At 32.0% G+C, this 144179-nt stretch overlaps 14 protein-coding genes across 14 annotated transcripts; 9 read left to right on the top strand and 5 right to left on the bottom strand.

Annotated features, from left to right (window-relative positions):
• Positions 1–19519: 19519 nt before the first annotated feature.
• Positions 19520–25600, top strand: LOTGIDRAFT_159013 (hypothetical protein; the record flags this gene model as incomplete). Its single annotated transcript, XM_009052681.1, has 2 exons — positions 19520–19567; positions 22724–25600. The coding sequence occupies 2 exons, from the start codon at positions 19520–19522 to the stop codon at positions 25598–25600; spliced, it is 2925 nt and encodes a 974-aa protein (XP_009050929.1).
• A 2351-nt stretch (positions 25601–27951) lies between these two features.
• On the top strand, positions 27952–52920 carry LOTGIDRAFT_213852 (hypothetical protein; the record flags this gene model as incomplete). Its single annotated transcript, XM_009052680.1, has 24 exons — positions 27952–28116; positions 28713–28840; positions 34451–34509; positions 38640–38707; positions 39173–39278; positions 39647–39741; positions 39923–40034; positions 40291–40385; positions 40579–40722; positions 40852–40910; positions 41144–41241; positions 41592–41679; positions 42145–42244; positions 42873–43817; positions 45716–45871; positions 46193–46378; positions 46639–46758; positions 47036–47197; positions 47459–47577; positions 47998–48072; positions 48370–48562; positions 48735–48858; positions 49011–49172; positions 52859–52920. The coding sequence occupies 24 exons, from the start codon at positions 27952–27954 to the stop codon at positions 52918–52920; spliced, it is 3621 nt and encodes a 1206-aa protein (XP_009050928.1).
• A 2566-nt stretch (positions 52921–55486) lies between these two features.
• Positions 55487–59542, bottom strand: LOTGIDRAFT_231337 (hypothetical protein). The gene is made up of 9 exons (XM_009052679.1): positions 59069–59542; positions 58659–58739; positions 58494–58548; positions 58224–58354; positions 57373–57967; positions 56745–56908; positions 56321–56423; positions 55992–56072; positions 55487–55676 (listed from the first exon to the last, which is right to left on the bottom strand). Exons 1-9 carry the CDS (start codon positions 59220–59222, stop codon positions 55532–55534), a joined length of 1509 nt encoding a protein of 502 aa, XP_009050927.1. The 5' UTR covers positions 59223–59542; the 3' UTR covers positions 55487–55531.
• Positions 59543–68401: 8859 nt separating this feature from the next.
• LOTGIDRAFT_114650 (hypothetical protein) lies at positions 68402–76354 on the bottom strand (the record flags this gene model as incomplete). Its single annotated transcript, XM_009052678.1, has 22 exons — positions 68402–68554; positions 68910–69065; positions 69208–69285; positions 69471–69561; positions 69778–69998; positions 70358–70514; positions 70780–70866; positions 71178–71305; positions 71606–71690; positions 71825–71889; positions 72148–72249; positions 72519–72635; positions 72737–72883; positions 73119–73256; positions 73580–73702; positions 74003–74152; positions 74324–74479; positions 74767–74840; positions 75001–75188; positions 75470–75564; positions 75839–75901; positions 76088–76354. The coding sequence occupies 22 exons, from the start codon at positions 76352–76354 to the stop codon at positions 68402–68404; spliced, it is 2841 nt and encodes a 946-aa protein (XP_009050926.1).
• A 3630-nt stretch (positions 76355–79984) lies between these two features.
• Positions 79985–82812, top strand: LOTGIDRAFT_231336 (hypothetical protein). The gene is made up of 3 exons (XM_009052677.1): positions 79985–80074; positions 81290–82117; positions 82427–82812. The coding sequence occupies exons 2-3, from the start codon at positions 81292–81294 to the stop codon at positions 82756–82758; spliced, it is 1158 nt and encodes a 385-aa protein (XP_009050925.1). The 5' UTR covers positions 79985–80074; positions 81290–81291; the 3' UTR covers positions 82759–82812.
• Positions 82813–83485: 673 nt separating this feature from the next.
• LOTGIDRAFT_231335 (hypothetical protein) lies at positions 83486–85572 on the top strand (the record flags this gene model as incomplete). The annotated part of the gene is made up of 4 exons (XM_009052676.1): positions 83486–83965; positions 84299–84387; positions 84660–84678; positions 84943–85572. 4 exons carry the CDS (start codon positions 83486–83488, stop codon positions 85312–85314), a joined length of 960 nt encoding a protein of 319 aa, XP_009050924.1. The 3' UTR covers positions 85315–85572.
• A 2478-nt stretch (positions 85573–88050) lies between these two features.
• On the top strand, positions 88051–89088 carry LOTGIDRAFT_73055 (hypothetical protein; the record flags this gene model as incomplete). Its single annotated transcript, XM_009052622.1, has 2 exons — positions 88051–88156; positions 88379–89088. Coding segments are annotated over 2 exons (816 nt in total), but the record flags the coding sequence as incomplete, so codon positions are not given.
• Positions 89089–91305: 2217 nt separating this feature from the next.
• Positions 91306–94466, bottom strand: LOTGIDRAFT_187302 (hypothetical protein). The gene is made up of 9 exons (XM_009052675.1): positions 94369–94466; positions 94056–94192; positions 93712–93843; positions 93306–93443; positions 93077–93182; positions 92741–92880; positions 92281–92411; positions 91968–92036; positions 91306–91539 (listed from the first exon to the last, which is right to left on the bottom strand). Exons 1-9 carry the CDS (start codon positions 94418–94420, stop codon positions 91356–91358), a joined length of 1089 nt encoding a protein of 362 aa, XP_009050923.1. The 5' UTR covers positions 94421–94466; the 3' UTR covers positions 91306–91355.
• A 273-nt stretch (positions 94467–94739) lies between these two features.
• On the top strand, positions 94740–100235 carry LOTGIDRAFT_178117 (hypothetical protein; the record flags this gene model as incomplete). Its single annotated transcript, XM_009052674.1, has 17 exons — positions 94740–94871; positions 95244–95327; positions 95463–95533; positions 95694–95758; positions 95985–96085; positions 96331–96452; positions 96621–96688; positions 96899–97014; positions 97224–97320; positions 97645–97787; positions 97982–98075; positions 98345–98457; positions 98746–98901; positions 99090–99147; positions 99333–99371; positions 99675–99780; positions 100037–100235. 17 exons carry the CDS (start codon positions 94740–94742, stop codon positions 100233–100235), a joined length of 1764 nt encoding a protein of 587 aa, XP_009050922.1.
• Positions 100236–100981: 746 nt separating this feature from the next.
• LOTGIDRAFT_231331 (hypothetical protein) lies at positions 100982–111134 on the bottom strand. Its single transcript, XM_009052673.1, has 16 exons — positions 110703–111134; positions 109016–109103; positions 108618–108658; positions 108358–108443; positions 107779–107831; positions 105410–105512; positions 104965–105114; positions 104692–104763; positions 104042–104145; positions 103810–103848; positions 103538–103624; positions 103220–103332; positions 102912–102977; positions 102567–102654; positions 102167–102229; positions 100982–101958 (listed from the first exon to the last, which is right to left on the bottom strand). Exons 1-16 carry the CDS (start codon positions 110807–110809, stop codon positions 101782–101784), a joined length of 1437 nt encoding a protein of 478 aa, XP_009050921.1. The 5' UTR covers positions 110810–111134; the 3' UTR covers positions 100982–101781.
• Positions 111135–111786: 652 nt separating this feature from the next.
• Positions 111787–117051, top strand: LOTGIDRAFT_159001 (hypothetical protein; the record flags this gene model as incomplete). The annotated part of the gene is made up of 13 exons (XM_009052672.1): positions 111787–111801; positions 112361–112484; positions 112671–112745; positions 113056–113158; positions 113309–113444; positions 113963–114090; positions 114419–114555; positions 114772–114875; positions 115028–115164; positions 115554–115656; positions 115977–116098; positions 116590–116707; positions 116965–117051. 13 exons carry the CDS (start codon positions 111787–111789, stop codon positions 117049–117051), a joined length of 1389 nt encoding a protein of 462 aa, XP_009050920.1.
• Positions 117052–119140: 2089 nt separating this feature from the next.
• LOTGIDRAFT_114597 (hypothetical protein) lies at positions 119141–120313 on the bottom strand (the record flags this gene model as incomplete). Its single annotated transcript, XM_009052671.1, has 1 exon — positions 119141–120313. The coding sequence occupies one exon, from the start codon at positions 120311–120313 to the stop codon at positions 119141–119143; it is 1173 nt and encodes a 390-aa protein (XP_009050919.1).
• Positions 120314–121324: 1011 nt separating this feature from the next.
• Positions 121325–127397, top strand: LOTGIDRAFT_114420 (hypothetical protein; the record flags this gene model as incomplete). Its single annotated transcript, XM_009052670.1, has 13 exons — positions 121325–121600; positions 121984–122128; positions 122799–122860; positions 123173–123316; positions 123679–123753; positions 123958–124219; positions 124482–124669; positions 124845–124960; positions 125283–125414; positions 125541–125618; positions 126358–126471; positions 126817–126935; positions 127210–127397. The coding sequence occupies 13 exons, from the start codon at positions 121325–121327 to the stop codon at positions 127395–127397; spliced, it is 1899 nt and encodes a 632-aa protein (XP_009050918.1).
• Positions 127398–131343: 3946 nt separating this feature from the next.
• On the top strand, positions 131344–133404 carry LOTGIDRAFT_114344 (hypothetical protein; the record flags this gene model as incomplete). Its single annotated transcript, XM_009052669.1, has 1 exon — positions 131344–133404. The coding sequence occupies one exon, from the start codon at positions 131344–131346 to the stop codon at positions 133402–133404; it is 2061 nt and encodes a 686-aa protein (XP_009050917.1).
• Positions 133405–144179: the final 10775 nt, after the last annotated feature.

Raw genomic sequence — 144179 nt, 5'->3', positions numbered from 1 at the left:
TACCTTGACATAATTCAACACTGTCTGAACACATGGTATATATACTTACATTATATTTATAGTAGCGGTAATAAGTGCTTTGATAGTAATTAGTGAGCCTAAAATATATTTAATGATGCTATTAGGTAAAATAAATAAACAAGGTTTACAGCTTCGGCGGGATTAGCCCAGAATTTTATTGAATTAGCATCGTTATTTGATAGTTTGGAGAGAAAAGAAAAGATTTGCTGAACAATAGATCACAATGAACCAAATTTACTAGAAATGTATTGGATCTAGAAAAAATGTGCACCTTCTGTTCAGAGAATGGTGTCGCATTGGCATAACCTTGGTAGAATAGCTCAAATTTATGTTGATTTGTTTTACATTTCTACAACTTGTTTCGTCTTCTCTTTTGGCTTGAAAAAGAAAACTAAAACCACGATACGAAACGCCGAACCTGTACCTTAATCAGAGTGTGTATCGCGTTTAAAATACCAACAGATAAGCTTATACCCATCCCTTCTTTCATCGCTACCCTCCCCGTTCTTTGTTGTCTGTACCCCATTTGCCTTAATTATACCAAATCAGAATCATCATTGACCTACAGTGATCATTTTAACTCTATTTCAGATTTCTACAGTATTCTATCGTTAATAGTTGGAAGAATAAAAAATGGTAATATATCACAATGGTTTTCATATTTGCTAATCCTTTTTACAGCGCAAAGGCTTCTTTTTGCACTTTCACTCACTCAATATGTTCCCTGTATTACCTGTCATTATTTTGAATTCAATGGGTTGTCTCCTTTTCCCATTATTTTCAAATTTAAATATGCGCGAAGCTGTTATACCTTTGCACTATTCAATATAGATCAAAATAAAAATGTTTGTTTACTCAAAAGTTTACTTGATTCGTCTGAATTTTGTTTGATTACTTTGGTAGGATCAAAGGTTTCAGGAACCAATTACCAGAAAGTTGATTAAGAAATATAACTCATTCACAGCTTAGTTGTCACTGAAAAGTTCCCGAGGCCACGTCGTATAAATCGTTTGCAATAATGATTTTATATAGATAATACAGGATACATATTGAAATTGTCTGTCTTCTTACTGTTCCATACTAATCTACATTTCTTTTTTCTGCAGCTTTACTTTTTTTTAAATTCACAGAATCTTGTCTGGATATTTCTAGTTTCTTCTTAATCTCTTCCTTCTTAAGTCATACGTATCAGACCAATCAGGTTAGCACTTACCAGAGCTCGATTGCGCACTATTCTTTAATAATAGGGTTTTTTTTTATATAAGTATTCTTCTTATTGCAATTGCATGTCTCAACTGACTTCCTCCTGTGAGATGACTTCTATTGCAATGCAATAATAGAATGTAGCAATGGTAGAACTTAATGTTACGGTCGAAAATGACATATCTACGGCAAGAAACCATTTGTAATATCAATGGGTCAAACGTAGATAAGGGGTCTTTTATGCCAGCTGACAATGTAATGGTGGTGACTAACAGCGAAGCAGAGCATGCTGATTTAGAAGAACGCATTTGAAATTATAACATTGTATTTGTGCTTGTCAACGCGGAATAACTATAGGTCTAATTCGTTGGCTTGATTTTCCTTTTGAACCTAGAAGTCCTATCAGTGACTATTTTATCCTAGTATCTGATATATTGAACATAAACATAAACTTTAGGTTAACATTTAGTTCCAAATATATTTATATCATACTATCATCCAACGTGCATCTTGCATCTAAATATCAAAGTTCTTATATCGACCATTTTGGTATCAACATAAATTATTGACACTAATCTATATTTAACTTTCAGCTGTTTTGTTATCTTGAGCTACTGGGTCAGCTCTCTGCTGGTTGATATTCATGCTTTATTCTATTCTTTTAGTTTGATAACTTGAAGAAAGTAGACGCTGGGACATGTTCAACTTTTTATCACTCATCTGTTTTGACGAACAACACGAAGAACTACCAAAAACATTTCTTGAGACAGCAGATCGTTTTATACCGAATTTAGTTTGGGAATTCTGGATGGTAAGGCCAGACGAATGCCCTTTACATCTTGTGTGTTTCCAACCCTTATTGTCTTTTATCCTTTTAACCATTCTTTTGAGACTTTCAGGAATCAAGGGAAATAACTCGTGTTGGCTGATTTTTACTTGAGATCATAAATGATGACTGGTGATGTGTTTTAACTTTTACTAAATGGTTTCCGTTTGGATTTTGCGTTTTGAGTTTTATACTGGATTTAAATTCTACAGATGATGAATACTAACACAACATAACATAATATACCTATATAATAGTGACCTGTCCGCGCGAATTAGATCATACATACTCGTGGCACTTCTAGTTTGAGGAGTCCGCTGCTATACAAATATTGCTCTCAATTTTGTCATGCATTGGGCGTGATTTTGGTTAACGAAATTGTTTTACTGGAAACACACATCATGTTTCGTTTGGACTTACCATGTTTCCTAATCTAAAACATCATCATGTGTTTAACACTAACAGTCATCATTTATGTTCTTTCCATGTTTCTTAATGGAAATCCACCAGCTTTGCTATTTTGTTGTCAGTTTTTGCTTTTCCATTTGAAAACTTAAACGCAACGCTTCCAACAAATTGCTGAATAAAATCAATGTTTGTGTAACTCGGCCTTCTATGTTGTTAGTAAATCCATACTTAATGCAAATTGTAACATGTTTTCCGAAAATTACACTTTAAACGACTGAGATATTGCACTCTTGTCTGTAAAATTGCAGTTTAGAATGCGCTATAAGCACGGCTTATTTTTTTACAAGAAGGCATTGGAATTCAACATTGGTTTGCTTATTTTGCTTTAATATTGTGTTTCTCTTTCAGATTTGCTGTGATTTTTAACTAATAATTGCATGGCTTTGTATCTTTTTAAATGAAGTTGAGCTTGTGTGGCTTGAAACCACCTTTGATACCAGCTTATTTGTAAACAGTTTAGTGGTGGGCAAGACGTGGAGGGTAACGGCTTACTGCATGGCATGCTTTAAACGTGGTAACTTTATAGTAATCTTATTGTACTTCGTGAAAACTCTGTCTCGGTAATTCTCAACGTGTCTTTCACAATGATTTTCATAAAAAATCTTTGTATTTTCAATCTTTTTGGGCTTACTTAAGCTGCATTAAAACAATATTTGAAAATGATGTATTGTATTTTCAGCCTTCCTACGATAGAGGATCGTATGTGAGTGGAGGGAAGGGCAGCTATGGAGGGGTAAGTTGTCAGTTATTATTCACTCATTTCATCTCTCATTTTGTTACGTCTTTAAAATAGCTTTTATCATAAACAACTGTAACGTTTTGCTGTTTCCTGGCAAAAAAAAAAAAAATAGATGGAAGGTAGTCGTCAGATCTTCTTAGAGCATCTTCTCATGCACCTTCTCATCTGAAACTCCTGACGGACGTCTTTTGTCAGAATAAAATCACCAAGAACAAGATGCAGCGGTTCAAAAACATTCTACTATATCGAAAATCTTCAAATCTAAATATCAACATAATGATTTTCTCTTGGCATTTGCGATATTTCTAAGATGTTGCAGAATTCAACAAAGAAGCAATTTTTATTGGTTATCTCCCTTCATTTGTCAGTTTTTAAGTTCTTTAAGTGTTGAGTTATGATGTATGATGCTTGTAGATAAGATTAAACCTTCAACATGGAACCTTCCATTTTACCTTCTGACGTCACATTCGTTGTCATAGGAACCGCTGTAGAGGTGAACGCACCTGTTGGAACTCTCAACTGGTATTTTGTAATTTTCCCTAACCTTTCATATGTAGCCCACGTGTGTACAATTTGTTACGTCGGTTATATCTATGCATCATTGGGTTGGCGTTTTGTTTTCTTCCAGGCGATGAATCAGACTTTTTCAAGAGCACCTTCAACATTTTCTGAGGTTTTGAAACATCAGAAAAATTAGATTAAGCCTTGATTGTGAAAATAACTTAGAATTTCGTCTCCGATGTTCATTTTTTATATCTATCTTGATTATTGACAAACATTTATGATTTGCACTTATTTAACATTAAAGCTACCATGTTCTATATATTTTTTTGTGTGTGGAAAAATTGTAACTAGACAAAGTTTGTATAATATACATCTTGGGTTTTAACATTGAAAATCAATTAGTAATATTCATTCCATGTTTTTGGACTAAGTAATTAAGTACATTAAAGCTGTCATGTATTTATGTTTTAATAGTTATAAGCAGATATAAGATATAGAGTGACCACCTGTAGACGTAGGGTGGTATAAAATTGATATAAGTTTCATCTTCAAAGTCTTCCTTTTCCTGATGTCTGCAAGATGTTTAATAGAAAAAGTTACACCCTCTAGATTTATCACCAATGTTTTTACCACCTAACATAATTATGGTGTTTATGAGTTTCATATTTCTTTATTGATATACTTTTTAGTGAAATTATTACTAGTAGGCGAGTTTAAAAACTAAAATGGTTTTTACTTAAGATTTCATCTCTCGGTTACATACTTAAAATGAAAACATTAAAGCGCCAATTGCCATGGAAGTAATGTAAAAGTGTAAGGTTAAAATTTCGATATATACGAGGTCAAATCATTTTGGTTATGATCCATGAAGTATGATGTATGATAATCTATAAGTCATTGTGTATGATAATATATAAGTCATGGTGTATGATACTCTATAAGTCCTGGTGTATGATAATCTATAAGTCATGGTGTATGATAATCTATAAGTCAATGTGTATGATAATCTGTAAGTCAATGTGTATGATAATCTATAAGTCATTGTGTATGATAATATATAAGTCCTGGTGTATGATACTCTATAAGTCCTGGTGTATGATAATCTATAAGTCATGGTGTATGATAATCTGTAAGTCAATGTGTATGATAATCTATAAGTCATTGTGTATGATAATATATAAGTCCTGGTGTATGATACTCTATAAGTCCTGGTGTATGATAATCTATAAGTCATGGTGTATGATAATCTGTAAGTCAATGTGTATGATAATCTGTAAGTCATGGTGTATGATAATCTATAAGTCAATGTGCATTATAATCTTTTAAGTTCATGCGTATTTTCAAGGTTCACCTTTGCCATCTATATTTAAATTCGGTTAAATGTTGAATTTTTTGAATGAACTCGTTCTTATGTAATGTTAAGTTCAATGCGTTAAGATGGGACATTTCCTTTTTACGAAATTAAATCTTACGAAAGCTAAGATGTTTTGATATTTTAAGAAACTTAATGGAATTCGCAAAGTGGTTCTGTAGAGATCTATTTTGGTTCGATAGATGTAAATTTAGTGTGGAGCCCTACTGTGATTTCATCTACCTAAGTGTACTGAGAAAGTTGCGGGGATTTCACAAAATAATAAATGTGGACAGTTTCTTTTTAGATAAGATCGAGTCATTGTTCAACCGAGTTTTACCAAAATAACATGTTAGTCAGACGGCAGAAGATAAGGTTTCTCTGCTAGTCTTTGAAATGACTTGGCATATCTCCAGGATGCTAGTGTTTATATGATGCCAGGTAAAATAATGAAGATCTTGTCACTCGTGCACAGAGTTTATTACAAGTTTTTCAAGATTTAAAGATAAGCGGTGATGATTTCATCGTTTCTGTTTTGGTGTCAATTTAAACGCCCTATATCAAAGGCAGAAGTAGAGAGGCTAAAAGGAAGCTATTGAAGATTGAAAATGACTTGCAATGTGCAACCTCGGATTTTCTTAAACGGCGAGGCCAATTGTTATTAGGTCTTGATTTTCTGTTCCTAATTTGGCTAATGAAGACGGGTAATGCCCTACAGTTTGCAATGGGAAAATTAGCCTCACTATCCTTCAACCATCAAGGGATCACACGAAGTCTCTACTTCCTTTCAAAATTGAAGGTTCATCTTGCATGACACAGTTGATGTCAATTGGATGTTTAACGCCCTTTCTAAACTGGGAATTGATCGAATGAAGAAAAAAATTTCATGTAAGCTAATTCAAAATAAACATATTTCAATTTCTATATTAACCTTAGTATTCTAATCTCTGTAATACCTCACTCTTAATTCTTTATCTGGTTTAAGTAAGAAATGGATTCATTAGAGAAGCCTGGAACCCGGCCAATATTCTAATTCAACTTTTCATACCGATGATAAACTGTAATATATTCTATCAAATATCAAAGGATATTGAAGTTTTTAATGATATTCATGTTTAACATGTTAATTATATGAAATAGTTATAGTTGCCTGGGCTAATTAAAGTCTACACGATGCTTCTACTTTTTTCGACCTCGTCTTTTCCTCTTATCAGATTCACGTCTTAGTGCTGCCACCTTTGGGTGGGGTGTTACAAATTAACAAAATAAAACGTCTTTCAAGGTCGTGCCAACTTAGTTTCATTTCTTTTTAGTACGTCTATTTTCGGAAACGCATTCGTCTTCTTGTTCGAAGTAATGAAAACGTACAATTCATCCTAATTAAAATACGGCTGTGTGTATTTTGGGTTCGTTTTTCTGTTGGTGGCGCAACCATTATAGATCTACGATCTGATCACGTCTTAGCCGCTCTTAACATTCGTGTCGTAATTTGAGCACAGATTCTTGCATGTACAAGCCGAAATTCTGACGCTTTGCAATCTACAGAAAAATGGACCCTTGGCCTTGAATGTTTTAAATAATTGACACAGGCAACATATTAGGTATCGTTTGCCGTTGTAAACGAATGTCGCGAGCGCGGACCTATGAGAAGCCCTCACATTTCCTAACAACCGTATGATACATTAGGACTACTATTTTTGAAATTATTAAAGAAGCGTTTCAGATACCACCTGATTATCACGTGCTGCAAGCAAGATGGAATAGTAATCCATGTTACTAATCAATCACAAAAAAAAGGGTCAAAAGACAAACTGTAGTAAGTTGTATTGATCAAAGGTGTACGATTTTAAAAAAAAAAACTACAAGACAGAGAAGATTTGGTATTTTATTTTATTTAAGAAACCACTCGAATGGTTCATTGGCCATTGAATCATAATTAATTACGACTTACGAATTTTGAGGCTAACGTCACTATGCATCACGTTATGGAAAAAACGAAACGAAAGAATTTATCAGTAATTAGAATCTATTATGTGTTTGTACTAACTATGTGTAATTATATGACAAGCTTTGAGATTTGTCACTGCCAAATGAGATAACATGCAACCCATTAACACATTCATGACGCCATATTGTTTACAATCTAAAAGCAGTTGTTGATTAATCTGAAATGCATTCTGACTAATTTGTAATTGCACCCGAATTTTTAAAAACAGACCGAAAAGACAGTTTAGAAACATCCTGAATCAGCAACCATTGTTCATAGTCAGAGAAAACGTACCAATAATTTTTGAAGCAGAAGTCGGTCACAATATAATGTCTTCTATAGATGCTTTAAACGTTTTTCAATCGAAAATCCATCGCATTTGAAAATGTGGAAGTGAAAAGCCATATCCCTTTAATGAACTTGTCTCCCGTTACAGAATTATTTTTCAAGGTTTGGATGGCTTATCCATGGACGATGTATATATTGATTGTTGATTGATACATAGTAGAACATTGATTATATTTGTAAAGACGCAGATAATGGTTCTGTTTATTTATTTTCAATGATTAAAGTAAAGTAGAAATATGAACAGGTTACAATTATTACAATCTGAGATTCATTGAGATTTAATGGTCACTGCCTGTCTAAATAAACTCTTCAAAGTTTTTATTAACCCAAACAAGATGGTAAAAACATTGACCACTATTGAAATCTGTAACATAAATACTCTGGTATCCCCAAAATATTGATAATAGGCTATAAAACGTTGTTTTGTAAAAGACGCATATCAAATTGCTATAAATGAGGCTATATAAGTTATAAAATAGCAATTAAACGGGGTTTTTATATTTCATGGCAATAAAGTTCTAAAATAGTTGGCGATTCCAGAAAGCCATAAAATAACACAGTTGTTCTTGATCGTCATACCAAATGCATTTTAACCACTTCTGGTATGTATCTTATTGTATGATGATAACGAGGATATGCAGCGCCATAGTGTGCATTGACTGCTTCTTTGACTCTACGACTTTCGATCCAAAAATTTTGAACTCCTGCAGGTTAATACAACAACCAAAATCTAAGAAATATTTCTAGAAGTTTTAAGTAGATGCTTCTAAAATGAATAAGAAATTAGTTACTCCAAAAGTAGTCCCCAAATACTTGCAGATAGCCCCTGTTAGGAACCAGGGCTGAGGAACTTGTAGAGAACCAGGACTGTGGAACTTGCCTTTACTTCTCGTAGGAAACTAGGGCTACGGTACTCTCTGGTACTTCCTGAGAGAAACCAGGTTGAGGTACTTTCTGGTACGTACTTCCTGATGGGAACCTGGAGTGAGGAACCTTCTTGTGGGATGAGGCACGAGCACGTACCCTCTTTTTGGAATCAGGGTTCAGGCATTTTCATTATCAGATATAGCAACCCCTTAAAATATACAAATAAATACGACCGGAAGTAAATTACATCTCTATGCAAAAAAGATCCTCTTTAGCAGTTATCTGATTTTAAAGTTATCTGACGTGAAAGTTTTCTGGGTTGAATCGTCTCAGGGTTTCGCCCGAACTTCAGATAAAAGATAAATACAAGGAAATACATGACTCATGACAACAAAGTCTTTAAAATAAGATGTAATTATATTGACGAAATAATAAAAGTTTGGAGTGGATCCATATCAATTAATATTGTTGGCATTCGCCAGAAGGAAAGGGTTGAGAGTAATTCATAAATATCAAGCCGTGTAATCAACCAATTGATGCGTAGTAATTTACACTTAGATCTCATTACTATAAGTTCGAAATCTGGTTACTTTTTCTATCTATCATACCTTGTGTTTTTTTTTAATTCTTTTAACATCTGAATTCTTCTGGTATAGAAAAGATATGAACACAATTTGTTATCTTTTTAAAATATCAGTTTCTTTATCTCATGTGACTTTTTAGCATCTGATTAAAGTTAAAGCCGGTTTTGGGGTTTTGGTTTGAGCGATTTTGCAGCAGTTGCTGAGTTGCTGTTATTGTATCCGAACATTTGATTGGAAAGAATAGAAAGGCATGTACAATATAAAATGCTCTATCTCTGTCCTAAATACTGGATCGAGTTCTTTGTGAAGCAGTGTTTCTGATCAACGCATTGAAATACAGATTTCAAGAAGCAAGACAGCGAGTGTTTCGGACTATGTTAAGTATCAAGTATAAGAATAGACGACTAACTACCAATGACTATAGTTCTGTATCATCTTCACTCTACTAATTAATAAAAACTTCTTATTAATGAGAAAAACACCCCAACGTTCACCGACTCTCAATAATTAGATCGAATATAAGACAAGTACAGCAAGGATGTGTTATTATGATGCTGTAGGAGTTCCCTCAGTTAAATTTTTAAGGAGATAATCACTTAATTTAGAAATAGACTAATACTTTTACTGACATATTATTTATGTTTTGGAAATACTTTGGTATTTTGGGCCAACAGAAGTTTGGCTGCGATGCCAAATAGTGATTTAGAGACCGTTGAAGGTTCATAGAGAAACAAATTATTTTGTGAAAGGCTTTGTTTTGTTCTTGTTATAGAGCAAGACTTTGCAAGTGAAGTTGAAACTATATTTTCGTGATATTTGTATTTTCGGAAAAGCTCACAATATGTGAGGTAGGTGACATTTTGTGGTATTAATTCTTATATTTATTCTTATTTTTCCGATAGACTGAAATAAATCAGGAATCTTTGTTATGATCGTATATCGATGTCTGTATGAGCAAGTGAAACAATGAGTAGATACATTAATAAAAGATAGTCCCTATATCCTCTGATTCTTTCTCTCATATTTAATCCTCTGTTATCGTTGATAGTTTTGTGTTTATTATTTTGTTATAGTGTACTAAACCTATATCTTCTGATAAGTGAGAGGCCAAGTAATAACAACCGTTCTGTCGGATTTATGACTCTTTACATGATAAAGATAGCCAGTAATACTATTTCAGCCTTCTATTCTGATAGCATCTATATTTGGAATATATTTAAAGCATAATGTCACATAAATGCATGGTGTATTTCCAAATTAATTTACTATTCGTTTCAATGGTCTTTCATACACATTTAGTTCTCATGTAAGATAATTCGAAAAAGCCTTTCGCGATTGTTTCATGTCTTCAACACGATCTTTGGACAGTTTAGAATCTTCCAACTATGATATCGGGCTCTTATCCTTCTGAGTCTTCAGCAAGGTTCTTCTAATAAAAAAAAAGATTTAAGTCATTTTCAGATGGTAGAGGTTTGGTAGTATTTTTCATGCGAATGGTAATCAGAATTTGCTTATTTTAGAGGGGATAAGGTTCCTCGTCTTTAAACCATTCCTTATGTCAGAATCAGAAATAGTGCTTTATCCCTTGGCACTAACATCAGAGCCATAGAGACTTGTTATCGCACGGTTGACCTGAGGCCTTTGTAGATAATAATTAATTTAAGTGATGCAGATCGGTGGTGCTATTTCAGTCCTGATTTACAGGATAAAACCATTATCTTTTGACAGTAAAACCCTCTGTAGAGCGATAGAACTGTATACTAACACAAATAAATTTTAGGTTGTTTTTCTGTCCAAATTAATTAGCCAAATATTTCAAGACTAATTTTGACGATTCAGGGGTGGCATTCTTAAAGAATCGATAAAAAATAATAAAATGACTAAAAATCTAGATCCAATCATTTAACTGCCAACATGCCAAAATATTGAATAATTGCTTGCTATCTTAATCATGTTAATATAACGGCAAATAAATACAAAAGACTTCTTTTGTTAGTTGAATTCTTATCCATAAAAAAAAATGAATGGTGGAGAAATTCATTCAAGTTTATGCTTGAAAAAAGCGTTTACTATCTGTGTACAATCTTTCCGACCAATGAAAACACAGTGATCACTGCTTGTACAAATTACGATATATATGAATTAAATTATCAGTAAAATTGTGATAGAAGGATAATTTTAGTAACGTTTTATCAGAACAACACGTTGCGAGGGTCTAATTCTTTCATCCTGTCACCTGCCAAATCTAAATCACTTTTTTACAGACCTCCCCCTACTGATCTTAAATTCATCCTGAAATAACTTTCGTTGTTGATGTTTACTCTGCTTTTTTCTATTATAATTCATAATATTTAATGAATTTGCTTGTGAAGTAGGACATAAGGATTTGTTTAAAGACGGGGAACTTCATTCCCAATCTCGAGGCCTGCTTTGTTGACACAGTTTGACATTGCATCTGATTCATTTCATCATAGCTGGAAGTTTAGTCGTTGAATAGTTAGTAAATGACGTTGAAATCAGACGATATAGAGGATGAAATGTTTGGGTGGTACCAAAACCCTATCTTTATCTAACTCTATTTGTATTTTTAAATCAATAATAAGTAACTACCTTTCAAAGGTATTTTTATCTCAATGCGCTCATCTTTATTCACTTTCATTTGAAGTAGCGTGTTTCCAATTAAAAGATGTAGAAATTATATTGAAGCAAACTGTTTTGATTACTGTAAAATTTATTGAAGAACTTTCATCATTAGATAACATTCTTAACTCAGTTTGATCAATAAATTTTATTACCGAATGCTTGTAGAATACGTTTTATATTTCAAATTTGAATGTAGTTGTTGTTTCAGCAAATTACAAATCTGTTTTATTATTATCTGGAGAAAATGTGAATCAAAATATTAAAGAAAAGGAGAATATTCGCTATTTGATATTTTTCTATTGCAAGATTTATTCTTTTTATTCTGTAAACGAACTAGGTTTATAAAGGTTCAAATTGAACCCCAATATGAAACTGATTGTAAATGGGGTAAGACAAGGTGCCATCATATGTCCTTATCTTTTCTGTAATATTAATAACCTTATCGACAAAAAATCTTTGTACCATATTAGACCTAACCTTTCCATACTTGAAAAACTATTAAAAATTACTCTTTAAAGACGCATCCTTGATAATCAATGTGATTTGGTTCGCCTGCACTGAATATCGAACAGAAATTTTACAGTTGTTCAAAACAAAATAATTGAACCTAACGACTGTTATATTTATTTTTATTAACAAGACGACTTGCCAGGTTTTAAAAAAGCCGGCTGTTTTTATTCTAATTAAGACTAGTAACTTGTGCTGTTATCTTTCGAAGTCAAATCTTAACGATTGTAATTGATGGAGCATCGGCAAAAAATTCTTTTAATTTGCCAACATGGTCTTATTTTTTTATATGTTCTTAATGTGCACTGCTGATATCTTAGACTGTTTTTCGTTATATATTATCAACATGTGTCAGGTTTGGAAGCACTGAACTTTGCAAAATTAACTGACAATCACAGGGTTAAAGGTCAAATATTGTCTTATTAACTCGCTTCACGTTAATTGTGAATTTTTTCTGATGGTGGTTTTGAGCATATGAATGTTTTTTAGTTTTTCCTTTGTTATATTATCAGTAGTAATGGAGGCAAATATTTTTTTAAAGGATGAACAAACTTAAAAGTTTCTATTTGAAAGTTCGGAATAATCTAGAGATACCCCATTTGAGATCACAAATGAAAAAATAAATACTACATCAAAGAATTTTCAAGACATCTTGAGCCAATATAGTGATTGTTCTAAAACAATTAAAAGACCATAATGATAATTGTCTCAAGGGGAAGAGAATACCACCATCTTTAATCTGAGTAGGCACATGTTGTGAAAATCAACAAATAACAGCATTATTAATGTTATTAACCATTTGGTGTGTCCAGTACAAGAATTCTGACAAGGTAGAGCGAGTACATGGTTTAGATTTTCACATTCTGTAATTATCTATACCTACTGGTATTGTAGATCACTAACCTTTACTTTTTATTCTACCTGGCTTAGTCCGAAACCTGCTGTTAAGAATTGGATAATTGTCAGATCTATGCTTGATAGTCAATATGTTAAATATTCAGATTGTCCGTCTAACAGGCATAAACGGGGGGACTGATCAGAAGATACAATTCTTGAATCTTAAAACAAGTTAGTTGAAAAAAAAACCTAACACTAAACAACACTCGACAACACAAAACAAACATTGTGGCTGAAGGTCTTACGGTGGCTCAACTAGATGAGTGGAGGTTCGTGGACAACCTCTCCCCCCCCCCCCCCCCCCCCCCCCCCCCCCCCACTACTGATGGCATCAATTCCTAGTTTTATTCTCAAAAAAGTTAATCGGATTTGTGACTAACCTGCTGTGATTGTTAGTATTAATGGCGAGCTACAAGGTAATGAGGTTGATGATCTCTGAGTACTACTAAATGTTATTTTATTGCTTCGTGTCGAGAGATAGACCACATGCATAGAGGATGACGATAGTTGTTTTTATTTTTCTGAATCGTGGAGAGTTGGTACTTTGTTATGATGCGTAAGTCTTTAAGGACCACCCGAAATCACTGTTACCGGAAAGTTTAAAGGATTGTGCTTTTAATTAAGAGTAATGATGGTTAATGTTGTTTTCAACTCGTAATATATATTAAGCGCGCGGACTAAACGGACAATTGGAAGCAGTACGAGTTACCGGACGTGTTATGGAAGAGAACATTGTCTAACTAGTCCGCCATTGTATCCAAAGCTTCGCACCGTACCTGTTGTTATTGTAGCGTGAAGCGAACACAACGGGGATCCAGTTTCAGAACGTTGTGTCATGTTACAGTGAACTATCTGAAATTTGAATCTTTCAAACAGAAAACGAAGATATCTTTTGAACTGTCTGAAAATTGGAAGTTGTATAAAGTTACAGTGAACTATCTGAAATATGAATCTGTAAAACAGAAAACGAAGATTCTTTTTGAACTTTGTTAAAAATCGGACGTTGAATAACGTTACAGCAAACAATCTGAAAGGTGAATCTGTAAAACAAAAAACGAAGAAATCTTGAAGCTTGTTAAAAGACGATTTAAATTTTAAGCTTTAAAACGCACCTCAACAGCTGATTCATTTCTTTATTACTGTTTTCATTTATTATCATTACCAGCCCGCTAAACTGTGAGGAGTAAATCATAATTAAAAGGTGATTACACAGGAGTGTTTTCAACTTCCAGATTTTCGTTTTGAACTGAGTTTGAATTAAGAAATATACCTTTGAAATAAGGTGGAGAGGTTTAAACCTAAGAGTCTTGTGAATGCATGTCAGTGATTTATTTTTCTGTTAGAAGCTAGAATATACTGACTGCATCAGAATGGTAAGAACAATTTATATTTTTATAATTAGGTAGATTTTTCAAGAATGTGGCTATGTATACGGTTACTGTACATGTCTATCAATAATTATATTTAAATGGTATTTAATATTAGTTCATTGTTGAATGGCTGACACTGTATCCGTCTTGGTTCTGATTTAATTCTGTTATCCGACTAACACTGGAGAATATGCTCATTACAGGGTATTCAGAAACTGACAACTTTTACTTCAAAATCAGTTGTTTTAGTTTTGTTTTTATGACATGATATTTACACCGTGTTCTGGGGCAATATTGCCCGTTTGGTACTGATGCTCCTTAATGCATTTCATTTCATTCGCTTTCAAAATCAGCTGCATTCCATCGTCGAGTATCAGACTATCCGTCAGATATATTCCTGAAATTTCCAGTTTATATGTTTTTTATAGTCTTTCTTGTTTTTGATTTGTTATCACTAATAACTGGAACATTGGTTGGTCGTTGTTGAACACAGTATACATATAGGTGTATTGTATACACTGTTCTAGAAGTTATGCCCGATAGTTTTATAGTTTGAGGAATTGATTTAAGATATTAAAAGGAATTAGTCATTGTTAATTGCATTTCGATTTTATCATTTTGAATCTGAATTAAGGCTGTTATCAACAACAAAAGTATTTGCTGCTTACCAGTATACTAACGTTTAGTTTTTTGATGTTCATATTTAAAACCTTCACTTAGTTTTAAGTTTTGATTTTCAGGATATCATATTCGGTATGATTTCATTCTTTGGTTACCATTAGAACTTGCTTTCTGTGGTGTAATAGATCATTTCAGTATGAAGGATTCTAATTATCTCCAAAATCGACCTTTAAATATATAGTCTGAAAAAAATATGAAAAATTGTTTTTGTCTGTTCTGGTATATTTATAATCCATTATACTTTACTGATTAAAACCTTGCTAGAAGTCAGTTGTAAGTTTGTTATCTGTAAATATAAGTAGTAGTATATACATCGTTATCTTCAGGTGTAAAAAAAGATATATGTTCTTACATTCTTTATTTCACTAGGTTTATATTGTTTTTACACGTTATGTTTCTTATCTCTTAGTATTTCTACTAACTTCTTTGTAGTCGCTACTAAAATTTTATAAACATTGCTCTACTATCAGTTAGTATTTTATAGCCACACCAATGGTGGTACCAAAGATCAAATTATCTACCAATTTTTATCTTCATGGGTTATTTTGGGTGTCAGATGTCTGTTAAAGATATTAGTAAGGTTTATTGGAGATACCAGCAAGGGATGGTGAAAGGAGGTAGTGAAGAGTATCCTATAATACTTGTCCTTAACTTGTCCACGACAGAATGGTCCATCATCCATACTTCCTGAAGCATTTGCAATGGCTATAAATATTGTTTGATTTGAATTCTTTGTTTATCTTGTTTAGTTCTTTAGACGCCTAATAATGCCCATTTATTTTTATTGATATATTTGCTTATCTAGTATTATATTTTCAAATATTCTTAATGTATTAACATATTGAAATCCATGGACTCTATTGTGATCAAGCACCAAATACTGATAGAGTATTTAAATGGCATTTATCAATTGTGAGTATGATATACTCCCGAGGACGACGGGGGAAACACGTGGAAACGGTACATAAAACCAGTGATTGTTGTTCCATAAAACTGTGTCTGTATTCCAAATACTGATGCCCTAGATTTTTGAATACGAACAGATGCTGGTTTGGTCTGACAGGATATCCTATGATATTAAACTGAAATTAAGATGAACATTTTGTCTTAAATTAGTTAACATGTATCGTCAGGTTAATGAAGAATTGTTTAGGATTAATGAGTGCATTAACTCACTATTTTAACACCTGGCCAATGTCTTCAAAATCATACTTTTCTACCTTAATATATTTCTTGTTTAAATTTTACCTTCCTACAAATTTTCAACAAATAATAAATATAATCTTTAAGGTGCAGGCAAGCATGGTTATAAACAGGATGCTTCTGAAATCAAATAATTAAAATTTGGTTAGACTTGAACATTTTCACAGTATTTTCAAAGACTTTTGCAGTAACCATTCATTGTTTTAGAATGTTGATAGACATGGTTGAAGTGGTGAAATTAAGAATACAAATCTGATCAGTAACTATTTTATTGAACATGGTACTGGATACCAAGAATTGTTTTAGGGTTTGTGAATCTTTATTAACCTGAAGCTTAGCTGATTCAACGAATCAAGAAGCCGACTTTCCGGTCAATATAGACAAATATAATTTCATTCTTTCTGTATTGTATTATGAAATGACTGCAAGAAGGTAATTTAGTCGAAATATTGACCTCGTAGGTTCCTTTATATACCTTCTGTTGGAGTCGATAACATTTCTATCAGATTACCAATAAACAGAAAGGGAATCAGAGAAAGCATCATTAGACTGGGTGTAAATAAAATTAGATGAATTTCAGTATGGTTATCATATAAAACTACCTTGATATCAGAGAGGCTGAGTGACATGTTGAAATAAACTGATACTAACAGGAATGTTACACCTACCCTTACTTATACATATATATACTACATCTGGAATTATCAGGAACCATTCCAAGACAAGTCTGATATTCTATAGACTACTTATCTATATTATCAAGGTGTTCTATTAACTAGTTCAGTCTTAACAAGTTGATTTGAACATAGTTCCAAGCTTTCTACCTACTGCCTTCTATTTCGGCTCGAGTCTTCTTGCATAACTACAACAACTGTGTAAACATATTTTCATTTCTTTCGCCAAATTCTAAGAGAAAGGTTTTGGATTGTAGGCGCCTGTCGTCTTAAAGGTAAGATATTTTAAGATTTGAACTGATATGACCGGACTTTATGACCAAAGTATTATTGTGCTTTATGCTTTTGACCATTTGACCATTAGACCATTTGACCATTTGACCATTTGACCATTAGTGATAACATGATTTCATAGCGTTGTTATAGACAGCTTATAGACAATATTGGCTCGTTGGATAGTTCTTTATTTCTCTTTTGTCTTTAAAAGTATTTACGACCATAAAATGGCATAACCTCGTGGACTTATTTCCAAATCTATAAGCAATTTATGTTTGAAAGAAGAGCCTAACTAAATACATTTTGACGACAGATCAGACGTAATTGCGGTTTTTTACGTATACGAGTTAAAATACATGCACAAGATGGTACTTGATTAATTTGATATTTTTCCAAGTTGCTCTTGTAACTTAATATGTGATAATCGAGAAAACAATTCAATTAGTCTGAATATTTTATTAGTGCATACAGTGGAATATATCATGATTGTTGAGTCGAAATTCATTCTGTCCTTTAATTTTACTTTACTTTTATTTGATAAACCCGTTCTAGATTATGTTTATTTTTATCTGAAGCCCCCTGCTAGCCCTTGTTTCTTTGGTCATTCGAAGCTGTTTTAATTATGGATTATGGATTAATCCATTCTAAATTCTTTTTTTAAAATGTTAAGCTTAAAAATTTTCTTTACTCCCTCTGCATTAACCATTGAAGAGTCAGAGTGTTTGACAGTTGCTGGATGACAATGTTTAATGGTAGCTATGAACAGTTAGTTGCATGATGTAAAGTTCATCTTCAGTTTAAAATTCTTTAACATTAGTCCGATAGTTTAGTATATCAGGCACAATATCACAGTATTTTATCAGACTCGGTACGGGTCATCCTACTGATGTCGAACCATTATTAAATTTGTTTGATAATAAACAAAGGTACTAAGTGGTCAGGTACATGAAATTAGTCTAGGTATGCAGCTGATCAGTAGAACTCATAACCTCTGGACGGAGGTCAGTTTGAACTTTGATGAACAACTCTCTGTATACCCTGTATCTACTCATCTAGTTATCTCTCTGAACATCTAGACTGCCAGTCAAAGTCTGGAATAGTTTTAACTAAATTGTTTATAATGAGGTAATTCTCATGATTTATTGTAAATAATTAGAGAATTAATAAAATAAAGTGAAATGTTTGTTTACTACGCACATCATAAATGAAATATACTTATAACAACATTCGTTTTTCAACGATAAACAGTTTTTGATAGTTTTGTAGACATTATGAAAATGAGACAAACCGTTTTTGAAACAAGGTATGGAATGGAAATGGAAATATCCTACAGTTATTCTTGTTTTTTTTTTATAGATCCAATTTTCCGCAACCTAAGTATAGGTGTATATCTTGATATTTTGTTATTTAGAGTTCCGATGCTTAAATTTGAACAACCAAATACAGTTGAACTCATGTTTAAAGAAATAGAAGAACTTTAAATGCAATTTACTTTGGCACCACATCCATCCACAACTCTCAGGTCAAATTTTAAGCCAAGCTTCATATTATTTGGGTGCATATCTTAATGTTTGTTATTCCGACACTTAAATTTGGACGACAAATTACAGTTGCACTCTTGTTTAAAGAAATAGAAGAACTTCAAAAGCCATTTACTTTGGCACCAGAATGAGGAATGTTGAAACTGGACTCTGAAAGTTTGGATAAATAGCAACTCTGAAATCTGAGGTTGAACCTTTCCCCCTTGACAAAAAGCAGGAGTAGGGTTGTTTACTTAAATCTGAAATAACCAGTTTATTTTTGTACATGCTTCTAATCACATAGACGTTCTCTGATGTTTGTCTGCTGCCAAAATCGGTTGCCTGTAAATGTTTACTGTCAAATGTACAAAAAAAAAACGAAAATATAAATAAATGTGTTAAAGATTTATGCGATGGAAAAATTTCGACAGAAAATCTAAAACCTAATGTATATATTCAGATTTGATTTCAAAGCCATCAGTATCTCTGACGTAGGTAGATATTATCACGTTTCAGATTTTTATATATCCGTTTTGTATATTGATAGCAGTTTCATTAACTGCACATGATTTTACTTTGCATCTGCGAACTACAACTACAATTGTAGAAGTAAATGAACGTTCACAACTATAGAAGTACAAAGGTTTTCATGAAGTTCACCACTATTGAAGTACTTTGTCGCGAACTCGACCGAGATACACATGAATTGCCCATCGACTGAAATAATCTTTAAACTAAAGCAACTCGTATGTGTTCTTTTACGTTTTTATATTACTGCGATATCATTTGATCTTTTTCCAATGAACCATGACCTGGAACATTCAATCCAAACAGTTTCAAAAGGGACCGTATGGATATGAATGATGCGTTACAGTTACAAAAAGTGTACAATATACAGGTACAGTACGAGATAAATGATATAACATCGCGGAATGGTTATATAAAACTTCAACGAAGAATATATAAGATTCGTTTTGACTCATGTATCTATATATTGTACGCAGCGTGACATAAGAAACGTTAATAGATCTTGAGAACATATGGTATTGTGTTTTGTTGGCTGGCTAGAGGCTCATGCCGACCTCGTGTGGTTTGGGTCAAATACCGTAAACAACAGTTGTGAGCATTTGAACTCAACATTTCTTAAGGGGGTGGACACCTTTAAAATCAGTGACATTGCAAGCATCTGTTTGAATTACCCATCTGATTTTTTTACTCTGGGTTATCTCTGACTTACAAATGAGCCAGAAGCTTCCATATTCTTGAAGTTATTATCTATTCTGTTTTATTGTTGATGATGATAGTTGACGCATCCAGTTGTGGGATTGCTTAAGTTGATTCATGGTCCTCAGAGGCTAGAGGGACTGCGCAGAAGACCTTTGAAATAGACAGCTCATGGTTTGGGAGGAGCAATAACGTCTTCGCAGTTCAATATTCCTTTCCGTAGTATAGGCCACTGTAATTTTGTTTCAGAGCGATGTCTCTCGTGTGCATATACATGTATATGAAATTTGTGGAAATGCTTAAGTTGACTCATTGCTAGGATCAACTAGGACCAGTGATTTTAACTTTGGCACCATTGGTATAACGGTCTCCATACTCATTGTGATTCTGTCTTATTCCATTGTAGTTATTGAATTGTTATACATGCGACGCATCCAATTTTTGGCATGGTATGAGTTGATTCATGGTCAGGTGGATTAACTGCGTTTCACTGACTTGGACACTTCATGTTCTTGGTATCAGAAGAGTTTGTTATTGTGCCAAGTTTATCAGTAGGAATAAAGGAGTGTTCAAGTATTTCATAAGCATGTTTGATATTTTAAAGAGACTGTCCCAAGTGGATTTCAGTCGATAGATTTGTTTCGTTTTTCGATTCATAGCCTTTTCAAAATAGTTTGCGATCACCAATATAGACTTAACAGTTAGAAATATGCTCAGTATATGCTGGTATATGAATGAGTATCGGCTGAAATTTGTAGTGTAACAATCCTTTGTTAACCCAAATATTGATATGAACTCTGATGCGACTTTGCAAAAAGGTTTTGTCGTCTAGACATCACGAAAGTCCAAAGAAATATATCTAGTATACTTATTGGAAGAACAAAATGCAGTGGAACATCTTTTAGAATGGGTGACTTTAAAGAAATGAGAAGTTTGCTATCCTGAATTGTTTATGATAAAGTTTAAGATATTGTCAAAATAATTCTCACACCACATGCAACACTGCAGACGTTGTATTTAAACAACCAACGATTTGTAGCACATTTCATTGATATAATCTTATATCTTATATCGCTGTTGAGTTTCTTATATTGCACAATGTTTTAGTTACAATTTGAACGCAGATAAATGTCTTTCGTGTTAACCCCTAACATCAATATGGTATTTCATTTCTGTAAAAATAGTGCTAATATTTCAAAATACAGAAATACAGCTAGGGGTTTCAAAATGGTTCTTTCTGGGCCACCCAGCGCTGGCTGCAATAGTTATACAGGCATATCGCTTTCTTCAATTCATAAAAGTCGTTTCCACCTTTGTAACAGAATAGTAAAATCTACCATTTTGTTGCGCTGTTTAGTCGGATCCTCTAGGGGTATTTATACTTGCAACTCTAGGGGATATTTCAGTTAAATCCTAGGTTTTTGAGGGTGTTGATAAACAATAGAACTATGTTCATACTGTATTGTTTATATCGTTGTTAACTGAATTCTATGATTTATGAGGGGTGTATGTGGCAGTATAAATATATGAAATGAAAATAAATGCTGGCACTTCTCCATTATAATATTACTAAAACATAGAGATAATATTGTAGGTCGTGTAGGCGTTAAAAACTATTATATATCTATTCTATAATTTCTGGTGAAATTCGATTCCGTTAAGTTGCACCTTTGCTCTAAATGCCGCTTGTTCAGCAAAGGGGAAAGATGTTTTTATTTAAAATTTACTCATTGCATTGAATTTCAAATTTGGAAATTGCTAATTCCTTAAGCTTTGATCTTATTTGCATTTAAGAGAAAGTTAAACATTTGAATAAGGATACTGTCCTATGACCGCATTTAAATTTTATGCAGATTTGCTAGAATGATTTTTCAAACTGTTGCTGTTCTAGTGAGATATTCTCTGATATTCTGAGAACGGTGCCATGCAGATGATACTTAAAGCGGAGTTTAAACCAAGTTTCTCTTTTAATGTTTAATTGATCCCTGACAGAATTGATCCCTGTCAGATTGTTCAGTAAACAATGATTTTATTCTTGCGACAGAGACCTTGATCTTACAATGTTACCTAAAATTAGATCGACACTGTTCACCTAGTTTCAACTATGATTCATAGATTTGATTTTTTTCAACAAATGTAAGCATTTTTATATATTTTGAAAACAACATATTTTAGTAATTTAAGTTTAAATGAAGAAATTTGGAACCCAAATAACTTCAGCTGTACAGGTTCTGAGAAGATGCCAAGTAAAATAAGAATAGGTGAAAAAAAAAGTTTGATATAGAACCACTCGTATTACTAATAGATACCATAGAAAGTTACACCCAATAATAAATGAAACTTGGTTGATGTTACAAAACACTAATTAGTCAAAACCAATGAGCATTAATCTTGGCTGATCCTTGAGAGAAGGTTCAACTTTTCGCCAATTTTCAAAATTAGTGCTGAACGGTAGAAGCACAACACTCGTACAAGAGATTGTTTGGTGTCAAGGTTGTTCTTGTTTTCGCAAAACTACATAAAATGTGTATTTGTTACTATTGTCGACTCACTGAAAGTTAACCAAGGAAATCAAGGGCGTCCAATGACTTTGAATTCGTTGGATGATGAAAGGATTTTTGTAGAATGTAGCAAGGTTCGCTGAATTGTTTGCTGGTAATCTGGCATTATCATGTATTTCTGTGAAATGAATATATATGTAGATGATCATTCAAGAAACTCTTAAAATCCGGTTTACAATTTATATTATAGAACATTTCGGATTTGCTGATGCAGCAGTTGATAATGTCTCTTCTTTAGAATGCTAATGATTCTTCTTTACTCTTTTCAGCTCCATGATATGGGAACGAGTAAACTTTACCAATCACCAAGCGCCGCCTACTCCAGTGGTTATAACAGGGGATCATCGTACAGTACTCCTAACAGAAGTCTGAGCTATGATCCCAGCAGTCGATATGCTGGAAATGTTAATAATTCATCAGTCAGGGACAGAATGAAAAAATTCGCAGAACCAAAATATGATTATTCTTCAAACCGTTATCCGTCCATCGACAGAAGTACCGTCGGAAGAGATCGTTATTCTTCATTAGACAGAGTTTCAAATAGAAGTGGTTATCTTTCCGATTACGGCGGAAGTCCGCGCTCATTTGGATCTTGGGATCGTGCATCATCTAAATCTGGTCGCAGCTACGGTGGTGGTAGTCGTGAAGGTTCACCAGTGAGTACACGGTCTTCTCGGTACGACTATAGTAGTAGTGCTTCCCCATATTCAACATACTCATATAAAAGTGGTTCTGATATTTCACCAGCACAAAAACGATACGACAGACAAAACTCGGGTGGTTTTGACGGACCTCCGAAAGCCGCAAGCACTCCTGTTGATTCCGTCCAAAAACGACGTACCTCACAATCTTCATTCGTGCCAATAAATGTTCGTGGACGTCAGGCAGCTATCACAGACACTGACTCAGAATCCGATGATAGTTGCCCTGAAGCTGAAAAGCGCGGTGTAAAATATTTGATTTGTCGCGGTACCTCACCGATACCCGAAGAAGGTGAACATAGAAGAGATCGTAAAATTGAATCAATCGCAAAGACTAAACGAATAAAGTGCCCTAAAAGACGTTCTGTTATAAGCCGACGGGGCTTTAATACGGTAGATTGTGCTACTCAGACTAATTTGGATCAGCAACAAGTTCGCAGACAAAGGCAACAGAAAAACAACGAGGACGACGAACCTCCTCCTCAACGTAGACCAAGACAGCAAAAAGATAGAAGCCTTGAAGAAGAAGATCAACCGCCGATTAGAAGACCAAGAGGTCTACGACTTGACGACGATACACTCGACACTCCACAAAGAAAGCCAAGAGGTGGAACAAAGAAGGAAGAGAACGATAGTTCTAAAACATTTTATAAATACAGAGACAAGTTTCTTACGCCGGCTTTACCTGCTATGCCAAGTTCGACTTATGTAGGCGGTGGTGGTAGTTCACGTGGATCAAGAAGTAGTTATGGTTATAAGGCAGATCCACCACAAGAGAAATCGTGGCGTCAAGCAGTGTATGGGGAACTAGCACCTGCTAGACAACCACGCGCTGACGATACTGAAACGGATTCCCGTAGTGTTGCCAATGAGGAGGAGGATAGAAGTAGCAGACAAAGTCGTAGACGCCGGGAAAGGGAACGTGCAGCTGCAGAGGAAGAGTATAGTGCTGCCGAAGAGAGACGCGCTGCACGTAGATCGGGACCAAGTAGATCTTCTTCAAGAGAAGACTTGTTAGATGATAAACCCAGACGCAAGAGACACTCGAGTAAGGAACTTTTAGATGATAAACCGTTAACTCCAGAAAATCTGTCTTTAAGAGAAAGCATTGAAAAGGTGAACCAGTGGAAACAGCAACTACCATCACCATCTCAATATGAAGAAGAAGTTGCTGAAGATGGTAGACGCCGACCAGCAGCTGATCGTGCCCCTCGTAGACTTATTTCACGTTCGGGTTCTAATGATAGTATATTAGATGACGATTATGATGAAGGGAAGCTGCCCAATAAGGATTTTAGGAAATCCAGATTGAACAAAGCACCTGGGTACAAAGAGTCAGATGGAAGCATACAGCATAGACCTGGTCTAAAAAAATCTGGCAGCTCTTCAGAAGCCATTTCCAGAGATGATTCGCCTAATAGAATGCGCCATGGATCATCTCGATTGCAGCGAGATAGTTCTCGGGAAAGTATTTTAGACGACAGGCGTAAATCGCGTCGCGATACATGGGAAGCAAGTGATAGTGCTGGATCTCAGTTTGGATTCAATCGCGAAGATTCACCAAACAGGAACAGTCGCCATTCTGGACGTTCTGGTAGAACCAGTCGACAAAGTTCGAGAGAAGATATGCTTAGTGATCGCAGTCATCAACATCCTCAACTAGCACGACAAGGTGCTGTAGATGACCAATACAGGAACAGAATGTCCAATATTTCGAATGATGATGGGGGACGTATGCAATCATCAATGTCTCAGCATTCAATAGCATCGAACGCAACCCTTCCAGATCTGGTACCACCAGAAGGAGATTACAATCATCCTGATAACAATACACGACACATTAACCGAGCCAACAATCGAACAGGTTTTATTGGAAATGTGCAGGATATCGATAGCGTTCTTTCTGATGCCAACAAACGTAGAAGGATGAATCGCAATGGTTTATCTATAATGGATGCTCCAGTACCACCTCACGCACACGCCCCTCTACAACCATCTCCTGTAACGTCTCCGAGTCCGCAAGCTGGAGACAGATACGACTTTAATCAATACGATGGAAAGAAACAGCGCCCCAACAGCTATTCTTTTGAAGCAAAACAACAAAAGGATAGAAATAGAGTAGCTATGAGACAATCTAAATCTCATGATGACAAACTCATTGATATCGAAGATGAAAATATTCAACAGGAAACAGCTATTAAGCAATCATCATCACCAAAGAGCGGAAGAGGCCAACCATCACCGACCGCGCAGGCTATGTGGGTAACATTACAACAGAAGAAAGGTCTAGTCGCTATATCAGATTTTATTGCGCTGTGTGAGAAGCCTGCTCCACCTAAAGTAATCCAGATTCCTGGTGCCTTGGACGACTCCAATTTTAATGGATATGCCAATGCTAACGAGATGTTGGAGAATCTTGGTATAGACGTTTCAAAGGTGAGTTGAATGGTTTTACTTTGGAATAATGGGTATTATTTGATCCTCTATAAACAATAATTAACCCATTTTTACATTAAATGCCTTAATCTCGAGACCTGATTTTCTGGAGTGATTCCTGTGGGCAAGGAAAGGTAGGTTTTCTTCCAGATTGCTTTTGTGACCTTTTGCTTGACATGATTAACATGACGTCTTTTAAACCACGTTTTGAAGGTAAAAGCTCCCGGAAACGTATTTTATATTTAACACGGCACCTCTCATCCGACTTGCAAATGTCAGCTGGACACAATTATGTGGAAAACAATTACTTGAATGACTATTTTGAGTCGTTTCGACGATGTTACCCTCGCCTTATATCAAGACGTCGCAGGATATTTATTGAAATATTTGTTAATATTTCCATATAATTTTAATTGTGCCCATTTTGTCATATTCCAATTATAAAATGAGTAAGGAAGTTACCATCTTTTTTAAAGAACTGCAAGCTGGTATTTCCTTTTCTTTTGATTTGTTACGTTCAAGAACTCAGATTGAAATATAGGTTAGGATGTTCGTTAAGCGTTTTCCTGTTCAAACGTTTATAATCCTAAATATAACAAATATAACAAATTGGTACGAAGCCGATAGCATATTGTGTTTGACTTTTGACGATTTTGATATATTTGGCGCTGAACCTTAAGATGTTCGTCTACCTGTGATGATAAATGGGAAGTAACTCTATTTCAATTAAATAATATACGAATCAATTAACAATTTAATCATCAAAATTTCTTTACTGCGGTATGCCCATTGACAATATTCTGCGTATCGTATCCGACATAAATCAGTTCTATAAAATATTATAAAAAATGACAAGTAGGTTATTTTTTGATATTTTATGAAGAGTAGTCTAATTTAATCGGAAAATGTCAGGTTTATCTGTAACAGGCAATTACAAATGTAGCCTAAATAGGCTACCTCTATTTTATAATATACCATTATTTCAATTATTAACAATTATTGCCGGTGGTGGTCTACGCAGGAAACTTAATGTACTTTGGTCGAGTAATTGAACAGAGAGCTATTAAATTTAATATTTGGGCATAATAATGCGCATATAACATAGAGCCTGGGCAAAAATATTAGGATAGCGAATTAGCAATGCTAGCTTTGCATTTGTTGGATTGCTTAGGGAATCTGACGTTTATAAGCCCTATATCTTCCTTAAAATGTAGTGCGCAAAACTCTTATTTCGTTCCATGACCACACATATCAAGGTCCGTTAGACTTTTGAATTCAATGATTGACGGTTGATAAAGTGATCAGGTGTTCAGTGACCAATTATAGCCTAAATGACCAATAACAAAGGTGTTAATCCTGTATAATATCGGGCAATATACTGCTATTCTAGCTCGACTAATATTTGATTAAGCTACTTGAAATTAGATTAAAGAATAATGGACAGTTACCGCTAATCTCGACCTCGGACAAGTATGAGTTATATTTCGGCCAAATATGAGTTTAAGGCAACTTTGGTCAATAATTCCTGGTAGTGGAAGGACATTATTATGGCTCCCAATTGTTAATCGGTACCGTTCTCATTTGATCACCGTCTTTATTAGCTCATTAGGTGCAGATTCCATTCATTCATTCTTCTTTGAGCAAAATATTGCCCTTGGTACACACAATATTTCATTAATACTTTACCAAGAAATTATACAACAATAGGCCTACAACTACAACTGTGGACGAAGACTTTTGACATTTAAAAACCCTCTCCTCGTATTTCAATGTGGACTTTGAATTTTATAGCCAAATATTTGTGAGAATTGTTGAGGCAAAATTTGAAAGTCGCCCAAACTTTTAATTCCTCAAAAGATTTTGACGTTTGAAAGCCAAATAAATAGAAGATAAAAGGGACACCGCCTCAGGTAGACATCATGAAATCAAGGTATGCGTTTGTTTATATTGATATTGATTATCATTATTATAAATACCTGTATCCATATACAATATTATAATAAGACATTTTCATAATCTTTACAGAATCGTATCAATAAGCCACGCCCACTGACATTTGTCAATATCCTTCCGTTTAGTCATACCGTCAGTCAAGTGTAAACATGGCCTAATTCAACTCTGACGAGGTGCACCTTTTTCTTGTGATCTTTATATTTTATCAGCGTTTTCTGGAAGTGTTAAGTGTCAGACTCTGATAAGTTTAACGAGTTTAAGTAATTTAATCTAGGAATCGTATTTATAAAGGAATATATGATTTGACTTGACTACATTCCGCCGACTAACATCAAAGCCAAACACACGTTGACTCATGCGCAGTGTTCAGGTGAAAGGTTGTAGACGCAAGTAGCGATGACAGAAATATGGCGACTTTTACCTGCCGAATACAATATTTAGATGATAGGGATCCATTTTCTAATACTAATTTTCCTGAACCGACTAGACCGCCATGTTATACCTTTTTAACGGCCCAGCTTTTAATCAACCAAGTAGCTGGAGCACATAAATTATTGAAAGCTCCACACCAGGTGAGTGGTTTTGTTTGTTTTTGACATTTTCCGATCATTTTGATCACTTCGGTGTCCTTAGAATATTCACGTATTGTCTTGTGTGTTTATTATCGATATTTTGATATTGATAATTATGTATCTATGTATTTAAGAGTCATATATCAACTGTCTGTGTAATATTGATATGGCCCTGTTATCTGGGCCGTTATTACCAATATACCACACTTGTTTCTTGTTTATACAAGACATAGAATACTTTTAATAATAGATCTTGATGCTTTAATAACATATCCAGGAAATCTCAGCTTTATCTCCTTTCATAACATTATTTAGATTTTCAATTTCTATATGGTAATTGATGTGTTTCATTAGATGTTCTTGGGTCATCTTGAATTTGTCTTTATAATGTGGGTTCTATAAAAAGGTGTAAGGGGGGGGGGGGGGGGTCTCATAGGAGAGACTTTTACAGATCTCTCCCTTTTTTAAGAATCACCACTACTTCTCAGTCTCTGTAAGACAATTTTCAAAGTCAGACTGTTAAATTTATGTTGAATTTTTGTATTATACTTATTACACTTCCATTTCGCTCTGAACTTCATTGTTATATTTTTTAGCTAGAGGATTGTGCCTTACAAATTTATCGCTATCACAGTGGAGCTGCACAAGGTGAATTCGGAACATATTTGGATTTAGAATCGAGTATAGATGAACAGGCTGAGGATCTCGAAGGTTTCCAAGCAGAGTAAGTTTCTCTTTGTCTCATCATTAAAGTGATGTCCAGTAGGATACAGGGTTTGGCCATGAATCATGAAGTATAAGGTACCTATTGGTCATCAGTTGGTCCATCCTCGAGATTTCATAGGGTCATTTGTGAATTCTTGTGGCTGGATTGACAACATTTTTTTTTAAATTGTGTTAAGATGTGGAATATATAGGCAAAGCTCCTGGAAATGGATCCATTTGTACATGTATATATATATTGTCCAATGGCACCAAATTTTCTTTACACCAAAAAAAGGGGATGACCCCTCCCCGACCCCACCCCACATGAAAAAAACAACCTCATTCAACTTCACCTGTTAAATTAACACTTGTAAGGTGGTCAATAATCAATAATTAGCCAATGTTTAATGAAGACCATTGTCTCTCTGACCATTGTAAAGATATAGTTAATATTTGATAACTACTATAGTAGTAGGTTTATAACATAAGACAATAGTATATCAGTCAACACTTGAGATTGTTTCAATCAGTATATTACTAGTGATATCAATAAAACAGTATACCAATAAAAACTCAAAATAACATTAAAAGTATGTCCTGAAGATTGTTGAGGCAACATAGTTAGATTTCTCTAGCATCAGAATTTGTCTCACCTTGAGGAGGATTCATACTCACAGCACATAATTGCATATCAGAAGACAATCTAACTTGTTATCAACTGAGCTATTCCACTAAAAACTGTAGGGTTAAAAACCTTTAAATGATAAACCTGTAAAATCATGTAGATTAATGTTAAACCGTGTAAAAAACTTGATAAATTAGTATTTTATATATAAATAAATACTGTATATGATTACTACTGTAGCCATTAGGATTTAAAGATACTTGTGCATTCTATAGGCTGTCGGGTTGAAAAAAAAGTTGGTAAACTATTAAATTATTAAATTAGTGTGAAACAGTGCAAAAAAACTTGATAAATTAGTATTTTATGTGTTAATGAATACTATAAATGATTATGTAGCCTAAATGGTTTAAAAATACCTGTGCATTTAAAGGTTGTTTTTACTTATTTCATTTCAACTTTATTGATTTTGAAAGAGAAACAGATAAATAAATAGGTCATTAAAACTGTATACTAACTGAAAAGTTTAGAAACAGTTGGTAATTTTCTGTAGAACTCAATATAACAATGGTTGTATTGATTAACTATACTGCCAGAACATTCTATATACGATCTACAAATTACATAGCCTACACCTTCTGAATAGACAATTGAATTAGATAATTATTAATTTTGTATAGGGCCACTTCATTTACCTGCAATACTGTCTTGCATTCATACGGTCTTCATCTTCAGACTCAAAAAGATACCTTAAGGGCTTGGGGTATTAAGATATATTGTGAGGAACCATCAGGGGATACCTAAAAAGGACATAGACTGGTCGCGTTGATATTTGAATCGTCCAGGATATGCATTAATATATTTGCTCAAATACAATAATGACATGATTATGTCAAAAATAGTTGTGTACATCATAACTAGTTAACTTTCCTTGTCTGTTTTTTTTTATGTAAATGTGAACCATATTATGAATTAAATTCCTTATCATTGACTCAGAAAAAGAATTGACATTAGGGTCAAGAAAATTGGCAATAAAATATGATTTTTTTTTTGTTATTCAGAAGATCAAGTGGTCTTTTATCTTTTAATACAATTTTATGACTGTATGGGACATAAAAAGGTTTTGATATTGTTGGTAGCCCTATTTTGTTAAAAGTAATGTGTGTGTTTTGATTTCAGAATGTCAATGTGACTATTGTCAATACTTATGCAAATGATTGACTCACTAACCAAACTTGAATTGATTCTATGAAAGGACCTAAAATACCAATCCTTCTTAGCAGTTGGTTTTAGCGCCAAAAATTTGTAAATCCATATTTGAGCGCAGGGCTGTTAATTCTGCTGTCTTGGCAAATGTTAAGCCCCTGCACACAGGTCTATCTCTCTTCTAATGGCTATTTTATAAAGAGCTTCTTTTGAAGATTATTAGGCATAGGTGTTCTCCAAATGAACAAAAGATTTAGGGAATTTAAAAAAGGGCAATAAAATACAAATTGAAGTTTTTATACTTCAAACTGTTTTTCTGCTTAAATGACATTTTTGTTATGTTGATTATGTAATACAGATTAAGTTGTACAATATATTGAATGTATAACCAGTAAATATAAACTATGATGTTTATTAAATCAACATAATTTATAAATAATTAACTCTATAAATAAAAACTCTAATGTAAATTAAATTGATATCATTCATAATTATAAACTTTATATTTAACTTGGTGTATATTAAGAGTGTTACTAGGGAAATGTATATTAGTAATTATTAGGCATGTTAAGATGTATTTTAAAACTATATCTTACATAATTAAGTAGTTACTTAAAAACTGATACATAAAAAGTATACTATTAATTGAATATATATCAGGCATATTATAAAGTTTTATTTATAAACTGTATCATTTCATATAAATATCAATTTTATATCTTTTCATAATGAAGTAATAAGTAATACACGTTTATAAAGATCAATTTTATATCTTTTCAAAATGAAGTAATAACTAATACACGTTTATAAAGATCAATTTTATATCTTTTCATAATGAAGTAATAACTAATACACGTTTATAAAGATCAATTTTATATCTTTTCATAATGAAGTAATAACTAATACACGTTTATAAAGATCAATTTTATATCTTTTCATAATGAAGTAATAAGTAATACACGTTTATAAAGATCAATTTTATATCTTTTCATAATGAAGTAATAACTAATACACGTTTATGAAAAGTATATATATATGTTTATTAGGCATTATAAATATTAATTTTATAAACTAATAATGTCATAACGAATTTGTAATTTGAATCAAATCTCATTTATAAATTAAAATCAACTACATGTTAAGTTGGTATATATTTAGAGTATATAAGATGAATGTATTTCCTGATGTATTTAGAAGATAACCTCCTAAGGTGAAGAGTTGTATGGTTTAGCTCAATTTTATCTTTATCTTCAAGTTCAAAAACCACATATTTATACAAACAGGTTTTAAATATTAAATTACCAACTTATAAGTGCTATACTAAACATTATATTTTAGTTAAATCAGAGTTTAGAGGTTTAAGAAGTTGAAATATGTAAATTATAATGAATATATGATAATTTTGCAAGCAATTCTAAATTGCTGATTCTCTAAAGGTCTCAAAGACTTCAGCAAACACTTTACAGCAAGTAGCATCATTTCTTATGTCTTCAACATGGCACTGCTCTGGGCTGCAATACTTCATTACTGCATTGCTTTATCTTGTGCAATGTGGTGTTTTGATGGAGGGTGTCTCATTATTTTATAATGCTCACACATCTCTTATGATTGCATTATGCTCTGATGTGAATTTATATATATGTTACATACATACAAAAATGAAGGGCAATGAATCATACTTTAACATGAACAAATTTGAAACCTGATTATTTTTTATCGTAAAACTGGTCATCCAATCATCACAATTTTTATCAAAAAAATCAGTCGACCTGAAAAGAAAGCTCAGTTATGATTTACTGATGTTAGTTTATCAATGTAAGGTGATGGGATCTTTATCACAAATACCAACCAATTTTCTTAAAATTCTACTCTACTCTACATACGTACTAATAAAAATGATAACAGAAGCAGTAACCAGGGATATTGTTATAACCCTTTGTACCAGGATTGTCTGGCATGGTAGCAATGATGACTGGCCATGACAGTACTCCTTCTATAGAAGTATAGGTCAAACATCAAATCAAGGTGTATGTCATTCTATGTCTTATGAATATGCAATAAATTTTTATTGGCGAAAAAAGCAATTTCTTTTGATAAATTATAATGAAAGGACTCCTTTACATATTTTGTAATATTCAAATTTTCACATGTCACTATTCAGTATTGAATAGACATATACGTATTAGTGATATTTTTTAATAACTGTTTAAAATAGTTGACATTCTTTCTACATGACATAATGTATAACTAATAGAAACTTCATAATAAACTTATTAGACAAGATTTGTAAAAAGAAAGAAAAAATTCTTGACGTTTGCATAATGGTTTAAAAATAGAATCATACAATAGGATAGATATAAATTCAAGGGTATGACTCTAAATTGTCTGTGGTTTTTGGTATGTTGTTTTTTTATTTGTTGAGACTTGAGACTTTATTAAAGGGACGTGCGCCACGATTTTGACCAATCATACTCTAGTCTCAGAAACGGGAATTTTATAAAGTCTTTGAATGGCATTTAGCAATTGTGAGTACGATATATAGACACAGCTTTATGGAACAACAATCACTGTGCATGTGCACAAACATGTGCCTGAGGACGACGGGGGAAACATGTCGAAACGTTGCATAAAACTTTAACCGGGAATTTTATAATTAAGTCAATCAGTAATATTAGTAGTATTTACATAAATTCAACACTCAAATCAACCCCCCAAAATGGGGCACTTGTCCCTTTAAGAACTTTGCAGTATAAAATGTAATCTATGATGAAAATTCCCTGTTTTAAATGGGATTCATGACATCATGAAACCTGAAGTAAAGTTTTTAAGCTGTAATAAATTCCCCTTTTGATGCTATAAAAATAATGTAGGTTGTATTATACATTTAGACTTTATATTCTTATCAGAACCATGTACTACAGGTAATAATAATTTGTTTGTATTAGTTGGGAAGGAAGAGAAATTTTATTTCATTTTTAAAAAACAACACAATATATATTACCTAAAATTGCCTTCATACTATAGCGATTACCAGTTGCAATTAATGAAAGTGGTCATTAATTCCAAACGCAACACACAACTCAGTTGCATGAGAGTTGCATTCAAATCTTATAACTGCTATTCTTTTTTGCAACCATATACAACTGGTGATCGCAATGGTTTGAGTGCACCTTGATATATAACAATAGATAAAGACAGTATAAAGACATTTGCATATTCAAATAAAAAATTATTGATTGACAGTCTGTTGCTAATCGTTAAATACATAATTTATCTTATTTGAATAAGTTTGATTGAATTTCCTTAGTTTCATTTTCTAACAACATTTAATAGAGGATTCGTGTAGAAGTCACAATGACCTTGAAGGTGTCAACAAGTTTGAAATTTGTATCCAAGTTTTTACTTGAACTAATCTCACTACACTAATTACATACTGTACCTAATACAATGTCATGTGAACAGAGTTTATCAAGCAACTAATAGGCGTTTTAGGATTTTGAACATTCAATTTTAAATGCACAGAGATCGTCATTTTACAATTTGCTTATTCTGCTCTTAATTATATAAACAGAAGACTTTTTTTTTTTAAATATTATCATCTGATTGGTCAATAGAATTGAATTTGAAATCAAATCAATGAAATCAATTTGAATTAACGGAAACGAAATGCCTAGATTGCTTTTTTGCTCAGATTTTGATAAGAAAGACCAACCCCTCCTCCTCGCCCCCCCTAAGCTCTTAGATAATTCTTTATAATTATTATTGTCTGAATAATAAAGGTTTTGATATTATTTTTTTCAGGAGAAAGAATACTCTTATTTTAAGAACACAGTTGACAGTGAGAGTTCATGCTATAATAGGTAGGTTCAAGATTTCACTTATTGTCATTGTCACCCTTCAACTTTATCATTTAAATTTATTTGATTGAAGATGTCATGATATTTTTGACACTTTATAACCTCTACTTGTTATATATAATGTTATTTTTGGTGTCTTCTCATGTCATACTTGTACTACATTGTATTGCAACAAACTTTTGAAACCTTCCGTTTTCATAAAGAATGTATTTATAACAATGTCGCTTTGAGTATTTGATTCACTTCAAGCTACCTATTGCACCATTCAATAACCCGTTTGACGACTGAGCGTCTGTGACTTTCATAAAAAAGTAGACCAACTATGATGTTATTATCACAACATTTCCATTTGGCTTCATTGTCATTTGTGATAGTGTGATCATGATCTCGCTATTAATTTTTTAATTCCAAATCCTCAGAATTCGAGTTTAAAATTAGATTAGTGGAAATTGGACTCTATTTATGTATTTGATACACATACAAAGATAAGAAAATATGATTACAGTTCCTTAAAGATAGACATGAAAACTGACCAGCACATCCTCTGTGTTCAACTGCAATACCTTTTTTTTACTGGATACATCACAATTTTCTTGCCACAAAATTAGAAGTCAAGTGACTGCTTGTAACAAATATTGAGAAGTATTTGGTAGATGACAATATTAAAGAGGTATGGGAACAATAAGGTGTATCAATAATGGTGGAAAATAATCTCTAAACAAATTCTACCCTCTGTATTCTTGTCCCAAGTATTGACATTGAATCTTCAACTTAAAATCACGTCTTTTCACTCTACATTAAGATAACATTGATTGTATAGAAAACTCACAAAACCTGTTTGAATATACCCCATATTGAAACACTTTCATCTCAAAAGTTAAAGTGATGTTACCTTAGTATCTTCTGCTTTTTCAACAAAATTTCCAAATTAGGAAGTTGGGAATATAAATACTTGAAACTCCACTGGTAGAGTTTTTTGTAATGAAAATACTTCATAGTAGTAATTTTCAAATAGAATAAAGATAGTAATGCATATGTACAATTTGCAGATTACTAAAATTTTGGAAACTTATGTCATAGTGATATCAGGTGTTTTTGAAGGGTGAAGAATTTACAGAAAAGGGACAGTTTTTGCTAATCAGGGTCCGATTTTTTATCTCCAGTCAGACATGGCTAGTGTGCACATTTAAATAAGTATCTCTAATAATTGCATGAAATTAGCATATTTTATAAGCCTTATGTCAGCATTAAGAAAATGGTTATTGGTTTTTACCGAGGGCTATATAAAGAGAGCGCATGCCTTATATATAGATTATATGGATAGTTACATTATAAGTTGATTAAAATCTGTGTCAGTTATAACTTATAACCTAAGGTTATAGGTGATTTATAACTTACCTGGCTTGACATGTATTAGCACATATTATTTTTATAATCTTAGCATTATAATATCTTACATACCAAGTAGCTTTGATCTTTACATTTAGAGAGAGTAATTTAAAGGGTGCTTCCCTCGTTTATTATTTAGATTCTATAGTTATAGTTGGATATATACTCTCATTGACCAAGTATGAGGAATTACATTTAATGCTAATTATAAGCGGTAGCATCCCTTTAATTCAGTGATTTGAGTTAAAATGTCAAAGCTCTAGATATAAACTTGTATCCTTTGTTACAATAAATTTGCCTGCTAGTTTCTACATATAGATCTATAATGAAAGCATGTTGAATGATGTCCTTTATCACACCCAGTCTCCAAACAAAGATTTGGCCTTCTGAAAATGTTCCGAATAATTGTCACATAGCTCAATATACATTTTCAAAACATATTTAATTTAATGATGTGAACTTAATGGCTTCCATTCTGGTGCTAGGAGACAAATATTGTACTGTCTTATATAATAAGATGTATATTGCAGACTAATATTGATACATAACTATTTCAACGAAATTGAAATTCAGAGGTCTAAAAACTGACCAACAAAATTTGTCAAATTTATCCATTAGGTCTATTATAACTTTGTGAGCTATTGAACAGTTATATTTCTGACATTTAAAGGCCATATATATAATATTAAATACTTAAAGGTATTGTTCCACTTAACCAGAAGCTGGCCAATAGAAATATTTCAAATGACAAAATATGTTACTGTAGATATGATCAATTACATTTAAAGGCAATTACAGTTTATGTATAAGCACTTAAGTAAAACACTTGCCAATAAATTGTGATATGTTATTTAGAATTTGGATGGATTCTACATGGGTGGATGCCTTTAATATTCATTGTATGATTATATGAACCACCTGTGTCAATATCATCTCCAGTTATTACACTCTTAAATAACTCTTTCTCTTAACACTTACACTAGTAGAATCAAAGTAAAATAACGGAAAGGAGAAGATTGTACTATAGGTGAAAAGTCAAGTGCAATAAACTCTTTTCTATTGACGCAAAAACTACATCTTAATCAAATTGTAACATTCGAACCAAGTTGATAAATTTGTCTCACAAGTGGTAAAATTGGTAAAAAGAAGAAAAATTCCAAAAACTATCAAGTTAAATCCAGTGGTAAATTGTTCAAATGAGAAAATCAAACTGACACATTTTCTAGCTCAGTTTCAATGTGACCTTCATGAAATTGAGTCTTTGTATATGTCATGAGTGCAGACTATGACATTTGAGATGAAGATATAATTGTGGTGAATAAATTATGATGTCTCCTGTCCTAATTTGATATGTTTAGATATTAAATTTATTCATATCAACTAAGAGTTGCAGCCGTTTCCCAATTTGAAAGATGAAAAATTCAAGAAATCACACAGGACAGTTATTACCAGTTATTGTTTATACTAATAGTTAAACTGGTAGTTAATTATCCATATTGTTGCAATATTGAAAATTAAAGATCCAAACTTGCAATTTTGATTCTTTGTAAAATGAACCATTTCAAACAGCCCAACTAGATTACATTTCTCAAGTTATTGTTTCAATCAATCATATTGATTACTGATAAATGACTTGTGTTCAAAGAATTTCATTAATTTCCATGTGTTGCACTATGTTGATTGTTTTTTTAAATGACATACGTTGCATGTTTAGGTGCATTCCATCAAAATCAATTTGTCGAGCGTGTCATACTTTACATATTTTGGTCTACGTTATTTTTTTACACGCACATTTTCAGGATATTTGAAACTCTGATCCTCACTTTTTTGTGAAATGAAAATGAGACACAATAGCTACTTGTTGCATAAATTAAGTCACCTTTGAATATTTAAAATTTTGGAGTTTTATATAGATACCCTCAATGTATGGATATTCAAGGACATTGACATACAAGTTAGAATTTTAAAGATTTAAAAAGATATGTATCACATAAAAGGACATTGAAGAATTTTAAATTTTAAAGGTTAAAAAAGATATATATATAAAGACAATCAATTTGAATTTTAAAGATTTAAATATTGAATTCGAGGTCATTGAATTACAAGTGTGAAGGATATTAATTTAAACTATAAATAACTTGATCATTTGGATATTGTATATCTATCTTACTCAATTACTATATATCAGTATGTTATATCATTGGTGATTATAATGAATACAATAGGTGGTAAATATGACCCCTGCTTAACCCCATATCCATAATTACCTTGTATCTAATAATAAAGCTAATATGATAGGCTTAATAAGGTTTATTGACTTATAATCACTAAGAAAGACCTGACCAATTTGTTTAATGTAATAAGAAGACTAGAACATTATCAAATAATTACTTTAACACTTTTATCATTGTCTTTGATGATATTAATATTTTCTTGGCAATTAATTTTGACTTTGATTGAATTTAAGGCAGTAAATTTATTTTGCTTTGACCAGTTGAAAAATTAAAGGTTTCAATACAAATTTTAATTGGAAATAGGTTGTCTACAATAGTTGACAATAGTTATTTAGAACATTTTGCCACTATCAGTGACCGCTGTGTGGAATCTCATTGCATCCAGAAAATACCAACATTTTCCTTAAAACAGGTCAACAAAAACAATAAATTTTAAGCTAATGAATTTTGCACACATTGTCAATTTTTGCTTAGAAAGTGAATAATCTTATCAATCTTTGTCTTTTTCAGAGAAATTATTAAATTCAAGTGGAAGAGATTTAAGAAGAGCCTTGTTTTCATTAAAACAGATCTTTCAGGTAAGGGAAATAACCTAACCTTTGATAGATGAATCGTACAATAAGTTCATTGAGTAAGATTTGAGTGGGAGATTGTTATATTGAGAAACTAAGGAAATGTAGGGTTTCCTTTCACACTCAATGATGTCTCTTTCGCATGGACTTCACAAACTAAGGATAGTTGTTTTGATCTTATCAATCTCCATTCTGAAGAGTCGTGCGTTGTAATGAGAGGCACTCTGTAATCCAGACTGGAAAAGCTTTCTGAAGAGCTGACAGTTGAAGAACATCAAATTCAGCTCGGTAGTTAGTTGGAGGATTGATCTGTTCAGCAAGACCTGATAGGAAAAGACATACTGAAGAACTATCAGTTGAAGAACTTATCAGCTGCCCAGTAGTATAGTTAAAGAAGTCATTTTTTCAACTAACATTGATAGGATGCATGATAACAGTTTAATGAAAATATTTCTGTTATCCAATTTACAGGAGGATAAAGATTTAGTTCATGAGTTTGTAAATAATGATGGTTTGGATTGTCTTATTAAAGTTGGGGCAGATGCTGAACAAGGCTATCAAAATTATATACTTCGAGGTAAGTCGTTGTGTTTTGAATTTAATGGTCGTGGCCTTTTTGTTACATAGCAAAACACTGAAAATTCTTGGTAAAAGACCAGCCCTAACTATTGCTTCAGGTAAAGCCCTCATCGATGCTTATTGTCCCTCTGAGGTATTGAAATCAAACCGTAGTTATAAATCACAAAGGCAGGTATCATTGATTATTTAGATGAAAAGATATGGTGTAAGTAGCTCACCTTGTTACATACCTGTGTTACGAATGAAAGAGCTACACACAAGAGCTCTTAAGTAATGTTTCAAATATAGACAGCTGGAAAGATGGAAGTTTAATATTTAAGACAAAGGACTTTTCCTGAAAAAAACTATAATTCCTATGTTTTTCAGCCTTGGGACAGGTTATGCTGTACATTGATGGAATGGAAGGGGTCATCAGACACAATGCTACCATACAGTGGTTATATTCACTTTTGGCTGCAAAGGTAAGTCACCACAAAATTATGTATGAAAGTATTAGAAAATGAAAGAATTAAAGATTAAGACAGAAATATATTGTTATGCAATGTGTCCAACTAGCAGCCGACAAAACCATATTTAAACTTAAAGTAGAAAAGTATTCAAGTAGCATAATGAAGCGATAATTTGTGTATTTTTGTGTTTTAGGGTCGGCTAGTTATTAAAACAGCATTAAAGTTATTACTAGTGTTTGTAGAATATACAGAATCTAACACTACTCAGTTATTAAAAGCTATAGCTGCTGTAGATTGTAAAAGAGGTAGGTTACAAATCATGTTACTTTATGTCATGTTCAAATGTTGATTTCTGATACTAACCCATGTTAGACAAAAAAGCCCAAAAATTTTACTTGACTCTTTTGAAAACTATGTTATTTCTGTGAAATGATTTTCTCTTAATGATGTTTTTCAGTTTTGATTAATTTTTAATTGAGGAATAAGAGGTCATGCTAAATTGTATATATCTCCATGATATTTGTCAGGCTTCTTATTTCTACATTTTCTTGTCATTCACAGGAGGTCGTCCATGGATTAATATTATCAATATTTTGGATGAAAAAGATGGAAGTGATTCGGAATTGTTGGTTTATGCCATGACTCTTGTCAATAAGGTAAAAATTTGTTTTTTTTTATATTTTTCGTGGAATATGTTAAAACTACACTTTTTAATCTATTTGACCAATATTATCAGATATTCAATACTTCTTGTCTTCAGAAAAGTATGACTTATATTAGATTTCATGGATTATGTTTGAACTGTTAATACTTATTAAAAACTTGGTTTATTTCTTCTTCATCAATCAGGTTCTAGGTGCTGTTCCTGACCAAGATACTTTCTATGACATTGCGGATGCTCTAGAAGAATTGGGTATGGAAAGAATAACACAGAAACATATGACTAAAAATGGAGCTGATTTAGATCTTCTTGCCCAGTTCCAGTTATATGATGTAAGTGAGGAAAAATATATATGAAAAATTTGTTCCTTAACTATTATACTACCAAAGGATCAACTGATAATGTAAGGATTAAATGGCATTGACTTTGACACTCTAGTTTGTATTTTAATTCCTTTTCAGTCTGCCTTGAAGTGCGAGGATGGAGAAAGTCAGAAAATTGGACCAACAGAACACCTCAGGTAAATATTGATGTTATTTTGGGGATTTGGACTGCGCTCTTTCAGTAGCAATTGATTTTGACAACATATTCAGAGTTTAAGAATAATTCGGAGCAATGCCCAATTACAACAACAAAATACAAAATGATGCTTTGAGCATAATATTTGAATTCTGAAACTTCAATATCTTTTGACTTAATAAATTGCTTTGAATTTTGAAAATATTTTTTCAGACAAGTACCAAGAATGAAAAGTGATGATGTACAGAGAAAGAGTCGAAGAAGTCTTGGATCTGGCCAACAGAAAATGTCGAAATCTCTAAGCACACCAATCTTACCTCCAACAGAGGAGAGTCCATATGATCCAGCAGAGGCTTTGAAGAAGAGAAGAATGAGAGACTCAGAGTAAGTAATGGAGATTTATTTCAATAAAAGCGAGATTCTGTTTTTTTTTTCTGGTTTTTTTTAGATATTTCTGGGAATTTCTAATCCTTTAGGCAGTAATGTTCAGTTGTTATTGGAATTCAGATTGTTTATCTGTTATGCTTTTGACAAAGGCCTTCTCAACCGTATCAGTGTGTCAGATGAAGTATGGGTACTAAAAGCTTACAGCAAAAGCTTAGTTATGTGTCAACAGTTCAACAGCTAATCCCTTTCTTCATTTGCTACAGTTTCAGAATGCCTCCTGCAGATGAAGTTGAAGAATTTCCTCCACCTCGAACTAGGAACAACAGAAGATCTTTACCAGCCGATATGCAACAACCAGAACAGTTCAATGGTGGTCAATGTAAGTTGCTTTATGATTCAACAAACTAATTCTGAATGGTTTGCTGTGTGCGTTCTGCTATGATAACAATATAGACTAAACCATGTTCAGTTTCAACAGTAGATAGTCTACGTAAACTAATTTTAATGTCTTTCTCTATTTATCCAATTGCCTTGACTTAGTAAATTACACTGTTACAAGTGATGAATTGTGAATTAATGAGACTGCCAGTAGAACTACAAAGATAATGAAGATAATCACATCCTTGAGTCATGTGTTAATGCATTCAGCCCGATTCTTCACCCGTTTTTGAAATTTATTTGATAATTTATAATTGTGCACAAACTATTTGTATGCAATATAATAAGAATAGTAATGTGAACAATTCAATATAGATTTCTAATACATGAAGTTCTAAAGAAACATAATATTATCCTCCCCTTTCTTTTTGAGTGTGAATTTGTTTTGAATTAACCAGCATGATTTGAAGTAAAGCATGTTTATTAACAGATTCTAACGTGACTAGAAGAGACAGACGTGAACGCCAACGAAATTTAATCAAAGAACAGCAACAATTTGTAGGTTTATCGGTAGAACGTGACCGGTTGTCTATAGCTAGTACATCCTCCACCAGTACTAATAGTAGCAGTGGGTCTTTCCCTCCAGAATCATCATCAGTCATTCCAAGTTCACTTAGTTCTCATAGTAGTGATCTTGAAACTTTTGGTAAGATTTCTTACAGACACATACATATTTATAGCATATTAAATTTCAATGGTTAAGCACTGTTTGAGTGTTCCATGGAAACTTTTAGCTCTACTTATATCAAAAAGAGCTGGGTTTTTTTTAATTTAGATCTGAACCATGTTGCTCTTAATTAAATCACAGTATATATTATACAGAAGAGTTTTATAGATAAAGGATATATTTGTTCAATTGCATCTTTTAAATGTATTGTATGCTGTTTTCTGCATGATAAACTAAAAAATGAATTAATGTAAATGAATTTGATAATCATTTTTATACTTGATCATATGAGTTCAGTTTACTTCACAGAGAATATATTTTTAGAACCTAAAGAAAGTTTTGACATCCATTTATAAATATGAAAATAGATGATTAATAGAACTTTTATTTAATCTGCATTTCTCCTGTTCATCAAAACATTATTGATGATTGAAATATTACAAATAATTTGTATATCTTTCAGATGATCAGCGAACTAATTACCCTAATAAACAAGAGATGGGAATGAATCAGTTAAATGAGTCTGGATATCAGAGTTTTGATCAGAATTCTCTTGATTCTCGTAACAACACCATTAATGACAGTCATAATCGTAAACTGATGGACAATAATCGATTTAATCAATCACGAGATGACCGATTTGATAATAACCGATTACGAAATCACGAGGAACAGTTCAACGGTCAGGTACCGCCCAATAAAAAACCAGGATTTAATTTACATAAAGAAGGGACAGTGTCTGATGTGAAAAATCGGTTCGCGAATAAAGGTGAGGAATTGAAAATTCCGTTAGAAACTGGCCATCCCAGGGGTGACTCTACTGGGTTGATCGGAAAAGCTAAGGATGGGTTAAACAAAAATTCTGCTCCTGGTCAAAAACAAGCAGAACCGTTAGTTCAAAAGGTACCAGAACCGAAAAAGACTGAGAGTGATATGCAATGGGAGAGAATTGCCAGACGGTTAAAAAGACCTCTGAAATTAAAAGATATGGATTTCACTGACTTGAAAGATGAAGATGATCAAGATCTGTTCGAACCCCCTAAGATGGAAATTGAAGGTATTCCCCTACCCCCTGGAGGAATGCCCCCACCACCGCCTCCAATGGGAGGAATGCCCCCTCCACCACCTCTTCCACCTGGAATGGGTCCCCCACCCCCACCACCTCCCGGGTTAGGAGTTCCCCCACCGCCTGGTTGCCCATCTCCAACTCCACAAATAACTGGTCCACCTCCCCCTGGGGCTAATCTACCAAAAAATAAGAAAACAATCAAAGTTCATTGGAAGACTGTTCCTGGAGATCCCACTATTAATGGTTCTAAAATGGATACCATCTGGAAAGAGTTGGCACCATTTAAACTGGATGTTGAAAAGTTGGAGCATTTGTTCGAAACCAGAACTACAGAGATGAAACCTAAGGTAGGACTCCTTCTGTTGTATTTCTTTATCAAATTAAAGGATAGCATTTTTCAGGGGTTGATTTGGGTCTTGCATATGTAAATAGTCTTCAGAAGTACCAGAAATGTATAAAAATTGCATAATTCCTTCACAAATATGGGAGAAAAGTATTTCAAGGCCAAGATCAAGACCATGTACAAACTGCATTTTGATATCACACTTCTGATGAATTGACAGTATCCACAAATTTCGTTCAAAATGCATTGTGAAATCTTTGCAGAATTGATATTGTGTTGTGACGATGTATTTATTTCTTTTCAATTTTTTTGTAAAGTTTATTTTGATTTTGAAAATTGGCTGAAGATATTGTGTTTATATTTGAGTTCTGATTTTCTTTTTCATACACTTGCTGCTGTGATTGATTGGTGTTGCTAACTGCATGTTTTATTGTAAACAGGACTCGGTAAGAGCTTTTGACGTTTGTATACCAGTGACTCTGAATGACTCACTGACTCTCTCTCCCTATATATAAATATATATGATGTAGATACCAGTAGCTTAGATGACCTTTGCATAGGTCGTATCTAGAATATTGTAGTCTTCTATAGAACAAATCTTTCTCTCTCTATATCTCTCTATTCTTATATCTATTGACTAAATACTGAGCTGTAATAAGAAAATTGTTAGGAATTTTCAATTTAACTGTGAAACATCAAATGTCTTTGGCTGTATGTGTCATCTATGTTATAGATTTTCTGAAAATCTCAACATCCATAATAAAATAAAAAAGACTAGGAAAATTGTTTGTCTCAAATGTTCAGGTATACTTCCCTTTTGATGTATTGTATATAGCAATAGATATGAGAATACATTATTAGCATTTATAGATATATTAGTATACATGTTGTAAATATATCAATTGATTTGTTTTGATTATATTGTGATAATATAGTGCTTAGTGATGATGATTCAGGGACAGTTTTAGTTGCTTTTCTTTAAATAAGAATCTGATTCTTGTGAGGATATTGACTTGCTTTTGCAAAATTATGAAAACTGTACCTTGTACACTGTGTGATTGATGTTTGGTATTGTGTGAAAGTTTGCATATATCTTCTATTCTTTTCTTTCTCATTTTCCTCTTCTTTTTCTCTTGCCCTTCCTCTTCTTAATGAAATAAGATGCAGGAAAGCTCCTGGAAATATCTCCTGAATTCTTTTCTTTTCTTCTATTTATTCTTCTTCATGTATGCTTCTATTTAATCTAATCTAAATCTTATTTCATTCTCTAACCTCCTTCCCACCATATCATATTACCTACCAATGACCTTTTATATTATTGTATTACCACAAGTTAAGAAATCCATTGACAATATCTCTAAATAGTTTTTATGACATTTATCATTTTCATACTTTTACTCTCGATTTTGCTATACTTTGCTATACTTTGGACGACAGAATTGTCTTGCTTGTAAGGATTTTTAGTCATAATGCAAATTACTAGCACTAATAGACAAATATCATACACCAAATGATAATGATCCAATCAAAATAGTCTTCAGCATTTTTACCCTTCATTTATAAAAGATCATTATTCATTTCATTGTTTATTTGTGTCTTTGTTTGTATGGAAAAGAAAAAAATGTCAACAGGGTATTTGGGATGGCAGTGAATTCACCACTTTCTAGTGGAGTACCATTTAGCTAAACTTTGTGTAAAAGCAAAAATGGTGAGCGATGGAGCCCTTAAGCCCATAACATTATAAAACACTGTATTTATTAGATATTTGCTAGGTGACGAAACTGGAAAGTGGTGAATTGAATTCTGAGCCCCAACATCTTTCCATGTCTATAAAAGTTTCTATGTTTGAAAGTTCCCAATGCATGTTTGTTTTATTATCATTATGTTATTATTACCTTGTAGAAAGTTGATACTTCTGGTAAAAAGGAAATCACAGTTTTAGATCCTAAACGATCCAACGCCATCAACATCAGTTTAACAGTATTACCACCTCCTAGAACCATCAAGGCAGCCATCTTGAAAATGGATAACTCTATCATGAATAAGGAGAGCATTGAGGTGAGAATTTGACATATTTTATGTGACTTATTATTGATTATCATACTCTTGGAAGCTGCAGTGACTTCAATCATGTTCCTTCAGTAGGTGTTGAAGGTTACAGATCTGCTATCATTTGATAGGCATGAGGAAAATAAATCAAATCTTTGACTTAAGTTTTTTTTCTTGATTCTGGGCCAATACTTCATCGAATTAGCAGAAGAGCATCTACTTATATGAAGACAGATTTGTGCTAGATGAAAGCTACTTATCAATAAGTCTTCAATCAAAATACTGATACTCTCTTAGTTTTCAATTAAATGTAAATTTTTGCCTTTCCAGAAAATCTTGAGTAAATTATTACCAACTGAAGAAGAGAAACAGTTAATATTAGATGCTCAGATAGCTAATCCAGATATACCACTTGGTACAGCTGAACAGTTCTTGTTGACCTTATCATCTATTAATGAACTGTACGCTAGACTTCGTCTCTGGTTATTTAAACTTGAATATGAACAGTTAGAACAGGTAAGAGGCTTTCTAAACCCTATCTTATGATTTCCAGTCAGATCATCTTTAATAACAAGTCATGTCCAGCATGACAGAGATTATTCCATATATATTTCAGGGCAAAAAGGAGAGTACATTAATCTCTTTTGATATCAATCGTGCTTGCCCCAAGGTAACTCATAAAAATTAGTCCAAGAATGACTATTCATGCAAATACCTCCTTTTTCTTTGACACTGTATAACTTATTCATTCTATACCAATAAATATTCTATTATAGGAAGTATCAGAGCCTTTGATGGATTTAAAGAAAGGAATAGAAGAATTATTGGTTAATAAAACATTTAAATATATTGTATCAGCTTTACTTGGTATTGGTAACTTTTTAAATCAAAGTCAGGTATGTTTATAGAGATAATATTCTTCACAGTTCATTCTTTAATGTTTAAACATTATCATACTTTATCTGCTCTGTGAATGTTTTGCCCCTTATGTTCATTTTGCTGGATGTGTCACCAATCTTGTACCAACAGCAATTCAAAGACCTGTTCTTATGCTTAAAAAATTAGGTCAATGAAGATTAGATCCTGATTACCCAAACATTCTTTTCCATTCTAACACCAGTGCTAAATGGATATAGCTTGTGCCCATCTTAACTATTCTGACTTGTTTTTCAGGCTAGAGGTTTCAGTTTAGAATTCTTAACCAAAGTGCCAGAAGTTAAAGACACAGTTCATAAACATTCATTATTACATCATCTATGTATTATGATATTAGAACAATTTCCAGGAACCAGTGATTTATACTCAGAGATTGGTCCTATTACCAGATGTTCTAGGGTACGTAGATTTTTATAAAAAAGATTTTTACATGATGCCACTCTGCTGGTATTATTTATTTGATATATTGAAATTTAATTCTTTTGATTGGTTTTGGTTTTGAAATTAAAGGTCTATGTTAGATATTTAAAAAGGCCATTAAATTTGCTCAGCAAGATTATGAATTAAATATTCTTGAATTCCAACTACTTAGCTATTTTCTTTAAATGGCGTGATTTTAACTTTGAATCATTTGTTTGATCAAATTTTCTTAATTTGTAGGTTGATTGGGAGGAATTGGAAGTGAAATTAACAAAAATGGAGAGAGATTGTAAAGCATCATGGGATTATTTACGTGCTATTGTAAAACATGATGGTGCTTCTTCAGAATTCAAGGGAAAGTAAGTACTGGTTTAAATTTTGCCAAATTGATAATTCAAGATGGAAAAAAATGTAACCATCTGCACTTTAAATAAGTTTGCAGGCTGTTCACTATAGATATTGAGGAGAGGAACAGTGGTGTAGGCCATGACTACCCAAGAACAGAGAATGGGGAGTGGGGGGACTTTCAAATATCTTATCCTTTAAAACATGAAAAGAATTACCTGTGAGGCCCTCTTGACATATTTATGACCTCTCTGATTCATAGAAATGCCACTGGAAAGGAGAATATCATGCAATGTGATGTTATCTGTTATTTTGGATTTTTTATGAAGATATTTAAATCGACACCATATTTTGTTCTTCAACAGCTTATACTCTACAACTCTAATAACTCAGTGGATAATTGAACATAATGAATTTTTAATTTTATATTACAGAATGTTAGTGTTTTTAGCTGATGCTGCTGAAAGAATCATGATTTTACAAATCATTTATAAACGGGTCATTAATAGGTAAATAACAATACTTTTTAAAATTAATTAGGGTAATTTAGACGTGTTGGCTCTCTAACTTGGGCTGACATGGATAAAGATTGTAGGATGTGACAATTAACCGACCCCTTGTGTGCTTAAGGCTGTTCATGTTGACATTTGGCTAATGTCACAGTCCTGCCAAATTTCCCCTCAATGCACACTGCATGATGTTGCCTGTTTCATTGGCCCAATTGGGTACAGAAGAGTAGGATATATTACTCAATTCGACAACACTTCCTGAATTGAATCCTTATTTTTTATTGGAATTATTTTCAGATACCACAAACTACTGTTGTTTATGGGGTTACCTGTGTATGCTGCTAGGGAACAGAGAATTAACTCATTCTGTAAAATAATCAGTGAATTTGCTCTAGAATATCGTACAACTAGAGATAAAGTCATACAACAACAGTTAAAGAAAGCTAATCAGAGAGAACGAAAGAAGACAAGGGGTAAAATGATCAGTGAGGTATGTATTACCAATTAATTGGAAAATTCATGTTATGGATTTCATGTTTTGATAAACGGTTAGATTGTTACAAGGCCTACTAAAGATTTTTTTTCTATGCTAGAAAGTTATATGGTAAATACTATCATATACTGAACAAAAAGTTGATTGATTATGTACCTTTTATTTACAGACTGAGAATTTCTCTAAATCAAAGGACGGTAAGAATGATGATGCATTAAAAGCAGTATTAAAGAATGGTTATGCTAGTTGTGATGAAAGAGGTTTGCCTGGTCAGAGAATACGAAGAAAACATGGTGAGAATACAGACTATTTCACATAATGTTTTAAAGGATACTCTGTAATTTTGCACCATTTCAATAATTTAACACTTTTTGTGCGGTACGATGAACATTAGAGAATGTGTCCAAAATGTTTCTTGAACTCAGGTTTGCATTTTCTGTTTCAGATGCCAAGAATTTGGGTGCCTCTAAGTCAAGTTTAACGACTGATTCAGAGATGTATGATACTGGTGAGGATGAACTATTGGAAGCTTGTGTTCGTACAGCTACTGGTCAAACAGGTCGAGCACCAAGAGAAAGACGACGATCTCGCAGTAATCGTAAATCCTGTAAGTACATCAATCATTCTTCTCATTAGCCTAATTTATTTACTTTATATTTCAGTTCTACTTTCGTTTTATTAGATTTATTCCATATTTTAGTAGTTCACGTAGCTTTGAGTTACTATTTATAGCACACCTTGATAGATTTGTCACAAATAAGCACAATCATTCATTTAATTTATTCTTTCATTCTGTCTCTCTATCATTTTATTCATGCCTGTATAAAATCATCATCAATTTGTGCTTATCTCAGGGGATGTGCTTCATGAAAACTTAGATGAATTACGAAATGTTTTAGTCCAAAAAGACAGGTGAAATTAGATTGGTAAGATTTAGATGTGAAGACCTTTATAGTTTAATCTTTTTATATTTTTACAACTTGTGTGACGGATAAATTGACCAAAAACCAAATTAAATTTTCAAAAAAATAAAATAACCTACCCCTTTTAACTTGGCCCTGAATTTTAATTTTTGCTGGTTGCCGTGGTTAGTCTCCAAGTATGACTTATCTGAATGATGAAATACCTTCATTTTAGATTCCCCCTCCCTTTCTTTTTTTATGTCATGATATTCTTGGGCTAACAATTTGGTAACATATTTTAAAAATTTTGATGTTGTTTGGGGTGGGAAAATAATTTAAAACAGGTCTTAAAACATCACAATAAAATTTCCATTCATGAGCACAATTTTTAAACTTTAACTAACATCTTCAGGTTTTTATGTTTTTCATTTATTTTTTATTTATGACCATTTTTTCAGCTTTTTGGGATAGTGATTATTAAATTAGGTAATTTTATTGACATGCCATATCATGTTGTTTGATAATACAAGTTATTTATATATGTTTGACTTGATCCGTTGCATTATCCTTATGTTCCAGTGAAATGATCTGAAATGATACATGTTTCGCATTTCCAAGAAAATTTTTTATATTATTTTTATTTCAATATTTATGTGATCAAAAAGTTACTTAAATTCTCAAATTCGGCTCAAATTTATATTTGCATTTTTGTTCATATGAGAGCAATATTTAATTGGTTATATTTGTCAGTCATATCTTATTTTTAACAATATGTGTTGTTATACTTGAATCTATATAGGAAATATGTTAAGCAGGTATCATTTATAGATCATTTTCAACAAACAAGAAATAATCCAAAATAGTCCCATTTATTGGTGTTCTTTGTGTCAACAGTAATAAAGTCATATCTCATGTTATAAGAAAACCATTTGCCTGTATCATTCATTGAAGATATATATTATAACTAATAGTTGTTGTAAAATAATATAAGTATTATTTAGTGGTAAGCATTTCTCAAGTTTGTTCACAATGTTGATAAGTCTTATTTTCTAAACTATTATATCCTTTTTTTGATAGAGAGTTCAAGATGTTCATATCAAAGTCTTCTTTATTAGAGAGTTCAGGAAGCAAGGGATGTCCATTGGCTATATTTTTTTAAATACACACGCTGGTGCATTGTGTCCAATAATCATAAGTTTTTAGAATCAGGGTATGCTCACTGCTGTATGACTTCAACTATAGGAGTCTATAAAGATATTAATGTTATAATGATATTTCGGGTTACACAAACACATTTCCATAAAGTGCTGTAATATTAAAAAAATATATAATGCCCTTTAAAGAGATTGTAAAGAGGTATTCACCATCGGAATGGTGCAAAGTGTCCTATATACACATTAGAAATTTAGGAAACCTCATTACAATCCCTTTCCAAAAAAAAAATTTAGACTTACCCTTTTGTCTCTTATCTTACAGTCACAGAGTTTATCTAAGTCAGGTTAGAGTTTTCTCACTGAATGTGTTCAATCATTTTCACAATGTCAAGATATTACAAACTTCAAACTTATACCTTGACTGTAATAGCCACTATTCTTGCATCATAGAAATGATTTGTAAATGAAGCAATTTGATTGGATTGTATGCTAGTGAATATAGCTATCCAGAGGCCTGGACAGAAAGCCATAATGTTATAAGTCAATCCAATCAAATTGCTGCTTTCTGTGATATAAGAATGGTGGCTATTGCAATCGAGATAATAGTACGAAGTTTGTATGACATTGTGAAAATGGGATGAGATGAGAAATTTGTCCCTGTTCAGCTTAAATAAATGTTGCCAGTGTTAAAATAATAAACTGTCTCAGAAGCTGATCTTTAACCATTGCTTTCTTGTCTATTGTCTCTTATTATCTTATTAAACCAAGACATTGACTCATAAAATGCATTTGACTTAATATAGAGCTATATACACAGCAACAATTACTAATTCAAGTAAAGTTGTGTCCCCTCGTTTTCCTCAGGCACATATGATATAGCGCTGCCACCAATAACAAATCGCGACACCACCAAATTTTCCCTTTTTGGCCACTTTTATTGCACAAGATTTGGATTGTATATTTTTAACTGTGATCTATCTGAAGAAATTGATGGGCCTTACTAATGCTTTATAAACAGTATACATTATACCTTCTAATCGTATAATACACCATATTACCAAACAATATTTTGGGGAGGTCTTGATTTTACGTCCTGTATTATGTCAAATAGCATTTTGTGTTTTCTAGAGTGAAATAGGTTCATATAGGAATCATGCTTGTAACATGCAAGAGCTATGCCTGTTTTAAAAAAAGCACCTAAAATATCATCTCCTTTAAAAAAAACTTGGGTTTCACCACACAGTCTATTCCAGTTTTCAATTTTTTAAATGCACAAAGAACACCTTCAGAGTCTTCAGAGTAGGCTTAGTTAGTGTCGAGTTTCATTTCAACTTATTTAGAAATACACAAGTATTTCATCAATTAGATAGTTTAAGAGCATTAGTAGTTTAGTATAGTTTATAGTAGTAAGTGACTAAGATTTCAAAATAATGAGTAGATTTAGTAAGTAGACAAAATTTGCATTTTTATTCAGCATCAGTAGTGATAATTCTGAAGAATTAAATCTAAGAATGAAATCTAACACATGATGCATTCATAAGAAAATTCTGCCTAAAGAGATTTAATGATTTAGTTGATGTATCAGAGCTTTGGGTACCTGAAACATTGCTCTGGCTTTGGGTTCTTCTCCTGATATCAGATTGTCAGTCTGCAATAGGAAACTAAAGTCAATGTCTATCAGCTTGGAATATCAAGAAATAATTAGATAACTATCTCAATGTTTGACTAAATCAATGCATGTCAATTAGTTCTGACTAGTATGCTGACCCATCTCAAGGATAGTAAGCAGTATACTATGACAAAAGGCATGAATTTGAAAGTTGATGGCATGACCATTGTGAAAACTAAACCACTAGAGCATGTATAAATTACAATTAAATTCAGGCCTTTATAAAAATAATTTCATTGCAAAGTAGTCATCAAAATTTAAAATGTTTATTGCCAAATATACTGAGATTATTATTTTGATTTTTTCTGTCTTAAGTGGTCCTCAGCACCATAGCGATCACCAGTTACTAATGGTTGCAAATAAGAACAGGGGTCATAAGTTTCAAATGCAACATTCATTCAACTGAGCTGTGAGATGCATTCAGAACTTATGGCCACTACAACCATACGTAACTGGTATTTGCTATGATGTGAGGGCACCTGTAGATGTGCTTTGTTTTAATAATGAGTATGATGTGAGGGCACCTGTAGATGTGCTTTGTTTTAATAATGAGTATTTTTTATTTCAGTACGTAGAACATTAAAAGGTGGATTGACTGTTGCTGAAGCCAGTGTGGTTGCTAGTTATTAGTTTGAAGAATGAGAGAATGGTTTTAACCCTGTTTTTAAGTCTTTCACCATATTTACCCCAAATCAAAACCTTTCTGACTATTCATTTTATTTGTCTCAAGTTATAGTTGGCATGAAGCTAGTCAGTTAAAAATAAAGGGAAATCTTCAGGGTTGTTGTTTTTGATGCATTTGCCAGTCATTTCCGATTGAGATTTTGGTGTTATTAAACTCATGAGCCAATTTGGAAGATGTCACACAATTGCACCAAATTTCCTGTAAAAATGCTAAACCAACAGCTCTGGTTGTCTCCCTTAGATGTTGTACTACATGCAGAAGTGAATTACTGCAATAGCTCTGCAGTTAACACTGTTTTATACTGCTGAAATTATTTGTGCTGTGATATTGAAGATGTTATGAAAGAGTCTGGAAACAACATGCATTGTTATTATTTTTTTTAGAAAAAATACAGATGAATTAAGTACTTTTAAATTTCTTTGTTATTTTTGACTTTAGAGTTAAATAAAATATTATTAGATACCAGTAATCCTTGCCCAATCCTGTCCCTGAAAATCTCCAGAGCGGAATATGGACCAAGGAGGAAACAAAAAATATATGAAATAAAAAGAAATAAATCTGAACCAAATTTCTGAATTGTCCATGAAATTTAGATCACAATGATCACAATTTTGGAACCAGAGAAACTCAGAAATAATCACGGGAAATTTGTTTAGAAAATTCAGAAATTTGGTTTTAAAATGAAAAGAATTGTGCAATAAAAGACTGGCTTTATATATCTCATTTAAATAAATCATGAGACAGTCATTTTAAATTCAGTTTCATCTTTGTTTACGAAATACTGTATATATTTCCTCCATTGTATATTGATATCATTCTTAGACAATTTTATATATTTTGTAGTTTTCATATCTTGTAGTTAAAAATCCTTTTCTGAAACGGCCATTTGACTGAAATTTCACTCACAATCAGATTAATATCTAGAATTTCTTATTATTGTGAATTTTCTGACAAAATGCCCTTTTCCTTATTTAATCTTGATATCTATCAAAACTTGACATTTTTCAAGAAAAATTATAAATATTCATATTAAAATCAAAGCAAATCCGAGTCCATCCAATAAAAGAAAAGTTATTCGCAGGAAGGGTTGTATGTACAAACTATCACTAACAAAAAAATCTTATTTTTATATAAAGACATTTTATATTTATAAAGAATGCAGTGCCCAGTGTTATTTTCCTTTTATTTGTTGTTTTAATATGTTAAACTGTATAACAATAATAATAATAATATTCAATGGAAAGTTTCATAGACAAAAAATAGCCTTAACAAGTTATTATATTCTGCTTGTGTAAAAAGCTTACCTTGCCTCAGTATACCCAACTCTTGTCAATGTTCAAGTATTGACTATAGAAGCAATAAACCACATTTTATATCTAGCCTATTTTATTTGATTATTTATATAAAGTGTTTTTTCTTGTTATTAATTTATATGAAATAATAAAAAAAAATAACATGGAGCCCTTCCTACTTTATATAAGTTATGATTATAAAAATGTGTTCTGTTTTCAATTGATTCTACTTATACTTATATAAAATGTCAAATTATTATTGTGAAAAACCTTATAGGAATATTTGTCCTAAGATGCCAGTTGTTTTAAACTTTGAAGCATAGATCATTGAGCAACTTTAAAGCAAGTTGTTTTATTGAACAACTTTGAATCATGTTGTTTCATTACACAGCTTGTAGCATTTTGTTTCTTTGAACAACTTTGAATCATGTTGTTTCATTAAACAGCTTTGTAGCATGTTGTTTGACTGGGAAATATCAGCATGTAAATTTCAAACCTAATCTAAGTTGTTTTTACAACATTTCTGACATCGAAGATATCCCGAAGATATCCCATGTTCTTGAATTAAATTGATATTCTTAGAATCTGTCTCATTTTGTTTTTGACAATGATGAACTAAAGGGGCATAACTGTTTTAGTTATCTCTTGCCAAGAGTATTTTTGAATGTGAATATTTTATTGATATTTTAAATAATGGTTCTTATCGCCTATCATTTGTTATATATTTATCATTATAAATTATTATTTTGTTGTAGCATTGTCTTATATTCTCATGTTGCCATTATTCTTGGTATGCAAATTTTTAAAGCAAGAATTTAAGCAAATAAAACTTGAAAAAGAAAATAGTTATCATCCTTTATAATCTAAGCATAAAATGGAGATTTACACTTCACTTTTTTGCACCTTATTGGGTAAATAAAGAAGGTTGATGCCATGCAGTGTTCAGCGAGGTAAATTTGGCCATGAAGCCTCAATAGATTACTTTATCCAAAGATCTCTAAGTGCATGTCTGACGTGCTTCTGAAAGAGGAACCATATGACCCTTATCAATAATGGTTCAGTTATGATATATGGGGATTACAGGATGAGATAACTTGCCTTAATGTTTGACAGCTAATATCTTGGTAGGCCTATTTCCAGTGAGCTCTACATGTCTAAGGTCAAGAATTGATAAACCATACTTTTTATATTTGAGGGTCCCATAAACAGTGTCCAGTCTCAATTTTATATCAAAATTTATTCAAAGATAAGATTACAAATCATGCTAATCTAATTTAAACTGTATCAGATCATTTGGTTTCTTGATCCATGTACTAAAAACTGTTTGTTTCAATATTTCAAGTCGGCTCTGATATTCACTGGCAGCTATTTTAACATCTTGATACGTTGAATTCTTCTCTGATATACAACTAGAAAAAAAAACAAATATAACAGATTAGCATATTCTGCAAAATCTCAAACAATGATAAGGTCTTCATCATATCATGTGTTAGATCTGCGTCAAATATCACAAAGAGGGACATATATACTCATCAAACCGATTTAAAATGGGTTTTTATCCAAAAAACTATCTTAAATGAATGAAAAGGAAAGAGTTCACAAAATAATCAAAACTTTCTTCTTAGTCTATTGGAATCAGTGTCTAAACTGTCAAGATATCTGATATCAATGCATCTCTCATATTTGTAGTAATTGTAGTTAGAAATAAAATTGAGAAAATTTACTGTAATGATGAAGGTAATTTCTCTATGGAATTCTTCAGTTTGAAAAATCTTCTTAACATTTCTATACAACAGACTTTACATCTGAAATTTAAAAAGTTAAAAGTGTGAACAGTAGTATACATATTCTAAGCTAGTCATATTTAATCAGAGCCCTAAAATGTAAAAACTGTTATGGATACTTTGGCCAATTTGTTACAATGAGACAGTTTTGTTGGCAACAAATAGTATGGTACAAGCTTTTATAGATATTATAAACAGCCATATAAGGACACTTTGACAAAGACTTTACACTACAAAGAATCTACACTAACAGTTCAACAATATCTTACCTAGATTGTGGTTTGTGACTATTTTTACTAGTAACACCTTGTTTTTTACCATTTATACTAACTTCAATAAAACTAGATTGACCCTCCTTGTACCATACTATTGCTGGAAAAAAAACCCAAAAAATCTTTTAAACTGAAGCTGAAAACTGCCCTTTCTTTACACCAACCTGCCAAGAGATTCTTGATATCTCGCATACTGCAGTGCATAGATGAACAACGTTTCAATCCACACATTATGGATCACATAAATTGCTGAATTAGAATTACTACCCCATCCTCTCTTATCTTCAGATTTGACACCATCACACTTTTTGGGATTGCCACAAAAGGTATGTATATTAAGCATTGTGAAAATATATCAACATAAGTCCTTACTTTGAGATGACAGTGTTTCTCAGTAACCCTTTCAATCCTAATGACTTACCTGCAGAAGTTGGAAATAGCTGCGTATTTATTGTTAGATCTTGATAAAACCGACTGTATTGGAATAGCAATGATGACTGGTATATAACTGGTTCATTAAAACTTTCTATAAAACTCACTCTATCTATTAGACTTCTTCTCATAGCTTGTTTATTATATGGACATCTGTAATATAACATCATTGATATACAATTATACAACTAATTACCTCTCCTTTCTTTAGATTCTATAAATGCACGTAAACTTCAAGTTTCAATGTAATTTTGAGCTTCCTAATTCTGATATTAAAGTAAGCAGGAAAAAGTAAAATAATCCAATCTAAACATCCAAACTAAAACTCTGAATTCAATATGGAGATGCATTTTGCTACAAACAGAAGGCTTACATCCAATATATTATCTCCTTTAAGAACTTTTCAATAAACTACTCTATTACATCATTACATGTATGCAAAAGTTTCGCTTCAGAAAACAGTTTATTTTCAGACTAAGACATGAACATACTTGCCAATGATGATGGAATCTAGATAGATAGGTTTGTCCAGAAAATGGGAAAGTAGTGCTCCTTGTATTCCTACAAAAGTTTCGCTTCAGAAAACAGTTTATTTTCAGACTAAGACATGAACATACTTGCCAATGATGATGGAATCTAGATAGATAGGTTTGTCCAGAAAATGGGAAAGTAGTGCTCCTTGTATTCCTACAACACACCATCTTGCTATTTTATCACTACACGATAAACAAATAGTTCTATCACCACGTCCTGGTTTGATTCGTAAAGCACCAACAGTATGATAGTCTACTTTGTCTCCATGACTGTCTTGAACGCCTCCAGGAACACATTTGGCACCGGTTCTATGAATATCTTCCACTATTTCTGCTCTGTATCTTTCAGAGTGGTCTTCTCCATCACCTGACATAACCTTTCCTTTCGAATCATTTTGAACAGAAGATTCACATTTGAAGTCAGAATTTGGATCGGCATTGAGATTCTCATTTGGATTTGAACAGTCACTCTTGTAAGCATTGTCAGTTTCCACGTTGAGATTTCTTTCATTGACAAGAGATTCCGAATCCTCTTTCTGAGATTCCATCAAGTCCAGCTTCTTCTTTTTATTTGGTGTTTCTGTATTATCAGACCCAGGCTGAAGTCTCTTTTGTCCACTTTTTTCCTTTTCTATAGAAGAGTTTGACTCTGACTTGGGAAATATAGATGCATCACCACCTAAAACCAGAAATCATAGTACTTGTACATGAGATGTGGAATGTCCTGATTTAACAGAGCCTATTTTTTCTGTCTCTACACTAGCCGACATCTGTCCAAATAGCTATCAGAGGCTGGAATAGAGATAGAAGTTTCGGTCTAAATTCAACAAAAACAGACAGAGGAAACTCATAGACTATAGCTCTATGAGATGTATAAGCAAATATTTGGAAGAATTTTCTCCCTTTAAGAAGAACTTATGGTAATTAAAACTTACATGGAGTGTGACTTGAAAATAGATGAAACTTTACATTTTTCTTCAGAGTACATCTATTTTCTTCATTTGGTGGATTAAAAACAAGGCTTTCTTTTCCTTTGTAGGCCTGTTCCAACTCATGGTACAAAAACCTGAAAGACAAGGCAATGTTATTAACGTCTTGAAAGTGCTATCAAGAATAATCATATTACAAAATCCCTTTCCCATGTATAGAGATCGGCTCATATATTATAGATGATGAATCTGTATCATGTATCTATAACTAATTACCTTAGAAAGCCTCTTCTGGTTATGATTTCGGAATGACTGTCATTTATTACATCACCTTGAAACCAAAAAAGATGTTATTATATTATTACCAATCATTTACAATCAACACATTGAAATAATTATTTGTCCTTGACCAGAAATCATCAGTTGAGACTTGCCACTTACCATTTTTACTGAGTTTATTTCGCCCTAAACATTTCGAACCTGTTCCCATAGATACCACTTCTAACTGAGCATTTTCCACATCTAAAATTCAATAACTTATATAAGCTTGTTGTTGTTATACAAGAAGGGTAGAGTTTCATTTACCATATTACTTGTCATATATCAATTGTCTGCGTATATGAATCTTTATCGGCTTTTTTTTATATAAATCCCTGTAGCCTGTTTAAACAAAGAATGATTTAAGTTTTGCCAATCAATTGCGTGGTTGATCACTAAAAAAAATGATTTCATTAATATTTATTTAAATCTTATCTTTGTCTAGATTAAAATTTTGATCTTTTCTTCATTTGGCTACCATTATGTGAAATAGGCTCAATTTAATACACATGTATCTTTGGGACAGAAATTACCTGATTCAACAGACATGACAATGGAAGAGAGCAGTGTCCATTCCTTATCTTTTTGTGGTTTTCCAGTCTTAGGCAATTCATTAAACTGTTTATATGTTAACTCTGCTATTCTATCAGCAAACTGACTGTTGCAGCACTTGATATCTTCACACATTTTTGGTAAAAGTTTAGTTTTGAGGGTTTATTTTCTTAGCATGAATATCAACCAATAATACAGATACTCAGACCATAGATTACTATAGAATTATATGACTCTGGGATCAAGACACTGGGCTATAACTATGGGCTATAATCTGTGGAAAGGTCCGCAGATTAGTCCCACCGTTTTACATGTATCAACTCGGCTGGCTTCTCTTCAAATAGATCGAAGCCAAATTTGTACTATCACATCAATTCAAAGTCAATTTTCTAAGTGCCTTCTTGTTTATTTGACTGTTAAGATCCACACAAACCCTGACAATATGGTAATTAAATTGTGAAACGAAAAGCCAAAGATTGGAACCCTTCGCTGTATATAAGACGGTGTATGTGATTGTCAGGCCTGCCAGGTGTCTTGAAATTTCGGATTTTATATTTTGTACAGTAACATGAAAAGAAAATATTTATCAATACTTACAATTTTTGATCATTGATAATTATGTTGTGGCCAAAATCTATTTATTTCAATAATTTGTTACTTGTTTCTGTCAAAAAGAGCTACAACAGCTATGAGTCTTCTATTTGAATCTCTCTCAGAGGGATATATGTTTTTAATTGTTCTCTTTACCAATGGATTGGAACAATCTATAAAGACCCCATATCAGTTGTCCTTAACGAATTACCATAACAGACGTTTATTGCTTACTATGGGGCGGGGCTTATTATGTTAATTTCAGAACTATCTATTGGACATCATGCTCTCTGCTGGAATCTTGGGAACCCTAATAGAAGAACTGCATAGGTAAACTCTTTGCACTTTGATTTGGATTTAATAGTCAAATTATTCAGCTGATAATTATTTTCGGCTAAACCCAGCACGAACTATGTCAGTTAACTCATAATTTCATATTCATGGTGATGGGTTTTATGAAGACTGAAGAGATGAAACTTTAAAACATTGGTTTGTATTTTATTCATTAATTCATACAATAAATTGCAATTCCTTTTTAATTTATTCAATTTATAATGATAGTTAATCTAGATTTTCAGTTTTTTCAGAGGTGGACTGTCTTCATCATTATGTGTGGGTGCTGCCGGAACACTAAAACCAGGTATCTGTAAAATATTATGGTGAGAGATATTGACAGGCAGTTTCATAGCATACATATTAATGTACACCTTGCAAACACTAACATACCCCCATACTTTTATGGTAGCAATTCACCTAAATTCATATTTGTCAGAGATCAGCAATTCTCAAATACTGGGCAATAGCTCTCTGACAAAGAAATATAAAAAATAAAATATTGTCAAAGTCATACTTGCCTGCTCCTTATCTGATCAATGAATGCCAAGGTTTACCAAGTTTCATCCAAAACAGTTCAACAATAATCTATCATGCAAGTTCATTTTTATTTTATCAAGGGAAATAACTACAAGATCACATGACAAACAACGTTCCATAGCCCACATCAGCAATCAATATCAATGTACACACTATGCCTGGGAACTGTGGTGGCTCAGTAAGACGCCTGACATTAACCTGGATATGCAGGGATTGATCCCAGTAGAGATACCTTCAGGATTTTTCAACCCGGTTTCCTCCCGTCAATGATGCAGGTTGGAGGGGGACAGTGTGCTACATGCTGCGCATTTGAAAACTTGTAAGAGTAGGCTAATTACGCTGTCATGGCAGCATTTCCCTCATTCCATTGCCCTATATTATCACTTAGGTGCAGAAAAGTAGGATGTAAAACTCCATTTAATTTTTTTATTACGCAATGCCTAGCCCTCTGACCTACTTTTTAATTTAGGTTTCATCAAAAATCATAAAATTCTGGCCTGAAATGTGCGGCAAATAGACCAGTCTTTAGAAAGGAAATATTCATAAAAATTTATCAATCCATAAGTTTCATCCAAATAGCCACTATTTCATACAAATTTGACAGTTTTTACCTCATCATGGTCTAATTCTAGCCTCTAACATGCCATTTCTAATTCTTAAGCCTTAGTTGGCTGAATTTTTTTTAGAGGAGTAAGTGTAATACAAGGTTTCTATGTGCTTTTTGACAAGGAGAGAAGAAATTTCTTTATAGACAGAAATTCAACCTATATACCAATATGAGCTCTAGCTCTAAAGTGATACGCCCACATAGCTGCAAAATTTCATGGCAAATTTTTACACTTTGAAAAGCATTTACTGCTCATACCCATTGGTGAAAATTCATATACCAAGCTCTTAGCAACTTTCTTTACAATAATTTAACTGATTGACTAATTAATCAAAACCCATTATTACTAATTTAGTGTATCAAGTTTATTCAAAATCAAAACTGTGGTATTTATTTCATTTATAAGGTAAACATGACTGACAACATGTGGGCAAATAAAAAACAATTTTCAAATCTTTTAATTCTAAAATATACACAATAACAAAGTTTAAGATCATTTGCTTTGAAGAGATACAACTCAGATCTTATTGAACTTTCATATGATACAGCAATATTCTTTAATTTATTGATAGGCCATCTCATCAATAGTTCCGAACAGCATTCATACCAGTTATTCCTCTCTAGTATCATCAGTTCATCTTAATTTCCAAAATAATTACATCTGGAAATAGACATTAAGAAGGCATTATTTCTACATTTAGCGATAGGGCCGGGGTCACATGGTTATATGAGAGCAATCATAGGGTTACAAAGGGCAAAAGGTTTGTGTTTCCCAGTTCTTTGAATTCTACACTACTGATATCTCAATTAATAATTTTAATTCAGAAGTTTTGTAATAATCAACTTTTTTTACCATGGAATGTTTTGATAAAAATCAAACAGCTAAAATCATCGATATCAGAAAAGGTTTCCAAATGACAAAATGAAATTTCGATACAATTTGACATCCAAAAGTCAAAAACGCATTAGAAAAGTCTTAAGACACTATCGAGAGTGTAAAAAAAAAAAAAAAAAAAAAAAAAAAATGGTGTCGAAAACTGAAGTAGCAAATTTAATTAATAAATTTGAAATGTTTTGATCACAAGATTGGTTACTGATTCTATATTTTAATTACATGAAAAGAGAAATTTTGATAATTTTTTTGGTGTATAAAATCTAGGAATCTATGTGTAAGTGTGTTAATGTTAGGTGTTGAGTTAATATTAGTAATGTTGAAGTATGCTGATGAGCTAAGTCATTTAATTCCTAGATTTTTACACCAAAGAAATTTTCAGACTGAAATATGTTCCTTCTTAAATCAAAATGTAACCATTCTTGATCAGGGTCTGAAAGCATTATTTCTTGATATAAACACAATCAGATCAATTTTTGGAAAATAATGTTTAAATCAAAAATGAATAATCACAGTATCAAATATTTTGAAAATAAACCAAAAGAACATAGATATAATGTAACCATTCATATTTTTAACTATAGACTAATTCTAACCATAAAAACCAATATTTGATGGCTCAATCTCACCACAGATTCAATTATTGCGGTTAACTGTAACCATCTCTGTGAGTTTTGAATACTTTCAAACATCAAGAGAATTTAGTCCTGTAATTATTTGAACCCAAACCTTGATTGTTTTCGCCAAAACGATAAAAAAAAATTAAAAACCAATATTTGATGGTTCAATTTCACCACAGATTCTATTATTGCGGTTAACTGTAACCATCATAATGAGTTTTGATCATATTTCAAATGAATCAAGCAAATTTAGTCCTAGTATTGAATGAATCCTATTGGTACAAAAAAGTTGATTATTTTTTCAGCAAACCAATACAAAAATGAAACAAATATTTGATGGTTCAATTTCACCACAGATTCTATTATTGCGGTTAACTGTAACCATCATGGTGAGTTTTGAATACTTACAAAAAAATCAAGAGAATTTAGACCTTTCATAAAATGGGAAACTTGGGGAAGGTAATAACAGGAGATATGCTCATATAACCACAGCAAAATATGGTCAATGGAATATACAGTGGGTTTTCCCACAAAAAGTGGAATAAAATGCAGCACAGTTTATGAATTGAAATCAGCGTGGTACATCATCTGGTGATGTCTATATGTGTATAGGATATGTTAACAAAAGAAGCTTGTTTGAAAACGGTTGTTCAAACTTCAATATAAAACAAGGCTCATCGGCTAAGCAAAGGGAACTTGCTGAACTGGAGCAAGTGTTTGGGATAGGAGATTAAAAATGAGGAATCAAAATAATATACATCATAAAACTAAATAAAATCACACAAAGACGCATCATGTTATGCTGCTAACAAATGCTCTAGATACATCCTCTTCAGGACAGATGGTCTTATGATATTGGGTAACATTGACAATTTTAGGAGTTAAGCTAATAAACTGAGTTATTAATTATGTTTTAATCATTTCTAACTTAAAAAATATTTTAAATCTTAAAGCAAATATGTCTTATTGCTAATAATCCTATGATGTTTTCTACCGAGTCTTGTGATGATGCCTTTATCAAAATAGAAGTCAGTAGATGTCTTATATCATAGAAACAAAATAAACAGAAAGAAGAATATTCAAATGGTTGTTACACAATGTTATCACTTTATGATCTTAATCCCACAGCTAGTCCCACCGCCAGAGTTTAGTATGCCACCCGATAGACGCAGGACCTGCCCAAGGTAGACCTCCTTTATCTGTTGAACACTTGAAAACTGAGAATAATTTAGAAAATATCTGGAACTAGTCTAGATTTGATCCCCCTGAAGCAAGGTAAAAAACATAGAATGTCATTTGATTTTGTAAAGATCTAATCGTTGCGACCGTGGGACATATGACATCACCTACTCATAATTGCAGCAAAAGGCCCCCTCATCTACTACATGCTTTACTTCGGCTGTCACGCTAGCCGCCGTCCCCTACCCAGTTTAGAAAAAAATAACATCATCAATCTTATAGCCATTCCTACAGAGGGAGAATTCCGAATATATAAGACTGAAATCTGTCCAGTTAAAGCCAATAATTAGTTTTTGACAACTCCCCTTATCCTAAAGAAGTTGTATTCATAAACAAAGCCCCTGTTGAACTTGGAAATAAAGTTGACTTCATGTTAAATGACTAAAATATTGTCCACATAAAATCAACCTTTATAAATCTGATGAGCTTTAAACATTCATTCTTTATATCTTATATGATACATAACTCATCAGATTATAGCCACAGTGGAGGATAAGACTTGAATTGAGAAGAGAAAATTTGGCCAGACTTCCCATATAGCCTAAAGAAGTCATCTTTTCTCTTCAAACAAAATAGAATTTTGAGATTGACTTGTATAAAAACAAATTCACACATTTACTGTAAAGTTCAACAGGCAGCATAAATAAAGCCAATAGATTCTCAAATTCAAGTGTTCCGTACTCTAGGAAGTTTCACGAGGAGCCCTGTTACGCTTCGGAGAGATTATGCTTTTTATCCTTCTAGTGGATAGGATCTTATCGTAACCATGGGAAGATCCCGTTAAGAATGGGAAGAAGATTTGTAATTAACAGAATGTAACAACCAATATGATTATTCTCTTACTGTTTATTCTGAAAACCTGTAGCACCTTGTTCTTTTCTCCATGCCATATAGCTTAGGAAATATATCTTGCATAAATATAGTGCCCTTAGATTTCATTCTTATATTAATTCCTATCATATATCATAACATTATCATCCCTAAAACTTCATTCCTATCATATATCATAACATTATCATCCCTAAAACTTCATTCCTATTATATATCATAACATTATCATCCCTAAAGCTTCATTCCTATTATATATCATAACATTATCATCCCTAAAACTTCATTCCTATTATATATCATATCATTATCATCCCTAAACCTTCATTCCCATTATATATCATAACATTATCATGCCTAAAACTTCATTCCTATTATATATCATAACATTATCATCCCCAAAACTTCATTCCTATTATATATTATAACATTATCATTCCTAAAACTTCATTTCTATTGTATATTATAACATTATCATCTCTAACACTTCATTTCTATTGTATATTATAACATTATCATCTCTAACACTTCATTCCTATTATATATTATAACATTATCATTCCTAAAACTTCATTACTATTATATATCATATCATTATCATTCCTAAAACTTCATTTCTATTGTATATTATAACATTATCATCTCTAACACTTCATTTCTATTGTATATTATAACATTATCATCTCTAACACTTCATTCCTATTATATATTATAACATTATCATTCCTAAAACTTCATTACTATTATATATCATATCATTATCATTCCTAAAACTTCATTTCTATTGTATATTATAACATTATCATTCCTAAAACTTCATTTCTATTATATATCATAACATTACCATCTCTAACACATCATTCCTATTATATATCATAACATTATCATCCCCAAAACTTCATTCCTATTATATATCATAACATTATCATCCCTAAAACTTCATTTCTATTATATATCATAACATTATCATCCCCAAAACTTCATTTCTATTATATATCATAACATTATCATCCCTAAAACTTCATTCTATTATATATCATATCATTATCATCCCTAAACCTTCATTACTATTATATATCATAACATTATCATCCCTAAAACTTCATTCCTATTATATATTATAACATTATCATCTCTAAAACTTCATTCCTATTATATATCATAACATTATCAACCCTAAAACTTCATTCCTATTATATATCATAACATTATCATTCCTAAAACTTCATTCCTATTATATATCATAACATTATCAACCCTAAAACTTCATTACTATTACATATCATAACATTATCATTCCTAAAACTTCATTCCTATTACATATCATAACATTATCATTCCTAAAACTTCATTCCTATTATATATCATAACATTATCATCCCTAAACCTTCATTACTATTATATATCATAACATTATCATCCCTAAAACTTCATTTCTATTATATATCACATAATTATCATCCCTAAAACATCATTTCTATTATATATCATAACATTATCATCCCTAAACCTTCATTCCTATTATATATCATATCATTATCATCCCTAAAACTTCATTACTATTATATATCATAACATTATCATCCCTAAAACTTCATTTCTATTATATATCACATAATTATCATCCCTAAAACATCATTTCTATTATATATCATAACATTATCATCCCTAAACCTTCATTTCTATTATATATCATAACATTATCATCCCTAAAACTTCATTCCTATTATATATCGTAACATTATCATCCCTAAAACTTCATTCCTATCATATATCATAACATTATCATGATAACATTATATCATAATCATTTTAAAATCAATATTTTCACCTACCTCAGATGAAAACAAAATGGATTCCTGTTGTAACTGCATCATTATATATTGTCTTCTGTCACTACCATCTAGTGGAACTACAAAAGACAATAAATCATTATCATAAACAATTTTTTCAAGTCTTAATATGTCAGGTCTATATGGTATAATAAAGATATGTCACTTTTCTATAAATTGTTAAACAAGTATGAAATCAGTATGAATTGACTATATTTAAATTGATCTAAATAAACCTGAAAAATTAATTATAAAATGGAGCTTTACATCAAACTAGTTTTTCCAACTTGCAAGTGACTGGGCTAAGGAGGGGACATTTATTGTCTAATTGGAAAGGACAGCTACATAAGCCTCCACCTTCACTCTTGCATAGGGATTTTTGATAAACACAAGCTGTAGAAAACAAGGTAAAAGACAAGAATATGCTTACCTAAATATTTCAATAGTTGATGTTCATGACTCTCAATGTAATTTTGTTGACTGGTATATGTATTTCATGCCAGTGATTGAACCTGAAGATAAGCAAATAATATGTTCAACACCCTAATGATACAGTTAAATGGATATTCAAACTTTTCAAAATGGCTAGCTGAGAAAGGGTTCCATTTAAAATTTTACTAATTCAATCAATGTTTTTGAAATCATTTACAAATGGACACTAGAAAACATAGTATTAAAAGAAGTTTACCTTTATATTGTTCACATTCTGCATCCAAAAACTTCCAAATCCCAAAATATTTGTCTGTTGTGTTGCTGACATGACAACAAGAAGAAGTGTACCCTGGGATGTCTGTTGTCACTATGAACATACAATACAGGTGCAGAGAGGTTTCTACCCTATACTGATTTCAGCTCACCCCCTGGACAATACAGGTATAGAGAGGTCTCTACCCTAAACTGATTTCAGCTCACCCCTTAAACAATACAGGAATGGAGAGGTTTCTGGCCTACACTGATTTCAGCTCACCCCTAAGTTGTGAATGTATCCTTTGTCTTTCTTGAAAATTCTATAACACACATGAACAAAATTCATCCTTTACCCTCAGACCCCTGAACAATATTAATTCTTAATCAAGGTTTCCAATGCAACACAATGGTCAAGTGTTACTGGTAATCATCCTAAATACACTTTTTATTCTGTTTAAGTTTAACATTAAGGTGGGTGTAAAATGCCCCTCTTTTTAATGACATGACCATATATGCATAAATGCATACCAAGTTTCATTGAAATCAGATGAATATTTGGACAGACTATTATTATTACTATTGATTAAAAAAATGGATAGATTGACAGACTGATGCATCAGCAAAACAATTTGCGTGCATTAAAACCCATAAACCTATTTTTCCTCCCTGAGGAAGCTCTATAATATTAGAAGAAAATGTTTGAACATAAAAGGCTTAATACAATATGATAGCGTTTCTTAATTGTACTTGACACAATTTAGGATAGACGTTTAAAATCAAATGAAGATATTATATTATTGCCAGTGTAACAAAAATATACATCAATCTGAAACAATTTTGATCTCCAGTTAACCATGTTTCAGACATACAAACCATAACTTCATTCGACCAAAAGACCAGGCCCTGTATTCTCGAAACAATCTTAGTGCTAGGATGTCCTAGGTTCTTATCTTCTAACATTGATTCTAGGACATCCTAGCGCTAAGATTGTTTTGAGAATATGGGGCCAGTATCCTTATTCTTGAAAACTTAACTTTGATTGGTCAATCACTAAAATTTATTCTATATTATGTTTTATTATCCAATTAGATTACTGTTTTTTTAAATCTGGATTTTATCTTAGTTAAGCATGTGAGAATAAGGCCTCAGATTGAAATACACACAATTATCATTACCTCTGGTTGTACTATCTGTATAGATAATTTAAGATGTTGAACATTAGATCTATCTATGCTGAGTTGTACTACAACATGATCAAAGACATGAAATACAACATTACCAGCTGTCTGAGTATCTTGCTGAAAATGAAATAATATTTATAGTCCAAAAATAAAAATAAAAATTCATTGCCTTTGCCATTGATTTGCAATCTAAATCTATTTGACTGCATATAACATATATTTCTTCATGTTGTGTCCTTGCCGAGTGTTTTTTGTATCCCTATCCATGATTCTCACATGTTAAAGTATATCTTGTTGGGCAATCTGATACATGTGATATAATTATAAGGGAAATATATTTTGCTATAGGATGCATTTGCCCATTCTGAGTTCTGTAGATGTGTATCACATACTATCCATGTGAAAATGACTACTTCATATTGGGAAACTATCACAGTATTATTCTATTTAACACAGGACATAAAATTTATACCTCTTCATTATAAATAAATTGAACTTTGGATTTTTTGTCATTGTTTAAATAAATTGTTCCTTCTAAACCATATTTTGGTATTAAAACCTGTAAAGCATTCTTTCTTACAAATAATACATAACCATCTTCATCTTGTACTCGTGATTTAAAAAATAACTGAAATCAGAGAGAGAATACATCTTCAATACATTTAATATCATGATTGGTTGAGAGTTGTGAATATCTGCCCAAAGACCAAAGAAATTAAACAAAGGAGATATATAGAACTGTTAAAATTTTAAACCTATATATTACTTACATGTGTATGAAGATTAACTGAAGCTCTACCAGCATATTGAGCCATTTTATGACGATAGTTGAGATTATTACACAGTGTCTACAAGTATAAATAAGTTTACACAAAAATATTTAATAGTAATCTACACTTAAAAACATATTCATATTCACTCAATTCAATAGGTTGCTCCAACCTTTTAAAGTTTTGAACTTCCATCAGAATTACACAATTTGCAAAGACAATTATGATAAACACAAGACCCCAAATATAGGCATATATATTACCTGTGTTTTTTTCTTCTCCAGTAAATTAGGGTAAGAAGCATCAGCTCCAATACAAACAGCTAGTAATCTGTGAGCTATTATATCAGAATATCTACAAAGATATACAAACAAATATTGTCTTTACACGTAAACACTTTGAGTAAATTTTCAAATTGTGGATCATTATCAGAAATCTTCTTCAATATATCAACTGAGACAATACAATAAAGATAAGTAATTCAGCATTATGGAACAACAATCACTCTTCAATCAATTCTTAAATCCAAGAGACAATTTCAACACCTTTTAATCAGAATTTCACTCCTACCTTCTAATGGGTGATGTAAAATGGGTGTAAATATCAGCAGCTAAACCATAATGGCCGAATTCTGATTCTGGTAGCATACCACTACAGAAATATACAGCTTGCATCATACACCTTGTTGTCATGATACGTAACATTGTGTTGAAAAATTGATTCTCTTCAAACACAGCTATATCTAAACTCTCTGCTAGTTTTTTATTACTTGAACAATCCAAAGTGAAACCCTGTGAAATTGAAACAAAAAGTTCTATCAATGTCAAGATATGTACTTTATTGATTCTATGCAGAGGTCTGTACATTTAACTTTCAACCCAATAGCCCATTTTCTTGTAACTGATGTGAAATAAGTTCCTTTAAAAAATTCATTATGATCTGTGAATGGAGAAAAAAATACTATGAAATTTCCGTCAGATTTGCATATATGATGTGTTCAAAAATTCATTAAGCCCCATAGTACATTGTGAAATCACACAAAGATGTATATCCAAATTATCATGGGATGCTTCTGAACATAAACAAGAGCTCTGTCTGTGTTGTTAGTATATTTCATCTAAAGAAGGCCATAATAAAAGATGTAAAGTACCTTAGATGAAGCTGCTTTAATGACTGGTTCAAAATTTGATGGTGGTGGGGAAGGATGGCGTCGTAATAAAGCACAATTAGGAAACTCTTCTAATATCTTTTTAGCTACAGATATATTGGCTAACAACATGAATTCTTCTACCATAGAATTTGTTTCTCTGGAAAAAACAATTGCAATTTACATAATGAAAAAACAAAACATCCTAATAATGACAAACCAACATACAAGACTACTTCTACTCAAGATATTGGCTTTTACTCTTATAATATTATCAAAAAACCCATTTTAGAACTATATCCACTCTACGGGCTATATAATCAATATAGTATTAGACTATAGCAGCAGTGAAGCAGACATTATAACATTTAAATTGTAATCTTTAAGTTATTTTAATTGGAATTCATAGTATATATGAGACTTACAATAATTGTTTGGTTTTCACATCAATAGGATCAGCTGTTTCACTATCAACTTGAAAACGTACTTCAGTTGAGGCTAAACACAGAGCACTATATAAAAAACAGCAATTAGTTAACAATAAAATTATTTTTTTAAATTGTGAGAATACTAACAAATTCAGAGATTTCAGGACAATATCAAAAATTTCCATACAAAATGTTTAGGTATATATAATAAATTATATTCTCTTTGAAATGAAATAACATAGGGTCCCTTCTACAAAAATTCTTTAAATTCAAATGATCAAAATTGCCATTTTAACCTGTAAATCTTATCACATTCATCAATTTTGAGAATGGGTCATAAGGTGAAGGTATTAATTTCATTTTAAATATACAGTTAAGTAAGATTGACTACTTACCCAGCCTCAATTCTACCTTTCTTTAATAATTTAGCTAATCTATTTAACCCACGTAAACTAATAGTTAGTTCATCATTCATTGTTTTATCATCTATTCTAGCTTGAGCTTCACTATACATTAATGATGCCTATTTGAATTTAAAACAGTTACAAATTATGGTCTAGATTTTATTGAATGATAGAACTATGATTTTTCTAGTGCACACCAAGGTTATTGCCTGTAATGTGAACCTTGGATGAACAATCACATATTAAATGCATGCCACTATCTGAATCTGGTTTTATCAGTGACATTCCAAGTTCTTTTTTTCAATTTAAAATCAATCACAAATTCATTCATGTAAACTTTCACTGTTTGAATTAAAGATAAGCTTCTAATCAATAATTTTACAGCATTTATCTATTAATTGTTCAACAGATTCACATACCTTTGAGTTGATGACACTTTTCATAAACTTTGTATTGACTATAGTAGCATCTTCTTTTATTTCCCATATCACAGTAAAGGCCAGTCTGAAATCATATGATAACATGTATGCTCTCACTACAAGATTACAACACCTAAAGAGCCTGTAATATAACAGAGACTTAAACAATGATCTAATCAAGAACCAGAAAAACTAAGATCTAAAAAGTTACTGTATTACCTTTCAACATCACAGCGTAAAGAACACAGATTGGAACTGAGTAATTCTGGTACCATATCTATCCTCTACAATAGAAATCAATAATGGATAGAATCAAAATTTAGTTAGGTGCCAGATATATTCCCATTTTTGTATTATAATCTGAATCTAGTCTAACAAAAGCAAATCCTCATATCTTCATCATTTGAATCAGCATATTATTTGAACTTTTCAAGGTGAAATCCAATCAGCACTAATAGAACAAAGTTCTCAGTGAAACCTTAAACTTAAACCTTGCCCTAATTACAATCCTTTATCTAATTATTTTACTTCATTATTATTACCTTATCAGTAAGATAGACTGTAGTTCCTCTATTAGCAGCTTCATCATCTAAAGCTGTACCTGGTCTTATAAAATGTGATACATCAGCTATATGAACACCAACCTACAAATTTCAAATGTATTTCATTTAGAAACAATTGTCAAAATTGATATTTTCTTATACTCTTGACACAAGCTTTAAAATCAAAATCAACTCAATGTCTAATGTGATAGACTCAATAAAGAGACCACAATGAGAATACAAAGCAAAATAAATTTGACACAGGCTCATACTGTGTTGTCTAATCATGATCTTTCAAGCACAGAATTTGATCTATAGCCATTAACATAGAGCTACAAGGTCCCAATAAGATTCTTTGTATCTGCACCTACCTCATAGTTACCATTATCCAGTTTTCTACAGTGTAGAGCATCATCAATATCAGTACAACCTGGAGGATCTACACTACATACAACTATATGTCTTAAATCAGTACGACGTTTCATATCCTATAATAACAATTAAAATCAGGTCTTAATAACAATCAGGCCGTCTGCAACGAAATCTGGTAATCCTGTAGTTTAAATTTGTCTATAATACTGCAACTTACCTCTTCTGTTATAGACCAAGGCATTTTGGGTAGAAAACTGAGAACTTTTTCAGAGAAAACTTGATGAGGTACATCATGTTCTAATAATAATACTTCATTCTCAGCTGCTTTATCTCCAATCGTTCCCAATTTACGTACAAAGTGACCCTGTAATTTGTGAAATAAATTTTTAAAGCCAGCTAATAATTGGCGAGTGAAAAAGGAAATAAAGGCAAATGAAGATTTAATCTTCATGCAGTGTACAATGAGGCTTTTTGTAAGAAAATTTGGCGAACATTTAAAAGGGATATACCTCCAATCCTTGTCCTATGCTTATCAGCAACTTTGATTGAAAAAAACATTATTTGGAATACACAAATTGATATCAACCAGAGAAACAGACCTGTGGATATCTAGAGGATCTAGGCCAGCTATCTATAGCTACTATGATTCTTTGATTGGCCAAATCTTCAGCCTGTCTTGTCTCTATTCTAATTCGGGGTATTCTTCTTTCAGCTGGTATAAAGATGTGTTTAGTTCCCTGCAATCAAACAAAAAATCAAATAATATGTAATATACACCTGATTATACATTTGATTAAAGTATAAATAACCAGAACAACAGAAATAAGAAGGAATACAATTAAAAGATAACAGAAGTTTTTTAAGATAATGATGAAGTTACTCTATGATACAAGTTAAATATTATACCATTAAGACAATTAATTAGTAATCTAGACCTTGCTTCATTTAAACCAACGTGAAATGGATAGCCCATGTAATTAACCCACGATTATTACAGACGACTACAGGGTTTATTTTAGACATAATCATCAGTATACTTGATTCTTTCATGAAATCTCACCTTTTTCAGTAGAGATGGTCTCAGTATACCACAATACTGCCTCCAATTTCTTTTAATAATACCAATCACCCGGCCTGTTGGTTGACGGAGGTGTTCAGGAACTTTATTCTTTAATTTCAAATCCTGTACAGAGAAAACAAATAGATCATGTGCTGTTACAGATCAATAAAACTTTCATAGCATTAAAAGAATTCTGGCTATTCTTTCTGCAGAGAGAGTAAAAACTGGTTCTAAAAAGTGAATTCAAAAGCTAGGTCAGTGTGTTATTTTAAGATATCTCAATAATCTTGACACTACATTTTGTATCTTTTCCTTTACAGGTTACCTGTATGTGTTTTCAAACGTAGTATGTATTATAGTCAGAAATAGTATATCTAAAGTGTTTTTAATTTAACAATGTTTTAAAAAATTTATAGTCCTTACATCTTCTAGAACATCATCAGTTTCAGCACTAACTGTATCTTCTAACACTAGAGAGCTGGGACAACTCCATTCTTCTTTAGGTAGCATCTCTATGGCAACAATATCATTATGAACAGCACGATTCAAATTCTGGTGACCTTGGATTAAAACCTGAAATTTAAGAATTTTTGGAAGTAATATATCTTCACAGTAATAGTCTGAATCATTATGTATTTTAGAAAAACATGTAATAAAAGCGATCTACAGAAGTTAAGATTCTGTAAAATCTTTAAAAATGTCATACAATTCCTCTTCATATCAACAATGAAACTATTTACTTACAAAGTTTTCTGAATCTGTTACGTTAACACTGGCTTCTAAATAATTCTCTCTACTGGCCATAAAACTACCTTGTAAATACTTCCCACTCTTTACACCTTTTAAAACTTCTGATGTTGGTAAGTGTTCGGGGTAGATGTATTTACCTTCTTGTTGACTCTGATAGGATATATGTAAATTATCATGCTAGTGACATTATCAATGTTCTAGAAGAGACTAAAAGGAATGCACATCATATATCTAAGTAATCAATGATACAGTCAACATATATATGGACATGGACACATTAATAAAATTTTCAGTTTGACACAGGAGATAGATAAAATTCCTATAATTCATTAGCTAAATTCTACAGGAACACCTAGCACAGATAAAGAAAATATCATTTTAACTAAGATAACTTTCTCAATAAAGTTATTAATTATATAAATATATGAACAACTTACTCCAGCAGAAGATTTCCAAGCTAATCTATCAACCAAGTTTCCTCCATTCTTTAAACTTTTAATGTAGTCATGGACTAAAGATAAAAAACATGAAAAAATTCATGCTACCTGTATAGAACCTGTATGAATTTGTTATTTGCCGAGTTCAACATAATTTCTGCACCAAACATGCTGTTATCTGTTCAGTTTCAATATCAGACAATCAACTGCATACATCATTCTACTGAATCCTACCTGTAAATGCTTTAATTCCCTCTTCTATAGCCTTTGTTCTATTGTCTTTATCATCAGTGAGTAAGATTATTTTAATATCATCTTGGTATTCAGCTAGATGTTCAGTATACCATTTAGCTGTTTTTCTTATAGCTCTATCATTTCTATCATTAGATGATTCTCCTGCTTGTCTTTCTATGTACGTTTCACTGAAATTACACAGCAATTATCAATTCTTTAAAGAAAAGCAAAAGTAATGCTTATCCATTGAAGTGTTAATTGTAATGATTTCAACAATATTTATTCATAATTTACATATTATACATAGATATAATTAGTTTTACTGGTACTCTTCCAAAATACAAGGCAAACCAGAGTGTAACTATGTTCTCTTATAATGGCATGTGAAGTTTTTCAATGATTAATATACACATATCAAGAGATTTTGGAATGGAATGATTCAAGTCAGTTTTTAAACAAAGTCTCTTACTTGTTGTATTCATTGCAGAAAGTGTAAAAATGTTTACTACAATTAGATAAAATATCTTTTAATCTTTTATTAGCTGGCAAACTTCTATGTTTCACCTGAAAAGTTAATGGAAAAATGGTTGCAATAAAGAACTTAATTAGTTCAACTAATCATACATGACTTCAACACATAACAAATCATGCTTCACTGAGAATTATATAAGTACTACATAAGTAGATAGCAATATTTCGACTGACACTCCAATATGACCTTCTTCAATCAAATAATCTATAACTTTAGTCAAAACCAAAATATATTTGAGTAAAATAAATTAATATAAGGCTCTGACTTTGAAGCAAGCCAAATTTGTGAAAAAGATATTTAACTCACCTCATCAACAACTATTTGTGGAATAATAAAATTCTGTAGAGACTCATCCTCTAATATATCAATCTACAAACACAAGGGTTTCATATTGGTAATATGAGTCCAACTGTATTGATTGATATCAAAATAGCCTATCTTATACTTTCAGAATCAATTATGAATGTGATCCTGATCATATTTTAGACTTTGATTGCTTCATCTCAAATTTGATGTGACAGTTGTAGTTGTAGATATCAATGAAGTAGGACCTACCTGATGCAAAACTACATTGGTATCAGGAATAATATAGTGAGGTTCAGGACATAATTCACTGTCACTTTTAGGAGACAAAACCAGAGGTTGATTTTTCAAGTCATCCCCATCATCTTGATCATCGTATGTCGTGTGATTTTTATTGTGATCGCATTTCGTACAGTGTTGAGATCCACAAGTTATGTCATCTCGCAGATAATGCTCTCTGACAACTTTCAAAACACCCCCTTTCTTTGTTTTCTTCACAAATACTTTAGATGTTAGCATCTTTGATTGATAAGATTGAGGGATGCTTTATCCAAATTCTTATTTTGTAAACAATACCACATGCTTCCGGTTTCTGAAGTTAGCTATTATCCATAAAATAAATTGGTATTCGAATTTAAAGAATGATTTAAATTTTATAACTTGACTGCGTTTTATAAGAGACAGTTCATACTTCAACTTTATTATGATTGAGCTATACGGTATATGAAATTATTGACAAAATGTTTCTCAACCCGTTCAAAATATTATGAATTACAGCTCGAATATGTATTATTATTTTTAGGCCACTACAGGCAAATCAATATAGTGAAAAAAGGATAACTCTTTCTGATAATATTTCACCAGACAATTACTAACTACTTCTGTTACAAACAGGGTGGTTACAAACATCGCCCTGAACAAATACTGGAAACCAATATCGTTAGATTAATGCTCATAAATAAAAAGAACTTAATGATGACAAATTCCCTTTAAAATTTCAAAATATGACTTATTGATGATGATGATAAAAACGTTGCATATCGGTCTTTGATGTTTTACCAGTTTAAAGTGTTATTTAACTTTTACCAAAAGTAGGCCTATAATTATAAATAGCCTAAGTAGTTGACCTTCTCTTCTTCAACGCTTGTTTCAGATCGAAATCTCAAAGTCAATAATAATTATGATATCAAGAGATACGTTTAGAAGCGCACCAATTGGTACTCTAATTATTGTAATTAGGACTAATTATTCATGAGAACTTAATTAGCTGCCAAGTGGTTTTTTATTCCGGAAATAATTAATAGAGAAATTAAAGAAAAGGAAATAGAAATAAGTTGAACACTTGCGGATAAAAACTGACTATCTTTAATTCAACACTCTACTATAAGTGTTATATCATTGAGAATGATGACCACAACCTTCTTATCATACTTAATATCTCTTAGTTTAGTTCAAAATTCTTTAAACTTAAAGCACTTGCGGTCAATGGCCGTTTCGGATGGAGAGGGGAGTGGAGAGGGGTGCTGGGTCTGCGCCAAAAAAGGTTATTCGCCCAAATTGTTGGATTGAAAAATTACCATATTACCGTTCTTGCTGGAGGTATTAACCGTATATAACATATATATCTCTTCAAATTTTTACTATATTTGATTATTGAGCTTGAAAGACCTTGTTGTTTCAAAGGCATGAAATAAAGGTCATTGTATAGATGTGTTTTGACATTTCATAATCTAACATAATGATGTGAATAAAATTGTTATAATATTTGGTAAAAATAGTAGGTCTACTATAAAAGGTAGGTTAAGCTGTTTTTACTTTCGGCTATCATGGGAATCCATCTGTAGACAATATCTCCACAAATCTCTCTTGTAAGCTAACTTTGTACCAGTCGGTATAGTGAAATAATTACCTAGGAGAGTCATGGAAACATCTGTAAACTGTCTTTGAAACTATCTGTAAACGTTCTTGAACCCTATTATAAGTCTTATAACTGTTTATAACACAATAGGGCCTACAAATGGTCAATAAGTAGGGCAGTAAATAATGCCGACCCAGTTTTGAAAGAAAGGAAAAACAACAACAGCCGTGATGTAAATATTATCAATAATGTCAATTAAGGTCTCCACTTAATCAAGCCTAAACGGATACAGATACTCTTGTGATAAAGGCAATAACTTCTGTTAGTTAATCGGTGCATAGTTTTGCGCAGTTTTCAAATCTGAATTATTCAATTTTTCCAATGACTGGGGATGGTGTTTGAATACTATAATTATTGCTGCCGCATCTCCTTATATACCTATACATCGCAGTTACATGCATGGTCAAAAACAGTGTGTATTGAAGATATTGTCAACCGAAATGACATATTTGCCCGGTCTCTATTGGCAGTCATCAGTCAACAGGCCATATACCCTCTTTGGTTTTATTATGGGTTTTGAAGTGATTTGGTCGTCCCATATTCCAGCCTTGGTCATTTTTCAGGACGATCTAAAATCCATATTTGGCAATTTGAAAGGTTGATATCTGTAACGCGGTCATTTTAAAGTGGACAAGAGTTAATTTCTAGGACGACTCATCTTCCGTTTGTTTATGACATAATAATGAAGAGACACATGGTTTATGAATATTTTTCAGTGATGGTCAAGAAAAGGTCATTTCCTCCGTCCATTCATTATTCATCACGTATATACTATATAGGAAAAAAGATAAGTTGATCTGAGATATTTTGGTCGAGGGGTTATATAATGCAATTAGTTGTCTGCAATTGGCACAGATACATCGACTAGCAAAACATGCGGTATGCACATGTGGTATGTACAGTAATTTTGGATCAAGAGAATCCTTAAATTTGGGGTGGGCTCATGTTAAGACATGAGATGCGATTCTGGCTGTACTTTGTACCGACAAAATCATTAATTGCACGTTATCAAGGAATGTCCAGGCAAGAATTGGTACAAGGAACGTTTCGTTCAAAAATACATGTATTATTATTTTATCAGCAAAAAACAAAGGGAACATGTGGCATTCTTTTGTGGTTAATTAGTAATCATGCAAGTTTTATTACGATTGGTATCTTCATACATTATATATAACACCTATATCACAAAAAGTGATTTCAGCTGTAAAAATATAGCAGTAGGCTTGGCATTACTATGCGAACTATGTATCTTTTTCTGGAATGCAATAGAGATTTACACATCTGTCGACATTTATCTTTACTATTATATTGCTTTGAAAATATTTCAAAACTCTTGACTTTTTATGTCTAAATATATTATTTTACATCACATCTGAAAAAGAGCAACGTAGTTGACTAAAATACAATGGACATACATAATATGATGTTATACAAACCTTCTTGAACAGGGCTGATAATGATAATGGCACCCTAATATCTTCTTGTAACGGATAATAACGATAATATCTGGTACCTTGGAACATTTCTGCCAAATATTTCTCACGATGCTTGTAGACAGAACATTTCATTAGAAAGGTGTTTATGAGATGAAGTAGATAACTTCAATTTTTTTATGATTTGGGTGTAAAATTTAGTTAATACTTCCGTCTTTTGATCGTTTTATACTTTTTGTTTTAGGTATTTGTGATGTAATAATATATTATAAACGTAAACAACATCTTGAGTAATCTTAAATAAAACGGGTGTGAAAAACTGAACGTATCTAGAAGTCATATCAAGAGCTTGCAGGAAACAATCGAAATCTAAAGAATTTAATTGGTAGCGTTCGTGACAACTTTGATCGATGTTTTCGTACATTTTTTAAGGGTGTGACTTTCTGTTTGATTTAACATTTTGAACCTGCCTCACATGATCTTAACACATGACCAATCGGAATGTTTAGTTCGTGTGAAGAAACATGATTTTGGGATGTCCTCAGTTCAATACTTTAAGATCTTAACCGAGTTGAAAATGACATGCGTTCGAGAAATGTAATGGACTCGGCCCACGTTGGTATAAAACACATGGTCGTCATCGGAATTGAGACAGAAGTAATTGACTATTGGACACCCAAGATTTTGAGACAAGGTTAAGAGTTGTTATTCATCACATATGTTATTGATAATGTTTAGTGATTGTTATTATTATTATTATTATTTTTCCTGCTAATAATTGTTGGTCACACACAGTAGTATCCTGTATTACATAATCAAGGTCAATTTCTGTATTTGTCAGTGACAGTGTGTACTTCGTTCAGATAGGACGGTAATTTCCGTTCCAAGGTAAGCTAAAGCATGCAAAACTTCATGGGAATTTTAATCAGAATTTGCTCAATAGTATGTAAAACCTTTTAGTTCTGAGTTCTGGATCCAATTAGCTTGTAGACTACATCGGCACAATTATAGTTCTCTCTGTTTAGAATGAGTCAGAGCTCTATCCAGATCGCTAAGAAGCACTGCATGTGTCGAAAATCTTGGAATTTTTCTCATTAAAAGCAGACTGATTAGCACTGCATTCAGACTGGGAAAATCGTTATACCGCGAAGATATTAAATTTGAGTATAAATTTTCGGGTTTTGTCAATCAACAGAATGCCTTAACGAATTAAAATTGTCTTACTTCTACTGGAGGATGAAGCCTCAAAACATAATCCTGATGTTTAAGGTTTTTTGTTTTATTCTCTTGAGATTACTATTCTGGAAAGCTGAAGTTATTCTGGTAGATCTATATTATTTCAAGTTGGTCAGCCAGCCAAGCTGATATTGAAATGTATTTAGAAGTTTGACTGGCCTGTTTACCCCAGTTATGATAGTCAAAACTAAATCCAATTTTCATTCGTTTTCTTAAAGTTAAAAGTTGTTCTTTTTTATGATAAAATGCCACCATGTGTGAAAATCAATTGCGTTAGAATAATAAATATGAAACCTGTAATATTATAAGTAATTGTATTTTTAAAGCAACATCTTTGAAATAGAATCTATTCAATTATGTTCTACTAAATGCACTTTGGTGCACTTAAATATCCGGTACAGACAGTCTTGTATTTTATGAAATATAAATAATTTCAAAGGATATATGTCATGTAGTTAACTTGACCTGCTTGTAAAGTAATTAAAGAATGATTCATATGAAAACCCACCCTCGCATACTGTTGACTTTTTTCTGTGAAAACCGACAATATTGTTTAGTGATCAATTAATTGGGTTAATTATCGAGTTCTATAGGCGATGTTTGACATGTCAACGATTTCCTTAAAACGGTCACAACTGTACTTCCCTTTTGTAATTGAATCCAATAGCATCCTGAACAGAAGTCAGTTTCTGAGAATAAAGTACTTTTGATGGTATTTTTTGGTGATATTTCCTTTTTACGGATGAACCAATCCTGATGTTAAAAGTAATGCTTTTACCTTTTACTGTTTATTAAGATGGGATGAAAAAAACATTTATGTCTCTGTTTAAGCAAAATATTTAACAAAGTCTTTCTTCTATCTTTCAGATATGGCCATGTTCACCAATAACGACGAAGCTTCGCTAGAACATTATATCAGAATCAATGACACTCGGGCTATTCTGATCTATCTAAATGATCAGAAAGCTCGACTCTACTTACCAATCATAATATTTCTGGCAATGCTCTCGGTATTTGGAACTTTTGGGAATATTTTAGTATGTGGTGTGTATTGGAACAAGAAATATAAAGCCTCTTCACATTATTTCATACTGACGTTAGCTGTTTTGGATCTGGTAACATGCATCATTGGTATACCAACTGAAATCATTGATCTCCGCTACCCATACATGTTCTTTTTACCAATTGTTTGTAAATTATTACGATTCGTCCACTCTTCGACAATCATATCGTCCTCATCATGCCTGATAGCTGTTGCTTTTGATAGATATTATAGAATCTGTCGTCTCGGAAAACAGTTCAGTGTTGGAAAAGCACGAGGATTGTCAATATTGTCTGTGGTGTTGGGAATATTAACGGCCGCTCCCTCAGTGATGATTTTTGGAAAGAAGACGATTGATTTAAAAATCAACGGTGTTTATGGTGTTGATTGTTCTACTGATGATTCTATAAGAGGAACCATATACCCCACTATTTACTATGCTTGTCTGTTCAATTTGTTTTTCATGACAGTGATGTTTTTCGCTGTACTCTATACAAAAATAGGTATAGAAATATGGAAACGAAAGAGAGCTAATATCAGTGATCAGTTGGTTAATTCGGATTCTGGAGGAAATAAACATACTATAGCTACCACTGTTTCAGATCCTACTAGCACAGAAATGTCATCTGATATTGATGATGGAAACCATATAGGTAAATATGATTTATTCTGTTGGTGTATAATCAACCCAATATTCCTGGTCAAAACCACAGAATCCAAAATTTTTCTCTCATTTCATTTTGGAGGCTTTGAGCCCTTTCTGCTTCAAATGGTGGATTGAAGTGACATTGTCACCTGTGCCAATATGATGGTTTTTGGTGTGTTTTCTTTTTACACTCGCCTTTTTATGGTTTTACCTTGTTTTCCCCTGAATAGCTCCTATTCAAAGCCAATCTTACATTTACAGATTTGACACGAATTCCCTTCATAATTTTTAAATACATTTTGATTTTCTTTTGCAGGCAAACATCCTAAAGCTCGACCTAAATCCAAACAAAGAATGAGAGTTGGCAGAACAACGACTGTGTTATTTGCTGTTACTTTGGCTTACATCCTGAGTTTCTTGCCATATTTAATCGTTATGGTGGTGCGAAGTGTTTTAAAAGACTTTGAAAGTAATTTAGACAGTACGGGAGAAGTTATATATAAATTTTGTGTGAAATCCTTCTTTATAAACAATGCTATCAATCCTTTAATTTATAGCTTTTTAAATTTGAGTTTTAGAAAGGATGCCAAACAACTGTTACGAAGAATGGGACGAACTTGCTGTTGTAGATCTGGTGTTAGTCGGTAGTGAAGATTGTTAGATTGGTGCTGTAAATATTATTGTTAATAAAATACATGAAATAAATTCGAGTTGTAGTATACATTCCCTTTCATTGCACCCTTTTGGGCCAGTTGTAATGTGACTAATAAAATACGAACGGAAGTTAGATCTAATTTTAATTAGGTTAACAATTATTCATAATGAATTGCCTGTTACTCTACCCATGGGTAGCTGCAGATGGACACAAAACCTTGAGCTAAAATGGTTAACACACTGCCAAATGACTGAATAACTGACGTAAAGCTGGCTGCGCCTGACTTGCAACTTGTTTTTGGCGATCCGAGGGCAAACCTTTATAATAAAAAAAAGTGTTTGTTCCCGACTGTAAACATCAATGCTAAATAGCAGCATGTTTGCGATTTAAATTTGTTACAAATAGAGGTTGAGAGTTGAGTTGCTTACCTTCAAGTTGATCTTAAAAATAAATTAATTTCATAAAATTATCTCCCTTGAACATATTGAACAATTATTCATCAGTGTCGCTTCCTTTCAAGTTGTGAAATTGATGTCTTACTATTTGCCTTTTAGTCAGATTGAAATCATACAAGAACGAAATCACAGCCAACATGACATATATTCTTTTGCAACAGTATGATATGAAAATTACAATTACGATACAAAAGATTTCGACAAAGCACCTGCCGTTGGAGAAACGTCATTTGTTACGTCATCATGAAACGTCATTTGTTACGTCATGACTATAGTTGGGAACAGAAAGGAACGTTTGTTAATGGAGTTTAGAATGAATTCACCAGAAGAGTCCCGCCAACTACCATTATCACCACCTAAACTGAAGTGTGACTCTCTAATGTTTCGGTTTCCCGCAAGATTGTGGAAAATAGTCAACGCTTGTCGATCAGGGGCGATATCTTGGGGACCGAGTGGTAAAACAATCAGGATAGTTAGATCAAAATTTGAGGCACATTACCTTACTTCTTATGACAAGCCGTTCAAAACTGACCGGTTTTCAAGCTTCGTTCGACAGTTGAACCTATATGGATTCAAAAAAGTGGCCGCTCCTATGGTTTTAGATGGAGAAATGATTGAATATGATGATTTGTATGAGTATCTAAATCCAAGATTTAAACAGGGAAGATCTGAACTACTACCATATCTCCAGAGGAATTGCAAAAAGAATAAATCGGACTGGAAACCTTCTCCTTCAGATCACAAGGTGAGTTCAAACATTGAACCCTATGAAGTTGTTATCATATTTGGTATCCAACAATATGTGGAAGTAGAATATTCGTGGATTTTTCAATGTTTTTTTTTTGGGACTTTTGGCGGCGTATTTATTTTGTATGTGGATTGTGGTGAGGTTTTTCTTGATGGTGCCCAATGTCATACATGTAGCCTACGCACGTAACTACCGATATCCGTGTATCACGTCGAAAGATTTGATTTATCGAGATAACAGAATACTAACAAGTCTAAGACAAAAGTAAAGCATTAGCATGAGTATGATTTTTCCACCGTTATTTTTATTTGTGATCCATTTTATTTTCAGGGAAAAGCTTTCGAAGAAATTCAACAAAATGTTATCTGTGAGTCAGTGAGCCACGAACAATCGAGAGAACATTCCCAGAAAGAGGAAAGGTATACGTTACGTATAATATTAATTCGAGTTGGTATAGCATATCAACATTTCGGGTCCCAGTGGTCACGACTGTTATCATCCAATAGAGTCTTAAAACTTTTGTTGCTCATGTCATCTATCCATCATTGATTCTGGTCATTACTAGTGTTATGGATCAGTTTTGGGAATATCAGAAGCAGGAAAATATCGAACAATCGTTACATGAAGTAAATGGGTAAAATCTATTTGGTATAAGTTCATTCATTTCATACATCTGTTATTTTCTTTTCAGAAAGAGGGACATAGCCAAGGTGAGATAAATTCCATCCCTCAAGAAAAAAGAATTTCACGCATCGTGATATTTCCTTTCAAATACACCATGTATGAATCAAGTTTATAGCACAATATCCTTATCACTGCCATATAGCACAACCACCATAAAGCTCGTATGGGTACTTAAATTTTGGAAAGTTAACGCCCATTTTCAATATTGGCATTGTCTTGACGGGGATTGTAAAGTGTAGAGCTCCAGTAAATTCTCCTGTGAATATTAACTATGTTTTTTAATTTGTCAGGTACAGCAACAAGCTCATTGGAATAGTGAAAGTGGCATAGAAAACCATCCATTGTTAAAACCATTAAACAGAACAGGAACTTTACTTCAACGTAGTCCCTTAATTCCTCAATTATCAGGGCAGCCGGCTACAACCATTTCTGGAATGATTGATCAATCTCGGGAGTCATGGGCTGGATCTGGATGGCTAAGACAAGCATACCACAATCGTGATCAGACTGGTCAGGAAGGAACTGACTCTGCGGATAAAGCGGATACAACTGAAACGACCATTAATGGTGGTTTCCATTCCATTGTTAATCTGAACAGCTGTAGTATTGAAAATGAACAACTAGTGTCGTATGCTAAACAAGGTCAGTTGTACAATCGTTAGAAGAATTTGTAGAAAATATTTTGGTTGAGGAATGCAAGAGTGACTTGCAACGTGTTGGTAAAAATTGTGATCTACAAACAAAGTACATGTATATGTATCCAAGAACTCTTTCTATCGTGAATCCTAATGTGATACCTCTAACTGTGATATTACAAAATATGAGAATAACATGATTTGTGTAAATGTAAATTTAGATACGAATAGGTTGCCGATCATAAATAATCTTAAATAAAACTGATGTTCATGTTTTCTTATTTTATGTAGTACCTTACTTATAAATTCTGAATTTAAGCTGAAATCATTCTCTATTAGCTATTGCCCCATCATGCAAATGCATATCGATATCCTGGCTCTTATATTGTGCTAGTCAACTCTTGTCAATATGGCATATCTGGATAATCATCATGATCTGATAATATATATTCTCCTAGAATTCGCTAGATAACCTGAAGAAAATGTGACATCGAAGTCGGTCAATAGGTCCAAATACTGGCGAATATCGATACAGAAAAATGCTATAAAGCAGATATTGTTAAAAATCAAATCAATCCGTAAAACTGCACAATTCTGGATGAGCTGGGATTCCCATTAGAAAAAAATTAATCTTTTCATCTTCTCAAATCGATATCGATATAATGAATTCATCGAAGATACCATCCACACACAATTTTAAATTTCTACAGTTTGCCGCCAAAATAGGTGCAGCTTACATGGGTTATCTGCCCTTGCCACAAAGCGTGCCATCGACGCCATCTTGAAGTTAGTGGTCCACGCCTGGATAAATCGAGCATTTTTGTTCGGTTTTTAAGCTGTTCATCTTCGATTCTTAAGTCTCAATCTGACCCACCAACTAAAGTTTGGTCTGAAGGTATAAATGATATATAATTTTATTAATTTCAAGGCGAATTCATTGAGAAATTGTTTGAAAACGTTTCAAGGACATTTATTTTTTTATCCAGCCAGCTCAATACACTGTCGAATCGCGTGACTTTCAACAAGTCGAAAGTAGGACAGCGCAACTGTGGTGAACTATGTAATACAACTCGCCACTCGACAACAAAATTGATTACAGTGTATTTATAAATTGGATGATTTCTATGTCTTTGAATTTCCTAAAGGCATATTTGCTTAGTTTTGTATCTTGCCATTGTTGAAATTGGCTTTTATTTTCTTTATAATAACCACTCGTTTACGCCGGACATGATCACGACTGAAAGACTTGACTGCAGTCTGCTGAAGGACTATTTTTCTACCAGGAAATCAAGGCTAGTGGATAGCAGTTCATCCAGACCAATTTTATTGAAAAAATTCCATAGCAACTTGAGACCTGTTGTTATGGACTATATTCTGAAACTGACCACAGTGTATCTCATTGATAATGGCACAGAATATTCTTTTGGAACAGATCTAAACTTTTAGAATAAAATGTTCAAAAGATTTTTTTAGACAATGAATAATTCAACTGTCTCATATTCTACAATTCATTATAATTTTTTCCCTCAATTTATTCAACAAAATGGTTTTATGCAAATTTATTAAATGAATTATATTATTGTATTGTAAAGTAAATCTATGAATGAATTTGAATCACTGTTTTGTAATTTAATATAACTTGGCTGGGTCATATAATTACCAATGAATGTGATATATTTTGAATTAAGCTTCATGTTTTTGATCTTATTCTATAACTGACTGTTAAACATTAATAATAGTGGAAAGTGTGAAAGCTGAATACTTATATACATGCAGTATATGAAAACAAAAGAGTGATATAATAGAGAATATCTTGAGTTTATTATATCCTAATGTCAGACGTTTTGGCTTGTTTCCTGCACAAAATATTATTTATAGTCATTTATGACAAATGAAATTTTCTGTTAAGAGAAAATATGTGTGATTACCAGTTATGTAGTTGTGCTTGTCATCTCATAGATAGACAACCAAGTGTTGTTTAAGATAGGAAATTTTTTTTTGCAAGTTGTTTCATCAAGTCAGGCTTAAAATTATAGTGGAGTAAGGTTTATTATGCAGTTTATTTATAGTCAATATTATATGAATATTGTCTATTGTATTCATTTAGTATACAGTGAAAATTCCCTGTTCAGTTATACTTCCAGTAAAAATACCAAAAAACTCCAATAATAGATTCAAACTGTAAAACAAAACCCGAAATCCAAAATAACCTATTGGCAATACAATGTTAACAGCTAATGAACTTTTTCACATGAGCAAGTACATCAATCATGAATACACAGGAAGTATTTCATAATGAAAAGTGGTATCAGGGGTGTAGAAGATGAAGCATACCCAGTCTTTTATGTTTCTTAATTACTTACCAATGATTTTTTTCCTTCTAATTTAAGGTGGCGAATCTAACCATAGAAAGGCCTCAAGATGATGCAAATGCAGTATGCAGCTCATACCCCATCTGGACTCTTCTTGTGTGCATTTTGTGACATGGGATTTATGTCCAAACCAGAATGTCTGGCACACATGCAGTGTCATTTACAAAATGATAGAAATGATAACCATCCTCAACAGCATCAACAGATGATGATTCAGGAGATACCAGAGCCTCAGATACAAGAGCAGGTTCATACTATAGTCACTAACCATCATGGTCAGCCGGTTCATCATCATCAAATACAGCAACAACAGCAGCAACAACAACATGAGCAAACTCATATGGTACAAGTCGAGGCTCAAGAACATGTTGGTACAGAACAGGTGGCTGTAGTTCGTATTTATGTATGTGGAAACTGCAAGTCAACCTTTTTCCAAGAAAGTGATTTGGCTCAACATATGACAAGCCATCAACAATATAGATGCAATATATGCTATGGTTTATTCGAGTCTGAAGGCCATTTAAATCAACATAAAATGATACATAAACAGCAAACCATAGAAAATAATGTTGTTTTGTCCAATATCCCTCCTATAGCTGGTGGACATCATCATGCTCAAATAATACAACATTCTGGCACTGGAGAAATGATGAGAACTGTTACCATACAACAAACCAGTCCAAGAAGAATGGCACCAAGACGACAAGACACAACTAAAGATCGACCTTTCAGTTGTGATGAATGTGGCAAAAGTTACGTAACCAAAGGCGTATTGGGGCAACACAAGATGACCCACAGAGGCCACAAACCTCATATTTGTGAGATCTGTAATAGAGGATTTTACAACAAAGGTCATCTCAACAAACATCTTCTAATCCATAAAGGAGAGCGCCCATTCCCTTGCAGTTTGTGCAACAAGAAATTCAGAGCCAAGGGAGATCGGGAATCCCATATGGTGACCCATACTAAAGTCAGAAATTATGAATGTACCGATTGTGGCAAGACATTTCTACAGAGCAGTCACAGAGCTCAACATTGGCGCCTACATCACTCTGGAGAAGAGGCCAGAATTTATCAATGTGACCAGTGTGAGAAGTCTTTCCGAAACCCTGGTAATTTGATTCAACACAAAATGTTCCATAAAGGTGTTCGAGCACATAAATGTACAGAATGTGACAAAGCCTTTGTTATGCGTTATGACTTGAAGAAACATATGAGAACACATACTGGAGAGAAACCATATGTATGCAATGTATGTGATAGAGCCTTTGCTAGAAAAGCCACCATGGATGTTCACGTGAAGAAAATGCACACAGACAAGAAGAATGCTGGTATGTTTGTTAAGAAGCCTTATGGTTGTGACCTCTGCCCTAAGAAGTTCCGTAAGAGGACCTTACTGGGTAAACATAAGAAGAGGATACATGGTGGAGAAGATGTGGTAATAAAATCAGAAGGGGATGACCATGAAGAGAGTAAAGAAGATTTAGATGATTCTGTAGAGTCTGAAAGTGACCATATCATCACCGAAGGAGAAATCAAACAAGTTCATATTGTAGAGACAGCAGATGGGGAATCTGTTCCAGTAATTTCAGCAGAAGATATAACAATTGTTGCTGGGGTGGTGGATGATGCTGCAGCGGAAATAATAGAGGCTTTACCAACACAACTACAACAGGAAGTGGACAATACGGAGTCTGTTCAACCCACAATATCCATGGAAGTTATCCCTGTAACTGTCCAACAAGCTGTAGCAGAAAACATTCAACAACAGCATCAGCAGCAGCAACATCAGCCACACCAACAGCAACAAACTGTTACAGAAATTGTTCAACAGTCAAATGAGCCACCAGCTATGTAGAAATAACACTGACTGTTTCTATATGGGATGTAATACACAATGCAAAACTAAACCCAATATTTATTTACAACTAAAATTTGGGATATCAGAAATATGATTGAGATTTATGACCAATTTATTTATACAAAAAAATGAAAAATAAGTTTGATAATTTTATTTCAGTGGATAAAAAAATATTGAATTTGGAATTCAGTTTAGCATTGTGTGTAATATTTCAGTTTAACAAATTTTTCCAATGTAAGGTGGCCATTATCTATTCAAATATTTGTATAGTTTAATAAAGGAATTGCAATATTTTCAACCATAATGTGGCTCTGTAATAATGTATTTTATTTTCGACAGTCAAATAGCTGTCCTAATTCATTTGATTTATTATTTTAATTTTCTGTTATCTTTTGCTAAAATATATTGTTATTTTGTTATTTGTAAATAGTCTGTCCATTATATTTTTTGAATTTAAATTCTAATCTATTGTAATATAACTCGATCATTTAACATCATTATTGCTAGTGTTTCATATTGAAACAACATCTTTACCCTTAAGTGGTGTAAAATACTGAGTCAAAATTGCTCTCTTGAGGCATTTCAAATCTTGCACCTAAATTAGAGATAGATAACTTGACATTTCATTTTTTACATTAGATCCATTGCATCTTTCCAGAAATAGAAAAAAAAGATAAACTGTAGGACTATAAATGCTTCTGACTAAAATTCAATGGATGCTTAATTTTGCTTATATCTCTGTAGATTGTAGAGCTCTACTTTGCCTATAACCATCAAGTAACATATAAGGACTTGTTACTCATTCTATTACTATAAGGTGTCGCTTACAGTTATAAGTTGTAACAAGACAGAGCAGGCCTATATTATTGTAAATATTACCTATTAATTATGTTGTGTTTCACTTGTGCCTTTCTTGTATTTGAAATTAATCTGTTATATGTTAAAATTCCATCATGTATGAATTAATGAAACTAAAGGCGCCCTCACACAATAGCGATTACCAGTTGTGTATTGTTGTGAAAAAAAATTGGGGTCAAACTCGAACGCAACTCTCATGCAAATACGTTTGGTACTCATCATACTCAACTGGTAATCACTATGCTTCGAGGGCAGCTAGAATCATTTGAAAAGGCATGTTGAGTTGATTGTCCAGATATTCAATTTTCTTTTCTAATGTTAGATTTATTCAGGTTTTGGTAAGATCATGCAAAATAATACAAGTAGAGTAAATACTGTATACTAATTTAACAATCTTAAGAGCTCATCTCATGCTACTGACATGTGCTTCATATACACTAATCATATCAGAATAGTTATTGACAAAGTTCATTTGGTGAGTGTCATTCAAAATCTTGTTTTCTAATGTAATCATAACTCTTGAGATAATTATGTAATATTTCACTGTTCTGCCTTAATTCATTTAGCTTCTAATTGTAAATGTTGATGGAAATAGATTGATATAAATGAAATCTTGAAATAAAATTATTTTCTCTTTGTCAGTTATTGGTATTGTGATAGAAAAACTCTATAGAATTGGTTACTGCATTGTGTTTTGAACTCTTAGTATCTTAAAATCCATGAGGTCTAATTTTCATGTTTGGTTTTGGAATAATTCATAAAGGTGACCTTCAAAGGCAATTTGGCACTTCTTTGATGCTAATCCTTGTGTTATCCTTGTGTTATTGAGTAGATGTGTCAAAATAATATTTATTTTATCCCTACCAGTCCCTCTTAGTATTGAATTTGTGGGATTTAGCAGAACATAAAAAATGAAAGCAAATTCTTTAACAACGTAACAATATATTTTTATTTACAACCAAATATACGAAAAACTACTATGATATACTGTTATGTAATTCAGTCATAGCCCAGCGTTTATTTTCAAGTTCACTTCGTAATTGACTATACTCATCTACTAAACTTTCAAATCCCATACCAACTGAGTCATACGCTGATAAAGCTTGAGTAATCCTTACTAGATCTTTATTGCTTTCTTCTGTTGCTTCATCTAAATGCCCTCTGAAAATAAAACGATAGCATCAAATTGAAATTTTTGTTCATGGTTTACTGTTATTGACTAGAGTTCATTTTTAGTTGTCGACACAGTTGTCAGATAAATAATCCTCATAAAAACAGCTAGTTATGGAATTGGGGGCTTTAAAGCATATGAGCAAAAATTGAATACAAAATGGTGAGTTTAACACATTCCGATGTATTTACCCCTTCAAAATATTACTTGATTTATACATATTAGATCATATCCAAGAAACCACAAGAGAAATATATAAATAACAATATTTCTGTATTAAGTGAGCTTTTACAGGAACATATTTTTGCTAAGTCAAGTGGATAGGAGTGAACTCAACTCCAATTTGTGGTCTAAGGGAGATAATTTGATGTATTTTTCAGACCAATTTTAATTTAGAGTAAAAAAATATTAAACCTACCTTATGACTTGAAGAGCTTTGACAGTTTCAGCTGAATAGGTATCACATAAAACTTGTAATTGATTTAATCTGTAATATATAGGTTTGATTCAAATTTTTCAAAATTTTGAAATTAAGTAAGCCATTTCATGATAAGTATTTGTTGAAAACCTTAAATTGTAGGACATAGTTAGAATTTTCTTTTGAATTTTAATGTTTGAAATTAACAAAATCAAATAAATTTTCTTACAATAATAACCAATTTTTACCGTGAACAAGTAACATAATAAATTCATTGCCATCTCTGAAAAAATTTTGGAAATGATAACAATACCTTATTTTTAAAGACATTGCATCACATCTTGATTTTAACCATTTAGTAGTAATAGTATCACTTTCTGTTTGGCCTTGTAATCTAAATTCTACTATTAACTTCTCTAATAATGATAGACAATCAACCAAAGACTGAAAAGTATACAAAGATATACTGATATAGGCCTGGTTGCTCTTAATCTGAAGACATTGTTGGCTTAATAAAGAGGATTTGGTGTTGTTAGCAACTTTAGGACTGACCATTCCTTTATCGAAAGCCACATCAAATATTGAATTTTTTGTGGGGTTCAGGTTTCTAATAGTATAAGATATGAATATTTTGCTTTCAAAATCTTGCTACTGTAGAATTGATAATTACTATGTGAAAAGACCAATCTGCTTATGCCTGCAATGTGCCTGGGTTCTGTTCACATTCAAATGCATTTCTAAGTATGATCATACATAAACTAAAGTAGTAATACCTGATAATAAACCCAAAACTGTTTCTCTCTCTTCACTCTATCTTGTTTCAATAATCTTTCTTCATTTTCTAACTTTTTCTTCAAAATTTCAATTTTAGCTGGGAGTTGTGAAGATTTTGCTAATGTTAAACGACTGTTATCTGTCAAAAAAGAAAAGGTATTTAACTTCAAAGTAATATTTCCTTTAAGATCCCCTGTGGCTTTTATAAGTCATCTTTTCTCATTATTCCATTCAACTCATCTGTAAATAGGTATGGATAATCTTGGAAATAACAATGCCAAGAGGTTGACAAAGGACAAGCTCGTAGAAAGGCTCCTTAGAAATGAAAATCCTACCGGGATTACTGGTGTTTGGATCTTCAAAATGAACTAAATCTTCACATTTCTTCCTTAGTCTGTCCTCTACTTCAGGGATAAGTCTTACTTGTAAAGCTGATATATGCTGTAAATAAAAGAAAATTTATCATTATTTGCCAAAAAATAATTCAAAACCAACTAATTTCCAATTGATGCTTGTTTTTGCAAAATTTTAACAATTTCAAGAAAATCCAATATCCATTTATACCTTCTTATATGGATTATGTCTTTGTATATCTTCCTCTGTTAGACCTAGTAACATCACTTTAACACTAGGGTCAGGACTAAAATCTAAATAATCACCAATTTCTTTATAATTCAAACATTTCTGAAGAATTTCTACAAACTGAAAATAGAAGTAGATAAGTTGATCTACATGTTAAGTTTCTTAGCATTTCCACAATGAATAAGTAGAATTTTTCTATTATATGCAGACACCCTATTTGAGTTCATAGTATTATCAGAATTTTTATTGAAATTAAACGTGGCATACCCACTCTGCACTTCTGTCGCTGAATCTACAGTATATATTTTTATAGAATGGTGTTTACCGATTTTAATTAATCAATTTTACAGACTGCCAAGATTGATGGCTGATGCAAAATACTGAATACCTTTTTATCATCTGAACAAAGTGATATTTCTTGTGCCTTTATCTTGTAATCTAATATCAATTCTTTGACTTCACTGTATAATAATTTATTCAATAACCAGCTATGTTTCTCATGATGTAATATTTCTTTAGCCTAAAAATGGACAAAGAAAACTATGACAATATTTAATAAAAAAGAATATATATATCAATAGAAAAGGGGTACGGTGTCATAGGCCTGATGAAAAACCAGAAATTCACACAACAACTGGCAAAATCATTTAAAACTTTAACCAATAAATAAATTAGTAAGCTACTATTATAAAATACTTTACTGAGATGAAGAAGATATATCTAAAATGTAACCTGTGTTAAATCTTTATCAGCTGCTAAACTCAATCCACTAGAACGTATTTGCTTGGTTAAACTTGTTATTAACTTCATAAACTCTGGATACTTGTCAACATCACTTGGCAAAAGATTTATCGGTAATTGTTCATTTACTGAAAAATATAAAAACTAAATAAGATCCAGGCTATCTTGAAACACATTTGCAAGTGGACCATGCGGTATGCAATGGGGGAAATTTGACAGCCAGTGATATGCATACACAAAATTAGCCTGTCTATCGAATGTATTATGAATTAATTGATAGATATGAACTTTCCTAATTTCTTACATTGCTCTGCCTTTATTCTGCATTGTGTTTCGTTTTCCCTTTTATCAGACATTGTATTGAGGGGGTTGTTTGTTTACTGTTTACAAATTGAATGCTATTCCCGCCATTAAAAATGATGTACAACATCATTTCAGTCTGCTTGAAAATAAATAATAAAAATGATTAAAGAAGCTAGTGTATTAAATGAATATTTATCGTTTCAAATAGTATGTTACTACTTTAGAAAATTTCAAACTATTTCTGAATTTCTTTTGTCAACCATGGTATGTGACATTTTTACAAATATGTTGATCATCATCATTACAGAAATTTATTATCCAATGAAATTGCACGAATAAAATAACTTCTGATAATACAAAATGTCAGCCGCCATGAAGAACTCATTATCCCCTAATTTATACAATAACGTCTCTAATTGCAAAGTTCTGGTTGTCGGTGCCGGTGGCATCGGATGCGAACTTTTAAAGAACTTGGTTTTGACTGGATTCTCTGACATTCAAGTGGTAATGCACCTTCCTCACCCTTGAACTGACTTGAACAAAATGATTCCCCATTGTTCCACTGTGTCTTTTAACTACCGACGATTTCATTTCATCTGTCATCTGCATGAAACTAGCCTTTTCTAATAATGTATGTCTTAACATGAACCATCGATGTCTACTGACTTCTGTCATAACCATAAGGCTCAGGCCCTATTCAAAATGAAAATTTTAATGCTTTCCATTTCTACTGGCTAATGGTAGTAATGGCATCGGTACCTTTGATCACTTGACATTTACACTACACTGTACAACCTAATTATGGGAAATGTTCATTTCATTTGTGTTTGTCACCCATGACGCTGTCACTTTCACTTTATCTGATATTTCTTCCAGATTGATTTAGATACGATAGACGTTAGCAATCTTAATCGTCAATTTTTGTTTAGAAAAGAACATGTTGGAAAATCAAAATCACAGGTTGGTTAACTTTTTTATTTGTCAAATTGGATAAAAAAATCATACATAGGTTTTTTATTGCCTGAGTGAAAAATTTGCTGAACCTACCTAGATTATATATTATAGAATCATTTTTGATATTTATTTCTTTTTCAGGTGGCAAAGGAAAGTGCCTTAAAATTCAACCCTAATGTTAATATTGTTGCATATCATGACAGTGTTATGAAGTAAGTTTGGAATGGTTTTTCTTTTTTCAACGCGATTTTCTGCTTCCAATTAAATATGCAAGGTCATGAATAGGCTTTTGTTTTTTCTGAAATGATTGTAAACTTGTTAAATGTGTCATTTATCATAGATGTTGATGTATTGATTTGATTCTCATTTTAGTCCAGATTATGGAGCTGATTTCTTCAAACAGTTTAAACTGGTTATGAATGCTTTAGATAATAGAGGTATCTCTCTTTAACTGTCTTATTTTTGTTTTATCTATCACTTATTATCATGCCAAAAATCAAAGATTCATCTTCTGCAGTAAATCAAAATCTTGTGCTGCTAAGAAAGAAATGTTTATCTTGATGGAAGCCCACAGCCAACATTCACTAATTTCGTTGATAAGAATAACTAAGACTTCATAATGATGTATATTTTCTATTTGAATATGATTATTGATATTTTTAGCTGCCAGAAATCATGTGAATCGTATGTGTTTAGCTGCTGATGTACCATTAGTAGAAAGTGGTACAGCTGGTTATCTTGGACAAGTCACTGTAATCAAAAAGGTTAAAATCTTCTATTTCCTTCTCATATTTTTTCCATTCAAGAATATTGAAATTTGATATTGAATTAATTTTATATTGTAAATATGCCACGCCCTAAACTCATTAAGTTAAATGCAAATCGAAGTTCCAATGGACCAAAACATGCAATTCAAGGATTCCTAATTTTTATGGCATTTTCAACAAGTTTTAATCAACTATTATTGCCCAGTGTTTTACAATGACATTTAAATTAATGTATATTTCAGGGTTTGACAGAATGTTATGAATGTAGACCTAAAGCAGCTCAAAAAACATTTCCTGGTTGTACAATACGTAATACACCATCTGAACCAATACATTGTGTAGTCTGGGCTAAACATTTATTCAAGTAAGTAGCCTTTAAAGTCATACTTTTGTACCACTTGGAATTTATTTTGATAATCTCAAGTGTTTCTGAAAAAAAGTTAATTGCTAACAAATATATAAACAGCAGATATTGATATTACTAGTTGACTCGTTTTGTTGGAAACTATGAATAATACCATTACTATTCCAGTCAGTTATTTGGTGAAGAAGATCCAGATCAAGACGTATCACCGGACACAGAAGATCCTGAATTAACAGGTAAAATATAAATTGTTTCATTAACAGAAGACCATTTTTAAGAGTAACCAGAACAGTATTGATATCATAGTCATGCTCTCCTCTTATAAATTATAAATTAGTCGGACTGAAAGTCATTTCCCTGATTGACTGTCTTCATTAATTCAATCAGGTGCAGAAAGCAAATGGAAACTGACAGAAAATATATTGTATTATTTATTATATTTTTAGCTGCAGCAGGTGAGAGTGCATTAGAAAAAGAAACAGAGGGTAAGGAAATAGAGAGAAAATCAACACGAGTGTGGGCCATGGACACTGGTTATGATGCTGAAAAAATATTCTCCAAGGTTAGATTATTTCGTGATGTATTACTTTGAATATTAATCATAAAAACCTATGGTTTGTAAATTTTAGTCTTTCTGTCCTTTTGGAGCCATATTTCACAGAATTTTCCACTTTCTATAAAGTCGTAATAAGACTTGTTATTAATCGGGACTGTATCAAATTTTAAGGCTGTCTTTTAGAGATGTATTAAATGGTTTATATTTATTAATAGTTGTTCCGAGATGACATTAAATATTTATTAACAATGGAAACTTTATGGAAGAAAAGAAGACCTCCAGAGCCATTAGATTATAATAATCTCTCAGATGGTAATCTTTTAGTATTTACATTATGTACCTTCAATAAGTAATTGTGTGTAGTTAATTGAAATCTTAGAGAAATGATGGAATGACATCAGTCAAGATAGTCTATGTTTCATCATAAGGTTCAACAACAATGTTTGGATTTATTATTGTGTTTTATCAGTGCATTATTTGCAAAAGTCTTAGCTACTTCTAGTCTTCCTCTTCTAGTAGTCCAATTATTGGTAATGAATAATGTAGAATCATACTGTTTGTTATATTCTTAAGACTGTTTTGAAGCTCAGAACTCAAAATTCATATAAATTAAATGATATAAAATGTTGTTTTCAGAAAGTCCCAGTTCAACCAATGATATGAGAGATCAGAGAATCTGGTCTATGAAAGAGTGTGCTGATGTATTTTCTAAATGTTTAGCTAAATTAAAAACAGATTTAGCAGCACAAGGTGATGGTGGAATGCTAGTCTGGGATAAGGTATGTATATTCTTGTAATATCCTCAAAGTGTTTGTTGAAAGGTTTTATGTGTTACTGGGACATGGATAGAATCAATTTGCACCTTGAAGTCTCACTCTAATTTCTTCTAAGATTCTCTTTAATTTTAAATAAGGTTCATTGAGTTGGGCACTGTCAATAGTTTGCTGTAATCTAAAGTCTATTTTTATTTCAGGATGATGATAAAGCATTAGATTTTGTTGTATCAGCAGCTAATGTTAGAGCGAATATATTTGGAATCTCACAGAAGTCACGATTTGACATCAAATGTAAGTAAATTATTTTAACCTCTATTTTATCAAGTTGTAATGAAATAAAGGTTGTGAACCTTAGTTGCATGAGAGCATAACAGTCAATTCCTAAAATTAGCAGGATGATTATCTTCATGAGCAGAATTGTATTTTACCTGTACTACTTTTGTTTGATAAAAAATGTAAGATTTTCTTCCTATGAGTTTCAAAGTTTTAAAAACAACATGTAATGATCATGAAGTATAGTCAGGTAGAATGATGAAATAAATTATTATTTGTATTTGTAGCCATGGCTGGTAATATCATTCCTGCGATAGCTACAACCAATGCTATTATAGCTGGTTTAATTGTAATGGAAGCCTTAAAAATACTCGATAATAAATTTGATAAATGTACTGCCGTAAGTAGTTTGAAAACTTTCTTAGAGTACTTTGTTGACTATTACATACTGTGTATGTTTTATATTTTTAGTAATTTCTAAATTACCACGAAACTTATAAATTAAATTGGCAGTAACACATCTGCTTGATGTATGTTTAGTCATCTTTTCCTATTTTTTTTTGTGTCATGTATAGATGGATTAGCTTACCTGGTATTCACAAAGATAATGTGAGAAAGATGAATATTCTACCTTGTACTGTTCATTAATTAATGTTGGTTGAATTAATTTGTATTGATTTCATTACAGGTGTATTTAAATCGTAAACCTAATTTCCGTAAGAAATTATTAGATGCAGGAAGATTAGATCCTCCCAATCCTAAATGTTACGTTTGTTCAGCTAAACCAGAAGTTACAGTAGTATTAAATACACAGAAAATTACCATCAAATTTCTAGAGGATAAGGTAATGTTTACTTATACTTGTCATTTGAGTTGAGTAAACCAAGGGCGTTTTTTTTCCCTTAGAATCCCTTTTGAGCGTAACCATGAGCTAAATATTAATGAGGGCAGCTAAGCTTCTTTAATGATGTTGGCCATGACAACACTAGGGCCTAGAAAGAAAGACTGTAGTTATTGATTGTATATTTACAGATTCTCAAGAGTGAATTAGGTATGGTAGCACCTGATGTAGAAATTGATAATGGATTAGGTTTGTACTTTATTATTGTGTGGAAATTGTTTTTGATTATGTATTTGTCTATGAAAGATTTGTAATATAAGTTCAATATATTTAAATCTTTGAATCATTAATAGAAATGGATGATATGAACAGAATTCTCTGATATTTCCGTAACATAAAATCCGATTTTTATACAGTTATATTAATTTATTCAGGAACTATTATAATATCTAGTGAAGAAGGTGAAACAGAACGTAAGTTAGTATTTACCTTTAACATTAAAAGGAGTTTTTTAATGAACAGTATTTTATGCAGGTGAAAAGGATTAGGGAACTGCAAGCCATTGCATATATCAACTCTTATCCATAGTTTTAACATTTAGATTGATCAACGCATATAAATCCACTATCACAAATATTGATGTGCCAAATTTTTATTATGAGCTCTATTTCTTTATCAAATATTTGCAAGAATACACATTTAATTGTACTGTGATTGTCCATGATTACGATAATTGGTAATAATTATTTTATACCTGGAAATGTTTAATTTTACAGAAAATAATGATAAATTTTTATCAAAGTTTAATATTATAAATGGAAGTCGGTTGAAGTGTGATGATTTTCTTCAGAATTATAATCTTAACATTACCATAGCTCATGTGTAAGTAGTTCTACTTTGATTGACATAATTAACAATGAAATATAAGGTATATATTGTAGTTCATGCCTTGTGTTTTAACCAACATAGAATTGGTGTGTAAAGCAAAACTGGCACAGATATATTTTAAAAATGTTACCTTTAAACATTTTCTCATCAAGTAGGTATATGAAAATTGTATCTGACCTTACATTATATATATAATGGTTCCCATTAAGTTATAATAACTGGACATCTTATATTTTATTTAAACTAACAGGGAGAAACTAGAAGATGAAAAGGAGTTTATGGTAGTGGGAGATATGGCTGAATTACAGGCTAAACTAGATGAGAATTCCAAGAAAAAAGAGGGAGAAAGTAGTGGTGCCACACCTGGTAATACATCATCAAAAGGTAGGATTGGCAGTGTAAACTATCATAGTAATTTATATACCAAACAAATATTAGTTATATTCTAAAAAGATATATGTGTCATCAATGGACATTTTATTAGAGCTTGGAATCAATCCAAGACTTAGGATTTGTACTCTAAAATTATTAGGATTGAGGTACAGTAAACACAATGAATGATCAAATTTTGTTATAGACTGGAGTTTCAAGTTAAATCCTGTCAATTTATATTTTTATTACCCATTGTAGCAGATGAGGATGATGAGTTAGAAATCCTAGAGGATGAACCAATGGACATGACAGCCAAGACAGAGGACAGTCCAAGAAAACGTAAAGCTGATGATTTGGAGGGTACACCAGCCAAAAAACAACGAAAAACAATGGATGGGGAAGGAGATGTGGTAGAAATACTCTGAGCTCATCTGCAATGGATTATTTTATTTAGGGGACCGAATGTTATTTTGTGGACAATACATCTTGAATAATGCCCGGTTATATGTTATGACCCAGGAAAAACTATTTCCAAAACTTTATCAGGATCAAAATAAAATGGTGGTATAATTAGCTCTTATTCTAATATCTCTTCTTGTCTTGAAAAAGTATCTCTTCCTTCTGGCTTTGGTTGTCTTGGTAAAAAAACAAGATATTGAAGATATATGCACAAATAAATTGCCTGCAGAAACATGACAGTGACACCAGCCTAAACTTAGTCCAACAGTGAGCTTGTGTTGAATTCAAGGACAACAGAGCACCAGATTGAAATTAATCTCTATTGAAGAGGGGTAAAGTAGATATCCATGTAAAGCCAATGCTTGATAAATGATAAAATATTTAATCAGTAGAGTTACATCTCAAAACAAATTCTTGATAAATATATAGAAATAAACAATATAAAAACATCTACTTTGTAAACCTGTATACAATTACTTACCATTTTATCTCTTCAAAATATTACACGCAGATAATAACTGAGATACTGACAGGCTCCTTACAGGTGAGATAATATAATAACACATAATGCATATAAAAAATTTTCATGAACATCAGATATCCACAAAAATTTCTACATTGTTAATTAAAGTATGATAAGAGTTTTGATCATGATTTAGAGCTCTATTCAGACATGATTGGCAAATAAAGCAACATTTACAGGCTTGAGCTTCAATCATGTTTTAATATTATATATGGTATGGGATAAATACTGACTAGGTACTAATTAAACCATTTACAAATATTAAATTACTAACTCAAGTTTATTCACTATTTGATTCGTGACTAATTAAGTAGACCGATGTTAGTTCAAATTTGAGCATAAATTCATTGTTAGCTTTGAGCTTAATTATAAATATGAAATAGACACAAATTTTCTAAATTCAAATGAAAAATATACATCTTTGTTTACACAATATTGTACTTTATTCGCTGGAATTTCATTCATTATCTGAAATCTTGAATTTGAGAAGCCTAGTCGCTGAATCCTGCATAAGCTTCAAATTTTGTCCTGAATGCCACAAATGAGTATTAACCCTGATCAGGTAAAAGTACTTTGAGCGGATTTTTGGCATAATTCTTTCTGATGTTAAGATTAAAATCTGTCTTTCATTATGTAGTTTTTCAATGTCCAACAGATATAGTTTGATTATGTAGAGTTCCAAAGTTGATGATATAATAATCATGAACATAGGCTAATATAGCCACAGGCTGTCCCATTATTAACGATAACCACATAATAACATTTCCCATAGTACCTTGTAGACATTTATATTTAGCAGTCACATAGGCTAAGGGAACCTGAAACAAAGAATATACACCCTTTAGGACCCTGTTCAGAAAATTCAAAAGCATAGCAGTAGGGGCTTTTTAACCCTCTAATTCTAACAACATAAAGATTTTGGAAGATTGAATTTAAGCTAAATTCATGACATATATAACTATACTTTCAGATAAGTTATTATACCAAGGTTTGAATAACTAGTTATTTCTGAAGAAATAAACTTACTTGACCAATCATAGCTGAGAAAGCCCAAACTTTAAACATTCTCAATGGGACGGATAGTAGGTACTGGAAAACAAAATTTACATAATTTCATTTAAATACATTTCATATCATAGTACGAAGTGTTATTGTATATAAGTGCACACCCTGTCTTTTCAGTGACATTGAAGGGAAATTGACGTGGGGTACAGTCTTCCATATTAGTACCAAACAGCTTACAATTACAAACTAACGTGCAGTCAATATTGACTGGAAACCTCTGGTGAAAGATACACAAAATTTTGGCACTCTATTTAGGTTACAGTAAGTGCAAGAATATAAATGAAATGAACTAGAGTAGTATTATGTTGACAGTTATACACAATATTTGGATAATATAATACATATTAGAGTGAAATCCTACCTCATGGAAAAAAGCTGATAAAAAGAAGACCATAATAGAACCAGTCAATTTGCTACAACCACATCTCATTAAGGGTTTATACAGATGTCTAGGAAACAAAAAAAGAAATATGTGAATCAAAAGGTCCAGTGGACAGCAGGGTTGGGACAGGGGTTAACTTTGCAATATTGAGGTATATGAATAAAATGTAAGTCATCTCACTGAATCAGAGAAATGAAATGATCAGAGTTTCACATGCTACTTTACATTGTTGATTGAGGGTAATCTTTACAGGACAACTGCAATAGGATATCTTGTGTTAGATAAGGAGCAGTATAGATAGACATACATAAATAGTTCAATTACCTAGATGCCCATCTATGAACTGGTATATTCCAATCTTGCCAGAATCGCGATACTGTTTCCGCATTCCTGGAAAGGATAAAAGCTTTATTTAATAAACCGTAAAGATATTATGAACTTTTATCAATAAGAACACTCTTTGTTTAGGAAAAGTTGACATCTATCTCTTGATGATGTAGACAACAAGGCCTTGTATATTCAGTTCATTGCTAGTTACACTACCTCAAAAATAAGTTTACCGCTCAAGTTTATATTTTGAATACACAGAAGTGGAAAAAATATCTGTGCTATGTATAAATTATGTTACCCACCACCAATCTCTGTAAAATTCTCTATCTCCAAATCTTAACACTTCAGCTACCACATTTAATGTAGAATGAAAGAACCAGTAGAAAAATATTAACCATATAAAATGATTTGGGATCTAAAATAAAGAAGTCAGTATTTTTTTTTTAAAACAAACCCCAAATATAAACTAAATTGTTTCTTCAATAATCTTCACATAGAACATCATGATTCATGACCATGTCACATCTCAAATTCTCAAAGACTTTTTATTATTCTGCAATATTTTAAAATTACTATTGCTTGTCAATTATATTAAAATAAGATGAAGATAAAAAACTTACAGCTAATTTTAGAAGTCGTTCAACAACTCTGTATATATCTAACTCAGCCAGTGGTTTCATAGCGTTATTTACTGTTGGTATCATCCACTGAAATAAGCAAGTCATCATTCCTCCATTATGTTTTATATCTTTGGCTCTAGGCTTATAATAAATAATACTTGATTTAAAGTTCCACTGACAATCCTACTGATGCTTAGTAAAATTAATAACATGCTATTTACTCATCTTTTGCATGGTAAAATGCTCTATTAAGATCCATAAATGAGACTTACCTGTTGTGTTAATGCCAACATCAATTGAGACAGAAACATCTACAATTATAAATGATTATATGCTCAGTAGAATTATTAATAATAACAATCTTCATTCAAAATGGTCCTACTTTTATCAACTCTAATATTAAGAAATGTATCAATTCAGAAAGCAAGGATGTATTTTTCCACTTCGACAAATTCAAGTGAAACCCTACTTGAAGTAACAGTCAGAATCAATCATGACACTCACCATTTCAATAAATCTTTTCACTAAAAATCGTTTTCTAATTCTAGCAGATCTTGGGAAGTTGAGTTCATAAATCAATGTTGGTGCAAACAGAAAATAATACAGATCTGAAATTCATATGTTTTGACTGGTATGAGCTGTGCAATAGTACAAATTGACAAGGCTGAGTGAAAACTGTCGTTTTTGTGGCAGTGGATAAGGTAATTCAGTAGAAGGATGTATTCTTGTCTGCTAGGTGATTAGAAACCTCGCCACGTATTCTCGGAACGATCTTAGCGCTAGGATGTCTTAGATTCTTATCTTCTAACATTGATTCCAGGACATCCTAGCGCTAAGATCATTTCGAGAATACTTGGCCTGGAGTTGGAATCAACCTCAAATAATAAAGAGTTCTTATCCTATGGCCAGTACTTTCAAAAGTCGTCCTGGATTTGACTTAAAAACTCTTTCACATGTTCCACCTCTTATGATATTCACAATTGAAAGGTATCTGATTGAGATATCCTGTAAACTGATATATCTCATCTACAGCAAATGCAATAAGTTGTGTAAAATCTTAGAAGCTAATATCTATATCAGGTGATAGAAGAAGTTGCCATTCTCAGTCCAATCAAGGTTTAATTATGAACTAGAGGACTAGAAAGTAAACCCACCATTTAAATTCAGATTATCTGGATAAGAAACAAGAGTAGATTTTATATCTCCATGTATATCTATCTTTCCATCTGCAAGAAATAAACACATATTATAATACTTAATACATATATACAGTTATGTGATTTGAAAATATAACTCAGTATAAGATTAACAGATAGGCAAAATATTCCAAAATACACATTAAAACATTCTCTCCAATATATTTGATGTAAAACTTAAATGAAAATGGATTCACCACCACTGCCACCCATAAGTGTAAACAAACTTACTTGCTTCACAAACACTGTGAGATTTTCTTCTTCTAAAATTTTTTTTGCCGTCTTCTTTAATTTCATCTCGACACCATTTATTAACACATGCATAGGAGACAAGTTTTAAAAATACTATGGTAACAACACCTAAACACGCCACAGAAAATACTGAAAAAAAAAACATTGATTTGTGAAAGAATGCATGTCTGAAAATATTTCTAGAAGGCATTTGATATAAACTGTAGAACCATTCATGGCCATCCAGCTTACGTTCCAACTGATGAATAAACCCATGTAAAGTATAAATCCAAATCCAAAATAATAGTTTGGCAAATCATTTGTAAATGAGGAAATATTTCATTATGACAAGAGGTATCAGGTGTTAGAGTAAAACAGTTAGCATTCCCTACCTGGCACCACACATAGAGCCTTAACACAAGATAAGAAAGTAGTCCTTACTTACTTGGGTTGGGGTGTAGTACATAAATGACTATAGCTGGATACAATAATAATATAGCAACATTAATAGCTTGTAATACACCTCCTAATCTTTCTGATAACAACCCCTGGAATCAAATAATATCATCTTGGTTACCAAAACAATTATTGAGACTTCCTGATAACAGTTCTACAGTTATCTCTGAGTATCTTCGTCAGATTTTTGTAAACTTTGAGACACAGTTACTACTATTAAGTTTAACATTTGAACTAAACTGTACAAAATATAAAGAACCGGTAAATGTATTTCATTTTAGGCTACATATATTAATGTTCATTGGATCAAGCGATTAAGATATCTACCCTTGAAAAACCACATTGGCCAATTACAAAAGTTTTAACACCAAGGATGAATAATATTCAAAGGAATGCATAAGCAAAATAAAACGTGTTATATTCTGTAAGACTTATCATTAGCAGTCAAAGTGACATTTAGAAAAAATAGTAATAGATTAAATATTTCCTTCAAGAACAACATCAGATCATAATGACACCATGCGATAAGGATTATTAAAAAATATCACTAATCTACTTGAGACAGTGAGGTTATTACAATACAATATCTTATGATAAGATAGTAGAAAAACATTATCAATATCACATAAACAAGTCTCATTTATGCAATATATTAAATGCTGATTCAGATATTTGTTTAATAGCATAATAAATTCAGAATAAGAAGTGGCATTATATTCACAATTATACAGTATTAAGCTAAAATTCCATATACGCGTCATGCGGATGCGTCATGCGGACATAAATGGCCCTTGCAGATATGTCATGATTCAAATATGATTCAAATAGGATTCCATATGTGCGTTAAACGTATGCATTATCTTTCTTTTGATGCACAGACTTCTAGACAGATGGATGCTTTGGTGCATAAAAAAAGACAGGGAATCCCCACAAAATACGTCACATTTGGGAGATCTCCACGCATAAAGGCGTCCGGATGCGTCAAAAATCACTTCACGCATGACGGAGACCATTTGATGGATACCGCTTCCGCATATATGGAATCATACCCTCTTAAGCCAACCATTTCGATTTTTAACGCATGACGGATCTGCATGATGCGTATATGGAATCTTAGCTTTAGGATTCAATCACTTAAAAATGTTATCAAGTAAAAATTGAAAATCAAAATTAAAAAAAGAAATTTATCACAATGTTGATTAAGCTTTTAGTTTAATTCTGTTTAAATTATGATATAAATCATTCAAAATTAATGATGTGTCTCCCCTCACTCCCATAACTGTTTCTTTTTTTTTTTACTAATGCTTTATTTCAAGAGCAGTTTTTATTATTTACTATTTATCATTCTTTTACTCCAAAGATTGTGTGGGTGACTTGAGGGGTAATTACAATAAAACTCCTTAATATGAGACATTCAGTAGTCAGTAGTTTTAGGTCATTGTGAGGTCAATGGCTTATCTCAATCTTCTGGCAAGTATTGTCATTTATTTAATAAAAACATTTATTGCCCACTTTTCTTTATTTATACATTTCTATAGCAACCCCTATTTACACTATGCATTTATTATGACCAAAATTCATTGACATTTCATCTCTCATGGTACAAAGTCAAAGTCCATTTCCTGGTATGGTACTTGAACTATAGAGCGATTATTGGTGACAATTGTATGCACAGCACTTCTAGCATGGATATTAGCCTATAAATTCAGTTAACTCTGATAATTTTCTAACATTGTCAACATGTGTCTTGAATATATATTCTTGGTTAGAAAAATTAACATGTATTTAAACTGAAATTAAGCTTAACAGGCAGTAAAAACATTTACATGAAAGTATTCCATTCCGTTAAAATTAAGCAATATAAGACGTAGTAAAGAGTTTTATAACGCAACTGAGAAGCAAAATGTGAATGAATCAGAATTTTTTTAGTTAGATATGCTGCCATATGCTGTAAGGGGATATAACATATTATTATATTATTGTGGTCTGGATTTAGGTTGATTACGGGGGCTGCATCATTTCTGGTTAACTTTTTCTGGAATTGCAGGAACCACAGGCAAGAATTGGAATGTGCCAAACAAAAATCAAAAGTGTCCATGATACACATACAAAGGCTCAAAAACCTCTTTACAATCCCTTTAAATTATTAAAAATTACTAATAGGTTATGTCATAAAAGCTATTTTACAAATTCAAAAAGGCTTTTAAATCTTTTATGTAGCAGTCTTAAGTAGAAAATCTTTTATTTATTTCACCAAACACTTAGTGAGTGACCTTGAAATTTTGTTTGAGAAATAGGACATGGTCTAAAAATATTACAACCTATTTATATAAGCTATCATGAATTGAATATACTTACCTTTGTAAAGAGTCTTTCAAAACTAAACGCAAATAGGATAAAAATATTCATGCCTGCAAAAATAAAATATCAAATCTAATTCCAAGCCAAACCCTTAGTCTTACAACCTAAAATTCCTTAGCTGAATACAATTTGATTTGGTTGTCTCATCAATTCTATGAAAAGGACTTTTACTTGCATCTGGCAGTTTCACCTCCTTTCCTCTTCATTCCTCATGTACTTTCTCTTGCATCGTGTTTAAACTACGTTCCCATTCATCATACTTCCTCGGGGCCATGGTAATACAATTACGTATTCATATCTAAGTATTGTCCAATCAAAATTGGCCCTGGAACCTTTGATAGATAATCGCAGCGAATCAACTTGTTATGAATGATACAGAATTAAGTAAGATGTTCGGTAAAGAATTGAAGTGGAAAGAATGTGGAACTTTAAGCATTTATCAATTTTGACACAAGTATCACAGTTCTGTAAGTAGTATATAAATGCCATAGTTAATGATTAGCCATGCAGTAATGTGTTCTATAAATATAGTCTCATAATTAGATAGATCAGACCATAAACTAAACCTTTACTTACATAAGATGATCAAAATATTTGGCCAACTATAAGGTTGTTCTAAAAATAAATGAATCCAATCAAAAGGATTAGCTAAAATACCATATCTGGAAAAAACAAGCGAGACCTTTTATAACTAATTAGTCTTTTTTACAAATAAAAACTAAGTTACAGGCTAAAGAGTCTAAAAGAGTTATAACTTTACTTCTTGAAAATGTTCCTGGAGACTTTCACTCAAGAGTTTTTCTATGTGAAATTTTAAAACCATCAAATTTACTTACTTTATAATATTTTCTAAAACTAATCTCATATTCGATAAAACCTAAAAATACAACATAGAGTTAGCTATATATTTAAAGAAATGGAAATATAAAAACATCCTGAATTGTCTTGCTATCTTGAGACATTGGACAATTTAAACCTGCAAGACAAGTGATGCTTGTTCTCTTGCATGTTTTTTTCAGGAATTTTGCTTCTGGTACCACATAGTAACATTCAACCGTAGGCACTGACACAGGGTTAATCAAAAACTTTGTTTTAGTGGCATTGCAGAAACAACAGACGTCTGATTGTGCAAATTGATGCTATCAGTGTCCCCAATACACATAATATTTAGAAAACCTCTTTACCCCTTCTTTTTAGCAGTGTAACTAATGCTAAGGTAGTATAGAATACTTACCAATAATATGAGACAGAGATTCAACAGACCTCTATAATTGGTGAAACCACTAGAGGTGCTGAAGAATGAATCTGCATGTCTGTGTATTCTGAAATAGACCAAGATATAAAAATAAATACCATGTCAATATTTTACTCAGTAAGAAATGGTGCTCATTTCTATTCCATTTAGGTTACAAATGTTACAATCTCATGGATATCAAGTTATATTGATTATATATCATTCAACAGAGAGTTAGAAACTGCTGTTAAGTGCAAAATTCCATGTTTTGCATGACAATTCAAATTCAATTCAATTCAAATTTTTTTTTTATTATAGAACATATTGATAAATATCTAAGAAAAAATATCATCAGTAAAGTTTAACTAGATTTCTGCAAGTATCCTATCCTCAGACACAATGAGGAATATTTTCCAGGCCTAGTACCTCTGTGGATCTTTAACTTTCTGTTCCAGTGCCCGGATCATATATTCTGGTTCATACATCCAATCATGCATTGCCCTGCTCCAAAAACTACCTCTTCTAACAGTGCTGCTTTCAACAACAAGGTTCATACTTTTGTCAATTTCATTGTCTATTTCGTCCAATATTTCACTTGTTGGTTTTAATGCTGTTAAAATATCCTCTTCTTGACTTAAAGGACGAAGACTATTCAGTCTGTTTCGCAGGCGTGGTCCTGTTTGTGTTTCAGTGACACTTCCATTGCTTCCCATCGAGGCCATGTTGTGAGTTTAACTTTATATTTCCTTTTTTGATTAATATGATATTTTCAATGCTTTGCACACAAGGTAAATCCAGACCTTTTAAATCTAATTCAATGTCAAAATGTAAGTATGAGAAATAAATCAACATTTACTTAATAATGATGAAATCCTCAATAACTACAGATGAACATGTATAATGTCACATAATCAATATCTTTATACCAAATCACCAATAGCCGAATATATATATCTATCACTTTAGTATGCACTAGTATAGGGTATAAGCTTACTGTATATACATCATGATATAATATAGGCTACTAATATAATAAGGCCTATATCATTTATCAATTTATCATTATATGATTTAGTAAAAATTTCCTTGATTCTTGCCTTCTTTGGACACAACAATTTTCAGTTTTATTTCACTTTATCAACACGAACAGTTAAATTAGTCCTATTGTATACCAAATAATGATTAAATAATGACAATCGATTATATATTATTATACTAGTCAATTGGTCAATTGATTATATACTTAGTGATTGATTTATTATGCTGAAAGTGATATAGTCACTCATTCACTGATGTGATGTCATCCACTTTCTCAATATATCTCACTTTAGGCAATGCACTATCCACTGTTTATAGCTGAAGTCAACACCAATGTATCATACAGTATTTAATAAACAACCATAAGTTCAGGTCGTGAACATGGAAAAAACCTAAAAACCGGCAGTAACCTAATCTGAAGAGAGTTGTTTACTTGACCTCGGCAAAACAGCATGTCGGATTTAGGACTAAAAATAGATTTTGATCACGTGGTCAAAACATGCAAATAGCCTCGATCATTCGGCTGTATGTAGTCTGTTTTAACCAGACGGTCAATTTAACTTCAATCACCCCCATGCAGAAATAACACATTTAAAACGGGATTGATAATTAATATAATTAACTTCTAAAATAAATAATAAAAACTAACGGTTTATCTGGACGCCAAACTCGTTCTTTTCTCTCCAGTCCTTTTCTAGCCTCTATTTTATAGACACTTTTGCTTCTGCGAAGTCTTGGTGTAGTTGTTGAAGCCATTGTGAACTTTGGACATCCCGGACGATATCCAAAATATTATCTCTACATAACAGATATCACAGTAGTGATTAATCATTATTGTCCCAAAATCAATCCAGACGAAGTTATCGCCCTTCTACTAGACAACCACAGAATTTCATCGAAACCTTCTATTTTTAACTGAATGGAATAGTTTTGTATTCTTCTAGTTCATTTTTCCTTATTTTTACAACTGTAAAATACATCTACTTGTAAATTCGGTACTAGATGCACCCTTCATTTTCAAAACATGTGCGAATTAGTTATAATTTGCATGTTAATATTCCTATATCGAAATTGCGATTCATAGAATCTCGGGTAAGATGAATGAAGTCTAATGACCTTGACTATTGGGCAAAATTCCATCTTTTACCTACATTAGAATCAGAAAGATATCAATATATTTCTCCAAATATACATATAATATAGCTGCCTGGAAACAAATTTAATTGAAATTTGCGCGTTTCTGTCGCAATTTGCATGTGCATAAGTGATGTTATTATATAACTCTATGTGTGAGACTGACATTTGATTGGCCACGAAAGCGTTGTCAGTCATTTGCGTGCTTTCAATTAAATTGATATAGTAATTAGTGTACGATATCGATTTCATATAAGTTAGATTATGTAAAATATCAACTCTTTCAATTTTTTTTTAGTATTTTTAATTATGCTGACAAGAGTGAGTCGAAATCATATATTAGGTCGACTTGTCTTGTCTTTTATGTCTGTGGGGTGACAACGGGCGATTTGGCGATCAAAATCACATGACCCGTGGGCGTTTGTTTATTTCCGGTTGGAAATGAAAGTAGAATTTGATTGTTTGACAGCTGATTAAAATCGATCATTATCAGCTAGTGGATGAACGAATAGGTGAAAATGTTGTCCACTCTGCTAACAATATCTATTGGTTTATGCAGCTTAAACAGTAATGCCGTGGCGAAACCGAATTTTGTTATTATGCTGATGGACGATGTAAGTAGAATCCAGTGAGGTGTTTTTAAATAAAAGGGGTAGGGGTCTATGTTACTCTGCTGTCTTTAGAATTTAGATACTCTACTATTTAGAAATTAAGCATGTCATTGGTAATTGGTCTTAATGCCATTTGAGAGTCTTATCACTCAATGTTTTCTATTCCATCTGAACATACTGATATAAAGATAGAAAGGAATTTCTGATGTTTAGAACCAATGTTAAGTTACATGATGCTATTACTTTTATCTTTTTACTAGATTTGTTAACTATCATCTTAAGGCTTATATAACTAGATAATGATAAAGTGATAAGACATTACCTTGAACTGATTTAACTGATTATCAAAATAACTCTTTTGACACAAACTTTTAACCTGTGTTGAGCTTTTGAAGAAGTTTTTAAAAAATTAGATAATAAAAAATCTTGAATTGAAATGACCGGCATCACTTGCTGCAAGGGCAAATCCTGGACTGCTATTTAAGCAAACAAATGAAGTGCTTATCTTGCTAAACAAATCCAACTCAAACAAAGCTGCTGATAATGATGAATTGTATTACAGATGGGATGGGGAGATTTAGGGGTTTATGGAAATCCAGAAAAAGAAACACCAAATTTAGATGCTATGGCTGCTGATGGAATGGTTTTACCAGATTTTTACTCTGCAAATCCTCTCTGTTCACCATGTTAGTAGTCTTTACAATTCACATCTATTTTACATCCCATCTTTTTGGTTGGTTTTGAATTAAATTTCTGATACAAAATGTAGGTTTTTAGCAAAGTAAATGACAAACAAATTAAAAGTATTAATGTCAAGGCTATCCACCCTAATGTTAAATAACATTTATTCTAATTTTGTATTTCTATTGAAGCCAGAGCAGCTCTATTATCAGGCAGATTACCAATAAGAAATGGTTTTTATACAGATAATGCTCATGCTAGAAATGGTGAGATTTTATATAGTTCTGAAAAGGAATGTTGATTTTCTCTTTTTTGCCAGTCATGTCTGATTGGAAATTGAAAATGGTTGATTGTCTCACTGGTTTAAATGGATTTTTTCCTCATGATGAACCAATTTTGCAGATATTTGATATATCCATGATGAATAAAAATTGGGCTCTGAAAATATGAAAGCAATAGCTTGTGGAATTATTGCTATTTAATTAATTTTCCAAATTAGATGATAGGTGAAGAAATCTGTTTTAAACACTTCTGATTTATGTGTGAAGAATTTATAACCTTATTTTGATGTTTCAGCATACACACCACAAAATATAGCAGGTGGAATTCCAGATTCTGAGATATTGTTTCCTGAACTTCTCCAGAAACAAGGCTATAGAAATAAAATTATTGGCAAATGGTAGGCTTGTGTTAAAACATTTTATTTATAGTCTTCAAATTACACCACATTATCATCAATTAATTCAAACAACAGTGGAGCACCTATTGTAGGGTTATGTTTTGTCTTGTCTCATGCTTCTAAATGATCTATTGATCTGTTGAATTCCAGGCATCTTGGACAGCAACCCCACTATCATCCTTTAAAACATGGTTTTAATGAATGGTTTGGTGCCCCTAATTGTCATTTTGGTCCATACAACAATATAAATACTCCCAATATACCTGTTTATAGAGATGCTGATATGGTGGGAAGGTATGCTCAATTATATTTTCTTATCTCGAAAGTCTTTGTTTGGTAAATATTTGATTTGATATGCTGCATCAGAATAGTTTAATCATCAAAAACTATCAAAGTTATTATCTGTTTTACTATCTTATAAATAACACTACTCAAATTAATGTTTGTCAGTGATATTTTCATCCTAAAGGCCATAGCAAAATACAAGATCTTGGTGGATTACAAATACATAATTCAAGTTTGGTTGTCATTTAAAAAATAAGACAAACCTCCATTACTCCTATTTAACTTCTTGTTCTTACAAATTTTATTTCTAGATACTATGAAGACTACATGATAACAAGAGATGGAGAATCTAATTTAACACAACTATATATTAAGGTCAGTAATGTCGTTTAGATATCTTTTGGTTAAAATTCTTCTTTTTAAAATCTACCTTCAACCACACAGAATGCTATTTTTTGGCTGTATTTTGATTATTGACAATATTGGATGATAAAATGTCTTATTGTGTTTGTTATACAGGAAGCAGTAACATTCCTGCAGAAACAAGCCTCAAGTCAGCAACCATTTTTACTGTATTGGGCTGTAGATGCTACCCATGGACCTCTGTATGCTTCTAGACAGTTTATGGATACCAGTAGAAGAGGAAGGTATGCTGTTCTAGATGTTTCTATATTCATCAAGCTCTAGAAGCTTTTTGTTTCATTTATATTCTTTGTGTCGTTTCATTAGTTCTAGTTCTGACATTGTTGTTCATTTGAATGTGTGAGAGACTGGTGGATAGAACTGATAATCTAGGAAAGATAAGTAACTGGTAGACAGGATCTTTGAGAACATTAGTTATTATCTTCCTGTTTCTTACAAGTACAAGTCAGTAAGCATTGTCAAATAAAAGATCTGTTTAAAATTTCTGTTCCATGACCATTGTATTCTAGGATTAAGGTATAAGAGGTTAAATACGTATCCAATATATTCTAGATATGGTGATGCTGTACGTGAATTAGACTATGGTGTTGGTATAATATTAAACCAGCTGAAATCTCTAGGTTTAGATAATAATACTCTGGTTATATTCTCATCCGACAATGGTGCTGCTACTTACGCCAAACAAAAGGGTTAGTGTCCTTTTAATTTTCAGATCATAAGAAGTATATTTCTGTTGGCTTTTATTTGTGATACTCAATAAAAGATGTCATGAACAATACTCAAATGAGCTGGCCAACCTTTCGAAAGCATGGCATCAGAAGTTCCAGAAACGTAAGCATGTCTAAGAGTAAAATAATAGCTTTAGATCGAAATTAGTTAAAATATATTTTAAATTCGAAATTTAGGAGGAAGTAATGGTCCATTTTTATGTGGTAAAGAAACAACATTTGAAGGTGGAATGAGAGAACCTACTATTGCTTGGTGGCCAGGAAAAATAAAAGCTGGACAAGTATGTAATAGTTATTATTTTATGTGTGGAATTAATAATCATTTAAATTCTGGTTAAATTATATCAATATCATTTATTGTAATTTTGCATTCAGCTTTGAGCTAGTTGAACAAAAATTACATCAAAATACGCTTCTTTTTATTCTCTGAAAGGTATCTCATCAGCTGGGTTCCCTAATGGATTTATATACAACTATAATTAGTCTAGCTGGTATAGAGAAACCTACAGATAGAATTATAGATGGTATAGATTTATCAGCCACATTATTTCAAAACAATATAGAGGATAGGTAGGCCAATAAATTTTAATGACCAATTCGATGCATGGCTGTGATAGCTATGTTTCAGATCTATCATGGTATATGACCAGAACAACAGTTCACTACATGCAAATACATGATTAAATGTAGCAATAATGTGAACATAGATCAGAACATTTATCCTGGATATGGAAAATGGTTTAGACATTTCTTAGATGATCACATTAATCCTAAATGAGAACCTAAAACTTTTTTCATCCAATCAGCATTGACTTAATTTTCAATAAAATGGCTCACTTAATTGTTAAGAATTTCACTATCACATGATATTTTGACTGAAAGCCAGTGCTTTGCTCCCTCTGTCCACTTTTTAACCACTAAAATTGTACCACTAATAATTTACCTATTGTACATTGTAGAGAAATATTTTATTACCGCGGTGATGAATTAATGGCAGTTAGAATGGGGATATATAAAGCTCATCTCTGGACCTGGAGTAATTCTATTCAAGAATTCCATGCAGTACGTTATAAAATTTTATTTTGAATTTTTAAAATTTCGATGATTTCTTTGTCAATATTGCCACGTCCAAAATGCCCAGTTATGATTTTACATTATAAGATATTTGTTGAAAACTTCTAAGCAGTAAGTCTTGTCACACATAATTCTTATTTTTCAGAAATTTTTTCCCAAGATGTTACTTTAATCTTAGCCATGCGTAATTAACTTTCTAATATTTCTAAACTTTTGCACCTTATTTTAACATGAGTCTATACTTTGTGACCTAGGCCAGTGCTTTTATGAGACTACGTTCTCATCACAACTTATAATGTATTTTCCAGGGAACTGATTTCTGTCCAGGACAAATAATAGAGGGAGTAACAACTCATGATCAGACTAACTATACAGCCCAGCCATTGTTATTTAATCTTGGTACAGATCCTGGAGAAAAATATAAGATAAAGTAAATTAAAGTATTAATTATTACTTCTAAGTCTGGTAGTTCAGAGCATAAATTTCATATTTGAGTACTGGATCCACAAACAACACCATCTTCACCATGAACCTGGGCTACTAGTAGTCCATGAGGTTCTTAACTTCCAAGAGTACATGAGAAGTCTCTTGAGGGAAGGATGTAGCTTGGTTGTGTTATAGAGTTGGAATCATGAACACACTACATGATTACATTGGTAATGAATAGGACCATTGGTGCCATAAAATAGTCATCTTTCCTCATTTCTCTAGTCAACCGAGCTTTTATTGCTTATAGATAATCTGGGAAAGGTCAGTGAAATGAAGTCTGGCCAAGGAAGAGCTGGTAAACAAGGGCTTCCGCAATCCAAAAAAAAAACCACCACAGAGTATTGAGAATATGTGAAGAGCAACAAGGCATGTAAGGAATTAGGTGAAGTTGTATGCCAATCAGATTATACTGTTAATATTTTGGTATTTCAGGCCTGAATCAGCAGAATATAAACAAGTCATGCCAAATATAATTGCAGCTGTTAATAAACATAAGTCAGAATTAGTGAAAGGAGATCCACAATTAAATTATTGTGACAGTCATCTAATGGTAAGATGGTTATGTAATGTGCACTCATTGAAATAAGAAATTTAATAAATTTAGCAGTCACCCAATCAATACCTCACCAATAATAACTATACATTATTACAATGCAAAATCTAAGAAATATAGCTTCCATTTCTTTCACACAAGCAAAAGACAATTATATGTCAGAACATAGGCATTGACAATTTAGAAATAAATCATGCTTCTTTGTGCATGAATTGATGAATAGTCTTCAGTTAATTGTTACTATTTCCTTTCAGAACTGGGCTCCACCTGGATGTGAAAAGTTAGGAAGATGTTTAAAAGCAGTTCCATCCGATAGAAATTTATGTACATGGCCTCACTGATGTGATGATGTAATATTACAGATTGCCATACAGTTTTATTTTTGTTACTTTTTTACTGATTTTAACTTTTGTTTTGTTCCATGACTTTTCATTGTGAAGAGTTGACCTCTTTATTGATACATTGTACATTCCCTTTCTTCCAAAGTTTTGTATAAAATGTAGAACATCTGTAATTAGTGTGTTTTGAATATTGATATAAGTAGATTGTTTCTAATATTAGTTATGACATGGTGCACTAAAAATGCTCTTATCATAGCAGAAAACATTCACTGTCTTTGTATTGGTCAGACATTTCATTGTTTCTTGCTGTTATGGATGCAATATTGATATGTTATTAATATACACGAATGATGTCTATGCTTATGGGGTTAATGAAATAAAAGTTATATATTTTCTATTAAAATGTGTTACTGCTCTTCTCTCTAAATAGATCTATATTCTGAAGACATAATTTTCTGTCTTAAGAATAGTCCAAGATTGGAAAATATTGCTTTACTGAATCCCATCAGATCCCCCTTCCTCTTTCTATATATTCTATTTTTTAATTCAAAGTACAAGATTATATGTCATTTGAGAATATGATCAAGAGAGTTCTTATCAAGATGAAATAAATGTTACTGTCTAAAATGTGCAATCAAGGTTTGACAAGCCCTATTTAAGGTAAAAAACTGTTCACTTTGCATGCAAATATACAGTAACTGAAACATGTGACCACCTGTGGGATAAAATGGTTAAAACATTTGAGTTGATTCATCTAAATTTCATTCTTACTCAGTCAATTCCTACACAACAAAGAAAGAAAGAATCAGACCACTTTGTTTAACATTGATATGTTAAGTCATTATTTCTCAGTACAATAACAGACAGACTAAAACAATATCAGATTAAAAAATATCAAGTATAATAACAAAAACAATACATAATGTGATAATTAAAACAACAAATAGAACTTTACAGGCTTCACAAGAAAATGGCATAAATTTAAAAGCGAATGTCTATCGAAAATTGGAAAATAGAATAAAAGTATCTTCATGAAAAAATAGACAATGCATGATCAGGCAATTTAGTAACATTTTGCGTAGTTATTAGTTACTAAATTTCATTTTATGTTCTTTCATAATTTCAAGAAGCACAAAAAGGATACAGTCACATTGTTCATAATTCATTGTGACACAAATTGGTCATTTCTTAACCCTTCATGAGAATTGCAAGAAATTTTTTACAGGAAAATCTTAGGTACATTGAGACCAATATCTACTGTTGTTACATGTTTTAGCAGGAATTTTTAAGGAGTTTAAATAGATTAACTATATTTTACAGTACAATATGCAGTGATAAAGATATATAATATAGATATAGATAGAATATATAAACAATACTTCATGCAATAAAACCCTGAAACAAAACATCACAATAATAAATAGATGACATGTATGATAATATAAAATACCATGTTTCTAATTTTTAACTACAGGTTTAAAAATATGGGAATATGGCCAAAATGGGCCAAAATGTACCAAAATGCCAATTTCTAGCAAGATTGTTTGACTTAAGTGCATGAACTTAATCACATTGTTAAAATCATCATAACAGGATCTAAATTATGTAGGAATTAAAATTTTGCAATATTGTTTGCTCTTTTAACCATGTTGTACATGTACATTGGAATTGCAACAATTTTTAATATTATATTTTATATATATATTGAATATTTCTAAAATTAAGATGTTGAAGGTTAAAATTGAGCAGAATAAACAATAAATATATCATACAAGGTAAAATAATGTTTACTTTTGAAATAAAATTTTTCCTCAATTTGCACAAAACAATAGGTATTGTAATTTCAAGAAGACCTTTGTCAGATCTGTGAGGAATGAAATCATTGAAAATAATATTGACTTGAAAATTCTTTGAAAAACACATTGAATTTGATCGCAGTCTCATTCAGATCTGTAGACTATTTAGCACTAAAATGTAAAATATCATAGATTTTGTCAAATCAAGCAGTGAGATTCTGGTTGCAAATATCTAGTAAAAGATAACAAGAAATTTTGTGATATAAACACATTTGACTGTGACAGTCAATTAATCAATGAAGTGAGAAAGTACTCTTTCTCATTGCTGCAGTTAAAAATGGGTTTGGTTCTTCCTTCATCATGACAACTTTTTCCCATTCTTTACTTTTACTAGAAGTTCTGATGGCATCAATGACGGTTTGAGTGTAGAGAGAATCTTCAAATGTGGCTGCTGCAACAAGAGGCTCAGAACACCAACTCTGTCTGACTTCTTCTTTACCAAAAGCTACTCGTACAGCCTCAATACTTCGTATCATACCTTTAAGATACGGATTGGGTATTTCTCTTCTGACTTTCTGAGAGATTCCCAATCTTTCTTCTTCTGAATAATGCACAGGTTCGAATTGTAGAAGGTCTTCTTTGATTTTGTCGTGCGCTTGCCCATATAAATCAGCACCCCTTACCGTCAGACGTGCCTTGCTCCCTGATATAATAATTTCTTGCACAAAAGGTCCAGGCATGTGAGAGTTTAAAGTTACTGTGGCACATGCCCCCTTTTCCAGTTCCATTTGAAATGAACAATAATCATCACTGGTTATTTCACGTATTCCTTTGATTTTGTCAGTTTGTTTATGATATGTTTTTAGCATGCCATGGACGCGGATGGCTTTTTGAGATGTTAGATAAGTGATAATATCAATAATATTGCAACCAATTGTATTTAAAACCCCTCCTCCCATCAGTTCGTCACAAGTCCAATCAAAGTTTTCTTTTACAATGGACTGATAATGAACTCGCACTTCGCAAATATTGATGTCACCAACAAAACCATTTTGTATCAGATTTTTCATTTTGGTAACTGTGGGTAAAAATCGCAGACTGTGACACATGAGTGACATCAACCTTGGATAATAGCGAGCTGCATTCACCATGCGTAAAACTTCTACTTGTCCTGGACCAGATGGAGTTCCACAGAGTACATGTTTACCAATATTCAGAGCTTTCACAGCAATTTGTGATTGTAAATGTGGTGAACAGCTGATGATGACAAAATCAACATCTTTATAAAGTAGGACTTCATCAACTTTCTGTGTGGTAAAGGTAACACCAAGTTCTTTACCTAGCTCATCCGCCTGCTCCTTAGTTCTACCCCATAAAGCCACAACAAGAAAGCCATTGGACTTCAAAATTGGAACCAAACTTTTGATTATTGTAGTAGTTCCGAATACTCCAACTCTTGGCAGCATTCTTTTCATTTCGGTGTCAAAATTGGAAACATTTGACCAAACATATATTCTGAAGTAAGTTTGTGAAATTAATTGATCTTGACATTGACAATTTATTCATTTTAAACACTTATTTTGGTAAAACTTCATAAAATTGAATTACTTCCGGAAGTAATTTCATCAATGGTTGTCGTAATATAACAAATAATTGAGTCGTTCTAATGATCAATAAAACTTAAATCTAAAGGTAAAAAAGTGATATTGCTGCGTTTTGATTACATAGATAGGTTGAAAATATACAACCTGCTTGCTCCCATAACGAAGTACGACATCCATTGATCAATCTAAGGTCATGGTCATTTTATCCGGCGGCTTCTGAAAAAAGAAGAATGGCTTCAGAAAAGTAGGCCTATGCTAGATCCCTAACATGCTTGCTCAAGGCTTGATTTGCTACACATAGGACATTCTATCCTATAATCAAAGACACCATCATCCATGTCTCCTCACCTCACATTCTCAGGCTCAGTCATTGAACCATCCATGTAACACAATGTCGATGATACTCAAACTGAGTGATGGAATAGAATGGTGATGAGTTGTAAAGTCTGTGCTATCAGCATCTGCTGGAAGCGGATGTTAACTTGTCATTTAATAACCAAGAACGTGATAAGTTGTAATATACAGCATTGGCAGCCATTCAAATCAGTCCTATTCCTTGTTGAGCTTGGACCATGTTAGGTTTGATAAACCTGCACTTTAGAACATATTTCTCCCATATACATTTATAGACATTTGCTCTATTCCACATAGCTTTTAGTGATAGCTTTAGATTTTATCAATTGTAAAAACACAGTAGACTCAAGCTATAGGCTGAAAACAATAATTATATCCATAATAATTTTCATGGTCACTTATCAGTGCAGCTTAGTGCTTGTATGAGGTATGTTCAGGATACTACATTGGTTGATTTATTGACCAAATTCAATTAAATTAATTTTATGCATAGAGTATTCTTAATATTTCAGGTCAAAAATGAGTGAACAGAATGCTGAAGAGACTGGAGGAGACTACCAAGACACTCCCAGTCTCCCAGCAATAACTTCACAACAGAGTGAACTGATGAAACAAGCTTCTCAAGACTTTGAGAAGAAAAACTATGCAGCATGTGTGAGCAATATGTCAAAATTAGCATCTCAAAGATCAACTGATCCTAAAGTAGTCCATAACAAAGGTGTGGCTGAATTCTACAATAGTCAAATGAAAAATAAAGATGATTTTCAAAAAAGTTTGCAAAATGTCTGTCGCATGGTAAGTACTTTAACTACTACTCACTCATATCAGTACCATAGCAGGTACTTGTATAACTACATGTATATTAAAAAAAACCGCATTCAGGAAAGGTAGGTTAAGTCTGTCATTATAAGCAGAGAAATTTTATCTACAATGCATTTGTTTTTGTAGAATATTTTTACTGTGAAATTCTTCAGATAGTTATCTATGAACTATGTGCATATACACATATTGCCAAGCCCCATCTCCAGCTGTAAGAAAGAATGAATTGATCAGATACCAGCTTCTTATTTTATGTTGTATATGATATTTCTAACAATCATTAGGCAAAATTTGATATGATTTGAATTGATTTAAATAAAATTACATTTTTGTTCACTTCTTTTTTGTAGACAAGAAAGATGTCTAGTGATGTTAATGACACATTAGAAGATGTAGATCAAGCTGTTATATTCTATAACCAAGCTGTACTACTATACCACCTTAGACAATATAAAGCTGCTCTCAATATCATGGATAAGATAGCTCCAGTCTTAGAACATTTAGGTAATAATTTTTAAAAGTTGACAGACTGGTTGACCGTGTCTGCATGTTTTTTTTTTATTGGTTGTCAAGAATTTCCATATCACCATAGACTCATCTAACTTGAAACAAGTCATAGTGGATATATATCATATATAGATATTTCTCTCCTGATGACAAAAAATGCTACCTTCTTTCAAGAAGACTATTGGTTTTGTCTACATTTGCATTAAACATATGTTTCTGACCTCAGTTTTATGCTTAGAAGTTCCACTAGTTCAAATTTCTCTAATTTCTCTTTGGGAGCCGCGGTGGCTCAGTGAGTTAGACGCTTGCTCGCTAACCTGAAGGTCCAGGGTTCAATCCCGGCATAGGTCGAGATAATACCTTCCGATTTTTCAACCCGGTTTCCCCCTGTCAGTGATGCAGGTACGAGGGGCTGACATGGCAAAAGCGTCTAGTCGTTCGGATGGGACAATAAACCGAGGCCCCGTGTGCTACAGGCTGTGCACGTTAAAGATCCCTTGACAGTTGGAAGTCGAAAAAGAGCAGGCTAATGCCGCTGTCCTGGCAAAATTTCCCTCATTGCACCCTGCATGGTGTTGCCCGTCTTCATTAGCCCACATGGTGCAGAAAAGTAGGACGTAAAACTCCATTCATTTCCTTTCATTTCTAATTTCTCTTTATCCTACAGAAGAAAATTTATCAAAGAAGAGTATCCTATTGATGGTTGAGCTGTATCTGTCTACATATCAGGTTGGTAATTAAATTTTATTGAATTTCTTTTGAAATATGAAGTGGGACATCATTTGATAATAACATATCACAGAACTTTCTTGTATTTGTACATCATGTAATTTTGTTACCACTTGAGACTAAGCTTAAAGTCTTGAGATCCTAAAGTTTTCAGCCTGAAGGATTTAGTGTCCTAAATTTGAACTCTTAAATATGGTTTGATTTGAGCAGCTTGTGGGTTTCCAAATTTAGAAGGTCCCATAAAAGGCTCTTGCTCAATGCTTTATGCCATAAATGCAAAAGCTTTAATAATGTACAAATGTTAACTTGCAGCCAGAGAAAGCTATGAACAGAGTTTCATATTTTGAGAAAACATACTGTAATAAATCAAACCAAGCACAAGGAGGATCTGAGAAGGGAAATAACTCTGATAAACCAGACCCTAACCTAGATTCACTTAGAAATAAAATAAGTGTGGTAAGTTATATTAATATTAAAGCAGTTATCATAATGAAATGGCTCTCAAATATTATTTAGTTTTAATTCAATATGAATAGCTCATTTGCTGCTACCAAGGTATGCCTGGTTTCATTGAACACTTTGATTAAAACAAAAAAGAATGGGCCTGTGGCTCACTTTATTTCTAAATTAAATTATATCATTACTTCTCGTTACATGCAAATCAATTAATTCTCCACAAGCATTAGATTGGTGATAGTTGTAGTAATATTTCTTACCTTGAGGATTCAAACTCATGGTATCTAATTGCCTGACTCTCTGAGCTATTCCACTGCCACCACTTGTGTATATTATGCATGTTGTTATAATTTATATTTCAGTATAAAACTAGGTGCTTATTGATGTTAAAATCATTAAAAAACAGTAAAAAAGAACTGAAATCATTACCAGCAAGTGTAAGCATTTTGACAACATTTTCTAATTATATTCTTTATTGTTGTGTCTGTGTGACTTGTCCCTTGCTTTTTGTTAAAGCATTAACAACATCATTGTGATTCTTAAAAATTGTGTTGTTCTGAACTCTTTAACCATATAGTTGCAATGGATGCTCCTTAACCTCTTAACATTTTAATCATCTATTTTTTTTATTTATATTTCAGCATCAGCCTCTATCAGGTTTATATTTAAAATGTTATCAAGATTATTTAAGTGGTTATTATAAGAGAACTCTGAAAACATTAAGTTTGAGTCCACAAACATCAGCTGTCAATGATCGCGGTGACTGTATAAGCGTGATGTACAATAATAATCTGGCTTGTTTACATTTCCATCTTCGTAAACATCATCTTGGTGCCTTTCATCTACGTAAAGCTTTACAGGAAAATGAAAATGCCATTAAAGACCCTAAGATTTCTGATAAAGGTAACAGTTTTTATAAAGTTTGATATTTGTGAGAAGGAAAAGGCCATATTCAAAGCATAATCTTTTTAAAGCAGAGACTATCTCCATTGTTGTTGGAAAATATTTTCTTACTGAATTTAAAGTAATTCAAATGCAAAATTTGGTTTTGAAAAAAACTTGTTATTCTTCAATATTCAGTATGACATTTTTATGTCTGAAATGATTAAAATAAATTCCAACCAGGAATCTTTTGGAAACCTAAATTTATATTTTCGCGTTTCAGATCGTCCATTATACCTGATGGGTATGAGTCGACATTATGAGTTACTATATAATATGGGTATTCAGTTATTACACTGTGGTCAGTCACAACCAGCGTTTGATTGTTTATTACAAGCTGTACAAGTTTATCAAACTAACCCTAGATTATGGTTACGTTTAGCAGAATGTTGTATTCAATTTAACAGAGAGGTAGGTCATAATTGTTATTCTTTAAGACTGGAAAGAATATCATCTTGGAGATTCATGGAGATTTTTGAAAATTAAAAGCTATGTGTACAAAATCAGAGACATGTTCGTTCTCAGAAATATATTCATATTTTGGCTTCTTTCTGTACTAAAAGACTAGTTTGTGTTCTATCCTCAGAACAATGAAGACGATAGGAAACTTGAAAAGAGATTAGAGGTTATACAGAATTCTGTTGGAATGGGAATACATAGAAAACTTATACTAGGTCCTGGATTAAAACACAATATTACAAGGTTGGTTAAACTTTTTCATAACTATTTAATTTTGAATAGCTTCCATGGTAGGTATTTTTAGCAAGATAGGACATGTTCACATTATCCTACTGTTGAGTGGTATCATGTCTTCTAGAAGGATGATGAATGTATTTCTCAAGATGTTTCCAAATTACGTAGCATCTCATAAGTGACACTAACAAAAAATGATATGCAATCTTTTCACAGCACAATATTGAATCTGTTTGAATTTTTTGTAGGATTCAAGTTTTTTTGTGATTTTTTTTAATTAAAAACCTTATGAATTGATTAATGTCATTGCGTTGTATCCATTGCTTTCCAGTTCAGGAAATTCAGCCATCCCAGCACCAACAATTGAATTTGCATCGTTGTGTATTCGTAATGCATTGTTTTTATTACCGGATGATCCATTAGATAAAGATCCTCTACCAACTTCTGACCAATCTGATCCTAGGTAATTATTTCTTAATCTTTTATCTATGTAAATTCTGTTGCATCATTATACGTGTGATTTTTGAACATTTTATAAGGGTTTCATAAAACTTTTCGCTCTACAATGCCAGAATTATTCTTGTTTTAGCAAAGTTCAAGTTGATCAGATGATGGTACCAGCACCACCTGGTAATCCTATGAGACCTCTAGATGTCGCTTATTTAAGGTAAGCTGCGATATCTTCACTTGAAAGATCAGGGCGTCAATGCTGTCAATATCTTATAAACATACTTCATCGCAGAATTTTGAATTTGGTTTTATCCAAAAAAGGACAATTTAACTCTCATCTTCTTACACACCTCTATATATCACCACCTATACATCTCTCTATGTGGATGTATTTTAACTCCATTACATTTCCTTGTAACTTGTCTAGAATCTACAGGTTTTACCTAATTTTTGAATAGAGATATTTGTTTTTTAACAGATTTTCAAGAAACTTGGAAGCCACCCTTGTGCAAAAAGTGCTTTTGAGTATTGTTTTTTAATGATATTTTATTATAAGATAGATGAATTTAATTATAATTAATTAAGGATGTTATTAACTTTATAATATACACCAGACAGAATCTTAAAAAACTAATTTGTTGTGATAATAATTAATATTAATCACATCTTCTCACGTTCAGTCCACATAAATTTGAAAAAAAGAAATAAAAGTGCAGTTTTTTTCAAGTTTGCAAGATTTCTCTACCATGTTCCAAAACAATCAAAGATGCTACACTTGACAAGAACTGTCGTGAATTTTATATAGTAGAATAAAAAATACATTGCTATATCAAATGTAAAATGTGTATTTTGGAATGAAATTCTATAGTGGGGCAAAAATGTTGAACTTTTAAAGCACATCATGCTTTTCAAAATATATATTTTCTCTGTTTTTATTATCATTTTCTATTGTCTAGATGCAGTATACTGTGTTCAGCTGCCTATATTTCATTATGTTTAAATGATCATTTAATGGCTTTAAATCACGCTAAAAACTTGTTACGCCAAACCAAAATTTCAGGTGCTCAGAGGTGAGTTTAAAACTATACAAAGTAACATGATAACAGCATTAATCTTAATACTCTTCATGACAATGTAGATGTAACACCCAGAGTATTGTACTTGTACACAAAAATTCAAAATTCCATACAAGCCTCATCTTGTCTTTCGAAATAAGAATTTACCGTAAAAGGTCTTGCCATACTGGGGTTGTCATTATTAACATATACATATAAATATATAATATATATTGAAGTATAGATAGATCTGTTCTTAAAATATATCTGAATTAATTCACATTGTCCTGTTTTGAAGATATTTAGGAATTTGATATATGGCTATTATTTGTATAGTATGTAAATGTTATTATGTTCCAGATATTTAGGTAATTTATATATGGCTGAAGCTCTAGTTGTGTTAGATCGTATCTCTGATGCTGTGAACCATCTCCAACCTGATCTGATCAAATCTGACATTAATATTCTACCTCCAGAAGGTATGTTTACTCATTGACAAACATTTTGACTTTTGTAATCAAGAAACCATATAGCTTGCTTTGTATACGAACTAAACAATTCATAAGATGTGTATTTAGATAGTTTTGAAATTAAGTAAATAAGCAAGTTTCAACTTTTATCAATGACGGATGAAATATATGTTTCCCAATTTCTTTACAAGCAACTTTTTGTCTCAGATCTTAGATAAAGTGGAAACATTCTGCAAAATTAGATTGAGTTATTGTCTTAATATGCTTCTATTCAAATTTGCAGAAAAAGTTGAAAAGACTGATAAAGAGAAGGACAAAGAAGAACCAGCCGATGAAAAAGGGCCTTTATACCAATGGAATCCAAAAGAATTAAGTCAAGCTAAAGGAATAATGAACTATAATCTAGCTGCTGTTTATGCTATAAGAGGAGATTTTAATAAAGCACATAGTCATTTATCAGATGTAATTTGAATTACTTCTCTCTTTTGACAATTTTGGATAAAGATTGATATAGATATTAGGTTGAAATATCAAAACAGAACCTAAAAAAATGTTGTTACGCTTTGCGATCTTTGCGAAAACTTCTGTTTTAATATTTCTTTATAGCTCTACTATTGATGTATTGATCATTATTTTAACACTGGTATTTCTTTATCGCTCTACAATCTATGTATTGAACACTATTTTAACATTGAGTTCTGTTTTAATATTTTTATATCGCTCTACAATCTATGTATTGAACACTATTTAAACATTTAAAATATTTGATTATTGTAGATATTACGTTGATAATAGTAATGATCCTGAATGAGTTCATTGAATGAAATTCTTATATGGCTGTTGGTTCAACTAATTTAATGTAATGTTCACATGTGGAATTCATCATTTTTCTTCTCTTTTTAGAGTGTTGCATTAATAGGAACACCATTACCAGCCCAGATGTTCTTTTTAAAACTTTACCTTGATTTAATGGAAGGTATGTATATTATATTAATACCATTTGATACTTAAATACTGATACTTGTTTTAAATTCAAAGAATGGGAGCTAGTTCTAAAAATAGAGAGTCTAAAATGGGATTACAAAACTAGTAGGCGAACTAATAGATGTACACACTAATCTTGGAGAATTATTGTATGAAATGAAATGAGGTTCTACATCCTACTTTCTTTGCACTTGATGTTCTAATAAAGACAGGCAACGCAGTGCAGACAGCGACATCAGCTTGCTCTTTTCCAACTTCCAACCTGTCAAGGGATCTTTAATGTACGAAGCCGTAGCATGAAGCAAGCAGGGCTTATTGACCCATCCAAACAACTTTATCCATGTCAGCCCCTCCGACCTGCATCACTAATAGGGAGAATGTTAAGTTGTATACATAGCAGAATAATTACTAGATAATTTAATTAGTTATAGTGCGTAATCATTTTGAATTTTGACTATTTTTAGGTAGAAGAAAGATGGCTCAAACAGTTATTAAAGATCATTTTGGACATATGACACCTAACAGAGTAGATGCTAAAGCTATCAGTAAACCTGTTAGTGTATGGAATGAAAGTTAAATTAACTGACTCTTTCACATTAAAGTGCTTTTTCTGACATAATATTTACTGACTGTTCAACACGAAATAACTTAAAATAAAGTATGTGTACTCATCTATGTAAATCATGTTCATTGTTTGATACTTCAGTCATTGATCAAAATCATTTGTTAGTTTATTGTATTTTTTATTCAGAAAAATGAAAATAGAACCTGAGAAGTCAGTTGTCTATGTTCTGCAGCATGAAACTGAGCATTTCAGGTTTTGGTCACTGTGAATTTTTTTTTTGTGTAATATGTTTTATGTATGTATTATTATGTACAATGATGTCAACTGAAAATGAGTCGTGGTTTAATGTAATTGTGTATGGATAGAATCATACAGAATTGCTATGTCGTCTTTTCCATTTCATTCATTATGCTGTCAAGTCTGTTATATGGGCATGATTTGTACACAATATAAAAAAAAAGATTTTTTTAGAAAATCTCTTGGGAGGTGTTAATGTTGACACACTTGTTGTTTTTGAATAGTTGGGAATTATGACAATATTTTGAACTTTTGAAGGGCATTTACAATTTTGCATATTTATCCTTTAAGCCAAAACTTGAACAAAAGATTGCAATTCTTTGACATAAACTTTATCAAACTAGAAAGTGCAGAAATCATTAGACTGCTGTTTGCATTTAATCAAATTATTTGTGTGGTCAAGTATTTCTATGAAATATATACACTATAAATGAATAAGTTTTGTCCACAAGATTGTGTGATTGTTGAACTTTATCAATGTCTAATATGAGAATTATCACACTATGAAGATGAATATTTTAATATCTGTTATCTAGAGATACTATAGATATGATAAAAATTAGATCTATGAGTCTAGACTATCATTATTCAGTGTAAATGTTATGTAAATGCTTATTGCATATTAAACGTCATTTTTATTCTTCAATCTGTATTGTTTTTAATGTTCTTTCTGTATTTTGTTGAATACTATGGTTTTGTAATGCCCAACTGAAGAATAGTGTCTTTTAAAAAAAAATGGCTTGTAAAATTGGTAGTTAGAAATATCAACTCAAAACACTACTGTGAATATTTGACCCTGTTTAGCAAGAACTGGATGTAAAGTTCTTGTAGCAATGGAACATAATCAAATCATTAAGGATGGGCTCCCTTATTTTCATTTATGACAATGAAAATAGTAATATTGGTTACTCATATGAATAGACAATAGAGGTGTTCTAATGACTTGGAAAAATACCAGTTTGTCTCACGTGTCAATAATTAATTCATAATTAGCTAAATTAGAAGAGAATTACCAACTGAATTCCAATATGTGGCCGATCAAGAAAGGTCAAAAAGTCTTTTTTTGATTATCCAGACTGTAGATGCACAGACATTTATGATTGGTTAAAATTCTATGCAAAAAGAACATAATGATATGATTAAGAGTACTTGATAATTCATTAGAAACACCAGTTAATCAAATAGTTTGCCTAATTATACACTAAAAAATAAGGACACCCATCTTTAAATTAGAAATTTGACATCATCCACAAGAACTAAAAATATTTGAACATAAACTTCATAAAATATTGAATGCTCTTACTTTCCATCAAATAGCAATACATTACATTGACTAATTGATTTGTATTATATATTAAAAAGTAGGTCTCCTACTGATAAAGTGATAAAAGGTTGCTTTGTCACTTCTCAATAAGAATATGATATCAAATTAAAGGAGCCAAAGTAAACTGATAAATGTTTATCACCGATTAGCATCGCCAATTTAAAATTACATATTTAAACTAATATTTAATTGATATTGAGTTCTATCAGATTACAAAAATTTTTAAAGCCTTTGGTCTTCTGAACTCAGAACACTTTACAAAATTCTATTTAAATATACTCTAGCAGTAACTTTATTTTCTGCTTTAAGGCAATTACACGAATGTACAAACAATAAAAGCTAGCATATATCCTTTATTTAAGAACAATACATTTCATTATTATCTATTTTACAAAATGTTTTATTGATATATCCATGTATAAACAAATACAAAACACCAAGAACTGTAATTATTTCAAACTGATAGTACATTATTCTTCCATTCAATTCTAGTCAAGAATTCATGTCATTAATTTTAAAACGTCAATTTAAAGTCAAATATTAAAATTCATGAAATTATTATTATACTGTATACATTTCAAAAGTATCATTTCAATGTTAGTCATGAGCCGTATGAGCAAGGTGCGCGTTATTTGATTGGTTGTTCAGATGATTGACATAACTAAGGAATTGGGTTAGCCACTCCCTTAATGTGTTTTAAGATGGCGCCTCGGACCACGAAAGAGAAAATGAACATCACGATAGTAAGTTGATAGTCCACCTACAAAGACTTTTATTAACCGATCTACCTCGCAATTTGCTATGTATACTAGGAACATTGTCAGTGAAACATATTTAACGAGCTCAAAGCCACAGAACATACAGTGTGACAGCCTTCGTTTTGCGGAGCTGCCTGCATTTCGAAGGACGACTCATTGACTTGAGAATCATGTAAAAGAAGTAAGGTGATTTGTGACCGGGATTAGACGGGTACCTTTCTACCTCATGTACCAACGCGCTAAATGGCTGCATTTTCCGACTCGCTCGGGGAACAACTTTCTTGTCCTTTGTGTTTAAACCGATTCGACGACCCTCGTGTACTGCCCTGCCTTCATACATTTTGCAGAAAATGCCTCGAGTCGGAAGTAAGAACTGTCGGACCAAATATGAACTTGAACTGCCCAACATGCCATCAAGCAGCTCCCTTGAATTCTCGAGGAATAGATCATTTTCCTTCAAATTTCTTCATCAACAACATCATCGATGTTATGGTTACTACAGAAGAAGAATTTGAAAATGGGGAGTTGTCAAGCAATCGAGAAAATCATTTTGGAAGATGGTGTAATTCATGTGATGAGGGCAGCTCAGCTTCCTCAATATGCAAAAATTGTAATGAATACTTGTGTAATAATTGTGTGAAGGCTCATCAGAGAGTAAGATTGACTAAAGATCATTATATTGAGACATTGAGTAATGGAAAATATCATTCACCCAGCATACCCGCCCCACCCTCCCCTATTTTACATTATGCATCAGATCGACCGGTTAACTATTGTGAACGTCATGAAATCGAAGTGTTGAGATTATACTGTGATACGTGCTCACAACCCATTTGTCGAGAATGTACTATGACAGAACACGTCGGACATAGTTTTATCTACCTCCAAGATGCATTAGAAAACTCCAAAACCATCACATTGAAACTTGTTGCAGATGCCAAAGCTGGCATTAAAGCAATTGAAGATAGCATTCATTTAACTCAGGGTATGGGAGAAAGAATTGAAGGCAGGGCTCAGGCTGTAACTCAGGAAGTACGATCAACTACTAGAAGATATATGGCAGCTCTTGAAGAACGTGAACGAGACTTATTACGACGAATTGAAAAAATTCGACAAGTTAAAGCCAAATCCTTACATTCTCAAGTCGATGATCTCAAACTAGGCCTCTCATCTATTTGTCAAACAGTGGATGAGGTAGAGAAAATGTTAAATACGGGTAATGACATAGACATTCTCAAGACCAAAGACAAAATGGTGGCAGAAATGCAGAACATGAGAAAATTACGTGGTTATTTAGAGCCCCATGAAGATGATAACTTAGTTTTCACTCCGCCTGATACAGCTCTGTATAATGCTATTGGTAAATTAGGCTTCATTACCAGTAGTGCTTGTGCAACCAATTGTATCGCAACAGGAGATGGGTTAAAAAGATCTTTGAAAGGCAAGCTTGCTTTCTTCATGGTACATTCTAAAGATCATCATGGTGAGGCTAGAGTGGTAGGAGATGACCCAATCGATGTTCTTATTCAGAGTCCAGAGGGTGCCATTTACAGAACAGAGGTGATAGATCGTCATAATGGTACATATACAGTAACTTACAGACCTCAAACAGAAGGTCAACATATAATATCGGTCACTATTAGAGGCAAACACATTAAAGATAGTCCGTTTACAGTGACAGTAAGAAATGGTAGAAACTATATTACAGTTGGTCAGATGATTCACCAGTTTGGATCTGAAGGAGATGGACCAGGGCAGCTGTGTAGACCTTGGGGGGTTTGTTGTGATAAAGATGGAAATATCATCATAGCTGATCGAAGTAATAACCGTGTACAAATATTCAATCCAGATGGAACTTTCAAGTTCAAATTTGGATCTGCAGGTTCCAGGAATGGTCAATTTGATCGGCCAGCTGGAGTAGCCTGCGATTCTCAGGGAAGAATTGTTGTAACAGACAAAGACAATCATAGGGTCCAAGTCTTCACATCTACAGGCAATTTTCTATTTAAGTTTGGTGAGAAAGGCAATAAAAATGGCCAGTTCAATTACCCATGGGATGTGGCTATAGGATCCGATGGACGAATGATAGTTTCTGACACTAGAAATCATAGAGTACAACTCTTTAATTCAGAAGGCCAGTTTATGAATAAATATGGATTTGAAGGTCCATTGTGGAAGCATTTTGATTCCCCGCGTGGTGTGGCGTTTAATAATGAAGGTCATATTGTGGTTACAGATTTCAACAACCATCGATTACTTGTTATTCATTCTGATTTCCAATCAGCCAGATTTTTGGGAACAGAAGGTAGTGGAAACGGTCAATTTTTGCGCCCTCAGGGTGTGACAGTTGATCAAGAAGGCAATATTATTGTTGCAGATTCAAGAAATCATCGAATTCAGGTATTTCAACCCAATGGCAATTTCTTGTGTAAGTTTGGCAGTGCAGGTTCAGGGCCTGGTATGATGGATAGACCGTCTGGTTTGTGCGTCAATCCAGATGGTTTGTTAATAGTCATTGATTTTGGCAACAATAGAATCCAGGTTTACTGAAATAACTCTGGGAATTCATTCATTAGGACTTATTGCATAACATAAGGTAGCAGAAACATTAATGTGGTATACATAATTATTATGGATGCTTCGAAATATTTAAAAAAAATTTCTTGTTCAGTTAATTATTGCTGTTGATGTTACCTTCACCCATTATGCTCAGGCTTAACAAGCAGAATTCAGGTTCTCAGGTTCTTTAGTTTGTGACGCCAAAGGCACCTTAACTGCTCAGGGATTTTTAATACTAGTTGATTTAGTTCCTGTGTCTCCAAGAGCCACTGTATTGATTTTTCAACAGTTATTTTTGTTCTAGCTTCAAAATGCTAACCTTTATTTTTTACTTATTAATGCTTTAACAAGTGTTTCAATATGGCTACTATTTTGTCATGCTTTTGTTAAACTATAAGAGATGCATAGTATTTGTAAAAATTGTTATTGATACTGTGATCACTACACACATATTTTGAGAAAAGATAAAATATGTGGATAATAATAAATGTTTAAGAGTGCTATTATCTGCCGATTTGTGTCCAAGACTTATATTAATATTGGGATTAGCTATTATATTTTATTCTGTTATACTATCATGGGATTATTTATCTTACATTTGTCCACCATATTTATATATAAAACTGTAAGGTCATTCTCATTCCCTTGATCACAACTAGGTCAATCATTCCTAAGGTAAAGGTGACTAACCCAATTTCTAGCTACTGGGCTATATAATGCTGTAGTATATTCATATACTACCTCAGGAATTTCAAATATTAGTTCAACCAAAATTATCAATTTCATCATAGATGGCTTCTATTCATATCAGTAGAAACTTAAATTGATAAAGCTCATGAAAATTTATCTTATAAAATAGGTTTCATATTTCATATAGCAATATCCCTCATATTATTTTCAATAACTAATCTCAAGTTTTTTATTTGATCATAACCTTAAAAACACTGGAAGCTGTAGAAAAACTGAAAATATCTTAAAAAGAAGTTAAATATAGCAGCGGATAAATATGAAATGGCAGCTACCTTTTAGGTTTTTAAAACTAAGAACATCAGATGTTTTAAATTTCTGAATGCATGTATGTAAATGGACAATAAAATACACCAATGGATAAAAATTCATTTATGGTCAGAAAATAAAATATTTGAAAACTAAATATACTCAATTGAGAGTATAACATATTTCTCTGAAGCTTTATCTTTAAATTTATAATATATAATGGATTCTAGCGAAATTAAATTGTCCTCAATGACTGGTAAAATTCAATGAATAAACAGGTCATTTGAATATCTTCATGAATGAAAATGTAAAATTAATTTGATCACTGAATTTGAATATAGAATAAGTAGTATCCTTAATGAATTTTTCAATTAAGTTATTTTAATTTTTGCTATGCGATTGAAGATTTGATTTAGACATTTGTGGCACTAGAGAAAATGTATTGATTTTTTTTTAATATTATTTAGATGATGCATTCAGTTAACCTCAGAAGAATTCTGCATTTTCTATGATAAAGTTACAAACTTATGAGTGTTTTTCCCTTTGTACAGTTAATGTGTACCATTATATACATTAAAAATTAAATTTGTCAAAAGACAAATCTTGTTTGTAATTATGAATTTTATTTATGTATATGTAATATGCGGGTATGGCTTACAGCTGAGCTTTGTTATTAGTTAGCGAATAATGTATAGATTACAAAAGTAATATGTACACAAAAAAAATTATAAAAAAAATGGTTTGTAGCTTTTGATAATTGCTTTGTCAATGTTGATTCTTATGGCTTTTGCCTTGCTAATGTTTGTATTCTACCTCAATAATTAAATAACTGAATGTTAGACATTCATTAGTTATTAGATTATTATGATTATTACACTATAAATAAATAACCTGATTTTCTCTACTAATTACTGTACATTATTCATTATGTACCTCAAAATAAACCAACTTATCGTTTAGGGCCTAATAATAAAATTTGCAAGCAAAGAAGATGTTGTAATGGATATTAATAGGAAAGTTAATTAGTGCCTCATTTAAAATGAAATAAAAATATTTAGAAATAACACAAATATTTTAATTTTATGTATTTTTTTTTTTTTTTTTTGAAATTAAAACTATTTGATTGTTGAATTGATGTGGCACATCTTGTGTAAAAAATATGGTAAAAATACTTGGGTATTGTTTTAAAAATCAATTGAAAAAATGTAACAAAATAACAATGTACATCAGGATTATCGGGTTGGTTTTCTTGTAATGTACTTATTTGTATGTTTTTTGAAATTTGTGTTTGACTAATCAGGGCATTGGGTAGGACATGCGCTTTTTTAAAGACTAAAATATTTGGACTAAATGAACATTTGAAATATTAAATTGAGATAGAATAATGAGAAAATATAATCTGATCAGCTTGCCTATTAATTAATACACTTTAAAATACCATCACATTTCTAATCCAATGGGAATTATTATGTGGTGGTAATGATATATTGCTATACATTATCAAATGATTTGGAGATAAATTTTATAGCAATGTCTTCTATATTATCAGTTATAGAAAATAGTCTGTTATAGAAAATAGGCTATAATGATCTCAAATTTTTTTTTAAAAAGGACACAAAATTTTGAATTTGCTGTTTTGTAAATATTTGTGTCTTTTCCAAGATAATTCTAAAATTTTTGTTCAGGTAATAATGTTAAAGCTCAGTAATTTTCCCTATACCTCATAATCAAATTAACCTTACTAAAATCTAATACCTCGAAAAATAACTAACATTTGTCCTCAAATGCATTATGTCATTGTCAATTTTTCTATAATCAATTTTATTAGCCTTTGATATAAATGTTTTTGTCTCAAATAGAATAAAACATTAAACCAATTGTCTTCAAATATTAAACATTTTAAATTGAAATATTTGAAATTTGAATAAATTTTGATCTTTAGGATGTCATAATTATTTGGTGTTCTTTTAAAATGTATGGCAGCACATTAGTGTCATTGTCTGTATAAAATAAAATAATGGAATGTTTTCCATTTCAATTATTGAAAAATGGATGCGTGTGAAATAAAACCATATTATTTTAGCTATTATCATATATTATGGTTTAACCAGTGATTGAGGTTTCTTTAGTCTAAGACTTATGGATATCTCAACCATGTACTCGTATATAAATAATATTCTAAATGTATTTGTAACTACTGAGTTGCGCCGTAAAACGGAGAAGAAATATACCTTGGCGTATAACGCATATTTACATGTTCATCTAATTGTACATTTTTTCCTCTTTGTTGATTTTTTTCTTAAAATTTTTTTTTTTTTGCCAATTCAATTGTCATTGTTATTGTATTTTATAACTAATTGTATATATTTTGTCTTTGTGTACTTTGACTTCACACTAAATCTAAATTTAACCAAAAAAAAATTATTTCAAATTTCATTCAACAAAACCAAATAACCTTTGTGTTATTCAACTTGCATTTACAATTATTAATTAAGTAAAAAATATTAATTACTAAATGCAATGAATTTTTAGCATTCAATATTCTTATCAAAATTATTGAATCATTTCTTGAGAAATTTTGGACAAGACACGGAAGAAATAAGGTGCTTGAAGCGTGAGGTTAATTAATTTTCTCGGTGATAAATTTTCATAATGAAGGAGAATGATTAGATAGAAAAAGGAGAATGATAATAGAGAGGAGAGAATTATAAAATTGAGAAAAGGAGAGAAATATAAAATTTAAAAAGGAGAATTATAATAGAGCAGGAAAATAATGATTTATAGAAGGAGAATTACATGTTGTAGGCGTTTGAATTATAACTGATGATAAAATACAATTTTTATTAGGCCACTCAATTAACATTGTTTTAATTTAGAATATTCTGATGTTTTAAATCATCATGTGACTAGTTTATTATGAATATCTTAAATATTTCCATATTTAAACTATTCATTTTTAATTCAGAATATGTCACCAGTCTTCATTCCAAAAGATTGATAAAGAGCGGCTCAGATTTAATTTGAATCAGTGTTGGTGAATTAGTCAGTCAGAAAGGGTAAATAATAGAATTAAAATTGCCACTGAAAATATACTCTTTTCCATCTCAAAATTCATTTTGATTCATTCTGCCAAATTGATATGAATAAATGAATGAACTTTGAACCCAAACGAGATCTTTTGAAGGTTTTAAAACCAAAAGGGTTAATAATCCTGTAGAATTACTATCAAAAACTCTTCAAAGAGACCATATTCAATGCCTAAGGATTAATTTTGATTGAAAATTATTTTTGAAGGGTTAATTCTTGTCATTGTTGGACACATATTTCAAATTATTCTAGAATAAAACAATGCATATTTAGGCTGAGAAAGTTCAGAAATATGTTTTAAATGATAAATTGATTGATAGAAATGAGAAACTAAAATGATGATTATGTAAAAAGTAATTTTTTCAATAACACTAGACTGTATTATTTAAAAAGTAAATCGATTGAAAGAACATTTAACATGATAATTAGAAAATGAACTAGAGCAAACATTAAAAAACAGTTAAAAACAACAACATCAACATTATCTACATTTTACATTTGTTTTGAATTAAAAAATCTTACTATTATGTAGATGCATTCAATGCACTTTTTATTCTTGAATTTGTTCTTTCTTCTGTTGATATAGAGACTGGCTAAGCCACAAAATTATTATGGAAAGAAAAATTTCAGATATTTTATTTCACAAAATTCCATCTTGTTGGTGAAATTGTAGAGTTAAAACTGCCAAGCAGAAATTTTCTCTCTAAAAACCTAGAGTGCTGTGAATGTGATTGTAGCCTGGTTTTTCCAGAGCGTTACACCGTGAAAAATAATAAGTTAAAAACTTTTGTATAAAAACCGCTCAATACCTCAGATGACTACTTCATAAACGATATTTGTCAGGGCTTTGCAAAACATACATTATTTAGTTGATTGCTATGGCATAAATATTATATTTAGATAATTTATTCATTCAAAATAAACAGTTTTCAAAACTGAAATTTATTATTTTATGTTTTCTGTATTTTCTTTGTAAGTAGTCAAGTATGTAGTCTAGATTATAAGAATTATATTTTAGTGATTTGGAAGTATTAATGTATAATGGTCAAGGTTTTTATTTTTCTGATATTCAATTGAGATGTACATTTCAGAAATCAAAGCTCAAGAAAAATTAGACTTTTTTTTTAGACTTCGGTTCTTGTTGCATGTCAACTTCTATATAATAATTCAAATTCTGGTTTAAATAGTGCGAAATTCCAAAACAATTAAAATTGTCTTCTGGTCTGAGAGTTGCTGAACCTGTCTATAGTGATCATTAAAGTGAACTATAATAAGGGTCAGATATTTAGGTGAATGAAAATACATGTAATTTCACAAAATCTATCAACCAAAAAATAAAAATTTTGACCAGCTCTTATTTCATCACAAGATTTTATTTAAAAAATGCCAGACTTTTGATTAAACTATCTTGAAAGTGTTTCAAACTATAACGGTTGGAAGGAAAATAAGAAAAATAATGAGTTGAAATAGGGAAAGAAATGAATACATGTATCTACAATTTGTAATTTGTATTGGTATGTAAATGACAAGAGTTCTTGAGAAAGAGTATGGCATCACAATTTTTTTTCTAAATGCACTTATTATTTCTGCTTCAATTTTCTCTAAAATCTGAAAAAAGCTTGGTGATATTGTTTTGATTTATAGTGTAATTCTATCAATATTGTATAATGAAAAATATAAGTATATCTTTGTAATTTAAAATATTGCACTTTACAAGTGATATGGCTAAGAAAAAGTGTCGTATTATGGATATATATATAAACTGATTAAGGACACAAGATTCCAAACATTTGTCATTTTTGAAACATTGTAATATCATAAATTTCAATTTCTTTATTTTGGATGGAACTGAATGACTTTCTTCACAAATTTTTCATCTCAACTGTTACCTTAAGAAATCTATGGCAGACTGCAGAATATGTTCTATATGTGAATATAATTGCAATTCTTGTTTAAATTTAACAGGTCAGAAAATGTCTTTTTACTACATGTACTTATAGCTGAGAACAATCAAGATCTGCAAAAGGAAAGTATAGAATAGGAAATCATTAGCATATTGTATTGAACAGAGGGCATATATTAGTTTGTATTATGAGAAATATTTTAAAATTGATCACTAGGCCAAACTATGAATGAAAATATATTGTATGGTTACAAGCTTAGATGAAAACCATATATTGAAGTATATATCTTAAATGTTACTCTTGAGAAAATGAAATACTTTCTATTGTAATTGATGGCTTTTAAGAACAATATATCAATCATGCTATTGTCATCAATGTGCTTTGAAAATAAAAAATATTGCCAAGCAAATACTTGATACTTTTTTGTACCAGGAAGAAGAAAGCCTAGGTATGGAGATACTTTTCTTGCAACTTTTGAAATGCAAAAAAATAGACTGCAGGCCTAAAGTGCCACAATACCTAGTGTTGAAGCTGAGGTTTGAAAAGTTTGGATATCAAGGTTAGATTCTGTGCCCTAGGCATTGTATTTCCTATAGTCATAACCCTTTGAAGTGAAATGTCATGGTCCACATACTGTAGTGTAGTTGCACTTAATTTGTGTGATACACGCATGAGAATAATAGATGTATGTAACTTAATTGATGTTACTTGTAGTATGTATGTTCACCTTACAAACCACCTCTATCTTTCTCTCAAGATATCTATTCTGATAACTAGTACTGAATGACACTACACTATTATTGACATACTTCTTGTATCTCAATATTCTTAGTTAAAGAATTAGGTCATATTATGATGAAAGGAAAATTCATGAGAAAAGAGTGATATAGAAATGATATACCACCTTGGCAAACCTTCCAAACAATTTATATAATATAACTAATCTGCCTTTTGTATTAACGTAATTATTAGCCTTATCATCTCAATCTTTGAACCATAATATGCTGCATTCAGGCTTCATCATGCATGCAAAGAGAGAAGGGAGTTGCCTTTGCAAGATGTTTCCCTCTAGAGCGCCCTTACATGGCCAGACTTATACCCCATCTTGAAAAGTGGTTACTTCTTGCGTTCCAGCAACCAGTGCTCCCACTGCTCTTGAAAGAATATTGGACAAGTCTCAATTAGGTATTATTTTAGCATAAATCTTATAATTTTTATTTATTTGTAGTCTGATTTGTTATGTTCAAAACATACAGTTATGTCCCTTTAATTATGGAAAAATGAAAGGCTCTGTCTTTAAGCTTGAAGCATAAGATTCTTATTCAACATTTATTACTGAGGTTGATGTCATAGTTATTAGTGATGCGAAAACTCATTCTATAACATTAATATTATTGACCTTTTAATTTTCTTGACTTTTGCTTGGATCGATCTATAAGCCAGATAGAATTAGTTATCATACAAAAAACATTAATGTCTCCAGGATACGTTTAGACTACACTATTGTCTTCAATGATGGTCTTGTGCAAGTTTGATTCTGAAGGTAATAGCCTACTCATTCAGCCGGATTCGAGCAACAAAACCCCATTTTCACTAAGTTTTTTGCGGTTCCATTTATGTCATGTGCAACTGCAGGAATAATGCCTAGAAAAAATTGGACCAGTTGTGAAAAATTTTATCAATGCAGATTTTACAGAGCTCTCTCTTTTAACATACGCAGGTTCATTGTATAAAATACGTCATTAGTTTTTGCCATTATTTGGTAGCCAAATATGTTATCAATTTCGGAAATTTTCAACATTTACCTTTCAATAAAAACATTATAAATTACTTGTTGTTTAAATATTAGATCAACTATCCTAATCTCTCTGACATTTACAAAATAAATCTTAAAACTTTCAACTGTCCAAAAACTACAAACCAAGTATAGGCCAATGTCAATATCATTCCATTCCCAGCGATTGTGTCAGGTCTGATTAATGAGCATTATTTGTGGAAACTGTAAGATTTTTTAAATGCGTAAGAGCCCAAATAGGGGCAGGAAAATGAAATGAAATGAAATGAATGGAGTTTTACGTCCTACTTTTCTGCACCATGTGGGCTAATGAAGACGGGCGACGCCATGCAGGGTGCAATGAGGGAAATTTTGCCAGGACAGCGGCATTAGCCTGCTCTTTTTCGATTTCCAACTGTCGAGGGATCTTTAACGTGCACAGCCTGTAGCACACGGGGCCTCGGTTTATTGTCCCATCCGAACGACTAGACGCTTTTTCCATGTCAGCCCCTCTTACCTGCATCACTGACAGGGGGAAACCAAATAGGGGCAGGAGTAACTCTCCAAAAGGAACTCTCATAGTTTATGGCCCTGAACCCTCTATAATCGATTACCAGTGTTTTGCGGACCACTGCCACACAAAATACATTGATTTGTGGGGATAGGAGGAGCGGTGCACCCTCTGGCGGAGCCAGGTTGACGCCCAAGGGAGTGGGGGGGGGGGGGGGGTATCTGAGTTTGCCCGAATTTCGAATCTAGTTATGAGAGGGCTGCGATGGACGGGTGGGGGGGGGGCATGAATTGTAGGATATCGGATAACTATGTTATTTTCGAAACACACGGTTAAAGAACCATGCAGTGGCTACCATAGGGACTGGTTGGACCAAGTCCACTGGCCACCACTCCTAATGGAGTCCCACCCCCATAAAAAATATTTGAGAGAAGAAATTTCCACTCATCTGGTTGAGCAACTGTAAAGAAGCATTACAGTAACCCATGTTTAAGCTGAACTAACTGTGTTCTTTCCAGAATTTTGGAAAAAGACACAAAAGGCCTTTTGGTTATGCTCTAAAAGTTCCCCACAGGCCTATGTGTAGTGTTCTACAGTCATGATCAATAACTTTTAAAGAGAAAACCAAAGATGTAAGTAAATAATTGTGTTCAAGGGCATTCAAGGTCGTTTCTACAAACATCTTAATGTTTTGTGCTCTGTCGCTGAACTCTGGAAGATAAGCTCGAACTGTCATGTAATTAGAATAGAATAGGCCTATTAATACTCGTAATTACGGTACTGTGCCAGGTAAATTGGCACTACAAGATAACATGTGATAAAAATGGCGCGAAAAGCTGGGACCATGTGCTAGTATTTATTATAGGCAAGCCTTGTATTTATTGTAACACAGTATTGTTGTTTAACAGTGCAGTTAGGCCAAATTAGTAATCATTGAGGGATATTTGCCTTACACTATGTAGACTACCCGGTTCTTGGCCTTTTAGTGGCGACTTCAGCTTTTTCGTTTATCAAACTTGGATAAAAAGTGAATATGGTGCGACATATTTTAGGAGATAAGGGAAGAGTTAATAGGGAATTACATAGTGAGATAAACCATTCACAGGTCCACCTTTGTTGACTGGCTGATCACTTTTGTTCAAAGCTGGCCATCAGTTGGCTAGGACACCATCTAGAATGGATCCCCAGCCACCTAAAGAAGGGCCTGGTGATAGGCCTATACCAGAAATTGTGATAGAGCCAGCTGTTCGGGAGACTGCTATCATTGATGATATTGTGGAAGAGGAGGAAGATAGTAATAATCAACTACTTGAACCAAGTATTCAAACAGGAAAATCAGAAAATGGAAAACTCAGTCAAGTTAAGGTAAGTTCTCAATTAACATTGACTTCATTTTCTGTCAACAATTCATAATTCTTAATTTTATTACTAATTCATATTGAATCATTTGAAGAAACCATTTGACTCACAAGAAAATTATTGCAATAGTTGAGATATATATATATATATTAATTAACTTTATTTGATTACTTTTATTGATTGTTATTTTAAGTAAGTAAATTTATCATCTATTATTTTCTATTTGAGAGTTATTTTGTTATTTTACTGAAAGTTTGACTATAATTGCTACTTTAGTAAGTAATAACCATAAAAACAATAATTAAAAACAAGTTATCATTTTAATTTGACTGGCTTCATATAAGCTCTTTTAATTTACAGGGTGCAAATATTTTGTATATTTTGTGAAAAATACCCTAGACATACAGGGTATTCTCATTCTTTTAGAACACCTGATGCCACTATAATTTGGTTTATCAATATGCATATATTTTTTTTACCTAGTTCAGATAAGCATCTTTTATAGCTATTAGGTATATTGATCATTAAATACATAATTTTCAAGTTGATATTTCTTGTCAACATCTGTTTTTTTTTATAAATGATCACTGTTATGTTTTAATTTTAAAATGATGTTTAATACGATTCAACAATAATCCTATTTAAACTAAGTCCAGATGATAAACAATAATAATTATTTAGTATATCATCAAATGCATTTATTTTTTAACATGGGGTTTTTCAAGTCTCTCATAAGCAAGGTTTTTTTTTAAATTATCACTCATGTTCCTATTATTAATGATATTTAATACTGAATATAGTTCTAGAATAATCCTATTTAAATTGTAATCGAATAATCCATTGATATAGGTGACTTCATTATTATAATGCCCACTTTATAATGAGATATAATGTAAGGGCTGATCCCTATTTATCTATAATATAGTCTTATTACATAGGTAGATCTATAACTTATTATTCTCTAGGGCTCAAGGTGGTAGGATGGCTCAGTAAGATAGAGACTAAAGTAGAAGTTCTGGCATTCCATTCTGAGAATGAGATGACACCATCAGACTTCTTCAGTGTGGCCTCTCCATATGAAGAGATTCTGCAGGCTGAAAGGATGAAAGAGCTTAAGGTCATTATGCAAAATAAG

The sequence above is a fragment of the Lottia gigantea genome (assembly GCF_000327385.1).
Source record: "Lottia gigantea unplaced genomic scaffold LOTGIsca_19, whole genome shotgun sequence".
NCBI classification, from domain to species: Eukaryota; Metazoa; Mollusca; class Gastropoda; family Lottiidae; genus Lottia; species Lottia gigantea.
This window is presented reverse-complemented; position numbering and strand designations above follow the sequence as displayed.

Coding starts and splice junctions, on each gene's coding strand:
- LOTGIDRAFT_187302 (XM_009052675.1), bottom strand. CDS start 94,420: ATGTCTGATAAAAGGGAAAACGAAACACAATGCAGAATAAAGGCAGAG. Junction 92,881..93,076: donor TCCAAACACCAGTAATCCCG/GTAGGATTTTCA, acceptor CTTTTTTGACAG/ATAACAGTCGTTTAACATTA. Junction 91,540..91,967: donor AAAGCTCTTCAAGTCATAAG/GTAGGTTTAATA, acceptor TTTTATTTTCAG/AGGGCATTTAGATGAAGCAA.
- LOTGIDRAFT_231331 (XM_009052673.1), bottom strand. CDS start 110,809: ATGGCTTCAACAACTACACCAAGACTTCGCAGAAGCAAAAGTGTCTAT. Junction 105,115..105,409: donor TGTACTACACCCCAACCCAA/GTAAGTAAGGAC, acceptor TTTTTTTTTCAG/TATTTTCTGTGGCGTGTTTA. Junction 102,230..102,566: donor TATCAGCTTTTTTCCATGAG/GTAGGATTTCAC, acceptor TTTGTTTTCCAG/TACCTACTATCCGTCCCATT.
- LOTGIDRAFT_231337 (XM_009052679.1), bottom strand. CDS start 59,222: ATGTGTGAAGATATCAAGTGCTGCAACAGTCAGTTTGCTGATAGAATA. Junction 58,740..59,068: donor TGTCATGTCTGTTGAATCAG/GTAATTTCTGTC, acceptor ATTGAATTTTAG/ATGTGGAAAATGCTCAGTTA. Junction 56,424..56,744: donor GCTATTTCCAACTTCTGCAG/GTAAGTCATTAG, acceptor TTTTTTTTCCAG/CAATAGTATGGTACAAGGAG.
- LOTGIDRAFT_231336 (XM_009052677.1), top strand. CDS start 81,292: ATGGCCATGTTCACCAATAACGACGAAGCTTCGCTAGAACATTATATC. Junction 82,118..82,426: donor TGATGATGGAAACCATATAG/GTAAATATGATT, acceptor TTTCTTTTGCAG/GCAAACATCCTAAAGCTCGA.